This window comes from Coffea arabica, chromosome 4c, assembly GCF_036785885.1.
Source record: "Coffea arabica cultivar ET-39 chromosome 4c, Coffea Arabica ET-39 HiFi, whole genome shotgun sequence".
Classification (NCBI taxonomy): Eukaryota; Viridiplantae; Streptophyta; class Magnoliopsida; order Gentianales; family Rubiaceae; genus Coffea; species Coffea arabica.
Window position 1 is genome coordinate 51,490,243 of NC_092316.1, and position 126,329 is coordinate 51,616,571.

At 36.1% G+C, this 126,329-nt stretch overlaps 9 protein-coding genes, 1 long non-coding RNA gene, 8 other non-coding genes and 1 pseudogene across 19 annotated transcripts; 4 read left to right on the forward strand and 15 right to left on the reverse strand.

The window, feature by feature from the left end:
* Positions 1 to 14,956: 14,956 nt before the first annotated feature.
* On the reverse strand, positions 14,957 to 15,029 carry TRNAA-AGC (transfer RNA alanine (anticodon AGC)). The gene has a single exon. It is a non-coding gene; the product is annotated as a tRNA-Ala (tRNA).
* Positions 15,030 to 15,802: 773 nt separating this feature from the next.
* TRNAA-AGC (transfer RNA alanine (anticodon AGC)) lies at positions 15,803 to 15,875 on the reverse strand. The gene has a single exon. It is a non-coding gene; the product is annotated as a tRNA-Ala (tRNA).
* Positions 15,876 to 16,647: 772 nt separating this feature from the next.
* Positions 16,648 to 16,720, reverse strand: TRNAA-AGC (transfer RNA alanine (anticodon AGC)). The gene has a single exon. It is a non-coding gene; the product is annotated as a tRNA-Ala (tRNA).
* Positions 16,721 to 17,476: 756 nt separating this feature from the next.
* Positions 17,477 to 17,549, reverse strand: TRNAA-AGC (transfer RNA alanine (anticodon AGC)). The gene has a single exon. It is a non-coding gene; the product is annotated as a tRNA-Ala (tRNA).
* Positions 17,550 to 18,308: 759 nt separating this feature from the next.
* On the reverse strand, positions 18,309 to 18,381 carry TRNAA-AGC (transfer RNA alanine (anticodon AGC)). Its single transcript has one exon. It is a non-coding gene; the product is annotated as a tRNA-Ala (tRNA).
* A 759-nt stretch (positions 18,382 to 19,140) lies between these two features.
* TRNAA-AGC (transfer RNA alanine (anticodon AGC)) lies at positions 19,141 to 19,213 on the reverse strand. The gene has a single exon. It is a non-coding gene; the product is annotated as a tRNA-Ala (tRNA).
* Positions 19,214 to 19,969: 756 nt separating this feature from the next.
* On the reverse strand, positions 19,970 to 20,042 carry TRNAA-AGC (transfer RNA alanine (anticodon AGC)). Its single transcript has one exon. It is a non-coding gene; the product is annotated as a tRNA-Ala (tRNA).
* Positions 20,043 to 21,304: 1,262 nt separating this feature from the next.
* Positions 21,305 to 24,399, reverse strand: LOC140004181 (protein NRT1/ PTR FAMILY 4.6-like). Of its 2 annotated transcripts, XM_072046353.1 has the most exons (5): positions 24,272 to 24,399; positions 24,059 to 24,164; positions 23,640 to 23,857; positions 22,598 to 23,038; positions 21,305 to 22,512 (listed from the first exon to the last, which is right to left on the reverse strand). In XM_072046353.1, the coding sequence occupies exons 1-5, from the start codon at positions 24,272 to 24,274 to the stop codon at positions 21,490 to 21,492; spliced, it is 1,791 nt and encodes a 596-aa protein (XP_071902454.1). In that variant the 5' UTR covers positions 24,275 to 24,399; the 3' UTR covers positions 21,305 to 21,489. The 2 variants fall into 2 exon arrangements, with proteins under 2 accessions (XP_071902454.1, XP_027125425.2); XM_027269624.2 differs by lacking the exon at positions 24,272 to 24,399 and having other exon boundaries at positions 24,059 to 24,214.
* On the forward strand, positions 23,007 to 26,048 carry LOC140005400 (uncharacterized). Its single transcript, XR_011813243.1, has 3 exons — positions 23,007 to 23,116; positions 23,643 to 23,883; positions 25,703 to 26,048. It is a non-coding gene; the product is annotated as an uncharacterized lncRNA (long non-coding RNA).
* Positions 26,049 to 33,171: 7,123 nt separating this feature from the next.
* Positions 33,172 to 35,668, reverse strand: LOC140004864 (protein RETICULATA-RELATED 3, chloroplastic-like). Its single transcript, XM_072045021.1, has 2 exons — positions 35,603 to 35,668; positions 33,172 to 33,909 (listed from the first exon to the last, which is right to left on the reverse strand). Exons 1-2 carry the CDS (start codon positions 35,666 to 35,668, stop codon positions 33,172 to 33,174), a joined length of 804 nt encoding a protein of 267 aa, XP_071901122.1.
* Positions 35,669 to 41,513: 5,845 nt separating this feature from the next.
* LOC140005401 (uncharacterized) lies at positions 41,514 to 44,145 on the forward strand. The gene is made up of 3 exons (XM_072046355.1): positions 41,514 to 42,257; positions 43,028 to 43,422; positions 43,511 to 44,145. Exons 1-3 carry the CDS (start codon positions 42,101 to 42,103, stop codon positions 43,952 to 43,954), a joined length of 996 nt encoding a protein of 331 aa, XP_071902456.1. The 5' UTR covers positions 41,514 to 42,100; the 3' UTR covers positions 43,955 to 44,145.
* Positions 44,146 to 48,436: 4,291 nt separating this feature from the next.
* Positions 48,437 to 52,827, reverse strand: LOC113740373 (uncharacterized). Its single transcript, XM_027267984.2, has 5 exons — positions 52,362 to 52,827; positions 51,927 to 52,060; positions 49,240 to 49,387; positions 49,041 to 49,147; positions 48,437 to 48,640 (listed from the first exon to the last, which is right to left on the reverse strand). Exons 1-5 carry the CDS (start codon positions 52,693 to 52,695, stop codon positions 48,599 to 48,601), a joined length of 765 nt encoding a protein of 254 aa, XP_027123785.1. The 5' UTR covers positions 52,696 to 52,827; the 3' UTR covers positions 48,437 to 48,598.
* A 1,418-nt stretch (positions 52,828 to 54,245) lies between these two features.
* Positions 54,246 to 60,693, reverse strand: LOC113739345 ((+)-cis,cis-nepetalactol synthase NEPS3-like; annotated as a pseudogene).
* A 52-nt stretch (positions 60,694 to 60,745) lies between these two features.
* Positions 60,746 to 61,312, forward strand: LOC113739347 (uncharacterized). The gene has a single exon (XM_027266561.1). The coding sequence runs from the start codon at positions 60,746 to 60,748 to the stop codon at positions 61,310 to 61,312; it is 567 nt and encodes a 188-aa protein (XP_027122362.1).
* Positions 61,313 to 73,045: 11,733 nt separating this feature from the next.
* Positions 73,046 to 74,220, reverse strand: LOC113739526 ((-)-isopiperitenol/(-)-carveol dehydrogenase, mitochondrial-like). The gene has a single exon (XM_027266747.2). It carries the CDS (start codon positions 74,031 to 74,033, stop codon positions 73,221 to 73,223), a length of 813 nt encoding a protein of 270 aa, XP_027122548.1. The 5' UTR covers positions 74,034 to 74,220; the 3' UTR covers positions 73,046 to 73,220.
* Positions 74,221 to 81,689: 7,469 nt separating this feature from the next.
* On the forward strand, positions 81,690 to 86,017 carry LOC113738817 (probable aquaporin NIP5-1). Its single transcript, XM_027266084.2, has 4 exons — positions 81,690 to 81,950; positions 83,048 to 83,467; positions 83,608 to 83,669; positions 85,611 to 86,017. Exons 1-4 carry the CDS (start codon positions 81,744 to 81,746, stop codon positions 85,819 to 85,821), a joined length of 900 nt encoding a protein of 299 aa, XP_027121885.1. The 5' UTR covers positions 81,690 to 81,743; the 3' UTR covers positions 85,822 to 86,017.
* Positions 86,018 to 101,594: 15,577 nt separating this feature from the next.
* LOC113740374 ((+)-cis,trans-nepetalactol synthase NEPS2) lies at positions 101,595 to 102,700 on the reverse strand. Its single transcript, XM_027267985.2, has one exon. The coding sequence runs from the start codon at positions 102,597 to 102,599 to the stop codon at positions 101,817 to 101,819; it is 783 nt and encodes a 260-aa protein (XP_027123786.1). The 5' UTR covers positions 102,600 to 102,700; the 3' UTR covers positions 101,595 to 101,816.
* A 3,422-nt stretch (positions 102,701 to 106,122) lies between these two features.
* Positions 106,123 to 111,297, reverse strand: LOC113738567 (LRR receptor-like serine/threonine-protein kinase FEI 2). Its single transcript, XM_027265807.2, has 13 exons — positions 110,887 to 111,297; positions 110,604 to 110,739; positions 110,405 to 110,476; positions 110,234 to 110,305; positions 110,058 to 110,129; positions 109,905 to 109,976; positions 109,732 to 109,803; positions 109,060 to 109,166; positions 108,540 to 108,713; positions 108,118 to 108,450; positions 106,951 to 107,205; positions 106,717 to 106,850; positions 106,123 to 106,583 (listed from the first exon to the last, which is right to left on the reverse strand). Exons 1-13 carry the CDS (start codon positions 110,972 to 110,974, stop codon positions 106,359 to 106,361), a joined length of 1,812 nt encoding a protein of 603 aa, XP_027121608.2. The 5' UTR covers positions 110,975 to 111,297; the 3' UTR covers positions 106,123 to 106,358.
* Positions 111,298 to 115,307: 4,010 nt separating this feature from the next.
* LOC113740514 (small nucleolar RNA R71) lies at positions 115,308 to 115,414 on the reverse strand. Its single transcript, XR_003460509.1, has one exon. It is a non-coding gene; the product is annotated as a small nucleolar RNA R71 (small nucleolar RNA).
* Between the last annotated feature and the right edge of the window lie 10,915 nt (positions 115,415 to 126,329).

Here is a 126,329-nt window from a genome sequence, read left to right on the forward strand (position 1 = left end):
AACCCTCCTAAGATTGAATTGCAAATGTTTACTGGAAAAAATCCTAGGGAGTGGTTACGAAAATGTAACAAATACTTTCTGAATTACCAAGTCCTTGATGAACACAAGATGGATGTAATTGAGATGTACTTAGAAGGCAAGGCTGACCGATGGTTTCAAGGAGTCAAAATGGAAAAATTTAAGCTTAGCTGGGAAGAATTTGGGGAACTACTCTGTCGCAAGTTTAATGACAGGTTTTGTAGGGATATAGTGGAAGAATTTAATAAGTTGCAACAGTTAGGGAATGTGGAAGATTATCAGGAGAAGTTCGAAGAGTTGAAGGCCTTGATGCTGATAAAGAACCGAAACCTGGATGAGAACTACTTCATCTCTAGCTTCATTAGTGGTCTGAAGGAGGAAATCAAGCCTATGATCAAGATGTTAAAACCTGTTACCCTGACTGAAGCATTTGAATTGTCTCAGTGGCAGGAGTGCTCATTGAAATTGCAGCACAAGAGCTATAAGGAGAATGTCAAACCTCTGGGAGAAAACAGGCTAGGGTTGACAAGGAGCACTATAACCACTCACGGGACTGCTTCCTATAAAGTACCATTTACAACAGCCATAAATCTTCTAAAACGGGGAATTTGCAGGAAGGTACTAGGGATACTAGGAGACTGTTTGCACAAGAACTGCAGTTTAGGAGAAATAATGGATTGTGTTTCAAATGCGGAGAAAAATATGGGGTAGGACACCAATGTAAGATTGGCCATGTGAACTGCATGATACTAGAAGAAGAGGAAGAAGCTACATTTGAAGATGCTGTGGGAGAACAGGATGAACATACTGGAAATCCTGGTCAGACCATGGAAATGTCCTTACATGCCTTATCTGAGGCCTTAAAGAGGAAAACCATAACACTCACGGGGGTTCTGAATGGAGAAGAGGTGCTCATCCTAGTTGATACTAGGACTTCTGACAGCTTTATTAGCAGTGAGTTGGTTATTGGGATGGATATTAAATACCAGTGGGTGGATCAACCCTTCTCTGTTATTATGGGGAATGGAACTAGTGTTACCAGCAATGCTGTGTGTCCTGGGGTGCAGTGGGGTATTAACCAACACCAATTCAGGTTCGACCTCAAGGCAATGGAGTTAGGAGGATGGGATATCATACTAGGGGTGGACTGGATGACACACTTCAGCCCCATCACATTTGACTTCCAACAGCTTAGGATCTCCTTGCACCATGAAGGAGGGGAAATTCATCTACATAGGCAAGCAGACAACTGTGACTTGGACCTGATCAGGGGCAAGGACTTGAGAACATTCATTGAATACAAAAGACAGATGTGCATGGCCATGAGCTCTCAACTGAGTGAAGAGAGCAGAACAGATTCCACACCACTGGAAGTATAAGAACTGTTGCAGGATTATGAAGATATATTCCGAACACCCCACTCATTACCTCCAAGTAGAAGTGTGGATCATGAGATACCTCTTAAACCAGATGCTCAACCATTCAGACTCAAACCTTACAGATATTCTCATTGTCACAAGGAGGAAATAGAGAGGCAGGTGACTGAAATGCTACAGAGGGGCATTATCAAGCACAGCAACAGTCCATTTGCTTCTCCTGTGTTGTTGGTCAAGAAGAAAGAAGGCACCTGGAGATTCTGTGTGGACTACAGATAGCTAAACGAACTCACTATCAAGGACAGATTTCCAATACCCAATGTAGATGAGCTGCTGGATGAATTAGCAGGATCTATATTCAAAACTAAATTGGATTTGACTGCAGGTTACCATCAGATCAAGGTCAAGCCACAGGACACTTTCAAGACAGCCTTCCAAACCCATTGTGGTCACTTTGAATTCCTGGTAATGCCCTTTGGCCTCACCAATGCTCCTGCAACTTTCCAGTCATTAATGAATCAGGTGTTCCAACCTTACCTGAGGAAATTCGTCCTAGTCTTCTTTGATGACATCTTAGTGTATAGCCCTACACCGGAGGATCACATCCAGCACTTGCGAATTGTGATGAATACATTGAGGGATAACCAATTATATGTGAAGAAATCCAAATGTACATTTGCTCAGAAAAGAGTAGACTACTTGGGGCATACCATTACTGACAAAGGAGTTACCATGGATGACTCCAAGGTGAGTAGTATCTTGCAGTGGCCTGTACCACAAACTGTCAAAGAGTTGAGAGGATTCCTGGGGTTAACTAGCTACTACAGGAGGTTTATTAAGCACTACGGGCAGGTGTGCAAGCTCCTGACTGAACTGCTCAGAAAAGATAACTTTAGATGGAACACCAAGGCACAAGAATCCTTTGAGCACTTGAAGGAGTTGATGTGTTCAGCTCCAGTTCTTAGATTGCCAGACTTTAAGAAGGAATTTGTAGTTGAAACAGACGCCAGTGGAGGAGGAATTGGGGCAGTTCTGATGCAGGAAGGGCATCCCATTGCTTTCCTGAGTAAGGCACTGTCTCCAAGGAACTTAGGACTGTCAGTTTATGAGAAGGAACTCCTTGCCCTGGTAATGGCAGTTACAAAATGGAGATATTATCTGGTGGGGAGCCACTTTGTTATTCGAATTGATCATCAATCCTTAAAATATTTGCTGGATCAGAAACTGAACACTGCTCTCCAGCATAAATGGATGACAAAACTCATGGGACTGGATTATGAGATACAATACAAAAAGGGAGTTGAGAACCAAGTTGCAGATGCCCTGTCTCGAAGATATGTAGCTGTTCCAGAACCTCCACTCAACTCCTGCCTAGCTATTACTGCTGTGAGACCGGGTTGGATAGAGGAATTGCAGAAGAGTTATGAAGCAGATGAACATTGTCAAAACCTCATGGCTCAACTCCTATTGGATTCCACTGCTCAAACTGACTACACTCTAGTAGATGGAGTGCTGAGGTACAAAAGGAAAATCTATGTGGGGAGTGCCAGTAACATCAGGAATCAGATTCTTCAAGTGCTTCATGCCTCAGCGCTAGGAGGGTATTTAAGACAGAAAAACTGTTGGCAGAAGGTCAGGTCACTGTTCTACTGGCCAGGGATGAAACAGGAGATGATCGCCATTGTACAGAACTGTGATACTTGCCAAAGGAGCAAATCTGAGAATGTACCTTATCCTGGTCTGCTGCAACCAATTCCAGTTCCCACCCAGGCTTGGACTCACATTTCCATGGATTTCATTGAAAAACTACCTAAGTCACAAGGTTTTGATACCATACTAGTGGTAATTGATAGGTTCACTAAGTTTGGACATTTTATTAGGCTCACGCACCCTTTCACTGCCAAGGTGGTTGCACAAGTTTTCTTGGACAACATATACAGGATGCGTGGATTACCTGAGTCTATCATCACTGACAGAGATAGGACCTTCACCAGTGGCTTTTGGAAGGAGCTGTTCAAGGTAATGGGAACAGAACTACACTACACCTCCTCTTACCACCCTCAATCTGATGGTCAAAGTAAAAGACTCAATCAGTGTGTAGAAAACTACTTGAGGTGCATGACAGGAGAAATGCCCTCTCGGTGGAGCAAATGGCTGCCTATGGCTGAGTGGTGGTACAATTCTACCTATCACTCCAGCCTCAACATGACACCTTTTGAAGCACTGTTTGGCTATAAACCAGTGCCACTGTCATTAAGGCGTTATCTAGATTCTGTAGTGCCTGCCGCAGCTAATATACTTCAGGAAAGAAACAGGATTTCTATCTGCATAAAGGACAACTTGATCAAGGCTCAACAAAGGATGAAGTACTTTGCTAATCAGCACAGGTCTAAAAGGGAATTTGCCGTGGGAGATTGGGTATTCCTGAAACTTCAACCCTATAGACAACAAACAGTGGCAGTAAAGAAATGCCTCAAACTGTCTGCCAAATATTTTGGCCCTTTCCAAGTGGAGGAAAGAGTTGGTTCAGTAGCTTATAGACTGAAGTTGCCAGCAGGTTCCAAAGTGCACCCTGTGTTTCATGTTTCATTACTTAAGAAGAAGGTCGGGCCAATGCAAGGGAGTTCTACCAAGCTACCAGAATTGGACACACAGGATCAATGTCCCTTGCAGCCAGAAGCAATCCTGCGCAGAAGAGTCATTTTGCGTAATGGACAAACTGTCATTCAGTTCTTGATTAAGTGGGAGCAACTGGAACCTGAAGAAGCTTCCTGGGAAGATAAATCCTTCATCGAGAGCCAGTTTCTTGCATTTCAGACTTGAGGACAAGTCTGTTCTTAAGGGGAAAGGATTGTCAAGCTGCTAAACCCAGGCTTTTAAGTGAATAAGGGCTCAATTTGGGCATTAGTCAGTTAAGTTCATCATATTAGCAAGACGATGTCGTTTAGGCACCACTTAAGCACTATCATACGGTGTCGTTCCAATTAATGGACTTCAGGTAGTTAGTCCGTTGATCAGTTAGCTGTCAGGTTGTTAGAATTGGTTATAAAGTGGGTCCCACGCTGATGAATGTAACAATACGGATACTGAATTCATTTTCCTATTTCTGATTTCTTTTCTCTCTCTCTCTCTCTCTCCCTCTTTTGTTCTTCCCCAAACTCACTGATTCTTGAATCCATCAATCTAATTTCCATAATTCCAGAATTAGTCTTGAGTTCGTGACATACTGTATACTAGATGGTGGTCTATGATAGGAACTCTGAAGTAGGATTCACTTGTGGAGCCAGTTCTATTATGGGACGCTCTCTCCACACTGAATCATAGTCTGCAACAAAAAAAAGGTCTTAAGGCGAAGCCAAATTTTTTATGAATCACTATCCACTAGAGTGCGACCTAATATAGAAAGAAAATCTTTTGAAGCCTAAGCATTACGAATATCATATTCACTGACGATTTTATTGTTTTCACTCCAAGTTTCTTTTAGATACAAATGTCATTTTGCTAATCTGTACCATATTCATTGGCAAAATTTAATGCCGTCTTAAATCATTTTTGATTGATATTTATTTTTCTAATTTGGATTGCTGTTATTTGACTCTTGCCATTATTTGTGTTAAAATTTGAAAACTTTCAATATAGTTATAATCATATGGAAGCTTTATAAATTCAATAGATCATCCGAATACTTGTTTAAAATAATATGATTTACTAACTTTATTTAATTTTCTTTATTACTAATAAACTACTAATAATTAACGTATTAAGTTTTTATATACTGTTAGTATAGAGGCTTTGTTTGGATTAACTATTTTTGGGGATATTTTAAAAATATTTTATTGTAGTAGTGTATTTGAAAAATTTTTACCGTAGATATGTTTTTGGAGGGATTTTTAGAATATATTTTGGGGTAACTTTTAAAATTAAATTATTTTTATGGTACTTTTTAAAAATAAATACTACCACCCACAACCACCACCACCACCATCCCTACCCACCATCACCATCACCCCCTCCCTTCTCCTTTCTTCTCCCCCTCCCTCTTTCTCCTCGTTCTTCTCTTTCTCTCTTTCTATTCTCCTTCCCTTCCCTTCCTCCCACTCCCCTCCCCTCCCTTCTCGATCTGGTCGTGGCCAGATCATGACCAGAAAGTTGCAACATTTTGGTCGTAGTTTGGCCGCAACCAGAGGCCTCAATCTGGATCTAGTCTCAACTAGATTGAGGTGGAAGCGAAGGGGCCTGAGTGGTGGGAGGAAGGGAGGGGAGAAGGAAGAGGGAAGGGGTGGTGTCGGTGGTGGGTGGTGGTGGTGGTGGGTGATAGTGATATGTGAAAAATGTTATAGAAATTTTTTTTTAATTTTTTGTGTATATTTGTGAGTTGCTTTTCATAGATTGCATAGATGATGTGTTTTTTTAATTAATTTTGTTTGTGTATTATTGTAATATTATATTTGCACAACTAGTTTTTGAAAAATAGGCTAGAGTTTTTTATACCACCAGTTATAGATATATGTCATTTGTGTAAAATCTAAATTTCAAATTTGGAATTAAATGGTATGATATATATCCAATACCGCACATGCATGTTTACTTAATTGCCCTAAGCATGACGTAAAATATTTCTTCTTTCATTTTGTTTGACACTAGCATTGTAAGGCAAATGGCTAGGTTTTTTGAGTTTGATTTCCAACTACACTACTAAGCAAGAATACATTCCTTAGATATTTGATTTAGAGATATATAACTTAATAATAATAATAATAATAATAATTTTTCAATAACATTAAAATGCAATAGTTGAATACTAATCTAGCCAAATTGAATATTCAAATTGCATACATGTCAATTCTATGTCCCCTTGATTTGCTTCTATTCGGTCCTCAGAACTATTTGTAAACAAAAAGGTATAGTTGTGACTGGTAGTGTGTGTTTTCCTTTTTTTTTTTTTAGAGTGCATATGAATATATTTTAGGACATTGTCACTTCTTTTGAGTGGACAAATATCATCACATAATCCAATTTTGTAAATAAAAAATATTAAAATTTTTAATTAAATATCGCATTTTAGATAGTAAAAAGAGGGGAAAATGTTATTAAGTAATGGAACTAGAATTATTAATGACTAAAATGTAGTAGAAGTTGTTAACTCACAAATAACTTAACATTTGACACATATATAAAAGATAGAGATGCATAGAAGGGTAAACTTGACCCCTTTAATTTAGATGTTTCTTGAATGGAGTGGGAATAGGCTTTCTCTAGATTTTTGTGAGGAATAAGATTCCAAAAAACAGTTGGAATAGACTGTGTAGGAGGGTAAACTTGATGTTCTAGATTGCTTTATTTTTTTTCCCTGGATTTTGCATTTTTAAATCAAAAGCCACAAATGACTTGTTTTTTGAAGTTTCATTTTTGCACAGTAGATCTAAGCACTATGATAAATATAGACACTAAGATGCCAACGTGTGTAATACAATAAATTTTGTCACTCATTGAAGGTTGTGTCATGATTGTATCTTGCCATTTATCTGTCAATTAGAAAGGGTCATTGTTTTCAAAATCAGACTAGATAGGCCAGTTCAATTGGTGGAACTGGGAATTCGCTGCCAATATGCTACTCATCTAGACATGCTGTGCATATTTTGCCAACCAACCCTAACTTCTCTTTGTGCTTCTTTACTAAGTCCGCAGCTTAAGTTTACCTTAGCAACAAACCTTACTTAGCCCTTAATGGCCTTCAGAAAACAAGTTAGTTGCAGCTGAGCTGCCTTACTCTGAGAAGTAAAGAAGGGTCATAATCCTCTTTGTAAACCAGTGGGCTACTCAGAGCACGATCTACGGGTAGTAACAAGAAAACTAGGGTGCTCACGGTACAGTCGGGCAACGCGCCATTCTTAATTTTTTTTGGGGGGGTTTTTTTAATGCTTTTTTTTTTTAACTTTTTGTTGATGTGAATTTGATACTCATATATATTCTAGGATTCATATTTTACCTTCAAAATAATTTGGATAAGTGTACTTGTTCTTATGATTTTTTTTCTAATTTAAATTACAATCTTAATTAGTTTTTATATTGTCATATAAGTCTTGTTGATTTATATAAACTCACTAAATTTTTATTTAAAATTCAGACATGCATTAGGATATATAAAATTAAAAGATGGGTTAATCTTTTTCTTAACCTTCCCATCCCTTCCAACATCCTTCCTACCTTTAACTACCAATTACAGGATTTGAACTCTGAACTTGATAGTGGAGAAAATTCTAAAAACCATTCCTTGACCACTAAATATAAGTTAATCTTGTATACACTAGCTAGATATCTGCATGCCAAAAAAACAATTGATGTTCAAATTTAGTTTAGAATTAGGTAGCACGCATTCATATCTATGAGAATATACATTATTGGTGTATGTAAGATTAATCTTTCATTTAGTTTTTTCAGACCACACCCACAAGTGGATCCAAAAATTTTGACTATGCATTCATTAATCCAATTTCAAATCAATTCTATCTAGCCGTGAATTGTATCTTGAAATTGTTAGCTTAAATAAATGGAAAGAGTTTTTAACAATTTAGGACGCATGGTCCAAAGAGCTTTGACCATATAAGCTATTAGTCGTATTAGCATTTGGTCATTATTAAAATAAACTATTGAAAACAATATACCATATATAAGCTTTTGGTCATTATTAAACTATTGAAAGTAAGATACCATATATTATACATGTATCACACAGACTAGCACACATTAAGCAAAAAAAAGTCACAAATAATTAATCACTTCTGCCATTCCTTATCTCTCCCTCCTTTCCTAGAAATTTCACATAAGAAATAGGAAAATATCCTTTATTTTCTTGTTTCAACTAATGCAAATCCATTTTTCATACAAGTAAAATTTACCAAAGAAATACATCATAATTCCTCGGGGAAAAAAAAATTTCCCTAACAAAAAGACAAAATTTTGTTTACTAACAAAATGTTTCACTTATCCTTGCCATTCGTTTCTTTGTACAAGGAATTCAGGACCATTTACACTTCTGTCTATGTGTAATGCCCATCTACAAGTGCGTGTGATCTCAAGCAAAAGAAGCTGCCTCAAAACAATGACCCGTGTAAGCCAAAAATGAGCTAAGTGAACACTGAAACCGACGCAAAACAGTGACGTGGAAGGAAAGAGAGCTAAGTGAACGCTGAAGAGTGAAGAAGGAAAGATAGCTTGCAATGCTACTCTTTACTCTCGTGTGCTGATCCATCGATCAAGTGAGCTGATCACCGCGCGCCTTTGGTGCTATAAGACAAACTTGTTCAATAGTGGCTGTAACCTCCACCACTATGTAGCTTTGCAAAAACTTCTCCGTCGGCAAAAATACAATCTCACCATCTCTTCATTTTCTCACAATGCTGATGCTGCTTTAGCCCCTTTTCTCTCGAAACAATTCCAAGAAGTTCATTGTACAGTCCGTTTCGATTTCTGCATCTATTTCTGTTTTTTTGTTTTGGCATGCAAGGCATAAATGATACAATACAATACAAACCATATTTTTTCCCTTTGGTTTCAGGATAATCTGGTGGATCTTGGTTGAATCTGTTCAGGACATTTTGTTTTTCTAGGGAATTTTGTAAGTTTTGGTGCTAATATTTGGTGATCATTCTTAATTTTGGTGTTTTTTAGACTGATTGTTAAGCATTGTGTTTTGTTTTGAGACTACTTTTTGGGGTTGGGAAGCATTCTATGCCAAACTTGTACTAACTCTGTTTTGTACAGATTTTTTTTTTTTTTTTTTTGTTTCAGGAATCTGGGCGGCTCTTGATTGAATCTGTCCAGAATCCTTCTGTTTTTCTTGGGAATTTTGTAAGTGTTGGTGCTAATTTGTGGTGATGTTTCTATTTCTTTTGAGTGTATGTTAGGCATTATGGCTTTGTATTGGGACCATCTTTTGGGGGTTGAAAGACCATTCTGTGCTAAAATTGTGCCGTCTCTTTCTTTATTTTGTTTTGATTCTAAGGTTACTATGCGGGTCTCACTATTGTTGTCGATTTGGTTATTCATTGGTAAATATTTGTGCAATTTGGGATCCATTTTCAGTTGCTTGCTCTTGATTTTCATAGGTTCAGTGATTTTGGGATACTGATCCATTTCTGTAGTTGATCCAATAGATTAATTGATTGCTGTGTGGTTGGTCTATGATTTAGCATGAATAAGTTTTTGCAGTCTTCTTAGTGTTGGCAGACGTGTAAGGGGCTTTTGAAGTTTTCGGATTTTTTGTTATTGTTTTTAATTTTTTCTTTAGGATGGGTAAGCAAGAATTTTAAAACCGTCATTATGACGCCATGGCACAATGAAAGAGGTTTAAATCTTTAGTATCGTCGAGTGGAGTACATCTTTTTTGGATTTCTTGTTTTTTTTTTTTACTTTTTTTTGAGATGCAAGTTTCTTTAAGGCACATAAATGAGGGTTTTGAAATTTGCATTATGCCACCATGGTGTGCAAACGAGGATTTCAAAATCACCATTATGGCGCCATGGCATGACGAGAGAAGTTTGGATCTTTACTATCATCGAGTTTGCAATTAGCTACTACAATATATCTGTCTATATTGTGAATTATAGGAACATGTTTTTGGAAATGACATGCTATATTGTAGCGGCCAATTTTTTTACTATTGCTTTTAATCCTTTGTCTATCTTTAGTCAATTTCATTGTGCGTGCTGCTGCCTTTATTTATATATTCCCAAAAGTAATATTTTCACAAAAAAATGCATTTATGAATATATTTTTGAAGGAAATCTTTTCATGAAATTGCATTGAAGAGCACATTTTTTGAAGCAAATCTTTTCATGAATGTATCTTCAAAGTCATTGACTTTCCACTTTTGAACACAACAATATTGTTGACAATGTTGTAATATGTAATTTACATTCCTTCTATTGGCTAATCAGTGTTTTGGTAGTAAAGACTTGCATATTCCCTAGAGCTGAAATTGCATATTGTTAGTTTTTTTTTTTTTTTAAATGGGAGGTTTTCTTTAAGGCGGGCAATATTGTTATGGTAGCATTTAATTTCTAATTAATACTAAAATTTGACTGTAGATGATCTCAATTGATGGCAGTTTCAAAAGCCTTCCTTCACTGTAAATATCAAAATGATATGGAACTCTACACTTAGGGTGCATTTAATAAAACTGAAGTCTGAAAACTTAAGTGTGAAATCTGAAGTCTGAATCCAATAAATTATTGAATTATTAAATATTAAATCTAATACATTTAAGTGCATATTACATTCAGTGATAAGTAAATAGCTTATCACTTAATTTTGGGAGCAAGTTTTGCATTGAAAATTCAATGCTATTTAATTAATTTAGATGTTCAATCTTTGGTTATCAAACGGTCTGAATATGTCAAGATCTAATTCTATTAAATTTAAGTGTTAAATTGGATTATCAAACAAGACTTTAGTCCTATTAGTAATAACTCGTGTGCTTTGTACCTAAATATATTTTCTCAAGGTATAAAACTTTTAATATATTAGATTTCTATGCAAAACTTTGATTATTGGCATAATATAAATTAAGAAACTATATAATGAACAAAATTAAGTAATTGGTAATTGTACAAAATGTTTATTGAGTACAAAATTATTAAAAGTTTATTGTGCATTCTATAGTTAGAAAAACTCTGAAGATGGAATAGTCCATATTTTTACAACTAAGTTGTTGGTATAACAATGACTAAGAAACCATATAATAAACAACATTAAGCAATTGCTAGTTGTACAAAACATTTACTATATACAAAGCAATTAAAAGTTTATTGAACTCTGACCATGGAAGATTATCATATCTAAACTAAATTGTTGCATATTTTGCTTGGATTGTGACAGTAAGAAGAGAAAATTTTCTATGTTGTATCAAACCAGTGTATACAACAAAATCTAAGCAAAATACATACTGATACATTATGATTTGGTTACAACAAATTTTTTTCAATTTCAATAGTTGTACATCTTTTCTTTTATATTTCTACAATTATCAATATTTTTTTGAAATTTTCTTAGTCAATATTACATAATATAGTGAATTTAATCATCAATTTAACCTTTTGTTTTCTCATTAACTGCTTAAAACCTTTTGCCTTCTTATTTATCATAATTTTCTTCTGAACAATATGTATATAAAATATAGTTAGCTTTAATTATTATGCACAAGAATATAATAATTGGAGATAATTTTAACACATACAATAATAGGATATGAAGAAAATGATTAGTGAATATAGTTGTAAATGGGCAGTTTTTAATTTAATTATCAACATTTTTTAGATGTAATTTATTGGAACTTTTCATTTTTTTAATTAGTGTCATGATTGAAATGCAATAGGTTTAATTAAAAGATATGAGGGTAATTTAGGTATAACAAAAAATAAGATCAAAATGTTCTTACACGTGCCTACATTCTCTACCACCAAGACTTATCATACTTATTGTCAAAATTCATCATACTTTCTATATAGTAATGATAACGATTAGATGTATCAAAATGGGTGATTTGGACGGATTTGGGTTAGGTAAAATGGGTAACGGGTATAAGTGAGTCAACCCATTTAATTAAATGGATATAAGTAGGTAAGTCAAACAATGAATTGGGTAACCCAATTACCCATTTATAACCCATTTATTTTAATTTTTTGTAAACTCATTTAAATTCATTTTTGCAAACTAAGTTATCAATTTATAACGCTCTTTGTACCCATTATTAGTTTTAAATATTTACTTATAATGCTTAATAAGCTTAATTACTAATTTTTGTTCCATTTATACTCTATGTCGCAAAATTAAATATTATTTAATAATTGAATAATAAGAATAAAAAAAATTTGAACTAAGTACTATAAAAGTTAATATAAAAATTTAATCCAAAAATTTTGAACCCCTAATATTGTTTTTCATATATAAATTTAAAATTTTATTTTAGAAAGATAAGAAAAGAGGCTAAAACTTATCATAAATTGGTAATGCTAAAAAATGAGCAAGTTAACAAACTAAGAGAAAATAAAATAATAAGATAAAACCAACAAATAATAATAATAATGAAATAAAAGTAGTTAACATCATGATAAAATGAAAATTTTGGAAAAAAAAAAAAAAGAGGTGGGGGAAGAGAAGAAACTTGGGGGAAGAGAATTCTAAATGGATTAATTGGGTTTGATGGGTAACCCATTTATATACATATATAAAAATTTAAGATACCTATACCCATCTATTCATGGGCGGGTATAGGTAAATTTAGTTAAGTGGGTTGGTTTGCCACCTATAATAACGATAAAGGATTAGGAAAGAGATAAAGATGTTAGTGATGGACAAAAAATATTTTACTAACTGATTGACATGGTTAAGAGTAGTAAAAAGTTCTAACTATTTCGTTCTCTTGTTCTAAAGTTTGCAAAAGTCACTTTGTTGTGGTTTTTTTTTTTTTTTTTCTCAGCTTGACATCGATAATTTACCATTTTCTCAAATCTGCACCTAAATTATAAAAATCCACCCAATTTGCCATCTGCCCTTCCATTTTTCTCAACTCAGCATCTAGAGTATGAATATCAAGCCATTTTGCAATCTTTATTCATGTTCTGAAACCAATTAATTAGATGACTCCTTCGATAATCCCTCAAGTTAGATTTTAAAGGAGGGCTACCTCTTAGCAGAAGAGTCCGCTGCACTTCCTTCTCTTCCTAGGAAGCAGTGTCGAGTTCCACCAAATCTTCAATTTATTGAATTTAACAAATAGGGATTTAGTTAAGGTATGATTATATGGGTGGCTATTGACCAATTAATAAAACCTAGTCAGAACTGGTAGAAAATCGGAAAAAATTGGGCTTCTTTATTTTTTTAATCTATAATGGGTTTTTTTTTTTTACCTTTTTAACTTTCCTTTAATTTTTGTAGACTTGAATTTGATACTCAAAACTTTTCTAAGATTTGTTTTTGACCTTCGAAATAATTTGGACAAGTGTACATGTTCTCATGAATTTTTTTCTAATTTAAATTACGACCGTAATCTTTTTTTTTTTTACCCTCCCATCCCTCCCCACACCTTTTTTACCCAAGATTGTAAGGCACAGAATTCGAATATTGAATTCAGCATTGGGGAAGACTCAATCTAGCAGTGCGAAAGACTGTAAGAGTTCTCTTCTGACTACTCAATATAGGTTAATGTTGTATACAATAATAGTATATACACCAGCTAAATATGTATGTGGCACATATGTTAAAAAAGCTAAGGAAGAGCCAACAAATATTAAAAAAAAAAAACATTGGAATATGTCTTACCAGAAAATAAGCAAATTGTCAATTGTGTAGCTAGTAGCTACCTTATTTATATAAAGTGCTTTCTCAAAAACATTTCTGGCTTTCTGGCTTTAGAAGGAGAGTAGTTTGAGAGACCAAAATCAACAACTTTTGAATATATCTTAGTAGAAAATAAGCAAATTACCAATTGTGTACCTAGTAGCTACCTTATTTTTATGAAATGTTTTCTCAAAAAGATTTACGACTTTAAAAGGAAAGTAAGTGCCTGTTTGATAACATAAAAAAGTGCTGAAACTGAATTCATTCAGACATTCAGATGTTGTGGGTGTTTGCTAAATAAAAATTCACCTGCTGAACTTATTAAGTGGTGCTGAATTTGTATGTATTTTTTTCAGCACAAGAATCGTAGCTGAATGCTTAATTTGATAAGAGTCAAGAGATTTACTTCAACTACTTTATCTTATCTACCAAATATATCCCTGTTTGTTAATTACATTCAAAATCCTTATTTAATTAAACAACCTAATATTCTCTATTCAAAATCCTTATTTAATTAAACAAAACAACCTGATATTCTCTATTCAAAAATTTTTTTTAACAATAATATTTTTTTGCAGTAATTTTCATCCACAAACATTTATATTTTGATATTTTTTTTGTGCAGATAAATATTATTTATGTGATGCAGCTTATCCACACACACGTGGCTTTATGACACCATATCGAAATATTAGATATTGGTTGTCTGATTTTCGAAATGCTTCTCGTCCAAGATCAAAAGAAGAACGCTTTAAACCAAGCACATGCAAGATTGAGAAATGTAATTGAACGTGCTTTTGGAGTATTAAAAACTCGTTTTTCCATTCTCAAAACGATGAAAACCATACCCTTTTCCCACACAAAGAAACATTGTCATTGTATGCATTGCTCTTCACAATCATTGTCATTTTCATACCTAACAATTTTAAATTAATTAAATCATAGGTTCTATTTCCTTTTTGGATTAAAAGATAGAAGGACAAAATTGTACAATTTAGCTTATTAAGCATTAAGTTATGAATATTTATCAAACAGTATAAATAGATTCAGCATTAAGATTCAGACATTCATATATCTCTTTTCAGTGCTTAAAATTCAGCAAATTAATTATTTCAGTATTCAGAATTCAGAGTTCAGAGTTCAGAATTCAGATTCAGTGTTATCAAACGGAGCCTAACTTGATAAATTTAAAATTTAAAATTTAAAATTAAAATAGAAAGCAATGGAGATGCGGGGTATCGATCCCCGTACCTCTCACATGCTAAGCGAGCGCTCTACCATCTGAGCTACATCCCCAAGTGATGGATATCATAATTTAGTAGTGTTTTTGGGCCATTTCTTTTTATTTATTGTTAATTTTAATACCAAAAAATAGAAAACAAAGATCAGCAAAAATATTGGATTACATATAAAATTAACTCGTCAAAAATATCACTAGTTCGACATTTAGTTATAATAGAAATCTAGAGCCAATAGTGGTAGTTTTACAGTTTTATTGGCGAAAAATTTTAAAAAAGGAATAAGAAGGAAAAAGAATGAAAAAATAATTTTAAAATTCATTCTAAGTATAAGCATACCAAATAAGAGAATTTCATTAAAATATTTAAGGGTAAAATTGCCATTTTAAATGGTAAGGGAGGTATGTGTAATTTTTCAAATCTCAAGAGAACTCAGTGAAATTGTTAGAAATCTCAGGGGAGGTTTTTGAAATTATTCCTAAAAGGAAAGTAGTTTGAGAAATTTAAAATTAAAAATTAAAAAAAAAAAAGCAATGGAGATGCAGGGTATGAAAGGAAAATAAGCAAATTGTCAATTATGTAGTTAGCAACTACCTTATTTATATAAATTGCTTTCTCAAACAGATTTATGGCTTTAGAAGGAGAGTAGTTTGAGAGACCAAAATCAACAACTTTTGAATATATCTTAGTAGAAAATAAGCAAATTACCAATTGTGTACCTAGTAGCTACCTTATTTTTATGAAATGTTTTCTCCAAAAGATTTACGACTTTAAAAGGAAAGTAGCTTGAGAAATTTAAAATGTAAAATTTAAAATTAAAACAAAAAGCAATGGAGATGCGGGGTATCGATCCCCATACCTCTCGCATGCTAAGCGAGCGCTCTACCATCTGAGCTACATCCCCGAGTGATGGATATCATAATTTAGTAGTGTTTTTGGGCCATTTTTTTTATTTATTGTTAATTTTAATACCAAAAAATAGAAAACAAAGATCAGCAAAAATATTAGATTACATATAAAATTAACTCGTCAAAAAAATCACTAGTTCGACATTTAGTTATAATAGAAATCTAGAGCCAATAGTGGTAGTTTTACAGTTTTATTGGCGAAAAATTTTAAAAAAAGGAATAAGAAGGAAAAAGAATGAAAAAATAATTTTAAAACTCATTCTAAGTATAAGCATACCAAATAAGAGAATTTCATTAAAATATTTAAGGGTAAAGTTGCCATTTTAAATGGCAAGGGAGGTATGTGTAATTTTTCAAATCTCAAGAGAGCTCAGTGAAATTGTTAGAAATCTCAGGGGAGGTTTTTGAAATTATTCCTAAAAGGAAAGTAGTTTGAGAAATTTAAAATTAAAAATTAAAAAAAAAAAGCAATGGAGATGCAGGGTATGAAAGGAAAATAAGCAAATTGTCAATTATGTAGTTAGCAACTACCTTATTTATATAAATTGCTTTCTCAAACAGATTTATGGCTTTAGAAGGAGAGTAGTTTGAGAGACCAAAATCAACAACTTTTGAATATATCTTAGTAGAAAATAAGCAAATTACCAATTGTGTACCTAGTAGCTACCTTATTTTTATGAAATGTTTTCTCCAAAAGATTTACGACTTTAAAAGGAAAGTAGCTTGAGAAATTTAAAATGTAAAATTTAAAATTAAAACAAAAAGCAATGGAGATGCGGGGTATCGATCCCCATACCTCTCGCATGCTAAGCGAGCGCTCTACCATCTGAGCTACATCCCCGAGTGATGGATATCATAATTTAGTAGTGTTTTTGGGCCATTTTTTTTATTTATTGTTAATTTTAATACCAAAAAATAGAAAACAAAGATCAGCAAAAATATTGGATTACATATAAAATTAACTCGTCAAAAAAATCACTAGTTCGACATTTAGTTATAATAGAAATCTAGAGCCAATAGTGGTAGTTTTACAGTTTTATTGGCGAAAAATTTTAAAAAAAGGAATAAGAAGGAAAAAGAATGAAAAAATAATTTTAAAACTCATTCTAAGTATAAGCATACCAAATAAGAGAATTTCATTAAAATATTTAAGGGTAAAGTTGCCATTTTAAATGGCAAGGGAGGTATGTGTAATTTTTCAAATCTCAAGAGAGCTCAGTGAAATTGTTAGAAATCTCAGGGGAGGTTTTTGAAATTATTCCTAAAAGGAAAGTAGTTTGAGAAATTTAAAAGTAAAAATTAAAAAAAAAGCAATGGAGATGCGGGGTATGGAAGGAAAATAAGCAAATTGTCAATTATGTAGTTAGTAACTACCTTATTTATATAAAGTGCTTTCTCAAAAAGATTTATGGCTTTAGAAGGAGAGTAGTTTGAGAGACCAAAATCAACAACTTTTGAATATAACTTAGTAGAAAATAAGCAAATTACCAATTGTGTACCTAGTAGCTACTTTATTTTTATGAAATGTTTTCTCAAAAAGATTTACGACTTTAAAAGGAAAGTAGCTAGAGAAATTTAAAATTAAAACAAAAAGCAATGGAGATGCGGGGTATCGATCCCCGTACCTCTCGAATGCTAAGCGAGCGCTCTACCATCTGAGCTACATCCCCAAGTGATGGATATCATAATTTAGTAGTGTTTTTGGGCCATTTTTTTTATTTATTGTTAATTTTAATACCAAAAAATAGAAAACAAAGATCAGCAAAAATATTGGATTACATATAAAATTAACTCGTCAAAAAAATCACTAGTTTGACATTTAGTTATAATAGAAATCTAGAGGCAATAGTGGTAGTTTTACAGTTTTATGGGCGAAAAATTTTAAAAAAGGAATAAGAAGGAAAAAGAATGAAAAAATAATTTTAAAACTCATTCTAAGTATAAGCATACCAAATAAGAGAATTTCATTAAAATATTTAAGGGTAAAGTTGCCATTTTAAATGACAAGGGAGGTGTGTGTAATTTTTCAAATCTCAAGAGAGCTCAGTGAAATTGTTAGAAATCTCAGGGGAGGTTTTTGAAATTATTCCTAAAAGGAAAGTAGTTTGAGAAATTTAAAATTAAAAATAAAAAAAAAAAAAAGCAATGGAGATGCAGGGTATGGAAGGAAAATAAGCAAATTGTCAATTATGTAGTTAGTAACTACCTTATTTATATAAAGTGCTTTCTGAAAAAGATTTATGGCTTTAGGAGGAGAGTAGTTTGAGAGACCAAAATCAACAACTTTTGAATATATCTTAGTAGAAAATAAGCAAATTACCAATTGTGTACCTAGTAGCTACCTTATTTTTATGAAATGTTTTCTCAAAAAGATTTACGACTTTAAAAGGAAAGTAGATTGAGAAATTTAAAATTAAAACAAAAAGCAATGGAGATGCGGGGTATCGATCCCCGTACCTCTCGCATGCTAAGCGAGCGCTCTACCATCTGAGCTACATCCCCAAGTGATGGATATCATAATTTAGTAGTGTTTTTGGGCCATTTCTTTTTTTATTTATTGTTAATTTTAATACCAAAAAATAGAAAACAAAGATCAGCAAAAATATTGGATTACATATAAAATTAACTCGTCAAAAAAATCACTAGTTCGACATTTAGTTATAATAGAAATCTAGAGGCAATTGTGGTAGTTTTACAGTTTTATGGGCAAAAAATTTTAAAAAAGGAATAAGAAGGAAAAAGAATGAAAAAATAATTTTAAAACTCATTCTAAGTATAAGCATACCAAATAAGAGAATTTCATTAAAATATTTAAGGGTAAAATTGTCATTTTAAATGACAAGGGAGGTATGTGTAATTTTTCAAATCTCAAGAGAGGTCAGTGAAATTGTTAGAAATCTCAAGGGAGGTTTTTGAAATTATTCCTAAAAGGAAAGTAGTTTGAGAAATTTAAAATTAAAAATTAAAAAAAAAAGCAATGGAGATGTGGGGTATGGAAGGAAAATAAGCAAATTGTCAATTATGTAGTTAGTAACTACCTTATTTATATAAAGTGCTTTCTCAAAAAGATTTATGGCTTTAGAAGGAGAGTAGTTTGAGAGACCAAAATCAACAACTTTTGAATATATCTTAGTAGAAAATAAGCAAATTACCAATTGTGTACCTAGTAGCTACCTAATTTTTATGAAATGTTTTCTCAAAAAGATTTACAACTTTAAAAGGAAAGTAGCTAGAGAAATTTAAAATTAAAACAAAAAGCAATGGAGATGCGGGGTATCGATCCCCGTACCTCTCGCATGCTAAGCGAGCGCTCTACCATCTGAGCTACATCCCCAAGTGATGGATATCATAATTTAGTAGTGTTTTTGGGCCATTTCTTTTTATTTATTATTAATTTTAATACCAAAAAATAGAAAACAAAGATCAGCAAAAATATTGTATTACATATAAAATTAACTCGTCAAAAAAATCACTAGTTCGACATTTAGTTATAATAGAAATCTAGAGGCAATGGTGGTAGTTTTACAGTTTTATTGGCGAAATTTTTTTAAAAAGGAATAAGAAGGAAAAAGAATGAAAAAATAATTTTAAAACTCATTCTAAGTATAAGCATACCAAATAAGAGAATTTCATTAAAATATTTAAGGGTAAAATTGCCATTTTAAATGACAAGGGAGGTGTGTGTAATTTTTCAAATCTCAAGAGAGCTCAGTGAAATTGTTAGAAATCTCAGGGGAGGTTTTTGAAATTATTCCTAAAAGGAAAGTAGTTTGAGAAATTTAAAATTAAAAATTTAAATAAAAAAGCAATGGAGATGTGGGGTATGGAAGGAAAATAAGCAAATTATCAATTATGTAGTTGGTAACTACTTTATTTATATAAAGTGTTTTACTAAAATGATTTATGGCTTTAGAAGGTGAGTACTTTGAGAGACCAAAATCAACAACTTTTGAATATATCTTAGTAGAAAATAAGCAAATTACCAATTGTGTAGTTTGTAGTTACCTTATTTATATGAAGTATTATCTCAAAAAGATTTACGGCTTTAAAAGGAAATTAGTTTGAGAAATTAAAAATTAAAAAATAAAAGTGGAGATGCGGGGTATCGATCCCCGTACCTCTCGCATGCTAAGCGAGCGCTCTACCATCTGAGCTACATCCCCGTATGATTGCTCTGGAAAACCAATCTTCTATATTGTTTTTAGTTAGGTTTTGCCCGGTTAGCTCCATCTCATATTCTCTGCTCCGATACTTTCCATCTAAACCTCAGTACCACCAATTCATGGCAGTTTTGTCTCTCCCATGTATATTAAGGTACCAACCCTTCTACTGAATCCTTGTTCATGTCAGTACTAGAATTTTTTCTGCCAACATCATAAGATGACGATGATGATGATGAATTGCACTTTACAAGTTTAGACATTTGTTGCTTCCAAAAAGAAAAAAACAATCCAAATCTGGAGTGGGTTTATCGAGCAAAATGAGAATAACGAAGCAAAAATGGCAAACAAAATGGATCCCAATTTGCTGTTCAATATGACATTGGTCTTGACTCTTGACACTATAAAACAATCTGAAAAATGAGTATATATATATATATATATATATATATATATATATATATATATATATACATATATATATGTGGGTGGGTGTGTGTGTGTGTGTGAGAGAGAGAGAGAGAGAGAGAGAGAGGTAAAGACATTGATCTGGACAAACGAGAAGCACGCTTCGCTATTCAGGGCTTCATGTAAGATATAACATTTTAAAATACCATTGGTTGTGGTAATACTGAGTCAAGGAATAAGTTGTGCTTAATGAAACTCGTACTAATTATGAGTACATTAGTTAAAGGGCTTATCCTATTGGAAAGTTTCAATGCAACAGATTATGTTGGATTTCATTATGCAGGTATATGCTTTGATTGTGCTTGTAGCCGTTAGTTGTGCAATGCTGTTTCAGTTATGGCCAGCCCTTATTGTTCCCTTTTTTTTTTTTTAACTGTTGTGAGAATTGTTAGATGTGAATCTTGATTTTGATTTCTACAACATTGCTGAGATGTTGGTCTGGATCTTGGCTTGGTATTGATCATCTTGTCAGTTTCTGGCAATGTAACCAAGTAGGATCAGTCTGTCATTGTTGCTGGCCCCTGTTGCTTTCTTTTTGAATATTGGAACTGAAATTGGGAAGGGGAAGAAGAAAAGAGTTGGCTTAATAACATACAAAAATATTATCAGTGCCATCACGACCTTTGTTCATTTTGGACAGGTTATAGTTTCATGTTTTTTGGATCTGTACATCAGTTAATTCAATATAGATTGATGCATCAGATTAATTGTCCCTTGGTACATTTTTGTGCACATGAAATGGAGTTATAGTTTTCGAATGAAATTGAATGATTCAAATGCATTTTCTGAGGCTCCGATTGAAAATGATATGCAAATTCACTAAGATTATTCTTACCAGAACGGGATGAATGATACAGTATTACTGAACTGATAACTCAAATCGCAATGATAAATTATACATTCAGCTAGTACTCTCTCTCTCTCTCTCGTACACACACATTCACATGGAGAGGCAGTGGAGAAGGTTCATCCTGAATAGCTTTCATGAGTGGGATAATTGCAGTTCAGATGAGTTAACTCTTATTTGAATCTCCTCTTGATCTCCAGGCCTAGTTGACTGATACTTGTAACGGCTGGCCCAAAAGAGATAATGCAGAAAATTTAACCCACTTAATATGCACATCAACCAGTAAAATCGGTCAAGGTGATAATGGTTCAAGTTACTTCCATAAAGCCATGGCGTGTGCCTAAAGCTGCTCGTAACTTTGTTGACAATTGATACAAGTACCGAGCTGAAATAATAACCTATGGCCAGTGAGGTCCAGGAGAGAGCTGTTGCTAATGACTTCATGCTAAATGGGGCCTCTGTGAAAAAGAAATCCATCATGCCAGCCAAGCTGAAAAGATCAGCTGATCCTAAAAACATATATTGCAATGCCACCCAAAGGAATGTGATTGGAAGAGGTTCTGTTGAATTTATCATGCCGGATTGCATTGCCACCTTCTTTCGCTTCATTTCCACTAATGCCGCAACAGCCATGGCCACAATTGAGAAAACTAAGCCAGTTCCAATTCGCTGTAAATGTGTGATTCCCATTTCTGTCCCGGTAGCCTTCCTAGCAAGTGGGATAATGATGTGATTGTAGATTGGTGCAAGTATCATGATGAAAATTACTGGGAAAACTGGAAGGGAAGCCGGTGGAACTGTGAACGAGCCAATCCTAGTGTCCATGGTTGCTGCTTGTTGGACTGAAAAGGTAGACAGCTGAGCAAGGCAGCAGTTCAGCATCATGGTGGATGCAAAAATCGGCAAAATCTTAAGGACAATCTTCACTTCTTCTACTTCTTTGATGGTGCATTGTAGCGGTTGATGGAAAGGCCTTCCAATTGCCGCTTTATTTAGGAGCCTCAGGTCTTCTGATGTTGTGTGAGTCTCTGCTCCATTTTTGCCATTTTTCTTTTCCAGGCCGGTTTCAGTTGTGTAGGTTGAGGTTGTGCTCATGCTCATGATTGCATTCCTGGAAGTTGTTGAAGTGCAACATGTACAAACAGCTCCAGCCAAAACCTGGTGAAATATTAGTATGGATCTTCCTTGTTAGACATTGGCTAATAAAAAGTACAGAAACTGTAATTCTAGAGAAAAGCTATACCTTGAAAATGGTTGTAATAGGGCTTCCAGTTGGAATTTTGATCCTGTAAGTAGAAGAACCAAGTAGGAAGATTGGAATTGTAACAAGTATTATACCAGATGAGATACCAAAGCCCCACTGCCAACCTTTATTGTCTTCAATCCACACCATAAATGTTACTGCAATTAATCCACCACAGGACAGGCAGAAGACGTAGTAATTGAAGAATGTCGACCTCTGCTTCCTTCCACGTGTGGTGTCCTCATCAAACTGCTCAGCTCCATGTGGAGGAAGGGAACCTTTAATTCCTCCAACACCCAACGCAACCAGGTAGAGGCCTGCAAACAATATTGCTGCTTTCCCAGCATCAACTTGCTGGCATGAAGTGTTTCTGTTAATTGGTGTGCAAGCTGATGGTGTCAGTGAAGGTATGTGAGCTTGCACTGTGAGCATTAGCAGGCCCTGTTTCCAAGGTTTGCAATCAGTCAAAGCAAGAATACAAGGTCATAACCATGACTCATGGTGTCTATCTATCCTATGGTAAAAGTCTCCCTTAGAAAGCTTCCTTTAGTCAAAATGGAATCATGTTAACCCTTATAAAAGAACTGCTACCCAATGAGCTATTATTGTTACAGAGAAGTGTTTATGTCTCCATTAAGTGAACTCCCTCTGTTTGAGTTCTGTATAACTTTTGTACTATGAGGGGCTTAAAGTTGCTTACATGGACATTTTGAGCTTGCTAGATTCACTCTCTTCAAAATCACTCATTCTTCTAAAGATCAAAAGATACTCCACCAATGAATCGTATTTGCATTTTGCCTATTTGATAACAGGTGCTTCAATGGTAAACCTCACCACTGCAAGCTGTGAAATTTATGCTAAACCATAGTTCTATTGATTGATTACTATTGAAGTTATTGACCATAAGACACAAGTCTGACATGCTTGTTTTGGACCATTTATTGGCTAAAGAGCAGTTCATTATTTGACAGATATTCAACTACATTGTGTGTCATGTAAGTGAGTTGACTAAATAAATGTGGAATCTAAGGACAGTTCTTACCAGGAACTCAATTGTTGCGCTTATGAGATAGATGCAATAGGTGGTGAAGAAGGCATCAGATAAAAAGCCTCCAAGAAGAGCAAGGAGAAATGCAGTGCCCATGAAGTTAGTTACCATGTTCGCTGAATTAGATGGAGAGTAATGCATGAATTTTGACAAGTAAAGCACTAGGTTGCTTGCATTTGCCAGGTATGCAAGATTCTCCAGTATCTCGACAACTAAAATTGCAAGCGGAGAAAATCAAGTAAGTATTTGTTGTGGCATTTCTCTGGTTGTTAAAAGTGAACAAAGATGCAGAGGGATTATCATATCAAAGAATTCTATCTTCTACTTTTGTGTTGAACTTCTCTAGCAAACATCATAGCAGTATATTTACTACTGGTAAATATATACCTTGAAACATAGATATTCAAACTAACCTAAGACAAAGGATGCAGCAACCATGCCACCATGCTGGCCTCTCAGGGCTGGTCTGTTTCGCCAATCTACATAGCCTTCCCATTTGTCTGAATAGTGTCTTTCCTCCTGCATTTGTGGCATGAAAAGATCATCAAACAGGGCTCTCAATTGGATGGAGAAGAATCAAAGTTATAATGCGAAACACAAATTAAAGTATCAGAAACAGTGTGCACCATTGTTGTTGACAGTGTATGCTTATCTGATTGCAGGAGACCTGATCAAACACCTTTACTGTTTTGGTAGGAGTTACTCTGCAATTGCATTTATATACTGCAAGGATTTTGTATTTTTTTGTTTGTGTGTGTGTGTGTTGGGGGGGGGGGGTCCAGCCGAAGAAAATTCTGGATTCTTTGCTGTTAAGATTTATTCTTGGATGTTTTGACAAATGTTAGCGTTTGGAGGTGGCATAATTAAACCAAACTTCCTAATAGTAGTTTTTTCCTATTTCTAAATTAAAAGAATAGTCAAATTTTAGTGGTTTATTTGTCTAAGGTATAGAATAATTATTTGGTACTTTTATGTCTTAGTAGTTTCCTATTTACCAAGTACTGTGTGCTATATATGGGTGTCTAGTTATTTATTTCAGTTGAGAAGAGAGAGGAAAATTAAAGAGAGTTGCGGTTGTAGTAAAGGCAATTATGTTTAGAATTTATGCCGATCTCTATATGAAAGTCGGATGTGCTTATTATATGTGTGATTGATTGATAATAAACTCCTTTTCTCCCACATATTTTTGTTTGTGTCAAGTATGGTTCCGCGTAGCTACGTATATTTAGGTGCTGACATTGGATATCAAGTGGTGTTTGTGTTTTGAGAGTTCAGAAGAAAGAGAGGGGGTCTAGAGCCATTGTTACTTGTTTATTGCAAGATAGGCATGACATTTGTTAGGATCCAAGCGCAGAATACATAACTATTGAGATATCAAGTACACAACAATTTAATAGCAAACAAGTCACAAGTATGAAAGATAAACGACACATAATATTTAACGTGGTTCGGCTCCACCATTGAGCCTACGTCTACGGAGAGAAACTCGTTCTTTATTATGAGTGGAAAACCTATATAAGAATACAATTTGAAGATCTAAAAAATAACCCTTATCGGGCTGGTGTTTAAACGGGTGGAATCGTATCATGAATGAGTTTACTCTTAGCTGGTTGTCTACATAAGTGCCATGATATGATGCTTGACTACCTGTATAAGCATCAGGTTGGTGTTTAAACAGGTGGAATCGTAGTATAGATGAGTTTACTCTTAGCTGGTTGCCCACCTAAGCACCATGATATGATGCTTGACTTGCATGCATAAGCATTTGCTGGTGGACAACATGAGATGACATGAAACATTATGTGCAGGCTGATGATCAACTAAGTTCATGATGCTTATATTCTAGTGATTTAGTGCTGTTTAATAGCTGCCTTTCCAGATGTAATTAGGTTAGTTTTAAAAGCTATGCATAATGGAGTTCTAAGAATGCTATAACTGCCTTGTTTTTTTTGTCTATGATTGAAAAGAAAAAAATCAATTGTTCTTCAATATCTATCTTGTATATCCTGCTTGACACCCTATTGCTCATGAACACTATTTTCTTCTTTGTTATATAGGTCTTTATTTTCTGGAATCATCAACTTCATTCATCAGAGGCCATATTCTCGAATCATCGGAGGGTGATTACAAGTCATTGTCCAGTTCACATGGACTCTGTCCTTCAGCTTGTTACCATGGAGCTCTGAAATACATTATAGTTGTTTCTTCTTGCTGCTGGAACCATCTGGTTATGGCTTACTCATCAAGTGGTCTAATTGATTTTATCAGTTCCTATCTGGGCCATCCAGTGTTCTTGTTGCTTCGATAGGTCAGATGTGCGGATACGTTTGCAATAGAATTTTGAAGTGCATGATGTTAGGAAATAGTAATAACTACAGCTACAGAAAATGGCTTTGGCGTGAAGATTCATTTCTTTAAGAAAATTTGCTCCCATTATTCTACTATCGGATTTGCAGGAATTCCTTTTAGGAATAACAAAGCCAACCAGAATTTCCACACAACAGTATGCAGAAATTCTCCAAATAACGGTTTAGAGAATATTGTTTTGAACAAAGTAGAAGAAAGTAAAACCAAAAGTAAAAGTGAGTTTTCTGATATCTGGACACTCTTATTTATAATGTTTAGATACCCCAACAGAAATATCATGTCTTTTGGAAACGTATTTCTTCGTGAATAGGCACTTTTTAAAAATAAATGGACACTTAACGGTTGTATGAGTTGTATCATTAGATACAACCCTAAAAGGAAATCGTTTAATTAAGAATAAATATTAAAATAAAATTAATTTTAATTAAAATTAATTGCGGTTCTTAAGTGCCCAAGTGCCAATCTTTTGAACATTAAATTTATATTTTAATTCAATAGTCAACGTGATAAATGCATGTCAAATTTCAAAGTTTTCCTCCAAAATTTCCCACCATCCAAATTCATTTGAATAGGTATGTACTTGACTATAAACATCTTCCATTCTTCACACACTTTCAATATGGGATTCATCACTAACTATTTCCAACACATGATCTAATAGATCCTCAAGCTGAGTGATCATGACCCTTCAAAGTATGAAATCATATTTACAGATTTCTGTAGTTTTATTTAAACTTTTGATACATTTTTTTCAAACATCTCTTGATTAGAACCATGGGACAGTTTTTTATTTGCTTTACTAGTGATGATCTGGGTGAGGCCAGGGTAAAGTTACCTGTCTTTTTCATGTGATTCAGCAATTAGTAGCGGTTTCATTCGCTTTATGGATACACAAGTACACGTCTCCAAATCAATAGTGGTTTTTGTGCTTAGGAAATACATGTTGATATTGATAACAAGGTAGGTAAAAAGTTGCCTTGGGTCAAACCTTTCTCCTGGGAATGATGCCCAATGCTTTTACTGATGTTTCTGATTATATGACTCGTTTGTTCTTTAAGATTTCTGCACTTTTTATTCCATCTCTGATCTAAACTCTATTATTACCGTGGAAGGAGGAATAGAACATTCAATCATTATACTGTAAATATAGATACTCCCTCTAGATTTAAGTGCAATGGTTGTGTGCTGGTATAATCATCACCTTCAATCAAGCTTGTTATGCTGCTGCTTCTCGAACTTTCCGTTTTGGTGCTGTATGACTGCTAATTAAGTGGTACTTGGGAGCTTCCTAAAGTTAAGCAAGGACCTAATCTACTTGATGATCTTTCTTTTTATTTCTAAACCCCGAAATATGCCACATAACTGCTTCTATAAGAAACTTCATTTTTTTCACAGCCTTTGGACGGATGGCCACCATCAAGCCATTAAGGCTTAATGGGGTGGGAGGCTAGATTTTAAACCTTGTCTCTCACCAATTATCACAGTATGTGGCTCTCCAAAAATTAAGATGGGCGTATAGTGCACCCGTTTGATTTGATGGTGGTTCAATCCCTATCGACCCCCCAAAAGTCCAGTTGGGTCCGCCCCTAGAATAGATTAGAGTAGGAGTAAGCGTAGAGTAGACTATTATCCACTGTTGAAAAAAAAAAGAGAAACTTCATTTTTTTTTCTTTTTTTTTTGTGTCAGTATTACTATGTCATCTTCATAGAGATTATTTACTCCGTGGCTACCAAGTTTAAGCATTTTAATTGGATTTTATGCAGATGCTGATTGTGAAGTCTGATATTAATCTTGGTAACTGTTTTCTTTTCTTCTTCCAGTGCTTTATTTTTTAAAAAAAATTTCTTTCAACGAGACCTGCATATCCTGAAATTCAATTTTTCTTCCAGTACTGTATCTGAGTATATAAATAGATGATATCCTGAAGGCTTAGCATTCTGCTAACATCATGAAAAATTCATAGTTACTGATATAATTTATTCTTCTAATTCATATTGTAAAGACTTGCTCTACTTTGTTGTACTTCGAAGGGATTATCTGCAGAAGAAAGGGCCTCTAGCCTCAGAATATGGACTAAAGCTCTTCCTGTTCCTAAAAGTGATGCACTACTAACTTTACATTTCTGCTACTTCCGCATGCCCATTTCCTGAAGTAATGCATTTCTGGAACAATCAGACCTGTCTGCGTCTGCCAGGTTGGGGGGTTTTCTCCCCTGATTGGTGACCTGTGGATAAAAATCGCATTCCACTTTCACATTTCGGCCATATTCTTGAAGTTATGTAGGCTGGATGTGGATGTGACAGGGTGCAGTTCTTCAACCTTCTACCGACCTCTGGTAGTGGAAATTTCATCAAAGCACTATTTCCGACTCTCATGGTGACCAGTGTCAAGAAAGGCCGCCCTTTCCTGAGAGCACTTCAACCTTGAGATTTCCTGATCCATAGCATGCTTTTGTAAGAAACTTAACCTTGCTAATCATGATTTCTAAGTACTTTATATGTGGAGAGCAGTAGTAATCAGCTTAAATTCTTGCCTGCAAGTTTATAAACTGTACTGTGAACTTGGAAAGTTCTACACTTTTTGTGCTTGATTAGTTTAAAAAAGTACATAATTGCATATAACCATAGTCCACAGACGTAGGGGAATAGTGGAAATGGACATAGCATATGCCATCAGGTGCTAGACGAAGGATCTTGTACGTACGCTCCTTTCATATTTCTGGGACCAGATGTGCCCTTTACCTCAGGAAAGGGGTTGTCGCAGTGTTGACTGTTTTAACACCTTAGCCGGCCATAGCAAACCTTTTCTAGCCCTTTCTTTTTGTAACCGTTTAAGAGCCAGTGCTTGCCAGGAATTAGGACTGAGTACCCTTGTGAATTTGCGTATGCATTGGTCACAGATGGAATAAGGTCATAATTGACTAGCTAATTGTGTAACACACCAAATTTCTTACAAGATCTGTGGCTAATTTTTCCGACTTTTAAGTGGCCTCAATGATTTCCACATTATGAAAATCTAGTGTTAAAACTAGGGATGGCAACGGGTTCGGGGCGGGAGACGTTGCCAAAACACTCACCCTGTCCCCGACTCCGTTCCCCCTCCCTGCTGTGCCCCGCTTCTCCAGTGGGTGCTCGCGGGAGATAATTTAGTTTTTTTTTCTAGAAGTTTTTATTCAATAGATCAAAACTAAATTCAAAGAATAAAATAAAATACGAAGCTGAAAAAAGTGAAAAAAGAAAAAAAATGAAACGAGAAAAGTGTTGAAACAAAATACCAAGAAATTAAGATATTCAATTGGATTTTATAGATAACATTTGGGAATACTCATAGAACACGTAACATATTTGTGCCAAATATCAATTAGGAATTCGGATAGAAATCGGATAAAGGTTATATTTAGTTGTCAAATATTCTAAATTTATTATTATTAGATTATATAATATATTACATTTACTTATATTAATAAATTGAAGCGGGAGACAAGACGGGAAATCGTCCCTGCCCCATTTAAAACAAGCAGAGAAAATTTCCTCCCACCCCCGCCCTGCCTCAGTACTCGTGGGTGCCCACTTTGGTTGCCATCCTAGTTAAAACTCGTAAAATTGAAATTCTTGGTTGATTTTTGCTTGAGTATCCCCACCCTCCCCCCCTCCCCGGCGGGCAAAACTTTTGCAATATGAATTGTCCATTACTAAGGGTTTGTGACGCCATTAATTGGTTTGCACAGACTGTGTTGTCGCAGAAATGAAAGATAGCTAGTGATGCATAAGCCTGAAAACGTGCTGCTCATTAATACAGATTCTTTATTTGTTGGGACTGAAATTTGATAGCTAGCCGACCAAGAAAGCTGATTGGCTTACAATGTGAAGAATGTGTAAAACGGCTGGCACCACAGCCGATGTTCAGCGTGAAAGCTTTGATGAGAAACCAAACCATATCTGATACTCCCTCCGTCCCGTTTTGTTAGTCTTGATTTTTTTTTCACACAGATTAAGAAAGTGTAATTAATTTGGTTGGAAACATAAATTTAGATTAATAATTTCCTAAAATACCCTTATGCTAATCACGAAGAGTGCCAATTAATATCAGTTACAGCTAATGGGTTAGTATTGGAAAAGGTCAATGTATTCAATGTAGTGGGTTAGTATTTAATAACAATATATTAATAACAAGATATTTAATAAGGGTATTTTAGACAATTTGAAAGATGACTACATTTCTTAATGGGAAAGTGGACTACAATTTGGGACAGACGAAAAAGGAAAACAAGACTATCAAAGTGGGACGGAGGGAGTATGTCACAAGCATCATAAATTGTTGAAAATGATTAAATCCCACTCATTGGTCCTATCCAAGAGATATTATTTGCTTCTTCATTACTCTCGATTCCTTCACACCACGCAATGGTCAAAAAGATCCAATCTAAGTTTAACAACATAATTGTAAGGCAAAAAAAAAAAAGAGTAATTAAAAATTTCAGAGCCAGGATCTTGTAGATGCTTCGGCTTCACTCTGATTCTCTTCAGTTTCTTCTAGTAAATCATTAGATATACTGACAATGCAACTGAGTTTGGCATGTACTGTCAAATATATCTGAAGCACTTGTCAAAAGGCTCTGCCAAGATTTGAACTATCTGGAGAACTTCTGATCTTATTAGAATGAGAACAAACAAAATGGACAGCCACACATCCATGCGAAGGCACATATGGAAGAGTAGAATGGACAGCCACACATCCAATTTAATGGGCGTTTGCCTCAAATCCTTTGATGTTTGCCCACTGAGTAATTCTGCACATGAATGAACGTGTCAATAACCATGCAGAATACTTTGATCTTTGCGGCATTGAGTTTTTCTAGTTATGGGACAAATTATTTACACAAATTTATCTGCTTGCATCATAAACACATATTTTTTAATCATTTTTATTTCATATACATTACATAAAAAAAGTGATATAGTAACTTTTTTCGTGTTCTTATTCCAAATAATCTCCTATCCAAACACGCCCATATTGCTCATTTCATCATATGTGACTTAGTTCAATAGAATGTTAAAAGATAGCTGGTAGTGTACTGATACTCCAATGGTTATTCATTCCTTGTAATATTATGATAAAAAAAAAAGTAGATATTTTGCATTGTAAATGAATTTTGGAGATTTAATTGGTAATTTTTATCTATCCACGATAGATATTTTTCTCGACTAGCTATCAAGTTTGCATGTTTTTACCTTGTTATCTCCTTTGCAATTGCTTGCTCTTGTTTGGTCTAGAGATTCACCCCCAACTCATGTACAAGTCTAGTTGGACTCTCCCTTTCCCCTATTATAAGAGTAGAGTAGATTGTTACCGTTAGACGGAAAAAAAAAATCAAAATACTAGCCAATAAACTAACTCCTTACACCATGAGGGTTACATTTGTAATCATCAATTACAGCGATATATGACACATATATATATTTTTATTAAGAATTGTTATAACTTTACTGATGCATACTTACACATATTGGTTTTCAACAAATTATCTAGGCAAAAAATTCTCTATAACTCAAAATGTAAAAAGAACAATTTTATTTGGTCAGTAGGGGGACAATTATAAATTAATAGGGTACAGATAAAATCTTTTTCAAAAAATTATACGTAAAATTGGAGTACTGGCCTGTCAGAAAACTAGAAATTTGGGAAAATTGTGATCTATTTCTCTTCGTCAAAATACAATAAGCTGTGCCTATATAGAGGCTTGTACACAAAAATACATTGAATCTAGACTAATGAACCTAGACCTAGACTAATGAACCGACACTAGCTTTTACATAAGGAAAGATATATATAATTGATCCTGACTAGGCTTTATTGATACAAGAGAATCATATAATTGATACAAGAAACTCGTATGTCGTATTGACATTTTCACTTTAACATGGCCAAAGTTAGCTCCGGCGCTGGCTGGTAGCAATTCTGGTTCAGCTCACGAGGATGCAAATGCAACTTCTTGTGATGCAACAACTATGGTGGCACACAAATGTGTGGTACAGGGGTTGGCAGTGTGTGTATATTCATGGCTATTATCAACAGAGAGGATGAAATTTTGACCATGTAGACTAGACTTTGTTAATTTTCTTCACTTGAATGCGTTTGTGGTGTGCTAGACTACACTGAATTTGTGATCAAGTATTTTTGTGGCTCATGTACTATTCGAGAATGGCAGTATCTGGTTAAGATAGTCATTGCTTTGCAGCTCCCTAGTTTGTTAAACTTGTCATTGATCTTTTTGCAATATTTGTTGTAGCACTTTTGTGATATTACATGTGTGGTACAAAATCATCGATTAATCTTTTATACACTGATATTGTATATACTATCATTATTAGATGAACGGTAACTAATCAGAATTTGAATTTAAAATGTAAATTTTGCATATGTATCACGCATCCAATATAATCGTGATAATTTATATATTGTCAGTGCACATAAGACTAACTATTAACTCATACAAGAAAAAATGTTAAAAATTATTCCTCAATTGCCCATATTTTTTTCCCAAAAACTAATCTTTTCATGAGTATTAATAGAAAAAAGAAGAAAAGAAAATTAGGGGATCCAATGCTTCTCCCCTCCTACTCTAGCAAAGCTAAATCAGTGATTACCAATCACAAGAGACGGAAATGCTGAAAGCTGTGCAAATTAGCAAGGCTAGGCCCTATGAAACTTGCGCTTCAGAACTGGGCCACCTCTATATTCTTTCATGGACCTCGATGTTTAGACAAAAAGTTCGTCATTTGCCCACGAAAAGCAAAACCTGGAGTTCAGCGGCCTCGTTGAAAAACCCAACCAGATGAATGAATGATAGAATACTGGAGCCCAGGGAAATGTTATATGTCCAAATGCGAAGTCTTCTATAATTTTTCTTCATTTTGGTCATCAATTTAGAATGGGAAATTTGTCAAATTGGTCCCTAATATTTACCAAAAATACTTTTTTGGTCCCTAACATATAAAATCAGCCAAAATTATCCCTCACATTTAAATTGTGATCCAATTTGGTTCTAATGCTCATTTCTCCGGTTAAAAATAGCACGCCTCTCTCACGCAATCATATTTTTAGAGGCAAAACAGGAAAACACATTTCATTACCGATTGAAAGTAAAAGGATAGGGGATCACTTAACTTTGTCACCAGGCAAAGCATCTCCAGTTGCAACACCACCTTCCCGGACACCCACCACCACCTCCTCCTCCTCCTCCTTGACTAGTTCTTGTTGTTGTTGTTGTTCCAGTTCAGCAGCAGCGGAAAACAGAGGAGGAGGAGCAGCAGCAGCAGCCGGTGATCCTATTAACCTGGCCAGTACGACAAAAGACATCCCTCCAAGGACATTGTTTAAGCACCTCAAAACGACGACAGAGCTTTTGAAGAGAAAAGAGGGAAGGCCCTTGGCAAGCAGAAACTCGATGCCGTTGAGGGCTTGGTATCTGAAGTTGTTGCTGACGACCCAGGTGAGAGCGTTCAAAGGCGTCGGAGGAGGCTTGTTGGGGATCTGGAAATTGGGATCCATCTTCTTCCTCATCTTGGTCAGGGCATTGGAGATGGCAGTTCTCACGAGTCCGGCAGCGAAGCCCACGGCTGCAAAGAAAGTGCCTTTGTACACAAAAGTCCCCATACGACTAAACATGCCGTAAGCCCCCGGCTCGAACATGTGGCTAGAAGGACAGGCGGCGAAAATGGAGGTGAGGCGGCCAGAAGAAGAAGCCCCCCCAGCCCCGGCGATGCGTGCCAAGAGATACATGAGCAGGAAATTGAGAATGGAGCCGACGACGAGGGTGGAGAAAACGAAATCCAGTTCATTAAGGCCGAAATTAGGACGAGATGCCATGTCCCCAAGCACGTAGGCCGTCACACTCTACAGCTTTGTCTTCATCATCATCATCACTAACATTTCCAAGTTATGCTTGTTAATTAAAGGATGCAATTTAGGGTTTCTTGAAACTATAATTTGAGGGGGAAAGGTGAAAAGGGAGTGGTGGTCCCCTATCCTTTTACTTTCAACCGGTAATGAAATGTGTTTTTCAGTTTTGCCCCTAAAAATATGATCACGTGAGAGAGGCGTGTTATTTTTAGTCGGAAAAATGAGCAAAAACGAGCATTAGGACCAAATTGGATCACAATTTAAATGTGAGGGATAATTTTGGCTGATTTTATATGTTAGAGACTAAAAAAGTATTTTTGGTAAATGTTAGGGACCAATTTGACAAATTTTCCATTTAGAATCATGCTCTATACATGTGGGATTGGAAAGATGAATTAACATACTCGATACCAGAATTGAGTTTTGCTTGATAAGAGTCTGTTTCGAGTATGAGTTCATCGGTTAATTAATTCAAAGATTAAGAATACAAAACATTAGTTAAATTTTCAAACCCGCACATTCAACAAAAGCATAGAATGTAAAACTCACATGCAACATAAATAAGAAACCATTTGAACTTGATAGGGGTGTGTATCGAATTCGAATTCGGTAATTCGGAAGTTTGAATTCGGAGTTTTTCGGAATTTTGGCATAGGAATTACTGACCAATTACGATTTCAAATTCATCAATTCTAATTTCGATTTTGATTTCGAATTCAATTCGGAATTCGGTAAATTCCGAATTCGGAAACCTTTTTTCTTTTTTGTTAGATGGATTGCTATATAATATAAATTTTATATTGCATATATTATAAGAAATATTATTATATATAAATATATTATAAAAATATTATTACATATATATATACATATTATAAAACGAAATTGAAATAAAAAATATTATAATATATATAAATAAATAAATATTAACATATATATTATAAAATGAAATTGAAATCGAAAATTCCGATTTCAAAAACTTCATTGCCGAATTCAAACCAAATTCACATAATTCGAAATCGAAAATTCCGGATTCTGTGCCAAATTCTGAATTACCGATTTCGAAATTTCCGAATTCAATTCGAATTCGGTCGGTAAATCGGAATTTTTCGATTTTGCACACCCCTAGAACTCGACTAACAAATTAAATTAGTAAAATTTGAATACAATTTTATAATCATCGAAACCAACGAATACTTGCATTGCAAAGTATTTGATTCACTTAAACTCATTTAGAATCTTATTTGCACTCGTTGTACATGTCCAAATACATACATTGAAAAATTATGTTTTTCCTTACTTAAAAAAAAAGACCAAAAAGAAAGAAAAGAAGATCTACATGCTAATTTAAGCATGCAGACAGATTTCATTGACTATCAATACAATTCTTATGGTTTCGAGAAAAAAAAAAGTAGGATTGAAAAGAAAATGTGTGCTTATAACCATCAAGTATACAACCTTTGACTATCAATACAAATCTTATCGTTTTGATGAAAAAAAGTAGGGTTGAAAAGAAGCCAATACGTGGCCAAGTCACAATTTTTTGCACGTCCTTTGCTCCACTAAGCTCTTCAGTACACAATACTTTGATCTACCATCATGGACGAAGCTTGGTTTTGCCAATCCAATTTGCTGTCAGAAAAACAATTGAACAGATTTTGCTGTCAAATTTTGAAAGAATCCTCACTGCTAATTGTTTTGATTGCTTTTTCTCGAATAGTGCATCAGCCTTGTTCTCGCTTGCTGTAGGCATTGCAAAATTTCACTATGCAAAGTAATTACAAAAAATAATAATAATAATAATAAGCATCAGCAAAAACTAATTTTTAGTTGATTATAAATTTTAATTTTTTAAGTTATTAAAAATCTATAATTTAAACACAATAATAAAAAAGAACATGATAAAAAATATAATTATTCAAAATCAGAATATATAATCAGTTACAATAATCAATCAAGAACAAGTGCTACGACTCGTCAATCCTTCTTCTTTTGTTTTTTGGGTGCTGGTCCCAAAAGCACAATCATTAAAACTACAGTTTTTGAGAAGCCAGCCAAGAAAACAAAATAAACCTCAGCTCAATGCAAATATACAATAGAATTATAGCAAGTATTTCAAGAAATATTACCGAGTCTCTCCTTTTTTTTTTTTCTCCTTTTGTTCCTGATTCGCGAAAAGAATATTTGTATTTTTTTTTTTTTGGGGATATTAGCAAATGCAGTGCAGTATAATATCTAAAACTAATCGAATCCTTAGAAATTCCCTCTAAAGAGCCTTCGCGGCCAAAACATTCCCATGGCTAATTATCAAAAACCTGACCAAACCACGTAATGGATTTTCTTTCTGCGTGAAGAACAAAGAATGAGATAAGGAGCATTAGTCTTTTGAGACTTTGATCGACTGTACTTTAGCTCCAAAGTAGCTTTTCCGACCAATCTTTTTCGATATGGAACATTTTGCTAGGATGTATTAGATGTATCCAGATCAGTATTAAGTCAGATTCTAGCAATGATTCGGGAACTTGTTCAACTTGATTTTTGTTTACACTTGGAGCTCTAATGTCCTTTTTAAGGAGATAACGATAAATCGGAACGTACACTTGATGCTTTTAACGAGCACCATATATTCTGCCTATTAATCATTCATGCACCAACCCAATCCACAATACGACTTTATACGATTAATAAAAACTTTTGAGGAATTTTACCCTTGAAAAACCATTCACAAGACAATTTGACAAAGACTTCTTTCATATTTCCTTTTCTTTTTCTTTTTCTTTTTTGGTAGAATTCTACTTGCCTTTTTTGTATCCAAATTCTCACTTTTATTTCTAAACTTTAATAAGGAATGCTTTAATGCTTAAACTGTAAAATTTGCCTCACTTAAGTAACATCATCAAGGAAGTGAGACAAAATTTATACCTAAGTGGCATACTTTAGGGGCTGAATTGGAGCAATTTTTATATATTAGGGATTAAAACAGACAAGTTCTATACATTAGAGTTTAAAGTATGACAAATTTTATAATTTAGGAATTAAAGTGTCTTATTTTAAAGTTTAAAAATCAAAGTGAGAATTCGGGTATAATTAAAGGGTACAAAGTAAAATTAACCCTTAATTGAATTTGGCCTAGAAATTTTGTGCGAGAGATTGACCAAGGATGAATGGCGAGTATGACTGCAAACGAGTCGAGTCGAGTTGAGTTTTGAACTTATCGAGACGAGCTCGACTTAATAATAAGTGGGCTCGAGCTTGAACTCGAGCTCGACTCGACCAAGGAAAAGGTAGGCTCGAACTCTACTCGACAAGGCTAGCGAGCTGTAGCTCGATTTCTGGCTCGCGAGCAGGTCAAATTGTCAGCTCGTAACGTGACTCGAAATTCTGACTCGTGAGCTCGAATTTTTGGAAATTAATCTAATAAAAATAACAAATAATTATTTTTCTTAATAAATAATAAAATATTAGGAATATATATATAATTTTATTATTAAAATTAATATATATATATATATATATACTCGAACTCGCGAGTTAATGAAATTAATATTTTGAACTCAAACTCGAGTGCGAGTTCGATTTTGCCAGCTCGAACTCGACTCGAGTTCAATATTAATCGAACTCGAGTCGAGTTTTGACACAAGCGACTCGCGAGCGATTCGATTTGTCTGCACCCCCGATGGCGAGAAAGGGGGGCTGTATGAGGAGCACCGAGGAGCCATGGTGGGAAGGACAAGGCAAAGAGGTGTCGAGTGGCGATAGGCTAATATCACCTAACAGCTGACTTCATTTCATTGATGCACCCAAACCTCGCATTGTTGACCCTTTAATAGTGGAATGGTCATTAGTGGAATCCACCGATTTTGATGATTAAACTTGGCTTATTTCTTAATGAATTTAAAACTTTAGTCAGACCTCATTTGCGATTGCAGTACTTCTGATAAAAAAAACACTTTTCAGTGTTAGAATTGTTTTTAAGGTGTTTCGTGAATATCATTCCATATAATTAGAAGTAAAACTTTTGGTATGAAAACTATTTTTAGTAAAAACTCAAATTTGATGCTTATATAGTAACTTTTATTATTTAAAAAATAAAATATTAAATTTAATTATTTTATCCTATATTATAAATTAAATAAAAAGATAAATACATTTAAAATTTTTTAAATTACACATTACCCAATACAATAAACATTTATTGAACTATATCTCCAAACAGTAAATTTAAAAGCACTTAAAAACTTAATAAGTATTTTTATTAAAAATTATATTAGATAAGCGCTTTTCAATAAATTATCGTAATTCCCAACGAGCCCTCAGTTTAGTATATTTCTTTTTTTTTTTTTTACACTCAAGTCGAGATTAAAAATGTTTATTTCTCATATGTATTTCTTGAAACTTAATAAATGCGTATAAAATCACTTTTTTGTCGAATAAAACACAAAAAAGTTGCTTCACTTTGGTTTGGTTAATTTACAAAATGATCTACTATTTTTATCCTAGCTCCAGCCAAGTTAGGTCGAAGCCTCATCAAGATTTACTCGTATTTTCCCTATCACTATAACCTTTTAACTCAATTTCCTAATCCTCTTTGCAAGTAAACGTCGTATCGATTAAAAAAGGGGGCAAAAAGAAAAAGTGTGATCTGAAGTTTTAAGTCGCGGCCTCTGAATTTAGACAAACCCTATTGGTTTCTCTTTTTTTTTTTTTTAATGGCAGAAATAAAAGAAAATTTCTGATGCTCTCTCATTCCCCACTCTTAGACAGCGATAGATTGGACAAAATGAATTGTTTTATACTTGCTTTCTCTGCTGCCTTGTTGTCATGTACACCAACGTTACATCGGTTGCCATTTACAACATTGTCCTTGCATTTGCCATTTTAGACTTTGTTTTGTGAGTTTATTATAAATGGGTTGAAAAACGAACTAAACTACTCGATACTTGAATCGAACTCGCCTTGATAAGAGCTTGCTCAAGTTTGATTCGCCAATTAGTCAAACCAATTTTGAGCAGGATTTTATGTTTAATACCATTCAAGTTCGATAAAAGAACTCGTTTAAACTCGATTCGACAAATAAACAGATCAAACTTGAACATAATTTCAAACTCATTAAAATAATCAAACAAATTTGAACATTGGGGTGTTCGGGTTGATTGGACTTGTCTAAACCCCTAATTACTAAGAACATTATGCCAGGAATGGATACTTTTGTAGTTTTCATTTATTAGATTTTTTGTTTCATTATTTAAAGTTTAGGGTTTAGGTTGAATCCTGTACACCAAGGTTTTTACTTGAAGAATCTATACAACTCTTGATGTTCTTGTTATCATCCAAGCATAAGAAGAGCTAAAAAGAGAAAATGTGAAAAAAGGTTTGTTTAACCTACTCTTTTGATGTCTAGAAAGCCTTAATTCTACAAAGGTTAGAAATAATTATCATAAAACTTTTGTAATTTAACCGTGCGATACGAATTTCTTATAGTTTCAAAATCATTAAGTTCATAGGCTAATCAATTCCACATGAGATTAGGTTCACATTATATGAGTGCCTAATGTATAGACAAAAACTTGCTAAGTAAACTTAAGGATGAAAGTTGGGTTCTGAGATCTTTTATGTCTGCTCACTTAATTAATTGATTTCTTAACAAAAATTATATATTACTTATCCATAGTTTCATGTAATTATCTAAATTTAAAGACTTAAACTTAGTATTAAATACGAAATAAATAGGTTTTATCAAGTATCGTGACTCAAAGCATGTTGCATACCGCCAATGAGCATATATGTGGCTATTTCTCTAGTCAAGCAAATTTTTGAAGGATTACGGTGATGTGTGTTGATTTTACACTTAATTTTGACGGATGGTAATATAATTAGAAATTAGTCTTTGATGCTCAAAATATGGATTAATAGCTATTGTTTTCTTTCTTCTTTTTTTTTTTTTTTTTTTTTTTTTGCTTCTGTAAATATACTAACATCACTAGAGTAGCTACTACTAAATGTTGTCATTTTCCGTATGCTATAAGAAACTGACATAGGGGTGCACTAATTTTGTATGTTTTTTTTTTAAGGAAATTGATTAAAATACTAATGTACTCCATCCAAAACCATAGCAATGTGAAAACCACTAAATAGTTAACAGATATCTCTTTGAATATTAGTCTGCTTTGGATTTCAACTCCGCTGAGCTTACAAGTTACTTTACTTAAGCAACTCGATAGCCATTTCTCCATTTTAGTGAACAAGAAATTCACAAATTCCTTGTAGACGCTTAGGATGCGTTTGATAAAACTGAAATCCGAAAACTAAAATTTAAAGTCTAAATCTATTACGTTGCGGAATTATTAAGTACTAATTTGATACATTTAAGTGTATATCATACTAAGTGATAAATAAATAGTTTATCACTTATTTTTTAAAATAAATTTTCTTTAGAAAATTCAGTACTATTTAATTAATTTAGATGCTCTATTTTTTATTATAAAACGCGCGTTTCAACATATTAAGACGTGAATATATTAAATTTAAGTCCTCAAACAGCGTCTTACTTAATAAGAGATCAAATGTGTTAGAGCGGGGCATTATGGTCATTAAACTCAGTTGACAATAGTAAGCAGATCTAAGAATTCCCAAAAATGTTAGCCGCACAGCTGCTAGGGCCTACTCATGTCTTCTTAGTTCGAAACCACTATCAATATCATATCATTTTATTTGCCATCAAAGTCTTTCATTTCACAAAGCCCCTAACGGGCAAATTGTTTGATTCTAGTCCCTAACCTCTTCTTGAATTTCATCTTAGCCTCTAACATTTCAAATGAAGCAGTTTGGTCTCCAAAATTTCGAAGTACATCATAATGGTCCTTGGCCACAATACTTATGAATTTTCCCACGAAAAAAGTAAGTAAAAAGAATAGATATTCCCAATGTTATTAACTTATATTGCTTAAGGTTTCAATGGGAAAGATATACACTCAATCTTAGACAAAAGGTCGAGAAAGTTACGGAGACACCTTATCTAAACTATTATTCAAAGCGTAACGAGTCATTGGACTTATTTACGATTGTTTATTTTAAATGGTTATATATTATGATTTTGGATAATCATTTTTTATATCTTCATTTATTTTTGTATTTAGATTATAAATTTTGCAAAAACCAAAAAAGTTAAAATTTATAACCTATTAAAGAGTAACATTTACGAATTCTGATTATTATCTATGATCAATTTTCCTAACCAAATTTTGCAGGATCAGAAACCAACTAGAACAAGGCCACATGTTTTCTCATTTTGGTCACTTGTGCTACTCACAACCTATTACACAAATGATTTCGAGGCCAAGGACGAAAATTCAAATTGATTTACCCGATATGTTAAGGACATAATAGATAAAACTTTACCAATACGTTAGGGACTCTTTTCCATAATTTGCCCAATGCACAAAATTGGCTCTCGCAACCCATTTTATGGGGAATTGATATTCGCACCCCTATTTTAATCTCTCTCAATTCACTCACCGAATAATATGGCTCCTTGAAGTTCAAAAGGCTAATTTTCGAGCACAATTCCACAAATATCACTTCCCCCTTTATAAATTATAATCTCGAGACCTTACACTACTCCTCCTCCTACAATAAAGTTCCAAACAACAATCGAACAGGCTTTTTACCAGAAATCGTTTCTCCTCTCCTCTCCTCTCTTCTCCTCTCCTCTCATCCACCTCACCTTCAAGTCTTCAAGTCTCCTCTGTCCATCTGTTTTGCCTCTTTCTCCACTCGTCTTTGTTTATATCTCTTTTTAATCGAGACTTGTGAAAAAACGGGTGCAAAATCGATGATGGATGTTGTTACAGGCAGCAGGTGTTCTCACACTTCTCACATCACAGAGATCATCATCACTAGCTTCTTTCGCCACAAATATTAAGCCTTTTTTGTTTTCATATATAATTGTAAAGCTAGACAAATCCCAAGAAGATATTTAAACGGTTGGTGAGGAATTAGCTGTTCAATACTATGGCAGCAGCTCCTTGAGATTGAAAGAAAAATCTAATCTTTGTGCTTTAAGAAATATATCCCTGTAAGAAAAGATAAAGGGATTATTGAGGTGGTGGTGAAGGGTGATGGCAGCTTGAGGAGAGTGAAAAAAGGTATAAAAATCCCATCTTTGGACTCCCAAGAACTAGCAGCTATGGCAGGTAGGACTCTGGTTTATGGCCAGGGTGGTGCTGGTGGTACTTCGAATTTGAGTAGTTTTTTGCTTCAGAATCAAAGAGTTGGTTGCTCTTCATCGTCTCAGCCTCATCATGATTCCCTCTTCATCTCCAGCTCTTCGCCTTCTTTTCTTGGTAAAAAATTGCTTCAGATTCTCTCTCTCAATTGGCGTTGACTTTTTATTGATTATTGATTCATTTGTGATGCTTGGTGGTTGTTTTCTTCTATTTTCTTTTTCTGGTATTGGATATGTGGAATTTTGATTTTACTGTCTTGTTTGTCTTATTTTGATAATCAATGCCTTAATATTGCGTTATTGGATCATTCTACTAGTTGTTGGACTAAAGATCTTATCATGTGGACTTGAGTCTTATCTTTTGCTATCCATTCCATAAATGGAAGTTTTTTCTACCCATGAGTCAACTCCTGTTTCACTGCTAGTAGTAGCCTATAGACTGATCGGCAATTTGGAATTAGATTGCTAAAGTCAATGTTTTTGTCTCTCTCGTGTTTGTCCAAGAATCCAGGGTTTTATCCTTGTATATTTAAGCAGTTAGCAGGCTTAATTAACACGATTGAATAGATGTGTTCCATATGCTCCATTTACTGTATATACGACTGCATCTAATCTAAATTCATCTAAAAAAAAATCATTTTTGATTGCTCTTTCGTTGAATCTGTCAAGTATCTTTTAACTCAAGGTGTTGGAAGAAGATTGAAAAGTTCTTCACCTGTCACAAAGATTAATTCCTTTGTGTAAGCAACCTGTGGTTAATTTATGTCCATGAACAATAAATGATTGAAGAAAAATGTAGGATGTTCTGCTTTTAGAGATTGGTGAAATGGTATAGCAATTTTCATGATCACGTGCAAAGTAGTCTTACAGTTTTTATCTTGATTTTAGGTTCCCGATCAATGGTAAGCTTTGAAGATGTTAATGGGCGGAAGAGATCAAACAACTCATTCTATCACTCGTATGATCAAGAGGAGAGAGTGGATGAGGAATTGGAGGAGTACTTTCGACAACCAGAGAAGAAGAGGCGGCTTACTGCGGACCAAGTTCTGTTTCTGGAGAAGAGCTTTGAGGACGAGAACAAACTTGAACCAGAAAGGAAGGCTGAACTTGCTAAGGAGCTTGGCTTGCAACCCCGGCAGATTGCAGTATGGTTTCAAAACCGTCGTGCACGATGGAAGACAAAGCAGCTGGAGAAAGACTATGAGACATTGCAAGCTAGCTATGATAAACTGAAAGCAGATTATGACAATCTTCTGAAGGAGAAAGAGCAGCTAAAAGCTGAGGTAATAGCCCTCTGTTGCTCAAATATGAGTCTTGCACTTTAATTTAGAGCTTTCAACTGTGCTAATATAATTTATCAAATTTACTCAGGTTGTTCACATTACAGAGAAGCTCCTTATCAAAGAAAAAGAGAATGAGAATTCAAAATTGTCTCATAGCAGCAGCCTCTCTGCTGCACCGGCAAAAGGATCCACTGCTGATTCAGCTTGCGAGGATGAAGTATCAAAAGTATCGGCTGTGGCTCTGAAGCAGGAAGATCTAAGCTCTGCTAAAAGTGATGTATTGGATTCAGACAGCCCTCATTACACTGATGGAGTTCACTCTTCTCTCCTGGAACCAGGTGATTCTTCATATGCCTTGGAACAGGATCAGTCTGATCTATCTCAGGATGAAGAAGATGACATAACTAAGACTCTAATGCATCCAGCATATCTTTTCCTGAAGATGGAAGATTCTGATTATCACGACCCTCAAAGCTCATGTTACTATGGATTTCCAGTTGAAGATCAGGCATTCGGTTTCTGGTCATACTGAATCACGAATAGCTCCATATCTTGCTTTTTGTTCACTTTTCTTGCGTCAAGAAGAATGTAGTATTGTCTATAAGCAATAAGTTGGAATCTATGGCTCCAATCCAGAGTGGTGGAGGTAGGTTCTGGTCAGTGTTTTAGAATATTGATTTCTGCTTTTTCTGTAATCTGGAAATGAAAGACACTTTCTGTTAACTGTAATTGTATATTTCCCACTAAAACTTGCATGAAATGCAGCATCTAAGCATTATGCAATCTCGTCTGAGTTTCCAGTCTAAGTTCCCAAGCCCTAAAGATGCAAAATGGATAACTTATTCCTTGCATTATTCCATGCACATGTAACATCGACGGAGAGAGCCCTGATCTAAAGCTGGAAAGTTCCCGAGGACTATTCCATTGTTTGCAATGGATGAGCAGTTCCTTGGGCAATCTGTTCATTTTAACATGGCTAAGGATTTATGCAAAATGATCTGATAAAACTTAACGGAATCCATCATGTTTATTGCCATGCTTATGGAAGCATCTAACATGCTTTGGCAGCCCCCATTCTTGGCCTGTCTGACAACTTGCTTGCCATAGCACGTCAGGTATCAAAACGTTGGATTGATTAGTAGCCAAACTTATCCTCTCTGTATTGGTGTCAACAAGCATAATTTGTCAGCAATAGATCTTCTTTCAAGAATCCCATCTGGCAAAAAATTGCCTAAGCTTTTGTGACCAAACATTTGATTAGATTAGGAACCTAATCTAATCCCCCCATCCCATGTACCAAATTTACCTAAAAAAGAGTTAATTGTACCACTTTACTTTTGAGCTTGGCTTCAAGACCAAAGCTGCTCTTGGTGGTGGTGTCGTGGTAAGGGGTTCAACCCTTACCTCTCACATTACCACTTTATTGTAGTTTTCTCCGACGGAAAAATTCCGTCGATTGCTTCTCCTTTTAGACTGAATTAGAGTAAGTTATACAAATATTATCGTTGCGACAAAAAAAAAAAAAAAAAATCAAGACCAAAGCTTTTCTACGCTACAATAATAAAATTTTTGAGTTTTCTTATTTCTAGTCCCCTTGACATGAATTTGTTGTTATCTTTAACATGATCACTTTCATCTTTCCATGTGTCCTTTTCAGTCTACTATTGAGGCTCCCAGCCTTCTTTAGAACCTTTGCTTGACGGCATCAAACACTGAATGCTAAGTGTCACTTGTTGTATTGTATCTTACCGGCCAAGTGCTTATCGTGTATGATGATAGCCTTTCAAGAAAATGAAAGGCTCATTTGAAAAAACATCAAAGAACCAAAAAAAAAAAAGAAAAAGATTGCATGAGCCCTACCCTACCTTTTTTTTTTTTTTTTTTTTTTGGTCAAATACCCTACTTTTTTTTTTTTTTTTTTTTATTTATCAAATGAGCCCTACCCTACTGGAAATGAAATATTCCCTCCATCGTATGTATGTCTATGTAGTAAGCATGACATGCTTTCCACATTGAAATATCCTAATATACTTGCTACCTTCCTTTAAAAGCAATTAATATTGGACTCTATCGCATTTGACAACTACAGTTTTCTAGAACTTTGAGCAAAATCAAATAATCAGGATAGGCAGAGAGAGTAATTGATCTTACGGAAGATAGCCACATCTAAAGGTGTAAATAAATCGAACGTACTTAGGGTCTCGTAAATTTGCTCGATCAAAATTCGAGCACGAGTTCATTGATTGAACTCGAGCCAAGTTTGAGCATCTCAAATAGTTTGATGAATTCAACATCCAAGTGAGGCTCGAAAGGTTGTTACGTTTAATGAAACTCAATCAATCTTTAAAAAAAAAAATACATACATACATATACATATACATATATATGTGTGTATATATATATGTATGTATGTATGTATGTATATCTTTAAATTTTTGGATATTTATTATTATATATGTATATCATAGTGTAAGACATTCATTTATACTAGTTAAGGTTGATTGAGTTCAACTCGATTCGAGTAAGCAAAAATTAAACCAAATTCAAACTCAATTTTAATAACTCGACAAATTTGAACCTCAGCTAGAACACAGTTCGTTTACACCTTTGTCCACGTCCAACTAAGATAAATCTTGTGGACGAAAAATTAACGCTAACTGCATTTTTTTTTTGGGTCTAAATGTAATACTAACTAAGATCTAGTCCTTTACCATCAAATTTCTAACTTCTCACCATACAAATGATCAACGATCTAGATCAGTTATCAATATTAAATCCTGTTTTACCCAACAAGACTTGGTCAGCCACCTGATCTCACCTCACCTCACCTCACCTCACAACTCACAAGTAGCCAAATAACCTGGCCATGGTGGGCAATACTATTGTACAGCAGTTGCCTTCAAAGACCATAGATCATGACCCATCACAATCAAGGACACCGTCCACCTAGCAAAAACTCACTAGTGTACTTTGGAATCTTCCTTAGTTACGTTATGCAGGACCACACCTGATGTGGACTTTGCTGCATCGATGTGGCAATTCTTGCAGACTTGTCCTTTCTCCTATTGGTTGTTTGGTTTTGCGGTCCACAAGAGCTTGGGCCCTCCCGACTTTCAACTATCTTCCGTGTACTCGTCTGTCTGTTGATTCTTTGATAGTATAAGTACTAATATTTTATTCTTTTCTTTGAATTTTTTTGATGACAAATGGCACCCATTCCTTTCGTAATCCAATGTCTTCCTTTTTTTATCCCTTCCACTATAAACATATATTTTTTTTTTCTGCAGAAGAACTTGATTTTTGTAGATCATTCATTTCTTTTCGGAATTGTTCTCAATTAAATTTTTTTTTTGCAAAGATTAATTTTTGAAAAGTCAGAATCAGAATCCAAACGAAAAAAGTATTTTGTAATTTTTGATTGTTTATGGATAATTTTTTCATACACTGTTGATGTGCAATTTTTTTTTTTTTAATACTAGTAGGTTTTGATCATGTCATACTAAATGCAGAGAGCCCTTCAAATGAGACCCAAATCCTCAGTCCTCTTTTTTTTTTTTTTTTTGTTAAATTAAATCTTTATGTTTATGATTCTGTTTAGAATTAATCTTATATATACCGTCATTGTATATACGATCACTATTAGATATATGACACATATGCAAAATTTAGAGTTTAAAATTCAAAATTTGCTCATTTGTCATTCATCCAACCATAATAAGTATATATACTGACGGTGTACATAAAATTTACTTTTCTTTCTAAGGTAGAATATTTCCTTTTTATTTGTTTAATTATTAAAAAACGAATTTCCAAATTCCAGCACTAGCCTTGACTTTCTTATTTCTAAATTGAAGACGAAAGAGATCATTCTTATACAAAAATTGAATATTGCTAATATAAATATGGACTAAATTCTTCTACGTGAGAGCCTAAAATACCATTGAATTCAAATATTTTAGCACTATGTGTTATTAAAAAGAAGGCAAATGGTATTTGCATTCCAAAATAATTCTCTGGCACTTCACTTTCTTTTAATAAATAAAGTCAGAAAAACTATTTTTAGAGTGTAAATATCATTTATTTACCTTAAAAAAGGTGAATAAGATACATATCACTCTATCATCCATTTATAGATCATATGGCAACTTTAGCAATAAATAAATAAACAAATGTCAACTTTATAGCCACAGTCTCTATTTTATTCTTTCTCTGTGATCAATCAGTCACTTGTCATTGATACGATTCAATCTCAATCCCAAACTTATGGATAATTAGCAAATCATGTCTACCGCCGCTGGCCATTTGGTCCAGTGGCCATCACCCTCTTTGGTGATGTTGGAGGTCAGAGTTCTACCTCTACCTTCCTCAAATTTGCTACAATATGTGATTGGTCTTAGTTGACTATCTCCCCTTACCCCTTCCCTCTAGATTAGGCTAGATTAGGTTATAGAACATCTACCGTTACAGACAGAAAAAAAAAAAAAAAAAAAGCAAACCATGTCTACCTAAAAAATTCTTGGATGAAAAATTAACCATGAAAATGAATCAAAGGTTGATGTTTCCTTGATATATTATAGCTGATTATGTTCTTCCTAAATTTTTATTTTTATTTTTTTAAAAATTCCCACATTCTTCCCTGAGAACATTTTCGTTGAGGACAGTGTCTTGTATAGGTAATTAGTTATGTTCATCATTCATTTTAAATTTCTTCATGATTGTATTGTTTGATCTTTTCTACATATTGTTGCACATGATCATATTTCTTGATGTCCCTTTTCTAATTGTTATGTGCTTTTCTGAAGGTGATTAACTCCAGACAAGGGGTAATTCAGCTATCTTAGTCAATATATATATATAATATAAAATCTTCTAATGTAATTTTTTTTTTAATGGTTAAACAAATTGCTATAGCTAGGCATCTCCGTTTAGAGATTTGTTACAGTATGCTGATCCTTTTGTTTGAACATTGTGGAGTACAATTTCATGCACAGAATCATAAAAATCAAGTCAACTGTGGGAGCAGAAAAGGAAACATTCTCCTCATTGTTGATTCATTCCCTGATCAGCTGACTACATACAAGAAATAGAAGTCATGAAAACTTTGCCCAGCTCTTCCTCTTGATTATTGAGTGGAGTGCAAAATTTTTAGGACTTCTGGATTGAGGACTTTCCCATATCAAAATTTGAAATTATCCTTCAGGTAACAAACCATCTCTTGCTGCATCAGTGTCAAAATAAAGTAACATGAGAAGTTTTTTGTGTCACTTGTGAATGCAAGACTACATGTTTCTCGATGCATGATGAACACAGGCTTTGGACAAATATTCATTTGTGCCAGATGAGTAAAACCCTACCTGATCCTCCTTCAAGCAACAGTTACACATGAATACAAAAGCATCTGAGAGGAGGTTCTGTTTGAAGTAAAAAGAGGTAAAGAGAGAGGCAGGAAGAAACAGAGCTATGCCATTACTGGAATGCAGAAGCTCAAGCTATTTGTAGCAAAATGGAGCTATCGATTTCTATATGCAATGCACATTGGCTGCTAAGAGAAACCGTTAATGCACTTTGAACACCACAGAAAAGCAAATCATTTGGATGATAGGAAGAAAGAAACTTACAATTAAACATAAGAGAATGCATGCAGCAGCCCCAGGGAACAAAGCGTACCAAAAGTTGAGGCGATGCAGTTTAGGAGCATCAATGAACAACAGAGGTAAGCCGGCAGCTGCCATTAGTACATATGATGTCCCATTTTAGTACAAGAACAAGATTTGGCAGGCAAAGGCTACTGAGATTCGTGAGTGTTTAGTTAGATACCAGGTGGATGTACTGCACGAGTGCAGATCATGAATGCTATGGCTGCGGCTAGGCCACTGCTCCTAGCCAACCATCCTGGACCAAAAACTGTAAAGGCTATAACACCAATAGCTGCACAACCAATTTGAGCCATGAACAGATTGTACTTCTGCACAGTTGAACTTGAAACTCAGATATCTCGTGTATTTTAGGGGAACTAGACATTAGAAAACATAGCATACTCAAGCAAAATATCCTAAAACTTGGAAATAGCAGCAAAATTAATTTCCAACTGATTCTTTACAGCTCTCTGTTTATCAAATAGTCAAAATTAGAAACAAAATAAAAGGTAACACATGTAGTCATCAATGATTATGGTTTCCAATATAACTGAGGGAGCATACATAAGTATTTGGCTGTTGCCTGGATACAAAACTCCCTATAGAAGGATTAGCACACTATAAGATTGTAGCAAAGTGACGCCAAATAAGTAATGACAGAAGGTATTTACGTTTTATGAGGCTAGGCATTTCTTAACCGTTGCATTTATTTGGTGTGGACATTTAATGTTGGCAAGCAACTGGTTGTCATTTCTTTTAGGTTCAGACATCAAATCCATATTAAAGGTAAAGTACTTGAAGATGGTCCTATTCTGAGGTGCTCACTTTGTATGCATGTCTTAAAAATGACAGGAAAATGGAGCAATTTTTGGAATAAACTTGTACAAGAAAAGAGAAATACAGCTTAATCTTTTGGAAGGCGCACTCCATTGAACAACGGTCAAATCTATTTGGAGAACTGAAGATGGTCCCACGGACTTAATTCAGTTTGGAGATTTCACCAGTGGCTCACCAGGATTAGATAATAGGTTATCACATTTATATTAAAGACAACAAAAATCAGTAATGATCTTTTCTTGACATACAGAGTAATAAGGCATCAAATTACATGTATGACATTGGTCCACATCCTCAAGAATGGGACTATGTTTCTCACAGTTTACTTCATCCTTTATTTTCTTTGGGAGAAAAAAGAGCATCTTACATAACATTAGGCTTACTTCTTACAAGAAAGCCAACCATTAATATCTTTAAACAAGTGTAAACAGGTAATATTCTCCATCTTCCATGCCAAAAAAATTTTTTTTTTTGGTTTCCCACGCTTATATGTATCAATGACTTGCTTTTTGTTTGTTCTGAACTTCAGTGCTCATAGCAGTTAGATGCATGCATAGATCATAAAAAGGCCACTAAAGCCACCAGTAAATACTGCATATAGGGGACATGTGCGGAGATGCTATCGAACCATACATTTGAGTCTAATTTCTCCAAACAACTTTCAATTTCCTTTACTGCTACTAGAGCCATATACAGCACTTCCCTTTCAAAGAACTAGTACTTCAGGTTTTTTGTGGAAGTTATCCAGTAAGTCAACTTCAAAAGTAATGCTGCTATCAAGTTCCAATTGCACAGATTATGATAGGAAGGCTCTGTAGTACTTTCTATGTGCTCTATCTAGTCAATGCTACACTGCCAAACATTATACTGATAAGAAATGTTCTCAGTGCTTGTTGGATTCCTTTTAAGGCGAAAATGACTTCCACCATCATTTTAGATGGCAATCAACAGGACAAGTCCTCATTACCTTTTCTACTATCCACATTTAAGAACCTAAAAATCTCTAAGTTGAAAGTTAGATTAAGATTAAGCACGGCCAATACAAAGAAAAGAAATCTCGGACATTTTACGATGACCTCTTATTGTTGATGCACGATTGCACATGTATCATCTTACTGCAAAATGCATTATACATCTTCATCTCTTTGATTTAGTCTACAAGTAAAACAGAGCAAAAGCATCCAATCCATATTCTGTTGTGTAAGTTGTGGCATTTTGTCATGTTACAGTTTTTGTATTTCCTCGGCCTGGCAAACTCAAAGAGAGGAGGTAACCTCTTATTTCAAATACTACCAGCACAATCAGAACCCCAAACATTGAAATAACACACCTCTCAAACCTGTGATGTCACTAGATCCAGAATGTGCCCGAAACAAGCATCAAATTTTGTAAATGAGCATTTGGAAATATGTTTCTTTAAATTTTGAATAACTTGCTTCAACTAGCATTATTTTCACTAGTCAAGGTTCAGAGTATTTAAACAGCATTCAATGTATCTTGTATTTCCTGGCATACCAAAATGCACAAAGTTTAATAACTAACATACATAAAATCACGTATGCAGCAATACGTCACAGAATCCCCATTAACCGTTAAAGGAAGTTGCAACCGATAAAGGAAGTTGCAACTTTCAAGTAAACAATCCAATGTGGGAACATAGACACGACATCCCAGTAAACAGTAATTTGTCTAAACTAATCTAATAATCAATAATAAGCTTCTTTAATCAGCTTCCAAGGTTAACATGCAAAATGATTCAAATAAAAAGACTGAGGAAGAATTCATTCCAAAGTCACTCTTTAGATATAACTTTTGACACATGATTTTCAGAAGTGCTTGGTTCTAGTTTCGAACTTGTTGATGTCATGTTACCAGATTCTGTAAGTACCTGATTACTGGTTATCACAAATAACGCCACCCAGCCAAGGACATTTTGTTAGTCTGACTTTAATCTATACATGAAAGTCCATGACTTACAATACAACAAACAAAGTTAGTGAAGATATTAACAGAGAGGGAAGAAGACAGTACCCTAGCACCTGGAGCAGAGGGGGTGGCAAATAGGACTGCACAAACAGCTCCTAGTGGGGCAATAGTCATTGAAATTCCTTTTGGTGCCAATATTTGGTCAATCTTTCCTAGAATTGCCATTGCAGCAAACGCCCCTGATTTGTACATAAAACTTCAACCATGAGTCCTTTACCAACATATTACCATCACTAGCTAATCAGTGTACATCAATATCAGAAAAAGACAACAAAAAGAAGATCATATCCTAGAACATCCAAAATACGCATCATACTTTCTAGCTACAAAAGCAGTCACAATTGAACTTTCTTGATAGATAACAACAATAACTCATTACACTACTAGGCCTTTTAAAGAACGAGAGAAAAAGTCGACTATAATAATGCATTTGTCTTGCAGGTGATAGTAAAATTGACCAATTTTTTTGCAGTGTGTAACCTGCAGAAGGCCAGAAAATGTCGCTGAGGGAAGGAGCTTGAGAGCCCTTTTGAGGTGCCCAACTATCCCAGAATGGTGCAGGTACATTGCTTGATGATGATGATGATGATGCTACGATTCTGAGCTCCCCTTTTCTTCTTACACTTGTGAATCTCTTTCCATCATGAGAATGCAATCCAAGTGAAGTTACAAGATTGCAGAGTTTCGTTTGTTTCTCATTGCTCTTGCAGCTATAGATGTTACTGCAAAAATGTACTATTAATTGTGAATTCAATGGAGGTGCTGATGATGAAACTGGTGCTGGTGGCTTCGGAAGATAATTCTGCAACCCCATTTCGTTGAGTTTCTCTGCTGATGTGATGATGTTGGCTGGCTGTTTCGAGGGAAGACTCTTCTGCTGTAGAAATGGTCGGAGAAAGAAAGAAATGCAAGAGACCGTTTGGGATGTTGAAACTCGAAAAGGGGCCCTTGGGATGATCGAAAGGCCATCGTTGGATAAGATGGGGTCCTGGAACCCCCCAGAAAAAAAAAATCCAAAATATTGTGTGTATGGAGGGATAATTGTAGAAACCTCCTTAAGATTTCTGACACTGTCATCTAGTGCCCCTAAAGTTTTAATATCACTTGCCTCCCTTGTTTTTAAACTTTTGTGACATTGTCAACTTGATTCAAAATATAATACTACAACATTCATATTTGGAGTATATAGATAATTTTATTTCAAAATTGTCCTCTTGTTATGTTCTTTTAACTTTTATGACAAACTAATTTGAAATTCCTCAACATTTAAAAATTTAGCAATTTACTTCTTTAATGAAAAATTATAAGTTTTTTTTTATTAGGGTTGGGAGATCCTTTAAGAAAATTTATTTTATAATTTGGACAAAAGATGTTAAAACTTTACAACTTATGAATAATTGAGAAAACACATAAAAATCATCTGTTATACTATATAAATGAAATAACTTTTTTTTTTTTTTTTTGCATCTTGGGTGCATTTCAAATTAATTTTTTTTTAGCCATTTCAAATAATTTACAAATAAAATTTTAAACACTTTTTCTTTTCTTTTTTTTTTTAATTTCCAAGCCATCGTTATAGATAAAAAATGATAATGCAAAATAATTTATAAAATTTCTTAAATTCACTCAAAATAGTTTATATAAAAGGAAAGATTTCTTTATGTGGTAACCTAAAAGACACCTAATTAGCATATCAAAAAAATAAAGGTGGAACCAACGTTAAAGTTTTAAAATCATAATTAATCCCCTAAATTGCAACACTTTAGTAGAATAAATCTACCCTTCTGCTAAAATGATCGACTCCCTATTGTAGCACCAAATAATTGAACCCTAAAGAAGACAAAAATAATTTTCTTTTTCTAGTTTGAAAACATTTTAAATGAATGTTTCCAGAGAACAAAACACATAGTAGAGATTTAACAACAAGGGAAGGAGAGATGACTGATGAGAGGGACGACGAGTAGGTAGGATAAAATCCAATACATATGATATATGTATACCCTTGTGTAAACATATAGTTTATTTCACACTATTAGCTAGAGTGGCCTTATAGATGGCATGTTATAGAGTATCATAGATCTGAAAAATTAACAAAAATTTTCACTATGAAGATCCAAATATATTCAAATATTAAGTCGAACATTGCATCTCCAAGAACATTAGTGAATATCTCCAATAAACGTTCCAAATACTTGACCCTTTTTCAGAAATGAAATCAGATCATATGTGGTGACTCCAATCCTCATTCTTGACAGCCTATGGTTCACGGAGGATCCTTGTACAAGTGGTGGAAAAATTGAAATAGCAATCATTCTTTCTTTCATCATAAAGCATAATAAGTTTATTCAAGATTCAACGTAATCGTTAAGAAGTAAAACCGCCATCAACAGCTAGGTTAGTCCCAGTAATACATGAAGACTCATCTGAAGCAAGGAACAGAACAGCATCAGCCACATTTTTAGCCTTTACGTTCATCCCTCTCAAATTCGGAAGCTTGAAAAACTCTTCCAGTTCCTCGACAGTCATGTTAAAGGCCCGACGAGCCGTCCGCGTCGCCACCACGTAAGGCGACACACAGTTCACCCTGATTCCATGCTCTCCGAGCTGCTTACTGGCGCATCTCATCAGCCCCAACACCGCATGCTTAGACATACAATAGTCAGTCCAATTTTCAGCACCACGGGTTGCTGCAACGCTAGCCATGCATACTATGCTGCCCTTGATGCTCTTATCTATCATCGCACGGGCTGCATGTTTCAAGCAACTAGCCATGCCACCAACATTGACGGAGAAGAGCTTGTACATCCTGGATAGATCAAGGTCAAGAACTTTCTGAGATGATTGGCTGAATATCTCTGATTGCTGAACATGATGTCAAGGTGGCCACGAGTCTTTATAGTCCATTCAACCATGGCTTGAACTTGGTCTTCGATGGAAACGTCGCAATGGATATAGCTGCATAGTTTTGAGCCAATTGATTCTGTTACTTTTTGGCCCTTCTCATCCTGGATATCGCCAATCACGATTTTTGCACCATGGGTGCAGAGAAGTCGTGTCGTTGCCTCCCCTATACCGCTTGCACCACCGGTGATTATGGCTACTTTGCATTCTATTTTTTTTCTTTTGTAGAGAAGGCTCTGCCATTTTTGTTTTTGGGTGGGGGTTGGAATTTATTCTTGATCTTCTAGACCTTGAGAAGATGGAGCAAGAAAGAAATGACAGTGACTGCCTTTATTTGCTAGCAGAACAAGTAGCCAAATGGTAAATGATATGCAAAAAATGTAATTGGTCTTGATCATTGCGGTTGCAACCAGCTTTTAATATGCGCAGTGCCAACTTGTGGGATAACTCTTTAAGGTATAGTGGCATATTTTGTAAACTCCAAAAGGATGAAATATATGGCAGGATCTTTAGCTAAAATATGTCAGACCGTTAGTAATGGTTCTTTCCAGAAACGGCAAGAAACGAAAGTCAAGTGGCCCTACGAGCTATCCAAAATAAGCTAAACAATATCACAAAGTACAAAAACAAGAACATGCTTCTGATCAGGATCCCATCCTATCCTATCTTATCCCATGCATCCCTCCAAGAATCCAATCATTGATTCACTTCCTAAAGGAATCTTTCAACCATTTTTAGCGTTTTTAAACTCCAATTGAGAAGCGAAGCAGTCTGATTAACGGGTAAAGAGCAAAACCATGTAATAGTGAACCAATTATTGGAAAATCAGATGACTCAGATGAATCGGCAGGTAGTCATAAATTTCGGCAGAGATATAGGGAAACACTGAGACACATGCAAGTATATACGAGTATCTAACGCTACCCAGATAGCATACACCGTGCATAACAATGACTCATGAATGCAAATAACCCTTAGTAAGCTCTGGTTCGTTTGGATTAGTTGTCTTTGGGATATTTTTGAAATAATTTATTGTAACAATATATATGAAAGACTTTTACTGTAAATATTTTTGATGATGTTTTTGGGATATATTTTGAAGTATTTTTAAAATTTAAAAATTTTAGAATATTTTTTTAAAAATTAATACTACCATCTATCACCACCACTGATCACACCACCCCCTCCGTCTTCTTCCTCCTTCTCTCTCTTTCCCCTCCTTCCATTCTCTTACCTCCCCTTCCCTCCCTTTTTCCACCACACCCCACCTCTCCCCTCCTCTAATACATGGCCTCGATGGGTGTGGTAGGAAAGGGGAGGGGAAGGGGAAGAGAGAAGGGGAGGAGGAAAGAGGAGGAGGAAAGGGGGAGAGGAGGAAGTGGGAGGGAGAGGAAAGAGGGGGAAGAAGGAGATGGTGGATGGTGGTGATAGATGAAAAAAGAAGATGGTGTAAATTTCGTGTATACTTTTTAATTTTTTTGTATATGTTGCACCCCCTTTTTGAAAATAAAATAGATGATGTTAAAAAATGAGTTTTTGATTTTAGAAAATAAAGAAAAAGAGTCTAAAATGGGATTTAAAATATCTGATGGTTTGGGACCAAAATAATAGTGTAAAAGGGGTTTTTAAGAAAAAATAGGAGTCGCCACTTATTGAGTTTAGGTGTATGAAATCACCTAAAATATTTTTAAATAAATAAATAATAAATAAAACCCTTTTAGACGACTCCAAATCCTTGAAAACAAGAGAAAAAAGTTCGGGAGTTACAATTGAAGAAAGGAAAAACAAAGATTTGATAAGTTCGAACCTAAGGCAACCTAGCCAAGGCTAGTTGCAGGATTTAGTCGAAAATTTTTCTAATCTAACTTATAAATTTTATCACATTAGAATTCTTCTATATGGATGCGTATCTAGACTTAGAGGTCACGAATATGCAAAAGATGAGACTCAAAAGAGGAAATTATAATATAGATAAATATACATGACTTGAAAGAGGGAAATGCAACATAACGGGTGCGGAAAACTAAGATTCATGATTCAATCTTTCTTTTATAAAGGGGATGAGAGCGTGCTAAGGTTAAGAAACCATATTCGTTCATTTCCCATATTTGATGGATGACCCTTTTAACTTATGCAAACAAATGGGTTAACCTACTTCTAGTTTCCTAAAATGAGATGCAATTCTAAATGATATGGTCCAATCACATAGAGGGTAAGAGAATAATAGTAGGAGAAATATCATGCAAATGAAATTAATCAAAAAATAAAAATGCATGAAATATAATAAATGTCACACAAGGTATGAATCTAGCACAAAAAACGGTTTCAAGAGTCTAGTATTGGACTAACTCATTTCTACAAGTCCTCTCTAGTATTGGAATATTGACAAATCGGGAAGAAAGAACACAATTAGCATTGGACTAGTGTGGTGACATCATGTATTTATTATAAGTAAATAAAGAACGTAAAGTATAATTAAAGCAAATAAACACATAAAGCACATATATCACATAACACATAGGCATAATGTCTAAATGCAAAATTCTAAAGAAAGCAAAAAAAAAAAAAAAAAAACACATTAGTACACAAGCACACAGCATGCAAACAAATAAGCAAGTGAAACCTAACTATTACATTGGGGGCCCTAACCACAATTTAGAAGGGAAATTTTTTAAAATAATAAACCTATCTATTACATTTATCTAACTAATTACATTTTTGATAAAAATAAAATCTACCTATTACATAGCCTAACTAAATACATTTTTTGGGCAACTATCTATTACAATTCGACATTTAAATGCTTCCCAAATAATCATCAAAATTAAATAGAACAAATAAAAATTTAAAATGAATAAAATGAGTAAATAAAAGAAAAAACACTCAAAACATGCAATCACACATAAAAAAACACATAGGAGTACATAAAAGAACTTAAAATAATAATAGAAGGTACCTCCCTTGAAGTAGTAGTTAAATAAGGTGGAACTTGCCCTATTTATATTTCAAAATCAACAAAATAGTCAAGACACCAATTTAATTAACAATTAAAAAGAAAAATGTAAACATGTATCAAATTCACTTTTACTATAATAAGAAAATACGAACAAACATAGAATCCCTAAAATTTACAAATTAAATGCATTTAAATGAAACATGATTAACAATTAAAGGAGATAAACAAATTATACTTAAAAAATCAAAGCTATTAGGGACCTAATTATTATAATTAAAAAGTTTTTAGGATCAAATTAAAATTATTATAAAGATTAGAGGTCAGAATTAATCAAGAGATAAAATATAGAGACCAAATTGAAATTAAATTAAGAACCTAATTGAAAGAAATCAAAAGTTTCAGGGTCACAATAGAATTACTCAAAAGACCAGGGACCTACTTGTAAATTACGTTTCTGGTTTCTTAAGAAACAAGGTCACTGGGCCATTTCTGATTATTTTCGTGAGCCAAACTTGCCTTTGGCGCAATGGAGAACCATGGAAGAACGGGCTAGCCCGTTTCTGATTAAGCAAAATCAACGAAAAAGGGTTGGGTTTTAACTACCAAAGCCCATGCCTTCACCCAAAGAAAATGAAGGCAAATCCACTTCCCAAAACCCAACAAATAACCCCAGCCCAACTTTTCAATTGTTTTCCTAAACCCAAAGAAGAAAAGAACATGTCCTTTTAGGAAAATAAATTCAACAAAATTATTTAGGCCTTAATCCCACCCTAAAACCCAGAAATAATTTACTCAAAACATACACAAAATGTGCAACAAAGATCAAGGCTTGAAAAGGGAAAATTTGATCCATTTTTCACAAATATTTGGGCCTTAATATAATTATGTAAAAGTCAGGGGGTAAAAGTGAAATTTCCAATTTTCTCCATGCAAGCTGTGCGAAGCTTTTCTGCAAATCTGGAAGCTTATCAAACCCAAAACCCTACCAAAATAATTTCCAAATTTCGGATCTAAACACGTGAGGCTATGCAATCTCAAACATTAACACAAGATTTATAGTTCCAAACACAAGCACAAGATCATGCATCATGAACCAAAGAGAGCAAGATTTCTGAACTTTTACTTGCAAATGAGTTGGAGCAAAGAGAGAAAAGTGAACGAGGGTTACCTCTGAGGCTTATAGAAGTCGAAAACAGCAGTGTAAATTTCCAAGAAACGTGCAAACTTCGCCCAAAGAACAAAAACCAGGTTGCCACAGTTGTGCTAAGAGCTGTAAGGCGAGGACATTGGAGCTCGAATTCAAGGAATTTAGGGATGTTTTTTTGGGACGGTTTCAAGACAAAAGTTTCTCCTCTAACACCGTATATATTTCAGAAAAAATAATATCCTCAAAATGAGGTCGGGATTTGTGGAAATAGGGTGACGAACAGGATTGGTTCGTCAACCCTGGCTCAATTTTCTGCCCAAAAAAAATTTGAGGAGCCCAGTTCGGGCTTCGATTTGAGGGGATTATGGTGATTATCTGGGCAAAGTTTCACACAAAATTCTTTCTCTCTATCCCTAGAAGCTGCAGAAAAAATAAATACTCTAAAAAGAGGTAAATGAAAGAGAAAGTCAGGTTGGAATGGAGCTGGTTCACCAGCTCATTTTTCCAGATTTTTGCAGAAGAACTCTTCCTTTTTCTTTTGCCCTAAAGCTGTGTTTTGTTCCTATTTAAATGAAACAAAAGCTCCTAAAATCCTCCTCTCAATGGTTGAGATGAGGTGGGTTTCGTTGGCTCATTTTGAGCCATTTGATGATCCATCTTCCAGAAATTTCTTGATACTTCTTGATGAGTGAGGTGCATTGTACTGATAATGCTTAGGAAATAAAGAAAAGGCAGAAAAATGAAACCAAAATTTGTTCCAAAAATGCCAGTTGCATCTTCGTACTTGCATGCTCGTTTCGTTGGCTTGTAGAAAATTGTGCGCGCCTGTAGGAAAAAAAAAAATTTTTAATAGAAAAACTGCCTTTTCTTCTTTCTTCTTCTTTTCTTCTCTTTTTTTTTTCTTTTTTTTGTTGTTTTTCTTGATCCCCTTTATCTTCTTTCTTTGATTTTCCTACAAAATCAATCAAATAAAAATCAAATGAGATAAAAATGATTTTTCTTAGAAAAATAAAAATAGACATAAATAAAAATAAAAATAAAAATGATTTATAAAAATTTTGGTGACTACAGTATATTTGGAGTTCCTTTTGATATATTGTATACGTGTGGTGTTTTTGTAGTTGTTTTTGTTTATGTGTTACTGTAGTATTGTATATTAAAAACTTATTTTTCAAAAAATAAAGAATCCAAACAGAGCAATAAGAAGGTCCCTATAGCAAGACGATCAATCAATAGATATCCTCCTTTGTGAGAGTTTCTTTCTCTCTTGGTAAGAGTGCCCTCTCTTTTCTAAGAGTTCCTCACCGTTGAAAATCCTTGAAACTTTGAAACTTTCAAAATCCCTCACCTTTCAAAATTGTAACTGAAATCCAAATCTCAAACAGGACCAGATCATCTTTAATGCCGGCATGCACACTAAAGATGCTAGTACGTAGAGTGTTTTTCTGCCAAACAAGGTTCAATTCCAAGTAAGCAAGTCTATCTGGCTTGGAGTCCTCTTCTGTACGAACCCAGCTGAGACAAGAATAGGGTCTGTGGAAATACAAGGAACTATCACAACAAAGTTTGTAGCAGTTGAATAGGTTTGAAAAGTGCCATTTCTACTCGGTAAGAGTTTTTGACATGTTACTTGACTGCCTAAGCTGTCTTTTTCTGGTTCTTGATTCTTAGTTTTAGGGTTCTCTTTTCGTGTCTTTTCTTTGTTTTTTCTGCATTGGTGTGGCTGGCTAGCTTGTGTGTTTTTCTGTTCTTAGTTTTGTGGTGTAGCCGGCTAGCTTGTGTGTTTCCTGTTCTTAGTTTTACCTCATATTAGAAGTCTATTGAGTGTGGTATTCCCTCGTAATATTCTCTAGTATCTCAATGGCAGAAGAACTAGTGGATATAATGGAAAATTTTGATCTTTCGGAAAAAGAGTTGGGAGGAGCTAATTTGGACTTGGGAGATATACACCTGGGTATTAAAGAATGTCAAGTTAGTCTTGTAGGGAAAGTGAAAGGTGAAAAAATAATGAATTTTGTTGGGGTGAAAAATTTTGTGAACTCCGTTTGGGGATATCCTAGAGATATCAGGATAATGGAATTAGGTGCAAATCTTTTTCAGTTCCATATTCCTTGTGAGGAGGACAGAGACAAAATTTTAAATGGAGGACCTTGGGTTTTGGATAACCAGCTACTAGTGGTCAGGAACTGGTATGAGGGGGTTGAAGAGGACGAAGAAGCGTTCAACCTTGCACCACTATGGGTGAAGATATGGAATTTACCAGTGCACTGGATATCAAAGGAGATAGGCAGGAAAATTGGTAAGGTATTCTATGAAGTCAGAGATGCAATAGTTCCCCAAATAGGAGGGAAAAAAGGAAGGCACCTGGAAATCTTAGTGACAGCTGACATATCTCAACCATTGCTGAGGGGAAGAATGTCAAAATGAATGGAACCACCAAATGGTTGGGATGCCCGGACTTTTGCTATAAATGTGGCTTAATTGGTCACGGTGAAAGGAACTGTAAGTGTTTCATCTCCATAACCAAAGGGAAGTCTGAAAACCAGTTTGGGCCATGGTTAAGAGCAAATGGCGGAAAGGCATCCCCACAGAAGAACAACAGAGTATATATAATCCTAAGAGAAGTTACTGGGGTTTTAGAAATGGGGAACTAGTTCCTAGACATGTTAACCACAAAAAATCACAAGCGCAAGGTTCAGGAGTTGGCAGGCAGGAGAGGACAGAGGGGCGCCTCCTATAGGAAGAAAGAAACACATGAATGAATAACAAGGAAAAAAGCACTGCAGTGGGAGGACCCCATCAGGACATAATTGGAGAAAGGAAACAAGACCAATGTGAGTATTTTGAATTCTACTCTTATTGCAGAAGAAGGTAGTGGTACAAATGCTGCGAGGAGAGAAGATAGATGTCAGAATGAGAACCAAAAACAGCAGGTTGAGAGAGAGGCTGAGTCATCAGAAATGAGCCTAGTTGAGGTGGCATTGGAGCTGAAGGAGGCTCTAACGGTGGAAAATGTCATACAAGGGGGTGACCAGAATCCCATGCAAATAGATTCAGAAATTGCAATGAAACAGCAAAGAGGAGGAAGAAGGCAGTACAGCAGAAGGAAAAGACAACTGAGATCCCCTGGTGTGGGAAGCAAAGCTTTGCCAGCACCAGATGGAAACTGCAACCGTGGAGGACATTAAGGTAAAAGAAAGATAAGTTTGGTTGATGAAGAGATGGAAGATGTTGTAGTGGAGGAACAAGAAACAAAAAGGAACAAAGTAGATTTACTAACAATTGAAGTAAGGATGGAAGGAACAGAAGGGGTAGGGGCCAGCCACACATGGCCCCTCAATGATAAATGAAGGTCTTGGTGTGGAATTGTCAAGGAGTGGGGAGCCCCTTGACAGTTCCCCAACTAAGGGAGGCTAACAACCTCTTCTCTCCAAATATAGTTTTCTTAAGTGAGACCAAAAATAGGATTAAATACATGGAAAAAGTCAAATCAATCCTCAGATTTGATGAGATGACAGTAGTGGAAGCTATGAATAGAGCTGGTGGTATGACCCTAATGTGGAACAGAAATATAGATGTCATAAGAGTAGTTATTACTGCCTTCACAATAGAAGCTCATGTTAAGGATTCAAACAGCAAGGAGGACTGGTGGCTAATTGGAATATATGCTAGCTGTGAGAGCAGAATCAGAAAGAATCAATGGCAAGTCATTAGGGAAAGAAAGAGACTATGGGGGGACAGATGACTCTTGGCTGGGGACTTTAATGATATTGTCTCAAATGAAGAGAAATGGGGTGGTAAGCTAAGAGAAGAGTAGAGTTTCATGAACTTTAAGGAATTCATAGGAACTAATGAACTGGTAGATATAGGTTTTAAAGGTAACCCCTGGACATGGAGTAATAACTGGGAAGAAGAAGTGGAGGTTAGACAGAGGTTGGATAGAGGTTTATGCAGTCCAGCCTGGTATCAAACTTTTGAAGGAGCTACTTGTGACCATTTGGAAACATATGCATCAGATCATAGCATATTATTGTTTAACACTAATCCACTGGCAGAGAAAAGAAAGAAAAGGTTCTTTTTTGATAAAAGATGGTTAAATAGAGAAGGAGTAGGTCAAGTGGTGGAAAGAGCTTGGAATCAAAGGTTTGAAGGTTCTAACATGTTTAGGCTAACAAAAAAGATAGCAAATTGTAGAGTGGCTCTCCTCAAATGGAGAAATAGTTTCTCTAGTAACTTTAAGCAGAAGATTAATCATGTTAAACAGCAATTAGGTGAGTTAGATAGTGCTAACTGTCTGAACAAAAAGGCTAGGAAAAAAGTTCTAAAACAACAGTTACAAGAGGCTTATGCAGAAGAGGAATTATACTGAAGCCAAAAGGCAAGAGTGAATTGGCTAAGAGAAGAAGACAGGAATACTAGCTATTTTCATGCATGCGTGAGGGGTAGAAGAAAACAGAACAGAATGCTAAACATTCAAAACAGTGATGGGACATGGACTGAGAATGAAGAAGATTTGGGAAAAACAGTGGCTGGATATTATAGCAATCTTTTTTCAAGCTCAGGGGGTGAAGAGATAGAGAGCATACTAAAAGGAATGCCACACTCAATAACTCCTAGTATGAATGAAAACTTAACTAGATCAGTTAATGAAAAGGAGATTAAATCTGCTTTGTTTGCTATGAATCCTAATAAATCTCCAGGTCCAGATGGGATGACTCCTTTTTTCTTCTAGAAATTTTGGAAAATAGTAAAGATTGATCTGGTTAAAGCCATAGACTCTTTCTTTTATTCTGGTCACATGCTTAAGTCTATGAACCATACACTGATTTCTCTTATTCCTAAAGTTTTGAACCCCACTGATATGAAGCACTATAGGCCTATTAGTCTGTGTAATGTAGTGTATAAAATTATATCCAAAATCCTGGCCAATAGGCTTAAAACTGTGCTGAAATTTTGTATTAGTAAAAATCAGGCTGCTTTTATTCCTAGAAGACAAATTCTGGATAATGTCATTCTCTCCTATGAACTTCTGCATTTCATGAAAAATAAAAAACAAGGGAAAGATGGGTATATGGCAGTCAAACTAGACATGTCTAAAGCTTATGACAGAGTGGAATGGAACTTTTTGGATGCTGTGATGGATAAAATGGGCTTTTGTGGTATGTGGAGAACATGGATCATGAACTGCTTGAATACTGTAACTTTCTCCTTCAACATCAATAGACAGCCTAAGGAATACATAACTCCTATGAGGGGCATTAGGCAGGGGGATCCGCTTTCACCATACTTATTTCTTTTGTGCTCTAAAGGTTTTTCAAATCTACTGAGACAGGTTGTTGAGAGGAGAAAGCTGTTTGGCATGAAAATAAGTAGAGGTGGACCATGTCTTACTCATCTATTTTTTGCTGATGACTCACTGATTTTTTGTAAAACTAACAGTGGACAAGCAAGGGAACTGATGACCATATTAAAGCAATATGAGAAGGGATCAGGCCAGAGCATAAATCTGGAAAAGTCCTCAGTCTTTTTTTTTAGCAAAAATATGAATTCTGAGGAGAAGGCAGTGGTGACTCAACAACTGGGAAGCATTCAGACAGCTTCACAAGAAAAGTATCTGGGACTTCCGATGGTGATCACTAGGTCAAAAGAACAAGTTTTTGGTTTTATCAAGGACAACATCAGAAATAGAGCAAGCAACTGGAAAAGTAAGATGCTCAGTCGAGCAAGGAAGGAAGTCATGATTCAAGCTATATCCATGGCCATGCCAGTCTACACAATGTTATGCTTCAAACTCTCTAACAAACTGTGCTGAGAGATAAGCTCTATAATAGCAAAATTCTGGTAAGGAGATTCTGAGGAAAGGAACAAGATTCACTGGTGTTCTTGGGAGAAGATGACTCAAGGTAAAAAGTGGGGAGAGCTAGGCTTTAAAGAACTACAGAGCTTTAATAAAGCTCTTCTGGGGAAACAAGTATGGAGCCTGACCAACCCCAACTTACTGGTGAGCAAAGTGTTGAAGGCAAAATATTTCAACAATACATCCATTCTCAAGTGCAAAGTACCAAAACAGTAATCTTGGATATGACAAAGTCTAATGGATTCAAGAGACCTGGTGCAGGAGGGAACAAGAAGAAAGGTGGGAAATGGCAGAAGCATAAATATCTGGAACGATGGGTGGATACCAGGAAATAAGGATGGTAGAGTGCAAACAGACAAACCTCCCAACTGTGATGTGTCTAAGGTTGAAGATTTGATTAGGGGCTTCCGATGGAACAGGCACGTAATCTTTTCAACTTTCAACAAAAAGATGCTGAAAAGATCCTGCAGATACTTGTTAGTTTGTCAGGGAGAGAGGATAGCAACTATTGGATACACAGTGAAACTGGTCAATACACTGTGAAGTCTGGTCATAAACTTTTATGTGAATGGAATGAACAAAGGAAAAACAAAGGAGAAGCTCTAGGGGAAACAAGTGTGGCAAGCAATTTCAGCAACATATGGAAGAAGTTATGGAAGCTAAACGTAAAAGGAAAATTGAAACATTTTTTGTGGAAGTGCATTAAAGGAATTCTACCAGTGAACAACCAGGTCTACAAAAGGACAGGGAAGGGTGATCCAATCTGCAAAGGATGTGGCAAACAAGTGGAAACCATAGAGCATGTGCTGTTTAGCTGCTGGAGAGCTAGAGAGGTGTGGAAGATGGTACCAATTCAGTGGGATGGGATATTGGCACAGTCAAGTAACTTTTCCGATTGGTGGAATGCAGTAATGGAAGTAGCAAAAAGGAAACAAGGTCAAAGCCACATTGAGCTAACAACCAACATACTTTGGCAAATTTGGAAGGCAAGGAATGAATGGCAATACAACTCAAAGTAGAAACATCCTTTGAAGATTGCTCACAAAGCTCAAAAAGATTGGCAGGAGCAAGTGTTAGCAAAGGAAAAACAAGAACCAATGAGCAATTTTGAAACATTCAGAGGACCTATGCAAGATGTTCAAGCACGAGATGAAGCAAATGAAGTCAATCTGCAGATAGCTGTCTATGAGGATATCGACACTAGATGGCTGGGAAGGGGAGTGGTGGCAAAGAATCATAGGGGACAAGTGAAGACAGCTTGGGCAATAAGGGACAAATGTACAAACATTTCAATATTGGACTTAGCTGAGACAGTAAGGTTAGCTTTAATTAAGGCTAGAGGAAAGAATTGGTCAGAACTGAAGGTTCATATCCCCCACAAGTAGCTTCTGTCATCGTTGATGTCACGGAAAACTAAAGACATTAGACTGGCAACTATGATTGATGATATCGCCAAATTAGGCTCTTTGTTTCAAAAATGCTCATTTTGTTTAGATATAGCAAATGACAATATAAGTAAATCTATGAGTACTTATGCTGTAGGCATTTGTGTTGATGAGGAATGGAACAATTCTCAAGGTGTCTAACACCTTTGTAAAGTATCTTGGAACAGTTGCTCTACAAGTGTATAGTTATGTTTTGATCAATATATTCCTATTGTTTCAGAAAAAAAAAATTAAGAAGGCCTCTATAGATCCCATTAATTTTAGATTCAATCCAGTAATTTAAAATTCAAAACCAATCCAGACAAACCAATGTTATTTCAATTGAAGACAAAACAATGCCAAATAGCAATCAATCTAGAATCGATGCTGCTGCGCCCTTGAGATGTTGATATTCTTGTGTCGATTGGAGAGATTTTGCCAAAAAAAAAAAAAAGATAAGCTAAGATTGAGTAGCCTTTCCATAATCTACACTAAAGGTTGATGCTAATGGCCTTTAAATACTTTGCAGTTTGCAGAAGTGTTCTCTATTCTAGCTATATAAACAGGAGAAGTGCCCAGTGCCCATCATCAATTAGCGGTATATTTCATCATAATACTGAAGTTCGTCTGCTAAAAGCTTTTATTCTTTTGGGTTGGGCGATTTAAAATAAGTCTTACATATAGCCTACCAATGCACTCTAATCGCAAATGGGATTCGAATACAATTGCTCCCAATAAAAAAATTTCATTAAATCTTGCGTGTACAAAATGCAATGCTTAATTTTACCACATGGATGATTCAAAATAGAGTAAATTACTTTTTACTTCCTGCGATTTCACGCTCGACCACATAACCCCTATAGTTTTAATATGACCACATAACCCCCTTATGGTTACGTGGAATGTGGAAAGTAGACGGAAACATCCCTTCGTCACGTGAAGTGGCAGACACACACACAAAAAAGTATTACGAAAATAATGAATATACTTGAAAAATTCCCATATTTTGGCCAGAATTACCCTCAACCCTCGCTATCATTAGTATATAGAGAATGCAAGCCCTACAATTTCCCATTTGCCACCGTTCTTCCATCTTATCAAAATTCTCTTTGTCTAATACATCTTCTAACACATTAATTGAAGGCCGGTGAAGAAGTAGCTTCTGCAAGCACTGGCAATGGAGGCAACAAAGATTTAAGGTACCAATATCAAAATGTGAATGTGGCAATAAGGCTGTGCTAAAGATTGTTGATTCGGAAAAAGCATGTAGAGCATTGTTATATTTTGTTTGTGAAAGCAATCAGTATGGGTTCTTTGGATTGTGTCATCCGATTAATATAGAAAAGGAAAAAATGCAACAAAGTAGTAGAACCTATCCCACAAGTAGATAAATAGTGAGCAAAGACAGTTCCATGGACAGTCCAATTATTGAGAGGCAAAAAGTGGAACATGGTTATTATTTGGCACATATGCATGTTTTGGAAGCAACTCTGAATATGTTAAAGATGTTTATGATTATCTCTATCGTCATTGCAATGGTTTCATTGCTAATCTCAATGAAAACAAAAGGCAGCCAAAATTAGTGAAACACACTCATCAAAACACAGTCCAAGTTCATACATTTGTGGCCATCTTGGCATTGTTAGCTCGTATATTTGCCAACACTGATGCAACAGTTGGGGTAGGCTTTGGTATCCTTGATGTCCTCCTAGACTCCAAATGTGTTTCACCAATTCGTCCAGTAGCTTGAAAAGTGGTTTGATTCACTTCACTTGCAACAGGTTGCATCACCAAAAAAACATTCAAACAAGTTTCACGTTAGTGAACTTTTTGGTTTCCAATGTGATACAAATTTCATCAAGTTAATACCTGGGAGATGGACTGAGGCACGTACATGTTTGTCTCATAAATTTGCTTAAGAGGAGGCTGGGATGAGGGTCCAGCATGTGGGGTCTTCTTTTTTCTATCAAGATTACTAATTACATTAGCAGCATTTGTAGTTGGTATGGTAGTTGAAGCTTCAATTCTCACATCAAATCCTTCTTGAACTCTATGTTCAGCATTGTTAACTTCTTGTTCAACACCATTTGAAGGTACAACAAACCCTATTGGACCCTAAAATGCACCCAAAGTCAGTAAATTAATGTAACACATAATGACTGAAATTAATATCAAAATGAGTGCATACTCTATAGAACTTCCTATTTGGATGAATTGGTTGTTTACAGCTCTTAGAATTATGTCCGGGCCTCAAACACCTTTTGCAATGAGCAGTTAACCATTTTCTTGTAGATGTGGATGAGGTTGTGGTTTCATCAGCTTGCCTTCTCCTCAATTTTTTAAGCCTCCCAGCTTGCTTTTTCACAAATGGTGGAAGAATTTGCTCTGCTTCTGGGTGGCCATCCCAATAATGCATCGATGTCATAGGAGAAATGTGGTAATTATACACAGCCAAATAGGTGTCCTTGCTGTAGCACCTAGCAACAAAATCTTCAGAAGATAATCTGGTTGTTTGAATAGCTATAACTCCATGGGAACAGGGAATTCCTATTGACTGGAACAGTCCACATGTGCTGGATCTTTTCTTCAAATCTACCACAAAAACCCTATCAACACCACAATCTACTTCATATTAGCCTGGATGGGAATATTACGAAAAAAAAACCCTAGTTGAGCACCTGTTCTTCTCAAGTCTTTCTTGAATATTCGGGCTAATAGCACCTCCAAGTTGTTCCATTCTAGCCTTCTTAATTTGAATTATCTTCATTAGTTTCCTTTATCTACTCAAACACGCTGATAATGGCAAGTGACCTTGTTGGAAGTATGTAGTTGAAAGATTCATTTAAATTGTTGACTAAAATGTCACCTTTACAGTCGTATGTAAAGTAAGCCCTTGACCATAAATGTGGAGGCACCCTTTTCAACCATTCTGCTGCATTAAGTACATTTCCTGGTTTTGGATCAGCCCTCTCCAATGCAACCATTGCCCTCTTGAAGTTATGTATGTTACCTGTAGATGCTACTACCCAAAAGTGGTCTCTTAACTCCATTCCTTTGAACCTCAACTTAAAGTTTTGATAGAGATGTCTAACACAATAGCTATTGGCAGAATCTGAAAAAACATTATCGCCTTCTTCTTGTCCTTCGTCTTTTGTTATCTTTGTCTTGTCCCCTACTTCTTCCTTTGAGTTCAGAAAGACTAAGTCTTGTGAGACATCACTTTCTCTTGACTTCTCAGCAATAATCTTCACATAAGGTAGCCCATCATCATTGTTTTGAAAATCCGATCGGACCAATCGGTATGACCGGTCAGATCGCAAACCGTTCATAGCTCTGGTTCAATTCATACTTTAGTTTGATTAGACTTAAAACCGGTAAGAAATATTCGAACTGGATTGAACCATTGAATAGGTGATTTTTTTTTTGTCTATGAAATTGAAAAAAAATGAATAGGTTTTCCCGAACCTTAAAGACTAATTATTAAATGCCACATCCACTCACTTTTTTTTTGCCTCTTCCTCCTAACTCCAAACTTTTTTGTTTTTTGAAGTTGCAATCTCTAAATCCTAAAAAAGTGAATTAAAATTTAAACTCACAATGTCTAATTCTCATAGACGTGAATTTTGTATAATTTCATAATATTATGGTATTTTTGGATTGGATTTAATATTATTTTTTTTGGTAGATAGAATTGAGATTGAGATGAAATTTATTTGTTTCAACTTATAATTTAAAATTTTTATTTGTGAAAATTCAAGTTCTTTGAAAATATTAAACTTTTCATCATATAAAGTTTTAAATTAGTCCATTGCATGTCTTATTTTGTGCATATATATTTATATAAATTATTTTTAAAAAAAATTCATTAAACTAGGGTTGAACCGATCTAATCGATTGAATCTCGATCCAAACACCACGTCGGTTCAATTAACGGTCCAAGTTTTAAAACATTAGTCATCATCACATCTTTCAACATATAAGGTCATGTATTTTAGCCCTGCATATAACTTTAGCAGTGTGACAATGTCCTTGTCATTGTTAATTTTGGCTACCTCCACGTCCAAACTATGAAAAGGAATTTGATACCAAATCTCAATTTGCTTTGCTTCTTTGCTACTCTAGAATACAAGTGACATAGACAGGCTCTAGTTAACTTCTTTTTAAGGTTATTATTACTTAACTTTTCTATCCTGTTTCCACTGTATGAGATCTCAGGTTCTCATGTAAACCTTCCACCTATATGAGGGGTGGTCGTCAGCATATTTTTCATGTTATCAAAGCCTATAGATGACAAAATGTCTGCATAAGTAATTGTCTTCTTCCAACTTGTCAAAATATATAAAAACACATTCATGTTTCAAGGACCAGCCAATAATACTACATTATTACCCCCAGTGGATTTTTTTTTTTTTTGGTCAATACGATAGCTTTCTATATTATGGAAAGGGAGAGGACCTGAAGAGGTCCTGGGATAACTCAAAAAGAACTGAACTACCACCAATTCAGGCGGATGCATGGTGCACTATGCATCCGCCTGAATTTTTTAAGTAAAACCACATGTAATTGTGACAAATTAATGGAAAGCAAGATGAACCAAGCCTTAATGCATTGGTGATGGTCATCGGCCAGATGACTGGTGGTTACCCCCAGTGGACCACTTAATACTAAACATCAACAGCTGCTTAGGGACCACAGTGTTACCCAAAAAATAAACAACTGATATTACTTTATACCTACTACCTCACCAACTTTTTTTGGCAGAATTTGTTTAATTACGTGCATGTGTACACAACAGTATAATACCCGACTAGTGAAATAACACAAAATTTGATATGCTACCGACAAATTTTAGACCATAATATCATTCCATATCACAGGGAGTTAAGAAAATTATCATGAAACCTTGGATCTGCAATTAAAAAAAATATGCTAACACCAGTACGAAAGCTATTTAGCCATTCAAATTTCAAACTTCCAAATTCAGACCTTGAAATACCAAAACTCTAAAATCGTTAAATCAGATTAAAAAAGAAAGTAGTATTGACTTACCAAATCAGTGTTATGCGATGTTTTACTACTACAGAAAACCCTTGATTCGATATTAGCTCCAACTTCGATCTTGCTACGCAGCCCTTTATTGTTGATTTTCTTTCGGTTTTTCACTCTCTCTCTCTAAGAAGAATAGGAGAAAATTCCTAAGTGTTCAAGGATGGCTGCTGGATCTTATTCTTTGGTATATACATGGGGACATTTTAGAGAATTCATATTTAGACGTTATGGAGGGATGTTTTCGTCCACATTCCACATTCCATGTAACCATAGTCAGGTTATGTGAGTCATATTGAAATTATAGGGAGTTATGTAGTCGAGCATGAAACCACGGAGGGAGACCCTTCAAAATTAAGTTCACAAACTTTCAAAATGGATGCTCTTTCATACGACCACTTTGGACAAGGGCATCCAGTGCATCGATATTTTCGATCCATGTAACTATAGTTCTGTTGGTCAAGAAAGAACATTTAAAATCCTACCCGCAGGATCTAAAATCTGCTAAATGTGAAACTTGAAAGAGTCCAAAATATGCATATTATATTTTGCTGTTAATAGGTGGTGGTTTAAATCCCCTTGCAGTTCTGTTTTCCGTGAAATATTGGGTGCCCTTAGGTTAAGACTATGAAGTACGAATAGTGCCACTACTGGAATCTTCCACTAGAGTAGCACTCTATATTTTGTACAATAACAAATCTTAGCCCGTGTGATGTAAAATTGACTTCGACACCTCAAAGGTGTAGAGTTCCTACTTCCTAATCTAGGAATTCTTCAGCTCCTTGTTTGATCATCTTGCTTATTCAGGCAATATCTATCATACGGGACAGAAATCTAATCTTTGTCACAGAAATGCTCCAGTTTGTGTAATTAGATGCAGTGTGTCCTATATAATAGGGAATCTAGGAATTTTCTTTTTGAGAGTTTGGAGTCAATAAGGTCCTGAACCCATGTAAACGAAGACATATTAATCATTTCTATTACAACACAAAATGGAATGCTAGAATTTCAGCCTTTCTTGTTTGCAGATTCCTGTTGATAGCATAAGTGGCTCTTCTGTGTGAAAGCCTGTTCTACCTAGGGATAAAAATCGAATCAAACTACTCAATATGTAGATCGACTTCAAGTGGACAGAAGCTCATTTGATCTTGGTTTGTCAACTAATCAAGACAAGTTTGAATTGTAAACTTTCAAACTCGACTCGATTATCATAAAAGTAGAATTTACAGGTTGAAAATTCAAGTTACTTGAACTAAATTCGAGTTTGGTTAAATAAAAATTCATCTGAATTCGCCTCAAATAAATAAGTAAAGCTTGAACATAACTTTAAATTTATTAAAATAATCAATCAAAGTGAAACAAAGTTGATTATTAAAATAATGAAGCTTGATCAGCTTGATTAGATTCGTTGACGCCCTAGTTCTACCCAAGTAAATATCCTTTAGTAATCTGGTCCACCTGGGATTTACAGGATACTAACTCCGTATACAAAAATTATCTGAGCTGAAGCATCAAATCAAAAGGGTACCCATTAGACAGCAGCGAGTGAGGTTAAAAATTCCCCATCACCAAGATATTTTCAAAACTACAGGGGCCACTTCTCTAGATTTTTCACATGTGACCAACAAATTCTGTAAGTAACAACTATTATATATATTTGGTTGAGACAAACAGTCCGTTAAAATGCTCTTGATGACAAGTACTTGAAAATTACAGCATTTAGATTCCCAAAGACGCCACACCAAAGTGATCAAACCAAGCAACTCTAAAACATTGAATTATTTGGTTGAGATTTACCTTTTCCCTGCATCCTCGTAAAGGTTTTGCTTAATATTTTGAAACCAAAAGCTAATGATATACTGTCAATAAAATGATACAAAACCATGGCTGATCCAAAGAAGGTTTTCTGAAATATTGACCACAATATATCACTGGCTCCCAATACAGCGACCAATTAATAAGGGAAACCTCATCTGATGACATCGACTTCGTTTGCAGACAAAATCAATCAATTGTTTGGACCAGGAAGACTAATCAATCCTCCGTCCACCGACAAATCATGACCAGTGATGAATGCAGAGTCCTGAGAAACTAAGAACAGCACTGCTTCTGCAACATGTCTAACTGTCAAGGCAATTCCCTTCAAGCTAGTAAGCGGCCCGTAAACCTTCCCAATATCCTTTCCTCTAGTTCTTCGCACACAATTAGATGTCAACGGCGTTGCAATGGCAGAAGGGGAAACGCTGTTTACTCTAATTCCATGAACTCCAAGTTGCTGACTCCCGCACCTAACTAGTCCAAGAACTGCATGCTTCGCCATTATGTAATCGGTCCGAATAACTCCTCCCCTGCTGGCTGCCACACTTGTTGTACAAACAATGTTTCCCTTCACCCCCTGCTCCACCATTACTCGTGCAGCGTGCTTCACACAGACAGCCATACCACGGGCATTGATATCAAACAAACGATCGAATTGTGAGAAATCGAGGTTAAGTACGGTCTGATCAGAGGGACTTACTATGCCAGCGTTGCTAAACATGATATCAAGCTGGCCATAGGTTTGAACCGTCCACTCCACCAAGGCCTTGACTTGATTTTCATCACTAACATCACAATGGAAATAGCTGCACTGGTGTGAACCAATGGATTCAGTGACGAGTCGGCCCTTGTCATCTTGTATATCGGCAACTACAACAGCCTTCACACCATTTTCAGCAAAAAGATGTGCTGTTGCTTCCCCAATTCCGCTGGCTCCACCGGTTACTATCGCAACTTTGCCTTCTAGCTTTTTTGTTGCTGAAGTCGATGCTGGTTCTGTCATTTTCTTTAATCAGAATAGGCCAAAAATGTGGATGGTGTTTATATGTTCCGCATGCTTTGGCTCTCACAAGTGATCCTACTAGGTTTTTATTGGCCACAAATAATGTATCCAGATTCAGATATCATATAATTTTCTACGGTAAGGCAGGTCCAAACCCCACCATGTGTCACTTACTAGTTGGTTTGTGTCAAACTCTTGTAACATGGTTGCATTTAGAGGGAGAGGGGACATGAGCAGGTGCTGTTGTGTTTTAATGTGGTTGGATCCGATTATTTTATTTTTCATAATAATCGTACCCAACTGCACTTCTCCAAATTTCCATTCAAAGCATTTGAAATTCGACTTGTTTCACAACTTGAACACTGATTAGGATTTGAAGTTCGACTTGTTTATGAAAGCCTTTGATCAAACAAGGTTGACCTGTGGACCACATTTTTTTTTTCTCTTCCCTTCTTATGTGTCTCTTATAAATACTCTCCGTTGATAGATTCAAATTTAGGAATTACAAGTCCAGATATTAAGTAGTCTGAACACAGATTTTTCAGGTACAGATTCTACGTACAGTCAATAATGGTCATTATATCGTTAATAGGATTTTTACAACCACTGCATACTTTACACATTTATGAAAAGAATTGTAACTGAAATTTCTTAGACAACTTTTGGTAATAATCATATTTGTCCGTATTCATTTTATAAAAGGTCAAATCGACATTAATATGACTGTTACAACCTTTAAAAATATTCATAATTTTTAAATGAAAATAATAATTAAAAATCTGATTAAATTATTTTGAGGTTTTGGTTTTTTTTTTTTGATAAGGCATTCTAACACCATGTGTATTCTATGCTTGAAAATCACTTGTCCGGCCTCCATTTGAGTCCATAGTCATCATGAATTGAGGTTAACATCTTGTATTGTCTTATTTTTCATTCTTGGTTGCTTTTTGCCGATAGTATGTAATGACAATTGTCAGGTTTTCTCGCCGGACCTCAGAGAATCAGGAGCCTTGGTCTGGGTAGGATTTTAGGCAGCAAAACATCATCCAGTAACCATGATAACCAAAACAATCAAGGAAAGCCTAATAAAGCCATTGCTAAGACGGCAATTGGAGAAATAAGAATATGTCAGGGTATAATTTAACCAAGCTTCTCGACTCAAATTCACGAGTAGCTTAGTTCAAGATTCGATTTGAATTTGATGTTAATCGAGTTTGAGTGGAATTCGAGTTACTTGATAAGGTATTCGAATCAAGTACAAATAGGAAAAATCAAAGGGTTATTATCACTTTACCCCCTTAATATTTTGTACCTACATTACTTTTTAATTATTTTACCTCCAAAACTAACTGTCAAATTTAACGAAATTTGTTAATCAAGTGAAAAGACATATTTAGCTCTTAAAATTAGTATTACTTTACCTCATAAACTATAACCTTATTATCAATTTACCCCCTAGAGTTATTTTTTATACAATTTATCCCACCATTAAACACACATAGCAAGTTGAAGAATTTTAAAAGAAAGTACCCTCTTTTTTGTATAATGAAAATAATAAAAAATTTAGAGTGATTTTTTTCTTTTTTAGTATCGAGACAAAAAGTCAAAGTATTGATCTCTTTCTTTTTCGCAATCTTATTAATATTGAAAAAAATAGAAAGATAGAGGGGGGGGGGAGAGAGAGAGAGATCAATTCTTTTTAAAAAAAATATAAATAAGAAATTGATAATAGTGATATAGTTTAAGAAAGTAACATGTTGAGTTGAATTACTTATTAGAGTAAAGTGATGGAAAAATAACATTGGAGAGTAAATTGATAGCAATGATATAATTTAAAAGGGTAAAATGATAACAAACCAAAATCAAAACTCAAATACTTATTGAACCTTATAAGCTCAAAGTTTATGGAATTTACCAAAAAGAAAAAAATCAAACTTCAAAATTTTATTGAACTCAATTAAGTTCGATTAATCTTTTGATTGAACTCGATTTGTTTGAATTCAAACTCGAGCTCGAATCTCAATTTTTAAGAATTCAACGAGCAACGAAATGGAGATCTAAGTTAAAGAAATTTCATTTGAGCAGAGTTCGAACAGTGTAGCCCTAAATGTGACGTTGAAGAGTGGCACTAAGAATTCAATATCTCTTGGAATGATGAATGATCCCCTTTCCAATGATGAATGCTCCCCTTTTTTTGATCCCCTTGCCCAGGCTACATGAGTGCCAAGTGTCCCGTTCCGCAGCTGTTTTCAGCTAGTCCATCACCTGCTACCGGACAAAGTTGGCACAATCAGTGCCTCCACTACATCTCCACCAGTTTGCCAGCTTGACTTGGTCATTGCAAGTCATCCCTCCGCGGCTCCGCCCATGGTCGGCTCCTATTTTGGTCTCATCTCATTCCTGAGACCCTTACCTTTTGACTGTCGCCTTAGTGGGTACGAAAGCCAGGATGAACCTCTGTTAATTAGTTCAGTTTTTATAAAAAAAATATATATATATATATATATAATATAAACGTGTTGTAGTCTACACAATACCAAGGTTGGGCCATAAGTCCAATACTATTATGACCTTATCGAATTTTAGATTGGACAAGGCTCTCAATAAATTTGCACATAGATGGAGTGCCAATAGATTTGTTAACAAGGATCTATACATATAGAAAAGGGATAATTTCCTAAACCTCACACCTTCAAATTTTGAAAATTACATTAACCTCTTTTGAGATTTATTATCTTGTAACATTTAGATCCAACTAATAATAAAAAAGTGATATTAGGAAAGGGAGAGAGATACCACAAAAAAAAAGAGGGAGAGAGAGAGAGAGTATGATTCCACCATTGCTCTTGATCTACTAAATTGTTTAATTAATGTAATACCAAGCCAAACATTAAAGAAAATATTAGAATTTGCTATTTATTATCAGGCAATGTTTTAAAAGGCGAAAACGTTAGGCAGGACATTTAGTATCTGCCGCAATGAGGCGAAAGCCCCAAGGCGTGAGATGTAAGCCTCACAAATTTTTATTTTTTAAATATATATAAATATGATATATATATATTATCAAAGTCATTTGAAGATATAAATAAATATATTAAAATTAGATAAAATTAAGAAAATTTATACAGGAAAAGAATTATTATTGTATAACTCCAACTAATAATTTAAGAAAAATATATATATTAATATTAGCTGCACAAAAAAGTAGAATAATTAACATTACAAAAAGTTCAATCTTAAAAAAAACTAGTCACAACTCAGAAGCCACCACATTATCAAGCACTTAAATCACAAACACATAAATTCAAATAAACACAAATTTCAAAGGTTAATTGTTTCAATAAACACACTTAACTAGCATGAAAAATAGAATACCAAATTAGCAACCATATTGCTTAATTATAATACATAACAAGGAATAGCACCAATAATTAGAAACAAACTGACAAATAAAATGATACTATTCATCAAAGTCAATATCATCCATGTCATCATCTTCATCTAGTGTATATACAGTAGGTAATTTTCTTCTAATAGTTGATGATGGTTCCGAAATTTTCATCATATTATACGATCCAATCTATAGGTAATAATCTCTTTTCCTTTATCTTTCTTGCCTAACCATATATTATATTTCAAATAAATTCACTCTATGCCTCAATATAATAGATAGTAAATTAGTAATAAAGTTGAATAATAAAAAGCTAAAAACTTAATTGATGAAGTTAAATCTTTTTTTCCTTTTTTTGAAGTATAATTTGTGAGGTGCATGCTTTTAATGCCCCACTTCAGAGGCACACCCAAACACTTGGACATATGCCCTAGAACACTTTCACCTTATGTGACCTCCCAGGGACAGGGGCAGTATTGGAACGCTTTACCCTGACACTCATCCTACGAACGCCTTTTAAAACACTGTTATCAGGAATTAAATCACATATGGTATCAAATATAGTATGTCATTCAATATATTTCACTTAATGTAAAATTGAAATTACTCTTTTCAGTTACAAATCCATTGGCAAACAAGATCATCAACAAATAATTAAAAAAATCTATAATCAAAATATTACAAAGAGCAAACATTAATACCATAAAAATCTCAACAACTATCCTTAATATGCTGACAAGAATATTTATGATATTAAAGTTTGTTTTTTGTAATATTTTAGTTGCAAATTTTTTGATTATTTATTGTTGATCGTGTTTAACAATGAATATGTAGCTAAAAAAAGTAATTTGGATCTAATATTAAGTAAAAAATATAAAATGAGATACGATTTTTCGATGCTATATAAGATTTGATCCCTAATAATAAATAGCAAATTTTAGTGTTTTTCCTTAATGTGTGGCTTGATATTGGATTAATTAAATAATGCGATAGAAGAGGGGCAATAATGAAATCATATTATCTTTTCTTTCCTAATATCACTTTTTAATTATTGATTAGATCTAAATGTTACAGAATAATTAACCAAGCGAGGTTAGTGTAATTTTCGAAATCTAGAGGAAGGCCAGTGAAATAGTCAAAGGTTTTTGAAATTATCCCTGTAGAAAGAGCAAGAGAATCACCTTGATAATTAAGAGATCGAGCCCGGATCTTCTTGCAAGTGAGAAGGTCTTGGATAGACAGCCAACCTCTCGAAGAGACTGATGTGCAGGATCAGGTGATAAGGATGCAGCTTCGTGGATTGAGTAACTCGTAAGAACTTGCCCTTGAGAGGGGGACCAAAATGTGAATTCTTGGATGGGCATTTATTCATGGGCTTCCTCAAAAGAGGAAAATAGAACTTTGCAAAATTTCGATGAATTCATATTGCAGCACATGCATTGGTGTATGAGAATGTTGCATTATTAGCAAAATGGCTTTGCAGGTGGGCAATGTGGTGGTGGTAGATTGCAGGAATGCTGGTGGCTTGCAGATAGGTTGCATGAAAAAGAAAGGGACGTTTTGGTCCTTTTAGTTGACAAACAACAAAATTTTACTAGCATTTTCTTTACGAAAATTTTGAACTTTTAACACTTACTTAAATATTTTTTACCAACTATTTAGTTAATTGATATATAAAATGCATCTTATAATTAGTGGCATTAGCATTATATATTGAATTTTTAAGACTTTATTTATTATGTCAAGAAAAAATTGTTTAATGTTAAACTACATACGCCTTTTGATTAATTGTTTGATTTTAATTTTAATTTTTGATCTACCAAATTTCAAATTTAAGTACTTAAATCTACTACATATGATCTTCTAAATGTGAAGTTGAAACTAATAGAATTTGTATACATTCAAAGTTGTCTCTGTAAATATATAAAACCAACATTTGCATCTAATGGCAATAGGGTTAATTACCATATATCCACCTAATATATATCCCATTTCTCTGTTTATCTCTTAACTTTCTTTTTATGTCATTTAACCTCCTATAGAAGAACTCTATCTCTCTATAATGTCGATATTTTATTTCTTTTCGCTTTTCTCTATTCCTTTTTCCTTCAAATTAGTAATTTTTAAATTCTTATTCTTGAGTAAATAAAAAATTCTTCTATATAATATTTTTCTTTGCTAAATTTTGTATACGATTCAAATCTTAATTGAATTTATTTTTTTATCATTGTTTTACATATCACATTTCTATACCAATTTGTGTTCTTTTATTTGTCAAAAACCATCTTGACTAGTTTTATGTTGTTTATTCTATAACTGCATGGAGAAACTATACATACATACATACATACATACATATACATACACACACACACATATATATATATATAGACACACACACACATACATACATATATATATATAGTAAATTACCAATCAATTGTATTTATTTACTATCATTATAATTAGACAAGTTGAAATAAAAGATTAATTTTTGACAATCATGTTAACAAGCTAATTATTGGGACATCTTTTTGGTCTATTTCCTTTATTAAATATTTTCTTATAATATTACTTTCTTTAATATTTCTTCAAAAGTAATCAAATATTAATGTGTTCCTAGTAAATCTACTTCTATCTTTTGGCACTTTACCACTACAAATTAGAGTAATCAAAATTTGGCCACAATTTAAGATTAATGAAGAAAAGAAAGAAGAAAAGGAAAACTAAAAATTTAGCATAATAGAGGTGTAGTATTGTCTCTTAGGGGTTAAATGCGAAAAAAAATCAGGGGTAAATTACAAATCTAACTATAACTTAAGGGAAGTTTTTGTGAAAATATCATCTGTCTACTTTCTATTTGCACTTTGAGATTTGATTGCTCTTCAAAGTTTGATAGTAGAAAATAGTCAAATTATATTTTTTTTTCCCTTAAGACTGTTAGAATGATAAGATATAATAATGAATAATGAGTTGTTATAGATAAGTATTGCACATTTCAATTTATTAATAAATATACAAATTCCTTAACAAAGTTCTATACATTTAAGCTAAAATAATCTAATGATTAAAAAAGACTTCTTTATATAGAAACTTAATTTGAAACTTTTTATTTTGAGTGTAATAAGACATCGAGATTGGATAATTAAGTGTCAAAAATAGAAAAGAATTATCATACAATCCAAAAATCTAAATAACCACTTGTCAAACTACAATTATCCACACACACACACACATATATACATGTCACTTCCCCCTCCGCCTTAGGATAAAACCAAAATCCTGACTCAGGGTTCTACAACATGTGTAAATACATACAAACTATACAGGGAGGTGTACAATGTACATGTTAGTCGTAGGGAGTCTAAATCTTTATATCTTTGTTTATCTGTTTAGTCCACAATTCGGTATATATGCTTGTCTAAGTGCATTTTCGGGGGCGAGGTGGAATTACTAGAATATAGGAAAGTGAGGCAGCTCTATGGTTGGTTGCTAATAACTGACCAAGTTCTTCTCCATCAACACCCTTTTTTGAGTTGAATACATATAGTAGTTGAAATGACACTAAAAAGCACCAATTCCTCAAAGTTAAACGTAACTATTGGTGCTGCAGCGTTTTCCGTGACCTTTCAACAGACACGACTGAAACACGGTGCAAGAAAATTGGAGAGTACTATTGACCTTTTCTTCCCTTTTCTTCTCTTTCTTTTTTCTCTTTTTCAGTTTTGTTTTGTGTGCGAATTATATATAACCTTTAAGCAGATGCATATTTTGCTCATCCAAAATTTGAAACTTGTTTCAGCCAATCCCGAAATTTGCCCACTTAGTTGCACTTGTTCCCTTTGCGTTTCTGCAACGTCCTGTGGCTCTTTTATTCCAATTGTCCCCAGACTCTTGCACCATCTCCTTAATCAAATTCTTGATCATAATCGTAAAAACCTGGTTCTCGTCTCCAATTTACTCATCAATCCACCATGTAAAGTTTCTAGCGTGTAACAAACTGGAAAACACCATTCTTTCTATTCCGTAGCTGCACATTTATAAAAAACTTGTTCAGCATGTAAATTTGATCAGCTCCATATTCGGCTCTTCCAAAACCAAAAAAAAAAAAAGACGTAGTATCAGTTTTTTCATTTAGGTACCTTGTTTCCCTACAGTATTGTGCTACAGAGCTGGCTGGGCGTGGCTCAGGAGCCCTGTAGCCAAACCTGTAAAAAAATCAACAAATCACGTAATATCATTCCTTCAAGTTTCTTAATCTAGAATCTAATCAATCTCCAAAAAAAAAAAAATTTATCCTTCAAGTTTTGAAGAAGAAAATGGCACAATCAGAGCCCGGAAGTCCGCGAGGGACGGCGTCTACAACGCCAGGGAGTACTCCAACACCGCTGTTTACCGCAGTGCGAATTGATTCAATGGCTGATGATCGGAAGCCAATGCCTGCGTGCAAGTGCTTTCCAGTATTGGCTGGACCTCAATCGTGTATCACCAACTTCCCCGCGCCAGATATCTCGCTCCCCCGCAAGGTATGACTTCTGTCTTTTCTTGTTTTCTATCCTTCTTCCTGTCCTTGTAGGTGCCATGCATGCGCTGTACAATATTCTCATTCCATTCTAACAAGTTCAGCAGAGATTACATTCTCATCTAGCAGTTTTATATAAATCCCACATATTAGGTCGTGGAGAGCATACAGAAGTAATTGAGGAAGGATCATCATTGTTCTTGGTTGATTTTGCAACGATTATTTTCTTTCTTGGTTTTAGTTTTTCAAATGTATACACTTAATACGCAGTAGTAGGACCAATATTTAATAAGTTACGGTTGTTAACATTGCAATTAACTCACAAAATTGTGGCATAAACACTAATACATAATAAAACTTAGGAGATGTTTAATAATCCAATTCAACACTTAATAGATTCAGATCTTAACATGTTTAGACACGTTTGATAACTAAAAATTGAATATTTGAATTAATTAAATAGCATTAAATTTCTTATGCAAAACTTGTTCTAAAAAAAATAAGTGATGAGCTATTCACTTATTATTACTTAGTGTGATATATATTCGAATGTATCAGATTTAATTGTTAATAATTCAATAACTTAATAGATTTAGTGTTTAAATTTTAGTTTTTAAACTTCAGCTTTATCAAACACACTATAAATCCATGATTAAAATCCCAACTTCTAATGTCTTAACCTTGGTTATTTAACCACCATTAGTTGAAGACGTCATTGATAACTTTGTAAATGTCATATGTTACTGAATTTAAACTTGATACTAGTGGCTAGGAGAGGACTGTTAAAGTCTTCAATGTTACCCAATCCTAAACTTGACAGTTAGAGATTGGAAGGACGTGAAAAAAATAAATAAATGTCAATACTCCAGTCCTAAAATTTACCTTCAAGGATAATGTAGTAAAAAAAGTGTGGTTTATTATCCGTGTACACTTCGTAAATGGAAAGCTCAAAGTTAGCTACAACATGTGGGAAGAATAGGACGAGATCCATTTGTTGGCTTGCAGTTTATATCACTTCCAATCTCAGTAATGATTAATGGATACAAGAGCATAACTTAACCTTGAATTGGAACTTTTGCAACTGGCGAAATATGAATACAGGTGGGAGCAGAATTCTTGGGGACTTTCATCCTTATATTTGGAGCCACAGCCGGACCCATTGTAAACCAAAAGTACGATGGAGCAGAAACGCTAATAGGGAACGCAGCTTGTGCGGGGCTAGCAGTTTTGATAGTGATCTTGGCAACTGGGCATATCTCGGGAGCTCATCTGAACCCCGCCGTAACTATTGCATTCGCGGCACTTCGCCACTTCCCATGGGCTCAGGTGCCTGCCTACATAGCAGCTCAGGTTTCAGGATCGATCTGTGCTTCTTTTGCTCTCAAAGCTGTTTTTAACCCCTTTATGTCAGGTGGTGTCACGGTTCCCTCCGTAGGCAACGCCCAAGCCTTCGCCCTTGAGTTTATTGTAACCTTCATTCTCCTATTTGTTGTTACAGCGGTCGCCACAGACACTCGCGCAGTAAGCACATCATCCTTGCTCCTCAGAGTTAATCTGTTCAACTGCGAACCTATATAGCCTTCCTAGGTTAGCTGTGAATTTTGGCCTCTACACAGTTTACTTTTAACATGCGCTCATACTGCCGCTACACATGTAAATAGGTTGGAGAACTGGCAGGAATAGCAGTCGGAGCTACCGTCATGCTCAACATTCTTGTTGCCGGGTGAGTTTTGACTAGGGGTTTATTTGATAACTACTCTGCTTAATGTTGAAAATTAATTCATTGAGAACTTCTTGAATTCAACGTGTTTGATAGCAGAAATGTCCTACCGCCTATAGTATATTAAGCATATTGTTTAACTTGTGTACAAACTTTCAAGTGAAAAAATTTTTACTGAAATTTTCGAATCGACTATACATGCTAGCTATAACTCTCACACAAATAACATATTCTTGTACAATCTCTTGTACAAAATCCACATTTGTTCTCTTTTTGTTCATACGCACATAAACATATGGCAATGTACACTATCACATCGTAATAGATCTTCTGTCTCACACCCTGTGCCATTCTCTGTCCTATTTTTTATTATATTGCTATTTCTCTACATAAATATCATGTTTTAGTAGGAGAAATAGCAATATAATAAAAAGTAGGACAGAGAATGGCACAGGGTGTAGGACAGAAGATCCGTTGCGCTGTCACACACAATTATGCACGCTTAAACACTGCCTCTAAGTTTTTTTTTATCACACACACATGCGCACACAATTTTTCTTTCTCTCTAAATACACAAATAAAGGTAATTTTTTTAAAGATAACAACATAATATTTCTGCGATACTTCAATTCAGCATTATAATTTCGTTAATTATTAAATAGATATAATCTAATCAATTGAGCAACTTAATACTGAAAAGCACTTCATTTTTTAGATTTTAAAAACCAGATTTTAGACTTCACTTTTATAAAAAAGGGGCCTAAGTAGGCCAATGAATTAGTGCTTGTTACAAAGTAAATAAAGAATGGAATGGGTTCGCTTCATATGCACCCACGAGTGGTTAATAAAGGCTGTAAGAATTTTGCAACCAGAGCAATTTTGTCTACGATGACCGAATCACTTTCATAGGTCATTTCAAAATTCAAACTTCCAGTCCAATCTGGAAGGATAACTACTGAGTACTGACTACTAAGTATTTGACATTTTAGTATTGGTTTATTGCATTACGTAATTGGTTGGAGTTTGGACAGCAAAAATGGCAAGATGCAATATTGACTTTTTTTTTTTGTTTATTTAATGTGATGCTGAGTTGATGATTGATGTGCTGATTTTTTTTCCCCAATTGAATTTTGTTGGAAAAAACATATGGAATATTATTTTGGAACAATTTTTTTTTTTTAGAGAAAATTAAAATATGTTAACTTACTATTGGCATTTTGGATTTCGGATATTACCAAATTACTGGTTCTCCGGCCAAAATCCAATTACCAGTATCCAATTTACCAAACTAAAGTTTGGATGCGAATCGAATATTGGTGTTGACAAACCAATTACCGAATTCCCAAAATTTTTTTACCAAATTTTCGACCACCACCCAATAAACACCCCTATCTGATCCATTCCTCTACATGGGCCAAACTAATTCATCGTCGCCATTTTAAAGAGTCTACAATAGTGCACTTAGGAGCAATTTGAATGCTTCTGCTGATGGGAGGATATGGTACGATTGGAAACAGAAGCACCTTCATGATAGTAACTAAATTCAGTGAATTTTACCCCCCCCAAAAAAAATTAAATTTAGAGAAAATAGGGAAAATAATAGGGAAAAAATTTAGAAAAATTAAATTCATGTGCTTGCAATAATAATAGGGAAAATAGGAATATAATAGATGCTGTAGTTTTCTGAAAGTTACACACCATTTTTAACTACTAATTTTCTCAAGCCTATTATTATCTTATCTTCTTATCCCTATATTTTAAATATTTTTCACCCTTGATCCTTAGCCCCTTTTGCGACAATTTAAATTCCAAAGCAATAAAAGCAACATTTGAAAGAATTTTATGTGTGTCTATTAACTCAGAATTACATTGTTATGCTACTAGAATCCTACTAACATACTCTTACAAAACAAGCACTGACAACATTGCCGTTGCTGTCGGCAGGCCAGCCAGCGGCGGTTCAATGAATCCTGTCCGAACTCTGGGGCCAGCCGTCGCTGCTGGAAACTACACGTCAGTTTGGGTATACTTGGTGGCTCCTACACTCGGGGCCCTGGCGGGAGCAGGGGCATATACCATGGTCAAGCTTCAAGGAGAAGGGCGTAATGCGACTGAGTCTCGACAGCAGTCCCGGAGTTTCCGTCGGCCAAGCTAGGCCTACTAAAGTTCAAATCTACTACCCATCTATCTGCATGGCAAGTACGTTCGGATTAACGGAGGACTGCTTCGTAAGCCCAAAAAAAAAAAAGCAGCAGCAACAACAATTTTTAGTAAATTAAATAGTTAGATTGGAAAGCTTAAAACTCATTACTTCTTATATACTTCCAATGTAACGAAGAATCGAAAGTCTAGAAGAGGAAACTAAACATTGTACTTCCCCTGACATATTATTGTGCTGTGCTTATTAAGGTTTATGCAAGATCATCAGTACTAAATCAAGCGTGTCATACTTCAGTGTATCCACTACTCCCTTATTTTTGCAGTCACTTAATCTTGTAAAGATCAAACATTGGAATTATCTATGGAGGGTTTCAGTTTAAATATGTTTATCATGGCTTGTTATGTATTGGGGCTCCTACAAGCGTAGTTTTGATTGTAAGGTGCAGTTAATATTGGGGATGAGTTTAATTTCGAATTGCGGGGATGAAATTAACTGTAGGACACAATTTTCAAGTAGTGAAAAACAAATTATTATACTGCCTTCGTCCCACTTTGATTGTCCTGTTTTTCTTTTTCGTCTGTCTCAAATTGTAGTCAACTTTCTAATTGAAAAGTGTAGTTGTCTTTTAATTTCTCGAAAATACCCTTATTCAATGTAAGTTGTTATTACTATAAACTACCTCGTTTAATATAGATTGTTAGTATTGAATATAATATACCCCATTTAATGCATTTAAATTTTTCAAAACATATTGATATATGAAAAGCTAGCATAAGGGTATTTTAGAAAAATAGCAATCTAAATTTGTTTTTCAACAAAATTAACTACTTTTTCTTAAATTGTGTGAAGAAAAATTAGAACTATCAAAATGGGACGGAGGGAGTAATATTTTTGCACATTATTGTTCTAGTATGTACATTTATTGTTTTAGTAGTGTCTAAACATGTTGTATCAGTGTTTAAACTGCACCATATAATTGGAACAGTAATTATAGTAGCCCTGCATGTGCTTTGGTTCGGCTTGTGTTGGTAGTGTAATATAAGAACTCAAAAGTCTATTAGATTTGAAATGTTAAATTTTCATACTTCTTCTATACTTAATATATTCTCCAATTTGACAAGGAAACTAAAGTAGGATAGGTATAAGAACTCATTCCTGCAGGACCAAGTGCAATGATCATATGTGCATGGGCTATTAAGTATTAACCCTTTCATTGATGCTGCAAACATAACCAGAACCTGTATGTGAAGAGCGGACTTTAGCAGCATGAGACTCTAAAAAGGACACTTAACAAAGACGACAACCTCTCTTAAAGGATACGAGGTTTTGGCCTATATATCTTTGATTTCTTCCTTGCCCGCGCATGGACTAAAACACCATGTCACAATCACTAGATGAAGGACTTGGCAAATTACCGACTGCTGTGCTTTCAGTGCCGTGTGGTCAGTTGTGTTTCCAATTTGACCGTAGGTGTCCAGTTTCATGGCACCTAGAGCTAAGATTCTAATTGTGACCGGAAATGAAAGAATGTGTGGACGTTATTAATTTAGCAGATGAAACATCTGAATCACTCGCTACACAAAACATTTTTCTTTTCTAACAAAATTTCAATTCACTCAAAATATCCAAATTGAAGGTGTTATTTACATTGACATGAAAGTGAGAAGCATATAATGAATGACACCGCAAGGGAATTTAGGATTATCTGATTTTTATTCCATTGTTTAGAGCAATATAATGTGAACGTGAATTTTTATGTGAACTGACCTCAGAGAATAAATTTAAAACAGCACAATTTTCGGAAAAAGAGAGGTAATTGTTCGAGATAAATAGATAATCTCAAAGGCACATAATTTTTTGGCTTGTTTAAGGGGGGAAAATATGATTAATTCTATTTTGCACCCTTGAGTTATACCCTAATTCTCACTTGATCCCTGAGCTAAACTATAAGATATTTCACTTCCTAGATCTTAATCTCGTTCCACTTTAATCCAATACTTAATAGAATATTCTAAACTATTTTGTTAGTTTGTGTACATCTAGTTGACAATTGAATTAAAATGAAAAGAATTTAAGAGGTTGAGGAATAAAGTGTCTCAAACTACAGTTTAAGGATTGTAGTGGAGCCCATGAGCACATCGGCCCGGTCCACATACACGTCAGCTCGGCCCAAGAGTCCTGACGTGATGGGCTGGTCTAGGGGTCAGGTCCTCTCGCAGGACCAGACGAGCGCCGCCATGGGCCTGATGGGCTTCGGAGCCCTCGTCTACCAGAGCTGGGTAGTGGAGCCCTAGAGGCTTATCCTCTCCAATAAGGACTCCTTGTCCTACCAGGAAACTACCACCTGGTGTTCTATAAATACCACACCCATAAGAAACACAAGGTACGCTACTCATAGTGCAGACTCTACTCTTTTTACTTACAAACTAGTTCTGACTTGATCGTCGGAGTTGCTACAGGGGACTCAGCCCCGCAGCTCGCTCACGTGCAGGTCGGACGCTCAACCAGCTCAGTTCGGATCTTCACTTCGGCAGTCGCATCAATTGGCGCCGTCTGTGGGAACCAAGTATTCTCTTTTTTCGCGAACAACATGCCGAAGACTAGATCTCAGAGGAATGTGGATGGTGCTGAGGGGAACGCACAGGGCGGTCCCCAGCAAGTTCACCAGGAAGCCAACACAGGGGAGGCAAGGGTCGAGCTCTCGCAGATCTCGCCGGAACAACTGGTGCAGTCGGTTGCCGCGAACTTGCCTACCTTTGAGGCTATTGTGACGTACTTGAAGGGACAATCTGGACAATCTGGTGCAGTGAAGGGACAATCTGGGGTCCCTCCCAGTCCGGAGCGTCGGGTGCGGAAAACGGGCAGAACAGGGAGTTCGGAATCCCGATCTGGAAGCCCCAGGTCGAAGAGGGCGCGAAGGGAAGTTACACGCGAGCAGGTCCCGGTGCCAGAGCCCTCTCATAGGAATTCCCGAACTAGCCATCCGGAGCCCGTTCTGAGGCCTGCCCGGATGGAGGACCCTCATAGGAAGGAGAATTATCAGGTCCAGGATGAACTGGATCTCCTGCTGGATCCGGAGGCGGATAGGTACACTGCCTCTCCTTTCGTACCGGATATCGAAGATTACCCTCTGCCTGCCAAGTTCAAAATACCAACCATGAAATCCTACGACGCGACCACAGATCCGGAGGATCACTTGTTCGCGTTCCTGACTCAGATGCGCCTACAGACAGCTGCGGATGCAGTTAGGTGCAAGACCTTCCCGATGTTCTTGGAGGGAAAGGCCCGACAGTGGTTCCAGGGTTTGCCCCCCAGGTCAGTTCGGTCGTTCAGTCAGCTCGCGCGGCTGTTCGCGGCCCAGTTCGTCTCCTCTCGCGCTTATTCCAAAACCACGGCTCACCTGATGACTGTTCATCAAAGGCCTGAGGAGTCATTGCGTGAATATATGGTGCGTTTCAACAATGAATCCCTTCAGGTACGTGACCGAGATGACAAGGTTGTGATGGCAGCCTTTGTCAATGGGCTGCGCAAGCAGAAATTGTACACGGAGTTTGTAGAGAGACCTCCCAAGTCCGTCCGGGAGATGCTAGACCGAGCTCATGAGAAGGCAAATGCCGAGGAAGCCAATCGGTTGAAGGGCGTCCAGGAAAGGCTGCGGGATGACAAGCGCAGGAAGGGCGCCGACCTGGGGGAGTCACGGACAGGTCAGGGCCGCAAGAACATACCCGAGCGCTTGCCTCGGAGCCAACCATGGGAGAAAGAGAAGACCTGGACTTCGCTCACCGCGCCCCGAGCTCGAGTTCTGGCTGTAATGGAGCAGCAAGGGATCTCTCGCCCTCCTCGGCCGTTGGGGGGTGATAAAGCTCAGCGCGACCAGGGCTTGTATTGTGCGTACCACAGGGACGTAGGGCACGACACGGAGGACTGTCGGCACCTCAAAAGGGAGATCGAGAAACTGATACGGAGAGGTCATCTTGGGCAGTTCGTCCGTGACGGGCGTGCAGATCAGAAGCAAGGAGGTTTCAAGCGAGATCGGACGACTAGCTCGCACGACCGACCTCGAGGTCCCCGTGATCGTACTCCGGAGCAGGGGGTCCAGAACCTAGCCGGAGTGATCAACACCATTGCGGGGGGACCTGCTGGAGGAGATAGCCACACTGCTCGGCGAAACAACCGGCCTCCTCCCAGCGGGGAGAGCTCGAATAAGCGATTAAAGGTGTACGAGGAGATCATATATGGGCCAGAGGACGCAGTACCCTTAGCCTCCAATAACCATGAAGCAATTGTGGTAGAAGTTATCATGTGTAACTACAAGGTAAAGAAAGTGTACATCGACAATGGGAGTGCCATCGATGTGCTGTATTACAAAACCTTCAAGGAGTTGCAGCTGGAAGACAAGCAGCTCATCCCCGTTCGAACTCCCTTGATAGGTTTTGCAGGTCCGCCAGTCAGGCCAGAAGGAATGATAACCCTCATGGTCACGGTAGGGGAGTCGCCCAAGTGCCGAACTGTCCCGGTGAACTTCGCGGTGGTAAAGGAGCCGTCCTCCTACAATATGATACTGGGACGACCTACCTTAAACGCACTCCGGGCTGTCTGTTCGACCCTGCACCTTAGCATGAAGTTCCCAACGCCTGATGGGGTGGCCGAGGTGCTGGGGGACCCGGAGGTGGCTCGGGCCTGTTACATCGCAACCCTCAAAGGCAAGGAGAAGCTGGTGGCCCAGACGACCTGTCTGGAGCCCTGGGAGCCTGCTGAAAAGGAGGAAAGGTTGGAGACGGATGAGAGTCTGGTCGAACTGCCCATCTGTCTCAAGCGACCTGATCGTGGGGTAAAGACCGGAGCTGGACTGAGCGAGCTGACTCGGAGAGCCCTGGAGTCTCTGCTGGAGGAATATGCCGAGATTTTTGCGTGGAGTGCTGATGACATGCCCGGAGTCCCTCCCGAGCTGACAGTTCACAGATTGCACGTTGATCCAAACATCCGGCCAGTGAAGCAAAAGAAGAGGAATTTCGCTCCCGAGCGCAATGAGGTCGTCAAAGAAGAGGTAGGCAAGCTGTTGGAGGCCAAAATTGTGAAGGAGATCTACTATCCGACCTGGTTGGCCAATCCCGTGCTGGTCAAAAAGGAGGATAAGGCCTGGAGGATGTGTGTAGACTTCACCGACCTGAACAGGGCCTGTCCGAAGGATTGTTACCCCCTCCCTCGTATCGACCAGTTGGTAGACTCTACCACGGGGTACGAGATCTTCTGCTTTCTGGATGCTTTCAAAGGTTATCACCAGATAGCTCTGGACGAGGAAGATCAGGAGAAGACTGCCTTCATCACCGAATACGGTACGTATTGTTATACCACCATGCCATTTGGGTTGAAAAATGCAGGTGCGACCTATCAACGGCTGGTCAACAAGCTGTTTAAAAACCAGATCGGCCGAAATATGGAAGTGTACGTGGATGACATGCTGGTAAAAAGCCGAACTCAGGATCAGTTCATCAAGGACCTCAGAGAGATCTTTGACGTTCTACGGAGCTCGCGGATGCGGCTGAACCCCAAGAAGTGCACCTTCGGGGTCAGGTCGGGCAAGTTCCTGGGGTACATGATATCCAAGGACGGGGTAAGAGCTAATCCCGACAAGGTAAAAGCTATCATGGACATGGCTCCTCCTCGAAACGTAAAAGAGGTCCAACGGCTAGCTGGCAGGATGGCGGCCCTGAACAGGTTCTTGTCGAAGTCAGCCGTCCGAGGTTCCCCCTTCTTCAGGGCCCTGCGGAGAGGTCCCCAGTTCGAGTGGACTCCAGAGTGCCAGCGCGCATTTGACGAGCTCAAGGCCCACATCGCGCGCTTGCCAGCCTTGACCTCTCCCGCACAAGGAGAAGTCTTATTCATCTATCTGGCAGTTGGGGAGGAGGCGATCAGTGCGGTACTAGTTCGGGAAGAAGGCAAAATCCAGAAGCCCATATACTATGTCAGCCGGGCTTTGCAGGGGGCGGAGCCGAGGTACACCTCAATTGAGCGGTATGTTTTGGCACTGGTGCACGCGACCCGGAAGCTCAGATCCTACTTGCAAACTCACCCCGTGGTGGTCATGACCGACCAGCCTCTCAAGCAAATTCTCTCAAAGCCTGATGCATCAGGAAGAATGGTAAGGTGGGCAGTGGAGTTGTCTGAATACGATCTTAGCTACCAACCCCGCACGGCCATTAAGGCTCAAGCATTGGCAGATTTCATAGCTGAAGGAATCTCCTTTGGGCAAGAGCAGTCGCCAGCCGAGCTGACCAGAGGCGCAGCCAAGGCCGAACAGGCCAGAGGAGCTGTCGAGGTCGTACAAGCCGCCGGTACCAAATCGACCCAAGACGTGGCTGAGGCCGGACAGGTCGGAGAAGCTGCCGAGGTCACAAAGGGTGCTAAGGCTTTCATGGCTGAACAGACCATAGACGCAGTCGAGGCCAAGCAGGCCGAGGGACTTGCCGAGGTCGCACAGGCCACAAAGGGAGCCAAGGCCGAGCAGGTCAAAGAGGCTGTTGATGCTGAACAGGTCACGGGCAAGGTCGATCGGACCATCCCGACCTGGACGCTTTTCGTGGATGGATCCTCAAGCAAGGAAGGCTGTGGAGCAGGGCTTCTCTTGACTAGCCCCAAGGGGGATGAGCTGGCCTACGCCCTGAGGTTTGATTTCAGGGCCTCTAACAACGAGTCCGAATATGAGGCCCTAATCGCAGGGATGATGATAGCTCGGAAGTTGGGGGCCGAGTCAATAGAAGTCTACAGCGACTCGCAGCTAATAGTGAATCAGGTAGGAGGACGTTATGAGGTTAAGGAAGAGCCCTTAAGGAGGTATGTCGCCAAAGTGCATGAGCTGAGAGCTCAGTTCAAGGTATTCACACTCAAGCAGGTCTCGCGAAGCCAAAATAAGAGAGCGGATGCTCTGTCCAAACTGGCTTCCACCTCGGTCGGTACATTGAACAAAGAAGTCCTGGTAGAGGTTGTCAGGAATCGGGCATACGACCAGGTAGAGGCAGCTGTTATTCAAGTGTTGGGCTCATGGATGGATCCCATCGTGCGGTACTTGGCTAGTGGAGAACTCCCTCCAAGCCGGGCGGAGGCACGGAGGGTCCTCCTCAGGTCGCGGGGATATGAGCTCTCGAATGGGGTACTCTACAAGAAATCTTACCTGCGCCCCTGGCTGAGGTGTATCACTCCGGAGGAAGGAAACTACATCCTGCGGGAGCTGCACGAGGGCATATGTGGAAACCACGTCGGCCCAAGGATTCTGGCCAAGAAGGGAATGCTGTCTGGATATTACTGGCCGACCATCTTCTTGGATTCAGCCGACCTGGTAGCTCGGTGCAAATCCTGTCAGCTGCATGCGCCGATCCATCACGTCCCAACTCAGGAGATGATCCCTCTTCAGAGTCCTTGGCCTTTTTTCCAATGGGGAGTCGACCTGTTGGGTCCGTTTCCCCGAGCTCCTGGGGGTTATGAACATGTGGTAGTGGCAGTGGATTATTTCACCAAATGGGTGGAGGCCGAGCCCCTTACCACCATTAGCAGCAGGTCGGTGCAGAAGTTCCTTTGGAAAAACATCGTTTGCCGGTTTGGAATACCTCATGTCCTGGTTTCTGACAACGGGCGTCAGTTCGCTGACACCGCTCTTCAAGACTGGTGCTCGGAGCTCGGGATCCGGCAGCACTTCACCTCGGTTGGCCACCCTCAGGCCAATGGACAGGTCGAAAACGTCAACAGAACCATCCTGCACGGTTTGAAGACACGGATAGAATTCGCCCGAACTGGGTGGATGGACGAGCTGCCAACCATATTGTGGGCTTACCGAACCACTCCCCGAACTGCTACCCAGGAGACTCCTTTTGCTCTAACTTATGGAGCAGAGGCGGTGATCCCTGCGGAGATAGGAATTCCATCGGGCAGGGTTCAGAATTTCATAGCTCGGGACAATGAAGATGAGCTGCGCCTTAATTTGGATCTGCTGGAAGGAAGAAGGGAGGAGGCAGCCATACGTATGGCCAAGTACAAAGGACAGATCGCGCGGCACTACAATGCTAGGGTGAGACCTCTGTCGTTCAAACCAGGGGACCTGGTCTTACGAAAGAATAGTGTCAGTCGGGTTCTGGGCGCGAGCAAGCTGGACCCAAATTGGGAAGGTCCCTATGTGGTGAAAGAAGCGGATCGAGCTGGGCACTGCAAGTTAGCCCACCTCAGCGGGGAAGTGGTCCCGCGAACCTGGCACAATTCCAACTTGAGGATTTTTCGTTAAGAGGACAGCTCGTCCCAAGGTCAAGACCTTTTTGTTATTAATGTATTCGGCTAAAAAGTTATTTCATCATTAGGGAGTAGTTTCCTCAGGTCGGTATTGGACCGACCTGATGCACTTTGTGACGATTTTTGCAAATAAGACTAAGAATGAAGCAAGGGGAAAGGCCTTTTCATTTCATTCAATAAAACTGTACAAAGGGGAGCCAAGCTCGCACAAAAGGAATTGCACAGAGGAAGAGCAAAGCTCATACAAAACGAACTGCCTACTGACAGTTCAGATCCTATCCTAAGTTCCTACTCTAGTTCTCGCCCTCTTCCTCCTCCTGATCGGTTTCAGGAGTGGTTACTGGCAGCTGAGGATCGGCAACCAGGTCGGCCAACTTCCGTCCATGCGTGTAACCCTCCACCAGGCGGTCGAGCTGCTCCACAGCCAGGGGGTTGTAGCTGGGAAACTTGCCCAAATCAAACCCAGGCAAACCCAGCCTTTGCACCTCCTCCAGGGCTTGAGAATACCCATGATGCAGCACGGGAGTATTCAGGATGGCCAGGTCGCCCCTAAAATCCTCCGACCTGAGGAAGGCCCGCACGCCCTCCTGGGCTCCCTCAGTCCTAGCCGCCTCGACCTGAGCAGACAGCTCGGCGCTCCTCTTCTGCTCCCCATGCAGCTGAGAGGTCAGGTCGGAGTTCTTCTTTAGCTCCAGTTCAAAATTAGAGTGAGCCTGGGCGAGCTGCTTCCTCAGACCTTCAGCTTCTGCCACAGCTGCTTCGTTCTGGCTGAGCAGTTTCTCATTGGCCGCCCTCGTCTCGCTCATCAGGGGGAGGAGGCCCTCGTAGCGCTTGGCCAGCTCGGAACCAACCAAGTTCACTTGGGCCGCGCCTGTGTAATAATAGTCGAGGAGGTCAGACGCCTCCATGGCCTTGACCAAGCTGTGGTCCCTTGGAAGGATGGCCCCCTGAGCGAGCTCCCTGGCCACCTCTGGGAATTGAGCTCGGTCGTTTATGGAGAGTTTCCACTGAGGACAGAAGTGCATTGGGTGTTGGTGCGTGATCAGCCGCGTCTGTGGGTCGAATAGCAGGGTAGAACTCTGGCGTTGCCACAGGTTAGGAGGAGCGTCAGCTCGGGCTTGCTCCTCGGCAGTATTCACGCCGTAGTGACCGCCCTGACCAGGTTCAGGCGTGGACCTCTCTTCCTGAACTGGGGAGGAGGTCGTCTCCACTCTTGCCCTCTTGGCAGTTGTCTTCTTCTTCTTTTTCTTCCCAGCCTCGACAGCCTTGGCGGACTGAGCAGGAGTTGGCTGAGGCGTCGGATCTGGTGCCGAGCTGGTTGGAATGGCTGAGGAGGGCTGGGTAGTAGCACCTGGAGTGCTGGCTCCTCCGATGGTTAGAAGGGAAGAAAACCTCTTCACTGCAAAAAGCAGAAGACCAGAAGGTCAGTAGATGCATAAAACAAAGAGAGGAAAGAAAAGGAGGGCCAGGTCGTTTACAAGAGGTCAGCTCGTCTGGCGAGAGCGGCCTATTCTCTGGCGAGGGATCTGAGGGGTTAGCTCGGATCAGCCCCGCCGCCCAGAGTTGGGCATTGCTGAACTCTTTCACCTCCAGCTTCTCGTCTGAGCTGAGTAGGCGGCTGAGCTCGGCTACAGGGAGCGGATCTGGAAGTGGATCCGAAACCTGAGTCTCCGCCCTCCAGGTCAGAGGGGGAAAGCCCAGGCTCTTCACAAAAAAGAAGTAACGCTTCCAGTCTTTGAAGGAGGAAGGTACCCCCGTGAACAGCTCGCGGGTGGGGGTTTTTGCTCCACTTCTACGGGCGAAGTAGAACCACCCGGGCACCTTCCCGCTGACCTTCATCTGGAAGAAGGCTTGGAACAGGTCGTGGGAAAAGGGAATTTCTAGTGCTCGGCAGAGGATGAAAAAGCCTATAATGGAGCGAACACCATTGGGGATGACCTGAGTTATGCGGATGCCCCAGAAGGTGAGGATGAAGAAGAAGAAGTTGGGAATAGGCAGGCGGAGACCAGCCATCAGCTGGTCCCTATAGATCGCCACGAAGCCAGGAGGAGGTCGGCTGGCGACCTCCCCCGGTAGGGCAGCCCTAGGTTCAAACTGGGCTGGGATTTCATATTTTTCGGCCAGCCCGTCAACTTCCTTCTGTCCCAGGGCAGGGGGGATAGTGTCGACCTCTCCAAAGTCGCCACTAGGTCCTCCCGAGGTCCCCGCGGCCATCTGAGCTGGAGCTGCCTGTTCCGCAGCCCCGACTAGAGGCTGGGCAGTTTGTTCGGCTGGGCTCATTATTTGGACAGGAGATTGTATGGGAGAAGGCGCGGTTACTGACCCAGATGAAGTGGAAGGAGAAGAACTTGAAGGGTCGGGAGAGGGGCTATCTAGGAGTATGGGGCTAGCTGCTCTGTGCCTAGGGGCCGAACTGGTAACGTCAGAGCTATCAGAACTATAAGAAGACATAAAAAGGAAAAGGAAACTTACTGATGGAAGGAGATCGGATGAAAAGCTGATTTAGGGAGGGCCGAACTAACTCTGGGCTCCTAAGAAAGATCGACCCGACGTGTTCTGAAAGAAAAAAGTTTGAAGCAGCGAGTTAGGAGTGAAAGGAGCGAACTGATAGAGTGAAAAAGGAGGAGTGAAAATGACGCCCAAGGGGCCTATTTATAGGCGATTCTCAGGGCGGGAAGACGAGAGGGCGCGCATTTATTTGAACTATTTATGGGGAACCGTTCCCAACCGCCATAACTGGTCGACGCGACGGTTGAGGTGACAGACACGAACCGACGCGACGGTTGCTTGCACCACTCCTTGACAGGGGCCCGCACCGAGCTGACGCGACGCTCTGAAAGTCGGCCTAGATTCACGCGCCTGTTCGGTGACTCTAGACTAGAGGGGGGGCTAGTGTAGTGGAGCCCATGAGCACATCGGCCCGGTCCACATACACGTCAGCTCGGCCCGGAATAAAACAGCATCCACCACATTATTGGCTTTTAACGCCTTCCCTTTCAAGCTTGAAAGTTGACAAACCTCTTCAGCTTCCTCTGCCGTGATCTTAAATTGATTCCAAACCATAGGTGTTACCGCCGCGCTCGGCGACACTGAGTTTACCCGTATTCCATGCTCTCCGAGTTGCTTGCCGGCGCATCTCATCAGCCCCAATACCGCATGCTTGGACATGTGATAATCTGTTCGAATTTGTCCTCCACTACTTCCAAATGTACTAGCCGTGCAGACTATGCTACCTTTGATGCCCTGAGCGACCATCGCGCGAGCTGCATGTTTCACGCAGGCAGCCACGCCGTCTACATTTATGGCGAAGAGATGGTGAAGTTGGGAGAAGTCGAGATTCAGAACTGTCTGATCTGACCGGCTTACTATGCCTGCGTTGGCGAACATGATGTCGAGCTGGCCATGAGTCTTTAGAGTCCATTCGACCATGGCTAGGACTTGCTGTTCATCAGCAACATCACAGTGGACGTAACTGCAAGTGTTGGAGCCAATGGATTCCACAACCTTTTGGCCCTTTTCGTCCTGGACATCGGCGATTACCACCCGTGCGCCGTGAGTGGAAAAAAGTAGTGCTGTTGCCTCCCCTATGCCGCTCGCGCCGCCGGTGATTATGGCAACTTTTCCTTCCAGTTTTTTCAACTGAAGAGTAGGTCTAGACATATTCTGTCCAAGAAGGTCGAGGATAAAATTGCACTAAAGTGTCTTCTTGATGTCCAATCTTTTGGAAGGCATGCCCTTTAATGTACACAGGCGTAGTTATTTATTGTGCTTGTTGGCTAGTTTTGGAGAACGTCGCTATATGTAAAATATAGTATTTAATATGTACCATGTACCTAGTTGATTTACAAAAAGGAAAGTAGCAATAATTTTTTTTCTTTTTCTCTACTGAGAGAATCAACAGTCATTTTTCACTTACCCTTATTAATACCCTATTGATGATTCGAACCCTCGATTATAAGTGAAGTGCCTTGCCAATTAACTTGCGCTTTGTTGTCAGAAAGTAGCAAAATTATCGATTTTATCGAGTAATAATATAAGTCTACGTTGTGTGGTAGTATATATCTCTGATTTTTACAATCACAACCATGATATGCTACTGTCATTCTTTTAACCAAAATAAAAATAAAAGCTACTAATTTCAAAAAGATCCACTAAAAATATGTATTGATGATACGTCTCACTTCATGCAAGCATATTGGCAGTTATCGAACTAGTTGCCATGAGTTTGGGCCTTTGATTTGTGACACTACGTGTTTAAATTTCAACAATTAACCCTTTCCTGAAATTATCATCAATCTTAATTTGTGCAGGCAGCATATGTTTTGTGCAAATGCTTTGACTCATGATAATGAATTGAGTCAAAATCACTTAAACTTTTATTCTAACGAGAAAAAGAAGAATATTGTTTGCAAATGTAAGATGATGGTTGTGAAGAATACCGATTTGCACCATAATGACTTGTTGATTAACCAAAAAAAAATGCTACTAAAATAAAAGATGCACTGAAAATATCTATTGGTGATACCTCTCGCATCATACATCCACAACTGATGCAGTAGAAGTTGTCACGATTCCATGACAAGTTGTGACGTTTTTTGACTTTTAATTCGCGAAGGATATTTTTGCAAATGTAAGACTCGAAGAATGCCACCATAGAATGGGTGGCAAATTCCTCAAAATATTGATTATTTGAAAAAAAAAAAAAAAAGAACAGTCAATTAGGGGTCCAACACGTAGCTTTTCTCATTCTATGCCCGTCACGCTGACAAGGAATGATGGGCAAAATAATTCTTAAAAAAAAGGATAATTTCAGAAGCCTCCTCTCTTGAGATTTGAAAAATTACAAGCACCTCCCTTATCATTTAAAATGATAAATTTATCCTTAAATATTTTGATGAAATTCCCTTTTTTTGGCATGCTTATATTTAGAATGAGTTTTAAAATTATTATTTCATTCTTTTTCCTTCTTATTCCTTTTTTTTAAATTTTTCTCCAATAAAACTATAAAACTACCACTATTGCTTCTAGTTTCTATTGTAACTAAATGTCGAACTAATAATTTTTTTGATGATTTAATTTTAAATTTAATCCAATATTTTTGCTGATCTTTGTTTTCTATTTTTTGGTACTAAAATTAAGAATAAATAAAAATTAAATGAATTATTTCAACATTTTCTTTTCTATCTTATAAATATAAATCTATAATAAAGTGTCATTAAAAGTATCCTATCATAGTGATAAAATTATTATTATTGTCATTTATCAAATAGTAGGTATGCACATGAAAAATTTGGTACCTTTTCCTTATAATTATACTAGGTAATCTTATAATTGTATAGGAAAATAAATTAACTCATTATATAAGGGCATTTTTGGGTATTCATTAAAAATATTGACCAATTCAATATTATTTTAAGATTTTGTTACTAAAACTATCAAATTAAAGGAGATAAGTGTAATTTTTCAAACCTTGAGAGAGTTTAGCGAAATTGTCAGAAACATCAGGGGGAGATTTCTGAAATTATCCCTAAGAAAAATATGAGGTGCCGTCGTGTCAAGTAGTCAGGATGATGGGGTCATTCTTGTCTGGCTCGTCGTGCTGATCTTGCTTGCAGTTTTATAACGCAAAGTATTAGTGTGGGCCATGCAAAAATTGGCGTTGGTGAAATGATAAGGGAAGTGGGCAGCGCTGGCTAGCTTAGAATAATTAGAGCTACGATGGAACTTTTCAATGTTTTGGATCGTAAATTATTTGCATAATTTTAATTATTTACATCGTCAATATATTTATTAATTAATTTTTTATTTTATTACGTCACGTCAAAAAGTGCTATAACATTTTTTATTATTCAAAATAACCTACTATCCAAACACACTCACACGTATGCTCACTTACAAGTTGCGTTACTGTAAACTAGAATGGTATAATGTCCGTAAAATGCTGTATAGAAGCTCAAATGAGGATTTTTCAAATTAATTTCAAATATTTCAAGAAAATCGACACAATAAACAATTTAGGAGCTGAAAATTATATTGTTATTGAGTGTTAGAGGACTATTCTTAATTTTGTATTCAAAGTTTGAAGAGAAAATTCAATTTTTATCAGTCAAATTTCGATTTCATAGACCAAAAAAAAAAAAAATTTGGTAACTGGAGCCTCAACTATCCTCTATTTTAGTCTTTTAGATAATCAAATCTATTACTCAAAATCAACAACAGCCTAGAATTTTTTTTCAAGAAATGCCTCATGTCAGAGACATAGCTGGCTGAGTTTTTTTTTTTTTTTTTAATAATCAATAAACCATGAATCGAATGACATTTGAGTGGCTGTGGTGCTTAACGACAGTGTTTCTATAATCTAATCAATTTTAATTTAAGGGGAAGAGAGCCTAAGGAGACTGTATGCAGGGCTAACAGGTATAAAAATTTACTAGACCAAAGAAATGTTCTGACACTTCATTTGAATTTTTTCACTATATATAGATAGAATTCCAATCCTGACCTATAATCCAAAATGAGGCTTTAATCATTTTTTTATGGCCACTATATAAGTCTTATCTCTTCTGAAGTTTCTCTATATATAAATACTTTGTATATGATGAAATCTGATACAAGTGTAGTGGCAACCAATAAGTGTAAAACGTGGAATAAAGATTAATAGATTTATTATTAAGACTAGAGATATGAAAAAGATGATGTAAGAGCACAATTATAAACAATCTTACCTATAACCATTTCCAGTTACCCCCAAAAAAAAGGGGGGGGGGGGGGGGGGGTTACTGGCCATGCATGATCGGATCTGAATGCTACGTAAAGCTCTTTGTACTGGCGAATTACAGCTTAACAAACACTTTCAGCCAACCTCCCCATGTTTATACACATGATGAAAGAATTATGGGCCGGGCAGTCAGCTTGGTTCCTAAAGAAAAATGTTAATATGGAGATAGATATGCAGGTGAGGAAAATTATGCTTCATTGTTATTGAAAGTTCTACTGGAATCATAGTGATGATACAAAGAGATTGCTGCCCGAGCAAAGCAAGGTGCACTCTTTGACTTTTTGATTAGAATTAAATTATGTAGTAATTAGTTTCAGAATCATTAAGACGTTCTGTTTTTTGATAAATAGTATCCACTCGAAAGGCTATTGGTAATTAAGAGCTTGATTTCTTTTAAGATCCTAGTTGCGAAGACGTAATCTCGAGGCATTCGATTTACTCCTATCCCGTCAAATATTCAATTTTGCTTTAATTTGGGGGATTAAATAATATGGATAACATCAAATTTTAAAATTTTTTTTTAAAAAAAAAAGGAAAAAAACTAGTTGAAACCATTCCAGCCATCCAATGTTTATCGGTTTTTGACCGAGTTAATCTGCCTTGATCAAGTTTGACTAGTTGAATTAACTTTTCTTGTTTAACAACGAACTCGTCCGGTGCCATGGCAGGTTTCACCGTTCAACTGGTCTACAGCACCTATTAATTCATCATAAAATTGAACTTTTCGGACTCAATTTCAAGGATTGGATTGGATTTACCCTCTCCCTCATAGGATAGGAGTAATATAGATCGGGAAAAAAAAAATCAAATATGAGCATGATTGGTGATTCTAGCTGGATCCTTACCTTATATGGCTTAAAGCTCCAAATGGTCATTACCTAGATGCATGGATCCTTGAAATCTGGAGACCCTTTGTTGAGAGAGTAACCATTTATCATATTTTTGAACCACCATCAACCAGTAGGTCATGGCCGGTGATACAAGAAGAATCATCTGAGGCAAGGAACAGAACAGCATCTGCCACATTATTAGCCTTTAACGCCCGCCCCTTCAAACATGGAAGTGGATAAGACGCTTCAGCTTCCTCCACCGTCATGTTTAGGTTATTACAAACCAAAGGTGTCGCCACCATGTAAGGCGACACAGAATTCACCCTTATTCCGTGCTCTCCCAGTTGCTTGCTCGCACATCTCATCAGTCCCAGAACTGCATGCTTGGACATGTAATAATCAGTCCGAACTTCTGCTCCACGGCTCGCGGCCGTACTCGCTGTGCAGACTATGCTACCCTTGATGCCCTGATCGATCATTGCGCGAGCTGCATGCTTGACGCATGCAGCCGTCCCAGCAACATTGACGGAGAAAACGTGCTGCAGATCGGATAAGTTGAGATCTGGAACGGTCTGAGGTGACTTATTGAATATTCCGGCATTGGCGAACATGATGTCAAGTCGGCCATGGGTCTTTAGAGTCCATTCAACCATGCCTTGGACTTGGTTTTCATCAGAAACATCACAATGGACGTAGCTGCAATTATTTGAGCCAATGGATTCTGCTACTTTTTGGCCCTTTTCGTCTTGGATGTCGGCAATGACTACCAATAATGCACCGTGAGTGGAGAAAAGTCGTGCTGTTGCCTCCCCTATGCCGCTTGCACCGCCTGTGATGATCGCAACTTTGCCTTCCAATTTTTTCAGGTGAAGAGAGGGTTCAGCCATTTCTGTCCAGACAAGTAAAGAGTTGAGCACTTCGCAAGTTCGTATCTCCCTGCTTTCCAAATGTGTGAATGTATGTACCACTTTGTGTTTGTTGAAGCCTGATTAAAGAAATCGGACAAGCAACTTATGCAAATAATCACGAGGGTCCACTGAAAAATATTTGAAATATTTTTTGAGATATGTTGTATGTGAGATGAAAATTTTTTTAAAAAAGATTTGGACAGCCAATTATTTGGCCAAATATATTTGCTGACATCATCATTACAATTTCCAATGCACCTTTTTATCTTTCCAATTACTTTTTTATCTCACATACATCACATCACAAAAAGTGCTACAGTAAAAATATTTTAAATAACTTACAATCCAAACACACTCATTAAGAGTTAGTCAAAAATTGAATAAAGGAAATGACCAAAATTTTGGCGATTTTTTCTTTAGGTGTAACTGCGCATATTACCCTAATAAGAATATACAATGTAGTAGATTCACAAGTGACTGGAAAATTGAGGATAGACTTTTTTTATTCGACTTGTTTTCGGTTGATTATTTCAAACTTTAATTGATTATAGATTCTAATTTTAAATAATCAGTTTTTACGATATTCTTGTTTGCTTCTGATTATAGATTTAGTAATATTCCAAAAAAAAAACTAAAATTCATAATCAACTAAAGGGCAGTTTCTAGTGATTCCGATTATTCTTTTTCATAATCACATTTCGCAAAATCTCAAGCAAACGAGAAATTTTACAGCTAATTATACTTTTGTTGTATACTATACAACAAAAAAATTTGACCACTTGTCAATGAAATTTTACTAATGGCCAAGTACTTAGGCAGTGGACATTAATTAGCAAATAATGATGTAGTAAATCTTTTTGAGCTACTGGAATCAGAAGTTTTGGCTATATTTTTCTTGCCTTTGAATGAGCTGTAGATCTGAAAATAGTACCTAGCAATGATTGAGGTTTCTATATTAAAAACCGTAAAAATAGTAAAATAAAAATCTCTATGGCCCTGCAAGTATAAATTTTTCAATGTACGCACGCAGCAGGTCTGACACTCTTTGTCATTTTTAACATGCAAGTGCAATAATGGTATTTACTCGTGGGATCGTTCTGTGATGGTGATACCTGCAGAGAATGGACATGTAATAAATTGAATAAGACATATATAAAAGTTGAACATTAATCCAACCAAAAAAAAAAAATCCACACACATGATATTGACTTCGTCGGCGACTAACTTTTCTACCACACACATGACTAGATTGGACAGCACATTATGTGGCCCTTTGTCACTCTCTTCAACATTTGATCAGCATCAGACAACCATGTAAGTGGGGGGAGTTGAGGCAAGCACGGACGGTTGCTACCTGAAAATCGCATATTATATGCGGATTTTAATATTACGTATGGAATTTACAAAATTTTATCTTATGTTTGTAAGTTCTTGAAATTAAGTCACATTATGTGAAATTCAACAAAATCGACCCAAATGATTTTTCTGACAATCGTTTGGACTGGATGGGTAGGTACGTTGCTTAATCTTATGCTATCCAACAAAAGTTAGCATCATATAACCAACAATCATTTATATTTGGATTATTGGCCACCACCGTAGCCTTTAAGACTTAATGAGATAGAAGATCAAGGGTTTAAATTTTGCTTTCCACCACTTGCCATTATACTAGGCTACCACTTTAAGTGGCTTAATTTCATATGGGTGTATAAAAAAAACGCATCCGTCTAATCCGATAGTAGTTCAGTTCCCATCGGTTGTTCTTCAATGGCCCAATTGCACTCTCCTCCTTAGTATAATAGGTTAGAGTAGAAGTAAGAGTAGATCTAGCATCTAGGGTTTAAGTTAGCATCATATCATTGACGCGAGCATCAGGCTATATGCAATTTTTTTTTTTTTTTTTTTGGGAGACAGTATACAGGTTTTCTTTGCGTTTATCCTTTCTAATTTATAAAAGGGGAGAGTCCCTTATTTAGTGTTAATTCACTTGCCTATCAATAAAAGATTCAGAACTTACAATTTTTTTTTTAAAAAAGAAACAATTATTAATTTGCTGCTTTTTAGCATTACATTACATGCATGGTCTTGCAAATGAGAGAAGGTAGTTTTGGTTAAATTATGCTGCATAACAGGGGTAGGATCATCCCATTCACATCACAATCATTAGTTTAATGGTGACAAGGATACAATAATTGCCTTCTCACAATAATTGCCTTTTTTTAGAGTTTGAGTGGCTTATGTATTTCATTATCCAACATTTTCATTGGCTAATATTGGCCTGTGGACTTAATATATTATGATTTTTATACTAATAAATATAAATATATGACACATGAATAAAAAGTGAATTTAAAATTTGAAAAATGATGATGTAACGTTTATCTAAAATTACTTGTGTAAAAAAAAAAATCTTTATACTGATAGTGTATAAAAATTAATCCCTTCTTTCATTGATAGTTACTGCATTGCCAGCTCTCATCGATCTCAACTCACAATTGTTTAGCAAACTTCTTCGTTTTTCTTCACTTGATTATAGCCAAGGAAATTCTCTATTGCAGATCTTTGAGCCTATTACTTTTTCTTTTTTCAGTGGAATAGAAACACACACAAGAACATGTCTTCGACTGTCACACAAATGAAAATACTACAATATGCAAATGAATTGATGTATCTAAACAAGATAATTACCCTCAAGACATCATTAGAAGATTTTACTCCCTTGATTATGAGACATTCACAGAGGATATATCAAAGACATTATACCATGTGTACCATCCTGTCGATTTAGACTGGAGTAAAAATCATCACAGACATTGCTTATCGGGTGGTTTTGAGCTAGCCCATGCATTCATCACTATCAGAATTCAGAGTAGAATGTAGTTCAAAATGATCAAAAACTAGAGAATCATCAAAATTTGTTACTGATTGTGTACTTTTTTTGCAATTTCAAATTCATGTTGTTCTTCCTCCATCCTTGTTTGGATTGCATTTTTCTGAATTTTTTTGTAAAGAAATTACTGTAACGCTTTAATACATGTGAAATAAAAAAATAATTAAAAAACGTATTCAAGATTTTGAAAAATTACTATCCAAACAAGGACGCGCAGATAACAATAAAAGGAAAATGACAACATTGGTCATAAAAAATGGAACTGAAAACTAATTGAAATCTGTACATTAGCTACAAAATCTAGCATACTATGTACATGCTAAAATTTCACCGCATGTAGATAGATAATGATTTTCCACGCGCAGGCACTAAAACTATTTCACCATATTTAGAGCTCATACTAAAATGCATCATTGACAAATTTCTCATCGTTTTTGGGGCGCAAAGAATTCTGGTTTTCTTTCTATTAATGAATGTCACAAATGCTCCTTCCAGTTGCAGAAGGACTTAGCAACGGTTAGCACAATTGAAGGAAGATGATCAAATTATGAGCAGGAAAAGACGATTAGGTAAAAAAAAAAAAAAAAAAAAATAGCGTGTTGACACGACAAGCAGCTGTAGTCCAATCTGCACTTGCTGTCTGAAAAAATAATTGTATGGTGAGGTATACATCCGTACAAAAAACCAGCTATCAGATATCATCGAATAAGATTTCAAGAAGAATGCACAGAAACAGGTGCAACCCAAGTTGCAGACACACATTCGGAGAATAATGTACAGCCCCACATGGTGGGGTATGGAGAAATTTTACCAAAACCATACAAGTTTGATGCTGACAGTAAATACAGTTACGAGCAATCTGAATGGGATTCATAGAAATCACTCGGACAAGGTGACATGACCTCTTGCTCTAGATATTGCAGCACCTGTTGCATTGAAGGCCTGTCATCTGGATTTGCATCTGTGCACCTTGCCGCTATTTCTAAAACAGCTTCTACAGTCTCCGCATCTGCATTGGTGCACCTTCTATCTACTATATCCTCCATTCGATTCTCTTTTACCAATGTATTCATCTATAAATTTTCAGACCAAAATCAGTATAGCTGTTAAGGACATCGTGAATTGCAAGGAAAAGACCTGCATTCTTTGGCCTTTAAGATTGCAAAAGAATGCATTAAGCATACAAAAGAATGCTTCAGTGCATACCCAGCCGACAACATTCAGACCACGCTTTACAAAAGTTGGATCAGTAGGTCGTTTTCCAGTAACAAGCTCTAACAGCAACACTCCAAAGCTATAGATGTCAGATTTTTCAGTTGCTCTTCCATTCTGCAAGTACTCTGTTCGCCAAATCATGAACCAAATGTAAATGATATTCCTAGTACAAACGTTATATGCAGGTGAGACGAGAGTTCCATTCACATTTAGTATATGACTCACCTGGCGCCAAGTAACCAAATGTACCAGCGACCACAGTTGTGACATGAGCATCCTCATCTACCAAAAGCTTTGCAAGGCCGAAGTCGGAAACATGAGGATCCAGATTCTCATCAAGAAGTATGTTGCTGGACTTTATATCACGATGGATTATCTTAGGACTACAGTCATGGTGTAGGTATGCTATTCCCCTAGCAGACCCAAGGGCTATCTTCAAACGAGTACTCCAGTTCAGGGATCGGTCAAGTTGCCCATGTTCTGATGAAGAATCAATAAAGTAGTTAAGATTCCATCTTGGATAAGCATCACTAAACCAATCATAATACAGGGCTTTTGGTTTTAATCTTCCTTATCTCTTAAAGCATGAGCAATATGAAGATCAATTATCAGATTTTCCAGATAAATGTTAAAACATTTGATAGTCTGAAGACATTTTATCACAGATAACTGGGTGATAAATGCACAAGACTTCAGTCATTCTATGGAATGTTAGTGTGAGTAGTTAGAAGAATGCCATATTATTCCTCACCAGCAAGACTAGCAACATATTGTGCAAGGAAAAATAACAGTTAACCGAAGCATTTAATCAACTAAGGGACATAGATCATGGTTCATACTATTGGTTACCAGGTCGTGGCAGAAGCAATGGGGCATGGCTTGATGGTACATGTAAATGCAAAGAGGAGTTGAGAGGAAATCCATAGTGCATGAAGTGCTAAATGTGACTTTCTCCACATTGAAATTGTTGTTTTGTGATGACGATCATAGCATGCCCAAAAGCTAAGATAACACCAAACCAGAATGACAAGTATGATCAATATTTGATGACATTTTTCCTGCTCAAGAGAAGTTTAGAATATTGACACGGCTCTTACTTTGGTATTGCAAAATTCCAGGTTACATAAATAACTCATTCCTCGGCTAAAACATATAAACACCATGGAGAATGAAATTGTCACTTTATTCAGCAGTCAGACTATAAAATAGGTTATATGACAACTCCAATGAAAGAAAGGCAGATGATACGTTAGTGCTTAGATTACAGCACAAAAAACCACTAATAGTACATGAATTAGTGTCTGTGCAAAGTCCAATCATTATTCTCAAATTTAGCTTGTCAAAAATGTCAAGCAAATATGAAATTTTGTGGCCCCAGAAAGAGAAACATACCATGCAGAAAATCATCCAGACTGCCCATGGCCAGGTAGTCATAGATAAGAAGCTTCGCAGCAGGAAGTCTACAATAACCTCTCAGGTTAACCAGATTAATGTGCTTAATGCTGCCTAATATCTCCAACTCTCTTTCAAACACTTGGTCAGAACCTTCACGGCTACGATCAATCCTTTTAACAGCAAATGTACCACAATCATTCATAACCATTCGATAAACAGTGCCAAATCCTCCAGCACCAACAACATCTTCCGCATCCAGAGATTCAATCTTTTCTATCAGCTCACATGAAGGATATGGAAGATCCCCATGGAAAGTGATTAGCTTGGCACCTGTTTGAAAAAAGTAAAAAATGAAAAATCAAGAGCCATAGAAACAGATTGAAAGTAGAAATCACAAACATAAGAGACTTCAGGGTTACTTGGTTCTTGGTAAATTTGTTTTTTGACTTCTGTGTATCTTTTAGCAGCTCTTTCCTTCTTCGACAATAAGCGGACCCACAGAAAAGCAAGGAGCACAATGAGTACAAAGCCCATTGTAGACATTGCACCAATGACAACTCCTTTAATATAATGTGACGATCTTTTTGTAGGCGCTGTAAGGAACCAATTAAAGAAGACAATTATTATTTAGTAAAACAGCAAGGCATGAGAAAAATAGCATTGCCAAAAAAACTTCCACAACCATCAGAAATTGTAATCAATTCCATCCATAAAGTACAAAGCAGGGAGCACAATGAATACAAAGCCCATTGTAGAAGACATTGCACCATTGACGACTCCTTTAATATAATTTGATGATCTTTTTGTAGGCACAGTAAAGAACCGATTAAAAGAGACAAGTACTATTTAGTAAAACAGCTAGGGGTGAGGAAAATAACATTGCCAGAAAGCTTCCACAAACATCAAAAGTTATAATCAATTTCACTCAAAAATAGTTACCTCTTGCTTCATCACTTTCCGCTCGAGGCAGGACTGCAGGGAACCCAAGTGAGGTTCGACAAGGTTTTTGCACTTGTTGGCCACAAAGATCTAAATTACCAATAAACCTAGGAATAAGCATAACATATTCAGAATACCCCTCGAAAGAAGTAGTCGAAGAAATTGGTGCAGCCCCATTGATAATACAACCAAAAAAAAATTAATATCTAAGAGGAGTATTGCACTTCTATCTTTCTTTGAATTGTGTGCTTTAACACGTAAGGATAGTTCTTAGACATACAGCTAACCCGTTATGATATAAGCATAGATATAACAACCAAACTGAAAGTGCCAAAAGAACAATTATACTTTCATCAACTTTTAGGCACTTAGGTCTCATTTCTGATGATCAGAATCGGCCAAATGATCTAAATGATAATTTTTCTACAAAAAGTTCTATCGTATCACATATCAACAAAAGAACGTTTTTGGGCCAAATTCTTGATTGTTGATTTTTCTGTTTTGTCAGCAACTCACTCCCTACATTTAGGCAATCGTACAATGCTCCAACACTCATATGCCAATTTACTTCAATATCAATAGAATGGTTATGAAAATCCGAAGGTTTATATCTCACAACCAAATTTACCCTTGCACTAAAATCCAAATGACATTAATGGGAAGAAGACTTACGAATTGTTTCCAAAAGAGCTTAGAACTCCAACATTTGGTATTTCACCCGAGAAGAAATTTGTTGACAAGTTTCTGCAATAAATTGCATCAGGCATATTACTAGAGATAAACATTTTTATCTTTCAAACAAACTCAACTTACTACCCTATCCAGACTAGGCGTTGGCAACTTACAGAGAATGCAGACGTGTCAGGCGACCAAGAGAAGAAGGTATAGCACCCCTGAGTGAATTGCTTGACAAATCCCTAAATATCATTAACCAGCATCACTACCACAATTGAAACTAACCTCTTCATTATTGGGTAAAAGAAACACAAATGTCTTACAATATGGTCAGAAGAGATAGGTTCCCAATATTTGACGGAATTCCACCTTGAAGATAGTTACCTCTCAAGTACCTTAATCATGGAAATCACCCATGAGACTCACACTCCCAATATAACATAGGAAATGACAAATAAGAAATTCTAACACGTAAAAGAGATGGCCCAATGTCACTTACAGGGCTCTGAGATCAGAACAACTGGTAATCTCACTGGGGATAATACCATGTAGGCTGTTCTGGTGAAGTGCCCTGGTCAAGAGATGAGCTAATTATCCATAAGTGACTTATGGACCAAAATTAGTTGCAATTTACTGTCTTGATTAAGGACAGATATGTCATGGCACTTACAGTCTTTGCAATCTACTTAATCTACCAATGCTGGGAGATATAATCCCTCCAAGTTGCATATAGGGTAAATTTCTAAAAAATAGAAAACAAAAAGGATATTAGCCTTGTTCTCTGAAAAATCATAAGCGTTTGAAGAAACCTCAAGCAAAAGAAATGCAGTACAAAGAGCTTGCAAACGAAACAATAGAAAGTAACACACATAGAGATGACACTTTGGTCTTCAGGATGACAAGAAATGCCAGTCCATCTACATGGAGAAGCATCAGAAGCATTCCAGTTGCTCAGGTAGTTCTTGCTATCATTCAAACTGGTTTTGAACTCCAACAGTGCAATGCCTGAAACAAAAACGAGTCGCCAAAACAAAAACACATTAAAGATCCTTTCTGTAACCAAAAAAGGGCTTTAAATCCCACAAAGAGATTCAAACTTTAACACGAACATAAGTTGCTGAACCTGAAAACGGAAGGTAAAAGAAAAAATACCATCCGAATTGAGAGCCAAAGAGGCTTGGCTCAAAACTGCAGCTGTCAGTGCCGCTGAAAATGCCAAAATCAACACAACCCTTTTCATTTTTTGATCTAAAAGGGTTTTTTCCGGTTTGCCCTGGTATAGGTCACTGGTGTACTGCAGATTTTAGAATGTTAAATCCACCAACCAAACAAGAAGAGGAAAAACGGTTGAGTGGGACAGTGGGGCTTTAGTAAAGGTCTAGTCCTGTGATCATTATAGTTGCTTCAAATGAAAAATCCGTAATAATTCCAACTCAAGCATGAAGAAAGAGAAAATGGGCTTAAGCTAAAAGACTTTTGAGTCTTGAGTGAGAAGGAGACTACGCTTTGAAAGGATAGTAGTAGTGGCCAAGCCTAGAAAGTTGTGCATTGAGGTTGAAAGAGCCGTTGTCCAATGCCCACTGGAGGGATTCAAAGAAAGAAAGACAGAGACAGCTCTCATGCTCACTCTCTTGAGTGTCAGAACAAATTCAAACTCGCTATAATCAGAGGGAAAGTGGGAAACATATCTGAATTTTGAAAGGTTCAAAGAAATCTAGTGTGCAGCTGGCTGCTGACATTGGCGAGTGATGCTCAAATCCATAATATTATATGTGGTGGTGGGGATGGGGAGTTGGGACTGTTGCTTAGATTTTGGTTTTTTAAATGCCAAAAAGTGGGACTTTACACTGCCCGAGTCTGATAATTAATGCAATCTCAGAAGATTTCAATTCAATATGAGAATCCTTTGGAATGCATGTCCCACGGTCCCAGCAGCAGTAGTGTTTTGTTTGGACAGCCAAATTATGCCAAATAAATATTTTACTTGTATTATAAATATATTTTTTTATATTTTTAATTATATTTTTATCTCACATACATTACATCACAAAAAAATATTACAGTAATTATTTCAAATAATATTTTAAATAATATTCTATCCAAACAAATTCAACCGGTTAACTCGATCGAAGTGGGTCGGGTTAATTGGGGTTGGTTGACTTCTTTTTTTTTTTGGAAAATGATAGGAGATTTTATTAAGGACAAAGGCATTATACACTTAATGAGTAAGGATTTGATATGAGCTATACCAAAGTGTACCAAAACACCGAAGATCTAGGGTTTCGTTTGAATTATTTTTAGGGTTATTTTTGAAATAATTTATTGTAGCAATATATATGAAAAACTTTTATTGTAAATATTTTTTATAATATTTTTGGAGGAATTTTTAGAATATATTTTAAAATATCTTTTAAAATTAAAATATTTCTAAAATACTTTTTAAAAATTAATACTACTACTCACAACCACCACCCCCACCTACCATTGCCACCACTCCTTCCCTCCTCTTTTCTTCTCTCCCTCACTCTTCCTCCTCCTCCTCCCTCTTCCCCTTTCCTCTTCCTCCTCCCCTTTCCTTCCCACCCCATCTCCCGACTCTCTCCTCCCCTTCTCAATCTAGCCACGACCAGATCGTGAGGCGAAAGGAAAGAGAGGGTTGAGGGGTGGAAAGGACGGAGAAGGGAGCAGAAAGAGGGAAACGGAAGAGAGAAGGAGGGAGACGAGGAAAAAGGATGGGGTGGTGGTGGTAGTGGTGATAAGTGGAAAATATTGTAGAATTTATTTATTTTTTAAAATTTTTTTGTGTATATTTGTAAGTTATTTTTGATATATTATATGAATGAAATGTTTTTTGAGTTACTTTTATTTGTGTATTACTGTTGTATTTGAAAAACTAATTTTTAAAAAATAGGTCAATCCAAACAAAGCACTAGGAATTCCTTGTCAAACGTTATGTTTTGAGCAAGTTTGCTCAATTTGTTACTTAGTCTATTATGTTCAGCATTTGGACAATCAAATGAAACTTTTCCTAAACATTGAGCTAAAATCCTCGATGTCTTTCAGGTGTGCAAAAATTTTGATGTCACTTGAGGATGGTTTTTTGAAAATTGTTGATTGATCTTCTAGGGTTGGTTGATTTGAATATTGTTGATTTTGAAAATCAATATAGGGATGACAAGGGGTAAGGTATCCAATAAAAAAAATACTTTTACTAAATTCTTACCGACTTAGATTAAATCTCTTACTAAATTCTGATGAGTAATTCTATGAGTTTAAATTCCATTATCAAACCTGTTTGTTTGCTAGTGGATTCAAGTTAACCATTTGGCTTACACAATCTCGAAACTTTTGTGGAGTACGTAAATAAAGTGTCATCTCAAGGATGAAGTGCAAATGGTCAGAATGAAATAAGACTAATTGATATGTTGCAATTTTATCATTTATTTTATTATTAATTTCCCCTATTACCTGACCTGATGTAGATTAATTGTTAGATTTTACTCACTTTTGGCAATTTACATTTATTTCAGGGAGTATAACAAAAATACCATAACAAGTATCAATTTGGCAATCATCAGGAAAGAATCAAGTAGCAGGGGCATTTTTGGAACATCAAGACGCGACCCCTTTTTGATAATTTGGCGGAATACAGCATGGAAAAAAGGACAAAAAGGCTGAAGTCTTTTATTTGGCTGGGGGGGCCACCGCACAGGAGCCAAGCATTAGAGTAGCTAGGTATTATATAGAAAAAAGGCGCAGAGAACTGGCACTACTTTGATGGCTTAGCCTTTGACTTTTCTTTTTTGTTTAGCTCCTAGTAGTTTTCTTTTCATTCCTCGGATGTCAGGAGCAATTAGGAGATTCAATCATTCCCTGTAACTTTCGCTTTCCTTTCATTTGTTCGGATGAATTGGACTTTCCCAAACGCAGACAATGGCCGCGACTTTTGCTTCAATTTTGTATGGGTTTTTCGCATCAAATATGAGCTAATTTCCTCACTCTAGTCAAGGAACAACGGAGGCTTTGGTTTGTCTAAAAATTATGAGATCGATTTAATTTTATCTTTTCCTATTATTTATTGGTATTCGCATATTTCTTGATTGCGGTATTTATGATTATTTAATTAATTGATTGTCTTGGATCCGGGTAATTAGTTAACTTAATAATCTATTATCAATTAGGACATTAAATCCATTATTGTTTAATTGCCTTGAAATAGTGGCAACTGGTATGATTAGTTTTGTATCAAGGGGGTACGCGGGCTAATATGAAATAACCCTGGTAGTGCGTTATTTTGTTAGAATAGAGCTCCTCTAATACGTAAGACAATTGGGGAATTAAATCTTATGGGCGTACCTAAGATTATTTCTCAATTAGAATAGTAATTAACGGACATACCTTAATCACAAACACAGTAAGGAGGGGTTGACTATCATCACCTATTTGGCAATTATAACCTATTTATTAATAAATAATTGAAATTGCCTGTGCATTGAAGATCAATTAGGTGAACTATTATTGAAGTTATTTCTTGGCTAGACCTTTAATTATTGTTATTCTAATTTTAGTGAATTGTCATTTAATTTTTAGTTGGCTATTTTATTTTTAGTTAAATTGTTTTAATTGTCACCATTTATACAAAACACCTCCTATGTTATTTTGGATTTCTAAAGAGACAAATACTCCAATCTCTGAGGATACGACTCTACTTGCCCTGTTTACAAATTAATAATTATTTGTGTAAAAGTCATCCCATTCGGGTATATCGGATTAAACAAACTCTTCGGGAATAGGGTGAATCAAATAACTCATTGCACACCTAGAATCCCTACTCCAGTATTTGAAATCGGGTTTTGGCTATTTTAATTGACAATTAGGTTTATTTTTATTATTGTACAAGTATCGACAAACCTGTCAATTTTTAGCTCCGTTGCCGAGCACTGGTGTTAGTTATTTGTTTCTTTTTAAATTCATTTTTGTTATAATTTTCTGATGCTTTTCGAGTGTATGCCTCGTTTTTCTCGTACAGGTGAATTAATTTTCGACCCCGAGGTAGAGAAGACAGCGCGTAAAACAAGAAAAGAAACCAGACAATTTAGAGAAGAGCACTCTAATGCAACATCTCAGAAACTTGAGTCAGAAGTTGAACCAACAGATTCGTTGAGTGATTCTTCGAGTGATTCAGAGCGAGAAGAAGTCACTATAGCGAATGCACGGACATTAAGGAAGTTGGCTACTTCTGATTTAAATCAGCAACCTTTATACATTACTTTTTCATATTTAAATGATAACACATCTTTTGAGTTAAATCTGGTCTAATTCATCTTGTGCCATCTTTTTATGGTTTACCAGATGAGGAGCCTTATAAGTATTTGCAGGAGTTTGATATCGTGTGCAATAGTATGAAGCCTCCGAGAATCACAGAAGAACAGATAAAAATGAGGGCATTCCCATTCTCCTTGAAAGACTCTGCAAAAGACTGGTTGTACTACCTACCACCAAGTAATATCACCACGTGAGACCAGTTGAAGAAAAAGTTCACAAACAAGTATTTTTCCGCGTCTCGAGTTGCAAGTCTAAGAAATGAGATCTGTGGTATCAAGTAGCACTCAGGGGAGTCGCTTTATGATTACTGGGAGCGATTCAAGAAGTTGTGCATCAAGTGCCCCTAGCACCAAATAAGTGAGCAGTTGTTCATACAATATTTTTACAAGGGGCTACTCTTTAGAAACAGAAGTATGATTGATGCTGCGAGTGGAGGGGCACTGGTGAACAAATCCCCTCAAGCAGCGTGGGAACTAATTGAGGGAATGGCTGAGAATTCGCAACAGTTTGGTACGAAAGAGGATGTCCCGATATGCAAAATAAATGAGGTAGAGACATCTTCTATCTAGTAGCAGTTGACTGAGTTAATGTCGTTTGTTAGGCAACTGATTGTAGGAAATGCATCACAAGCCAAGGTGTATGGGATTTGTACTGGTATGGGTCATTCTACGGAGATGTACCCACTGATTCAAGAAGAAAGTACGGAGCAAGTGAACATGACTGATCACGCGCCCACGCCAAGAAAGCCCTATGATCTATACTCAAATACGTATAATCTCGGCTGGAGAGATCACCCCAATTTCAACTATGAAGGATTTAGGCAGCCCAATTTTGCACCAAATAAGTAGCAAATGTACCAATAATAGTGCCAACCTAGTCCGCCATCACCCCCTTCAAACTCAAGTGCGTCTATGAAAGAGATGATGAAACAATTAATTGCTAATCAACAAAAGATGGATTCTGACATACAAAGTATGAGGAATCAACTGGACCAGATACAAGAAATGCAAAATCAGATGAGTCAGATAGCAGTGGCAATCAACCGCCTAGAATCCCAAGTTTGTGAAAAATTATCGTCTCAACCTGAATTGAACCTGAAGAATGTAAGTGTAATAACCTTAAGGAGTGAGAAGGAAATTCAGGGGTCTGAACTCGTGACTCTAAAGGACAAGGACGAAGAGAAGATTGAGAAAGAATTTAAGGCAGAAAACACAAGCAGCAAAAGCCCAGTGGTACTCCTTGACCCGATCAAAGACGTTAAAACTAATCATCCTCCATTTCCTAGCAGGTTGGAGAAGTCGAAGAAGCAGGACAAGGAGAAAGAGATCTTAGAGGTGTTTCGCAAGGTAGAGATTAATATCCCTCTGCTAGACGCAATCAAACAAGTGCCAAAGTATGCAAAATTTTTGAGAAATTTATGCATCAATCGAAGAAGGTTGAGGGGAGATAAAAGGGTCATCGTGGGGGAGAATGTGTCAGCGGTTCTACAAAGAAAACTCCCACCGAAGTGTGGGGATTCAGGTATGTTCACTATCCCCTGTAGGATAGGCAACACTTTGATTAGGAAAGCCATGCTAGACTTAGGGGCATCGATTAATATAATGTCTAAATCTATCTATACTTCTCTGAATGTAGGTCCATTAAAAGAAATTGGGATAATAATTCAGTTAGCTGACCAAACCAATGCATACCCTGATGGTTGGTTGAGGATGTTGGTCAAAATTAATAATTTGGCATTCCCAACTGACTTTTATGTACTTGACATGGATGATGATCATTCCCCTGACCCCTCACCTTTGCTACTAGGTAGACCCTTTTGAACACAGCACAGACAAAAATTGATGTTAATAAGGGCACCTTGTTCATGAAATTTTATGAAAAAATAGTCCATTTTAATATTTTTGATACAATGGAATATCATGTTAACTCTCACTTTGTATTTGCTATTTATGCTATTAATCTCTCTGTGCAAGAACTTTCTGAATTTGCTTATAGGGATAAATTCGAAGTTGCTGCGAGCAAGTATCAAGAGATGAAAGCAGTTTATGAGGTGAAAATAAATACAAAATTATGAAAGAAGGCTGCACTCAATGGTTATTTGGATCCCAGAGGATAGCCACCGATTACAAGAAAAATTGAATTACATCCAGATTGAAGAGTGGTGTTTAATGTCTAACCAAAGACATTAAAGAGAGTCGCTCATTGGGAGGCAACTCAATTTCTTTTAGTTGTTTGTTCGGTTTTGTTTGACAGTTTAAATATGTTTTCCTTGAATTTGACTGATTTTGAGTTTCAATTTTCGTTTTGATGATTCGTAGGTGTCTCTCCGACATGAAGCGCTCGCATCAAGCCGTATAGAGAGCTCATGGTCAGAAGGGTTCCTGCCCTCATGACGTACTCGCGTCAAGTCATATGGAGAGCTCATCGTCAGACGGATTTTTACCTTTTTGACGTGCCCACGTCACGTTCGCGGGAAAAGTAAGAGGACACTTGGTTGAAGCTTAGGAATTGGAATTGTAATTGGAATCATACAAAAAAACTTAGTATGATTTTTGAACAAAGGTATGATTACAAATGGGGGTGTTGGGTAAATATTGATAAGAATTGGGTATCAAATTTAATAATCAATTTTTGACCTTTAATTTCTTTTTTCTTTTCATATCTTTTTTCTTTTTCGTTCAAATGCTTATCCCATATACCCATCAACTATATATATATATATATATATATATATATATATATATATATATATTCATATATAAATATTAATTTTCTGTTTAAAATATATTTATAAATATATTTATATTTATATAAATAAATAAATATATTTAAATAAATTTATAAATATATTTATTTCAATTTTGTTTTATAATATGTATATTAATATATATTAATATGTATATTTTAATTTATATATTTCAATTATGTATATTATATATATAAATTACATTAATATTAATATGTATATTTCAATTATGTATATTATATATATATATATATATAAATTATAGTAATACTAATATGTATATTTCAATTATGTATATTATATATTATATCAATTGAAATAAATAATATATATTTATATATAAATATTTTTGTTTAAAATATATTTATAAATTTATTTATATTTATATTTATACAAATATATAAATATATTTATTTATATATATTTTTATAAATATATAAATATATTTATTTCAATTTTGTTTTATAATATGTATATTGACATATATTAATATGTATATTTCAATTAATATTTATATTTTATTATATATATAAATTATATTAATATTAATATGTATATTAGATATATTATATCAATTGAAATAAATATATATATATATTTATATATATAAGTATAAATAGTTATAAATATATATTTATAAATATATTTTAATATATTTTAATATACATATTATAAAACAAAATTGAAATAAAAAATATTATATACATAAATAAATAAATGTTAATATATAGAAAAACAGAGCCGGTATATATTTTTAAAAAATCCCAAAAATATTTTTTTTAAGATTTTGGAATCAAATATGGGACTCATCAACACCCTTTTAATCTACTTGGGTATTGAGATTGGCTGATTTTTCATAAGTCATTCCAAAATTTCAAAATCTATACCCATTAGCCAAGCAACAATTTTGGGGCTCAATCCAATTCTTGATTCTTATACCCTCCAACCAAGCACCCCCTAAGTATTTAAAACTCGAAAACAGTTTTCGATTTCCTGTTATTCTCTAATTTTGAATTTCGAAAATAAGTTTTGTTCATAATAATATTATTAAAAAAATAAATAATTAATTAAATAAAAAAAATTTAATTACAAAAAAAAAAACTTTCTGTTTAGCTATAACTTTTGCTTTCCAAAATTAGAATTTACAAAAATCTAAAATAAAAAAATGAAAAAAACTATTTTTTCTGTTTTTCTTTTCTTTTCTTCCTTTTCTTTCTTTATTTTTCTTTCTTCTCCCATGTTTCTTCTCTTGTTCGACCAAAACCCGCTACCCGCCGTCAATTCCACCTCGCTCACAGCGCTGCCGTCCTCCCCTCTCCGCGCGCCGCCGTTGCGCGCCTCTCGACCTCAGTCTCTCTCTCTCTCTCTGTCCTGCACCTCCACCCCCAGGGGTTGCTGAATGGCAATAACTCTGGACGCAGGTTCAAAATTTGGAGGCTCGGATGACCAACATCGAGGCTAACGCGCATAGCATGGTGCAGAATTTGGCTACATTCATGCATCATACGGGTCTTACGTCTCAATTTGGTTATCACTCACCACTTTGACCGAATTCAAGAAAGTTTTGTTGCCCTTTCTCCTACTTTTGATGTTTATTTGCTACATTGAGGGCAATGTATCGTTTAGGTGTAGATGGGAGATTAGTTGTGGTGCTAGTTTTACTAGTTTTTAGTTTCTATTTTTTTTTCTTTATTTTTAGTTAGTTATTTGTCTATCTTTCATTCATTCTCTTTCTTTCTTTTTAGTGCTTAGCTCTAATGTGAATACCAAGTTTAATGTTAGGTTATTGACTCTAATTCTACTATTGCCAAGTTTTAATAATAAAAGTGTAACTAGTTAATGTGGTTGAACCCAAGAATATCTCTTTGGTAAATATCGGTGATTATTTGACTTTTCTAATTTTTGGTTAACTTTTCTAGGCACTGGAAATGATTGTTAGCATTTTCATGTGAATTGATCCAGTGATTAACTTTAATTCTCCATGTTTGAAAAAAATGAGGCTAGCTGCTTTTTCTTTGTGATATTGTGAGATATTGTGTTATCTGGCTGTGAAATAAAGTTGACTGTACTCCGCTATTTGTTACTACTGAGTAACCGGGGATCTTCACATAAAGTATCAATTTTTGTGTCAAAAAATAGTAATTTTTATGAGTACGTGGTCGTGTAGCGATAGGATCTGAGTAACCAGGCTCCTTCATCTGGCAAATGTTGGAGTTCGGGTCAAAAGACTCCGATGGTTAGAGATTAAGTTTTTTGTGCTATTGAAAAAAAAGAAAAAATAAATAAATAACGAAAAAAAGAAGTGAAAGTTGTGTTAGTATGTGATAAAAGTTAGCTTGCCGATTAATGGATTTAATGTTGAGATTTTGGTTAATAATTGGACCATTTGCTGATAAATATTGTGTGTCATTCCTTTTTCTTAAATTAGTTAACCTAGAATTGAGAAGTTTGTGGTTTAGAAGCTAATCGGGGTGATGTTTCTTGGGTATTGATCACTGATGCTTGATACATGTTTTTTTTGGTATCTTGGCAATATGGTAGATGGAGCAATGACCATTGTCAAATATTGGTGCTTGTCTGCTGTTCTCATGGTTGAGGGCAAGCATGATTTAGGTGCAGAAAAAATTGATAGGTTGCAATTTTATCATTTATTTTATTATTAATTTCCCTTATTACCTAACCTGATATGGATTAATTGTTAAATTCTACTCACTTTTGACAATTGGTATTTATTTCAAGAAATAGAACGAAAATATCATAACAAGTGCCAATTTGGTAATCATCAGGAAAGAGTTCAAGTAGCAGGAGCATTTTTGGAACATCAAGATGCGATCCTTTTTTGGTAATTTGGCGGAAAACAGCATGGAAAAAAGGACGAAAAGGCTGAAGTCTTCTATTCGGCTGGGAGGGCCGCTGCATAGGAGCCAAGCATTAGAGTAGCTAGGTATTAGATAGAAAAAAGGCGTAGAGAACTAGCACTACTTTGATGGCTTAGCCTTTAACTTTTCTTGGGCTTTCCCAAACGCAGACGAATTGATAAGTTATAATTTTATCATTTATTTCTCGTATTACCTGATTTGATGTAGATTAATTATTAGATTCTACTCACTTTTGGCAATTTACATTTATTTCATGGAGTAGAACGAAAATACAATAACAAGTGCCAATTTGGCAATCATCAGCAAAGAGTTCAAGTAGCAGGGGCATTTTTTGAACATCAAGACGTGACCCCTTTTTGATAATTTGGCGGAAGACAGCATGGAAAAAAGGACAAAAAGGCTGAAGTCTTCTATTCGGCTAGGGGGGCCGCCGCACAGGAGCCAAGCATTAGAGTAGTTAGGTATTAGATAGAAAAAAGGTGCAGAGAACTAGCACTACTTTGATGGCTTAGCCTTTGACTTTTCTTTTTTGTTTAGCTCCTAGTAGTTTTCTTTTCATTCCTCGGATGTCAGGAGCAATTAGGAGATTCAATCATTCTCTGTAACTTTCATTTTCCTTTTATTTGTTTGGATGAATTGGGCTTTCCCAAACGCAGACAATGGCCGCGACTTTTGCTTCAATTTTGTATGGGTTTTTCGCATCAAATATGAGCTAATTTCCTCACTCTAGTCAAGGAACAACAGAAGCTTTGGTTTGTCTAAAAATTGTGAAATCGATTTAATTTTATCTTTTCTTATTATTTATTGGTATTCGCATATTTCTTTATTGCGGTACTTATGATTATTTAATTAATTGATTGTCTTGAATCCAGATAATTAGTTAACTTGATAATCTATTATCAATTAGGGCATTAAATTCATAATTGTTTTATTGTCTTGAAATAGTGACAACTGGTATAATTAGTTTTGTATCAGGGGGATACGCAGGCTAATATGAAATAACCATGGTAGTGCATTATTTTGTTAGAATAGAACTTCTCTAATACGTAAGGCAATAGGGGAATTAAATCTTATGGGCGTACCTAAAATTATTTTTCAATTAGAGTAGTGATTAAAGAGTGTACCTTAATCACCGACACATTAAGGAGGGGTTGACTGTTATCACCTGTTTGGCAGTTATAACCTATTTATTAACAAAAAATTGGAATTGCCTGTGCATCGATGATCAATTAGGTGAACCATTGCTGAAATTATTTTTTGGCTAGACCTTTAATTATTGTTACTCTAATTTTAATGAATTGTCATTTAATTTTTAGTTGGCTATTTTATATTTAGTTAAATTGTTTTAATTGTCACCATTTATACAAAAACACTCCCCTATGTTATTTTGGATTTCTAAAGAGACAAATACCCCAATCCCTGAAGATACGATCCTACTTGCCCTGTTTATAAATTAATAATTATCTGTGTAAAAGTCATTCCATTCGGGTGTATCGGATCAAGCAAACTCTTTGGGAATAGGGTGAATCAAGTAACTCATTGCACACCTAGAGTCCCTACTCCAGTATTAGGAATCGGGTTTTGGCTATTTTAATTGACAATTAGATTTATTTTTATTATTATACAAGCATCGACAACTTGTCACTAATCAAAGAATTCAAGAATCCCTTAGAAGTTGAAATGGCAAACTCTTTCGACTAAACTCAGATGATGAACTCAAGGACATTTTATTAGAACCTACAAATCAGACAACAATGAAGGTACGGACGAGAGTGTTGATCTCATGAATTGATCACAAACATCCATAATGGCTAGCCTATACAAACATACACACACTATCACAGATCCACATACTATATTTTTGATGTATTAAATATCCGGTGTCCGATTTTTAATGACCTCTTACTAGATTTTATTAGTTTATCAATTCTAAATTCTGATTAAAAAAAAAAACCCATCAGTGTTATGAAACAACTAAAATGTGGATGTCCCTTTGTATTTTCAAGAGCATTAATTCATGATTTATGGCTACATTATGTATAGAAGTTACAATCCACAAATCTATTCATGTAGTGGAAGAACCGTTTCATAAGTTTCTTCATATTCTTGTAGTAGTGGGTGTTTAATAGGATTAATGTATCTTTAATCTTGTAGTACCTATATATAGAGGTACATTGACACCCTTTGGGAATGACTTTTTGTATTAGTTGAAATATAAGAATATCATTCTCCATTTCTCTACATCTTTCTCTAATATCTCCAATTATACTATAGTAATTTATTAGTTTTACAACACGTTATCAGTACGAGTTTCTACTTTTAAGCAAAAGGTGAAAACGGAGGCTCTGCCTTGAACAAAAGTGAAACACAAGATTTTGCCAAAATTCTGCTTACATTTCTTCAAGTAACTTCTGAGGTAAATTTCTGACCCATAAACTTATTTCAATTTTTTATGGCTAATATTTGAATTATCGCAAAATACAAGTATCTACTGTTGAGCAACCACTAAACACAAACATATATTGTTTGACATCTTTGAGGTAATATTTCTCCTTTTAATTCTACTTATTTATCTTTATAATTATTTGTTATAAATATTTATATTCTGATGCATTGAGTTTTAGAGATGCTATTATAGAAAATCAATTATATTTGAGAATTCACTTGTCCTTTGAAATACTTAAAGAAAAAGATTCGATCACCTGAAGATGGTCGTTCTTTAACGAAAATATTTGGCCACTAGAAGATGGTTATTATTTCAAAAGGTTGGTATGATAAATTTACCTATGGCTACAATAACATAATTCTGCAATTTTCAGAATTACTTCTCAGTTGAAATTGTGTCGGAAAAATTTTACTCGTAAGATATATTGAAAATGATATTCTCTACAATTGATTTCTCGAATATGCTCCTGTAGTAGCAATATTGAGAGAAATTTTGAGAAGTATTTTGTACTTATTGCATGCTAATTCTAGTACATTCCTAAAAGTAAATGCGATTAAATTTCAATTTATTAGTTATAGTTGTTGCCATGATTATGATTTTGGTAAATATATATTTTACCATGACAAGAAAAAAAGTTACAACTTGAAGTGGGATAATAATGATAAGGATAAGAAAATAAAGGTCCTAAAGATAAATGTCCCGAAGTACATTTGACGAATCAAAATTATAATCGCATCTTCACATGGCTAATTTCTTTAAACGCCCTGAAGGTGTATGATGATTGATTTAATTTATGACAATAATTGACTTTTCTTCCTGAAGAAGAAATGAATGTTAAATATTTGGGATCAAAGGATTATGGTGATAATATTTGTCCCATAAGAATTATGATGATAATGATATGTGTCTCATTAATAAATGCTACTATATACACTATTTTCCAACAAAAGAGACAAACACAATCAGTGGTAGTGCTTAAGTGATTGAAAGCTCCAGAAGAGCCATTGATATATTTCTCTCTGTAAGAGAAAAGTTTATGATAAATGAAGCACTACTTTTTATCATGTCTCGAAGAATTTATTGAATTTGAATATCCGTTGAAATGGATATCAAATTGAGATATTAAATGAGACAATAATAGAGATCATGTTTAGAAATTAAATGAGATAAAAGTTAATTATATCATAATAATCATTCGAGAGAGAAATGATTATCGATATAGTTGTCTTCATTCTCATTTGATTTATAATTATCACCTGCAATAAATCAGAAGTTTACTGATCCCAATGGATATATGATTTGACAAAAGTGAGAATATTTGAGAGCCGACAAGTATTTATACATACCCCATTTATATTATATATGGCTCTAAAAGAAATTTAAAATTTATGTCGGGTATAAATCACCTTTTACGATTAAATATCGTAAAATATTAATGAGTGATCTATTGAATGATTTATTTATTCTGATGAACTATGATTCCCAACATTAAGGGGAGGAAGAAATCAACCAAAAGGAAATTATCTGAAAAATTGGATTTCCTCGATTCTCAATAATGTGAACTAGAAGTTCAAAAAATTCTTCATTTGTAGAAAGTTATATTTATCGACTCCAGAAGAGTCATTAAATCAACTATTCCTGCAGGAAATACTCTCGTTAAAATTGATGTCCCTGAAGGACATGCACAAGTGCTACAAATAAATTTAAGGTCGGCTTACCTAAATAAGGTATAAATTGATTTCAAATATCTCCGGAGATTAAATAAATGTCATGACAAAATTCAATCTCTTGAAGAGATCGCTCCTGAAGAGAATGAAATCATAGAAAATTTAATTGCAGCCTAATAAAATGTAGCACTTGATATTATAGAAATTGATAAGGATCATGAATCTAGATCGGTTGATGAATGTCGGTATAGAAATGATTGTTCAAAGTGAAAAAATACGATCCAATCTGAATTGGATTTAGTGGTTAAAAGAAAAGTTTTTGGACCTATAGTCCAAACACCTGAAGGTGTAAAGCAAGCAGACCAAGAATTTTTACAAATATTTGGATACCAATGATCCAATATGTCCATGTGTTTTAATCAAGAAAAATGGATCAAATTTTATGATAATTGCTATATATGTTGATGATCTAAATTTGATTGGAACTCCTGAAGAGATTCAAAATAATGTTGAATATTTGAAAAAGGATTTTGAGATCAAGAATTTTGGAAAAACAAAATTCTATCTTGGTTTACAAATTGAGCATTTGAAAGGTAGAATTTTTTGTCCATTAAACTGCATATACCCGGAAGGTATTATAACGGTTTTATATGGATAAGACACATATATTAAATACTCCAATGGTCGTCAGATCATTAGATCCTAATAAGAATCCTTTTAGATCGCGAGAGGAAGATGAAGAAATACTTAGTCCTGAAGTACCATATCTCAATGCAATTGATGAAGAATATTGGAATGCGACGATTAATAGATCTCAAATGATATTTGCATCAGGGGAAGAAATTAATACACAGGAATATTGTACTCTTTTTCCTTCACTAGGGTTTTTGTCCCGATGGATTTTTCCCTAGTAAGGTTTTAATGAGGCATATTCTTTGTGTAATTCCTTCACTAGGGTTTTTGTCCCGATGAATTTTTCCCTAGTAAGGTTTTAATGAGACATATTCTTTGTATAATGGACATCCAAGGTGGAGTGTTATGAAACAACTAAAATGTGGATGTCTCTTTGTATTCCCAAAAGGATTAATTCATGATTTATGGCTACATTATGTATAGAAGTTACAATCCATAAATCTATTCATGTAGTGGAAGAACCGTTTCATAGGTTTCTTCATATTCTTGTAGTAGTGGGTGTTTAATAGGATTAATGTACCTTTAATCTTGTAGTACCTATATATAGAGGTACATTGACACCCTTTGGGAAGGACTTTTGGATTAGTTGGAATCATAAGAATATCATTCTACTCATTTCTCTACATCTTTCTCTAATATCTCCAATTATACTATAGTAATTTATTAGTTTTACAACAATCAGCTATATAATTGGATTAATCATTGGACCGAGTTTTCACAATTTATGGAATTTTATCCTAGTCGCTGCCATCCTTAAAACAATCAACCCCTCAATCTATAAATGACCTGGATTAGTACAGTAAGATCTTTTGTAAAGAGGTACACATAATTAACTTTGA

Coding starts and splice junctions, on each gene's coding strand:
- LOC140004181 (XM_027269624.2), bottom strand. CDS start 24,179: ATGCCACAAATGCAGGAGGAAAGACACTATTCAGACAAATGGGAAGGC. Junction 23,039..23,639: donor GCGCAACAATTGAGTTCCTG/GTAAGAACTGTC, acceptor CCTTGGAAACAG/GGCCTGCTAATGCTCACAGT. Junction 22,513..22,597: donor CTATTACAACCATTTTCAAG/GTATAGCTTTTC, acceptor ATATTTCACCAG/GTTTTGGCTGGAGCTGTTTG.
- LOC140004864 (XM_072045021.1), bottom strand. CDS start 35,668: ATGCCTACAGCAAGCGAGAACAAGGCTGATGCACTATTCGAGAAAAAG. Junction 33,910..35,602: donor AGCAATCAAAACAATTAGCA/GTGAGGATTCTT, acceptor ACAAAGCTGTAG/AGTGTGACGGCCTACGTGCT.
- LOC140005401 (XM_072046355.1), top strand. CDS start 42,101: ATGGCAGGTAGGACTCTGGTTTATGGCCAGGGTGGTGCTGGTGGTACT. Junction 42,258..43,027: donor CTCTTCGCCTTCTTTTCTTG/GTAAAAAATTGC, acceptor TCTTGATTTTAG/GTTCCCGATCAATGGTAAGC. Junction 43,423..43,510: donor AAGAGCAGCTAAAAGCTGAG/GTAATAGCCCTC, acceptor AAATTTACTCAG/GTTGTTCACATTACAGAGAA.
- LOC113740373 (XM_027267984.2), bottom strand. CDS start 52,695: ATGGGGTTGCAGAATTATCTTCCGAAGCCACCAGCACCAGTTTCATCA. Junction 49,388..51,926: donor CCTCTGCTCCAGGTGCTAGG/GTACTGTCTTCT, acceptor TCAACTGTGCAG/AAGTACAATCTGTTCATGGC. Junction 48,641..49,040: donor GCATTCTCTTATGTTTAATT/GTAAGTTTCTTT, acceptor ACACTGATGCAG/CAAGAGATGGTTTGTTACCT.
- LOC113739347 (XM_027266561.1), top strand. CDS start 60,746: ATGGCAGAAGAACTAGTGGATATAATGGAAAATTTTGATCTTTCGGAA.
- LOC113739526 (XM_027266747.2), bottom strand. CDS start 74,033: ATGACAGAACCAGCATCGACTTCAGCAACAAAAAAGCTAGAAGGCAAA.
- LOC113738817 (XM_027266084.2), top strand. CDS start 81,744: ATGGCACAATCAGAGCCCGGAAGTCCGCGAGGGACGGCGTCTACAACG. Junction 81,951..83,047: donor ATATCTCGCTCCCCCGCAAG/GTATGACTTCTG, acceptor ATATGAATACAG/GTGGGAGCAGAATTCTTGGG. Junction 83,670..85,610: donor CTCAACATTCTTGTTGCCGG/GTGAGTTTTGAC, acceptor TGCTGTCGGCAG/GCCAGCCAGCGGCGGTTCAA.
- LOC113740374 (XM_027267985.2), bottom strand. CDS start 102,599: ATGGCTGAACCCTCTCTTCACCTGAAAAAATTGGAAGGCAAAGTTGCG.
- LOC113738567 (XM_027265807.2), bottom strand. CDS start 110,974: ATGAAAAGGGTTGTGTTGATTTTGGCATTTTCAGCGGCACTGACAGCT. Junction 110,306..110,404: donor TTAAGTAGATTGCAAAGACT/GTAAGTGCCATG, acceptor TCTCTTGACCAG/GGCACTTCACCAGAACAGCC. Junction 110,130..110,233: donor TGTTCTGATCTCAGAGCCCT/GTAAGTGACATT, acceptor TCCATGATTAAG/GTACTTGAGAGGTAACTATC.